The sequence below is a fragment of the Aotus nancymaae genome, unplaced genomic scaffold, assembly GCF_030222135.1.
Source record: "Aotus nancymaae isolate 86718 unplaced genomic scaffold, 86718_ANA_hifiasm-v0.15.2.pri h1tg000040l, whole genome shotgun sequence".
Lineage (NCBI taxonomy): Eukaryota > Metazoa > Chordata > Mammalia > Primates > Aotidae > Aotus > Aotus nancymaae.
The window spans coordinates 3783184-3927362 of record NW_026988454.1 but is presented as its reverse complement, the minus strand read 5'-3'; the positions used below and the strand labels follow the sequence as shown (position 1 = coordinate 3927362).

Genomic DNA, 144179 nt, shown 5'->3' with positions numbered 1-144179 from the left:
CATATGGAGGTATCTTGTGCAACATAGGCATTTAACATAGAGGCTTACAGCTCAAAAACTGCACTGTGCAAACATTAATACAGCCTGCCATTTGCCAAGGGAAATACTTTTGTGAGCCTCATTAATTTAATTGGTCCCTGTCATCTAGTTAAAAAGGAGAAACGAAGAGCATTTTCTGACAAAACCAAAGATGGTTAAAAGTCCTATTAGATTGTGTAGCACTTCAGAAATTTTAGAGTTAGGAAGGAAATTGAATTGAGAAAATTTAATTCAGCATTTTGTAACACCTGCCTCCTCCTTTTCATTCCCTCCAATCTCTCATATAGTGAATCATAAAATTTCTAACTCAAAAGGAGTTAGAACTCTTAAATACTAAGAACTTGCACTAATTATTCTCTTCTTTTTAATTGTGTATCAGTGTATTTTATCTCTTTAGGTATAACTGTAAGATTATATCAATTCCATGTGAATGTTCTTCTAACATCTCTCCAAGCTCCTAGCCTGAAAATCAGTGTAGACATACCTCTGCCTCCCAGAGCTGGATGTTTTGCAAATTCAAAATTGCTTCCTTCTTCACTCAGTCTCTATTCCCATCAATGTAGTTATAAATTTCACCTTGCACCTCCTCTCCACCTTGATATGGAAAAGGCAATAAAACCTAATCAACCAGTTATTTCCCTGCTCCTCGCTCCCAGTTGGTAATAGCACAAGTCATTTGGAGATGAGACGGGATTGTTCCCTTGACCTTAACCCCTTTCGTGGGCAGGAACTGGAGTGGCTCATTTCACTCAGCCCATTGGTGGCCTCTCCTTGCGAGAGGGAGCATGTGCGTAAGCAAATGTGTGAACCGGAGCAAATGAATACTGGAACCAGATGGTCACTTCTCTCTGGTGGGAGCAGGCTCTGTGTGGGCCCCACAACAGTGTCCAAGCCCCTGCCCTCTCGGCACCTGGGTTCATGTCTAGCATCCAGGAAGAATCAGGTCACACTAACAGATTGAAGAGTAGTGTGTGCAGAGGATTTTATTGGGCAGTGGAAGTGGCTCTCAGTGGGATGGGAGTTGGAAAGGGGATGGTATGGGAAGAAGGCAATCTTTCCCTGAAGCTGCACCATCTAAAGTTGGCCATGTCTGTTCATTGTCTCTGATGCTCAGCCGCTTCTATCCCCACCACTCAGCTGCTTGTATACCTGACACTCAGATGCTTGTATTCCCCAGTGCTCAGCTGTTTGTGTTGGTCTTTTTATGGGCACAGGATAGGGGCATGACACACCAAAAAGGTCACATTTGGGTTGAAAAATGTGGTCAGTTCTTTTCACTTAGGGCTGTGGTTCCAGGCTTAAGGGTGGGGTTTAGCTGAGAGCTCAGCTGTTCTGTATCAGAAAAAGTTGTTTGGATGCTTCCAGGAAGGGCCTTCTGGGGTCTGTTTCTGGGAAAGAGCCACAGTGAATGTTCTGGGCAGTATTTGCCACTTTACTTGTAGAACGTGGAAATCCTTCCAAGGGAATATGGGACTACTTTTGCTTCATCTCTCCTCCAGACCTAGCTTCTTGGAAGACACTCAAGGCCATGTCCAGTGCCTGAGAATGTTCTTTTTAGGCTCTTTTTAATTCTGATTTTGAATCATAATCCTTCTTGTTTTTTTTTCAACATGCCCGTCACTAACTTCTGGAGTAGGGGGTCAACAAACTATAGCCTTTGGCCCAAATTCTGACTTCTATCTATCTTTGTACAGCCCACAAACTGAGGATGATTTTTGCATTTTTTAATGGTTCAAGAAAAATGAAATGGTGAATAATGTATCATACATGAAAATAATATAAAATTCAAATTTCAGAGTCCATCCACAAAATTCTGTGGAAGCACGCCCATACTCATCTGTTTAGGTTTTGTTTGTGGCTCCTTTCCTGTTGCAATGGCAGTTGAGTAATTATCAATGAGATAATGAGGCCCATAGTACCTAATATTCTTCCTATCAGGCCCCTTCAGAGAAAGTTTGCCAGACTCTGTCCTAGAATATTCCCAGAACACAGATGTGGGGACTTTATAATACTTCAGGCAAGTCCCTTAGGACGTTAAAGGTTTGGCATGTAGAACTAAGAACTAGAGATTGTTCTTGCACACAGATCTAGGCTTCCAAATTCTGCTAATAGAAGTACCTCTATGTAATGCACTCACACACCACTGTACCTCTCCCTCTAACCTCATCAGGTAGGTGGCTGTGGCTCAGCAGCCAGCACCAGCCGAAAAGTGTATTTCAGCACCTCACAGTTGTGTCTTCTTGTGATAGATAGCTTATTAAACCTTCAGTGGTTTGGTTTCTCCATCCATAAAACGAAGTCTTGAAATAAATGGTGTCTGTGTTTTTTCTTGTTCCAATATTCCACTTTTATGGTTGTACTCACAATGGAAAACAACTTTTAAAATTTAAAATTTCAAACCAGTTGTTGAGTTCAAGTTGGAAACATTTGAGAGAAATGGATAGCTTTGTCTCAGTTAAGCATCTCATACTGTGATGATTTTGTTTTATTTCTAAAATACCCTTTTCGTTCCAAACTGCCTGGAGCACTTCGGCATGAAACACTAGTCTCTGGGAAAGTCCACCAGCCCGAAACCCAACCTAGCTTATACCAGAGACTCATAAGCTTGCTCCTCAATTATTCTGTACCTCCCTCACTGATAATGCTTTTTGAAGAGGGTAAGTGATACAATTGAACTTGTTCATATACACACAGTCAGCTCCCTAACTCCATTAAGCCAGTGTTTGTATTCTACTTTCTAAATTAGTTAAAACCTGTAGCAATTTTAGCAATGCTATTTTGGTTAATTTCCCTAATCTGGGGAACACCGGCAGCCGCTCTGGATCACCAGATAAGTTTCTTTTGCATTGTAAATGTTTTTTTCCCTAAGTGAAAATGCAGTTTCATTGGTCATTCAAATTGTACCAGGCTACCTGTGGATTTTAAATGTAGTAAGCTGCTGCTGCTACGTTTAAAAGGACAGTGTTGAGTCATCCTTTAATACGTTGTCACCTGCAAGTTGTTTCTTTGCTTTGCTTAAGGGCCCCTGTTGAAAATATACTTGTATGAGCAATTATCATGTCTTTTTGGTTCAGCAAGTGGTCTTTCTACTGTAGATTATACTTTCCCATAGATTGGCTGTGCCTTATTTTCTCTCTTGTTTGTAACCAAAAGTTGGCTTAGTCATTCAGCTCTTCCTTTGTTGATGAGCTGTAGACTTATTCTCTTGAATTATTCAAATGGCTTTTCTTTTTTATATAAAGCACACCAATGGTAGGAAAGTTCAATTCAGTATCAAAGACCTACTGCTGCCCCTTTAAGGACACTCTCTTCAGGATCTTTGTATTCACTCTTCTCTGCAGGTGTGGCTGCACCTGTACCTTAATTGTTCACAGTACTTGGGTGACTAGTCTATTTTGAAAGTGCGTCTAGGAAAAGCAATTGCACCACCAACCTCGATAATGTCTCCCACGATTTCATAATCCTTGCAACTAGGGAAAGTTTAGCTTTTTTTTACACATTTAGTTAAAGGCAACATTTTTTTCTTACACTATCCAAATTGTACCTAGAAAACTGGACAACATCATGGTTTTTATAATACAGATATGACTTGAACTGCTCCCAATGAAAGTTATTTACTCAGTTAAGTAACTAATGCAGAATAAATATTGATTGTTTCTATGCATTTCTCTTAGGCATTATTTGAAGAACAGTTATACTTGATAGTCATTATAGAAAATCTAAAAACACAGACAAACTTTCTCTCTCTTTCTGTTGACAATTAAGGCAGAATGGCTTTGAATGGCCAGACATCTGCTCTGTGCTGTTTTTACTTTACTTTCATTTCCTGGAAATTCACTTAGAACATCTCTGTTAAATCCCTAAGAAATGCTCCCTTAGTCATAAGTACGGCTCCTCTGTAAACAAGATGCAGGTGGAATTGATGAAGAATTCCTGTTTTCCCATCTGCTGTATAAATTTAGGATTTTAAAGGTTTGATATGGAGAATGCAGAGTTCTCTATGAGCCACTTGGCATTAAAATGGCATGATAAAGAATTCAGGCAAAGAACTAGGGCTCAAATCTTTCCTGTTCAAAGTATCTCAACTGAAATCTACTTGTTCACTCTCTGCTGTCTCCTCACATTTATTACGTGAGCTGTTATGAACTTGGAATGGGATTACTGCGGAAAGAGTGGAGGAAATTTACTTGAAATTTTTTCTGAAATTCTCTCTTCCATCGTGGACCAGGTAGCCTGTGGAGCTAATGACATTATTTAACGTTCACTAGAGAAAGCTCTAGGCTTGCCCCAGATTACAGAAAGTTTCTATGGCATGATGCAGGGAGGGGAGCCCAGATAGAGCCCAGTAAAATTCCTACATTAAGGAGAGAGAATCAAGATCCAGATAGACCAAGAAAGCTAGAGTTTTCAGAACAAGAGTATAGGAAAGAAAAGTGTTATACAGAGAAGGAATCAGCACATGTGTGGGAGAAAACTGCTCAAGGGACTCAATAAAAATATGTGAAAGGATTAGAGGGAATAGTAACTGATGCTCACACAAGGCTAGGAATACTGCCTCTTCCCACCTTCAATGAAAATTCATCATTTACAGGGCTTGAGTGAAGTACTAGGGTCTTGTGTTAGAAGAGGATGTGACTAGCCCTAGAATAAACTTTACTCCGCTCTTACTAAAAAAATCTTAAAAGCAAGATCAAAATGAAGAAAACAATTCTTAGAATTATATTTCATATGTACAAAAAGTTAAGAGACATAGTAGATACAAAAAAGATCAAAATTGAAGCTCCAGAAATAAAAACTGATGTGTAAGGTGATAAGACATTTGATGAGATTAACTAACTGCAGGTTGGATAAAAAATAATTTTCAAAATATATACAAAAGATAAGTGAGCTGTGGGGCAATTTTGAAGAAAATATGTAGGTGAAATTTGACCCTTCAAAGGAAAAGAAGACAGAAAAATTATTTAAAGAATAGTGGTAAGAATTTCAAAATTTGAGCCACAAATAAGTTACATGTAAAAGATCAAAAAAATACATATCATGGTAACCCTATCACTAAGCAAAATAAAGCTTGAGGGATGACATTGACACCAGAAAGAGATTTGGTAACAAAAAATTACTAATGATAAAGAAGTATGTCAAAATGATCCAAGGATCAATTCATTAAGAATACATAACAATCAAAAACATGTTAGCCTCGATTGAATCTAGTAGTTTCTCATCTTCAAAATACACAAAGAAAAATATGGTAAAACTGGTAGAGAAATGATCAAATTAATGATTCTATTTAGGGACTTCAACACCTCTGTCCATAATCGATAGAACATGCAGACAGAACGTCAGAAAGAATACACAAAAACTGAACAATACTATCAATGTAAGAGTTGATAATTAATATTTATAGAACTCAACTCCAAAACAGTAGAATAAATATTTTTTTCCAAGTGTTTGTTCACCAAGATGGATAAATATTCTTGGCCATAAATCAGTTCAGAATAAATTTAGAAGAATTCAGGTGATACAGATTATTTTCTCTGACCACAATGAAGTTAAATTAGAAATAAATCACAGAGGGATGTCTAGATAATAATCAAATATTTGGAAACTAAAAAATACACTGTTAAATGACTTATGATCTAAGAAGAAATAAAAAAGGAAATTGAAAGTAGTTTTTGTTGAATTAAAATAAAAACATGGTACATAAAAATTTTTGGCATTCCAGTAAAGCTGGGGCTATGGTAAAAGTGATACCATGAGATGTCTATATTAGAGAAAAAGCAGTGATAAGTCAATAACTTCAGCTTCCACCTTCACAAACTAGAAAAAAGGGCAGACTAAATACAACATAAGCAGAGGAAAGGAAATAATAAAGATAAGAGCAATGATAAATACCAAACAGGAAAACAATAGAGAAAATCAATGAAACCTAAAGGTGATTCTTTGAGAAAATCAATACAATTGATAAGCCTCTAGCCAGAGTGGTCAGGAGAAAAAAAAAAGAGAAGACACAAATTGCCAGTATCAGGAATAAGAGAGATTATAAAAATACCAAATGGATAATAAAATATCATGAACACATTTATACCAGTATATTTTAAAATTTGGATGTAATAAATTCTTTAAAGTATATACATTACCAAATTTCATCCCTTAATAAATAAAGTGTTCCAATAGCTAAATATATAGAAGAAATTAAATTTGTAGTTAAAACCATTTTCACAAGGAGACTTACAGGCACAGATGGCTTCATGAGTAAATTCAATCAAATAATTAAAGAATAAATAATAGTAAATCTGCAGAAATTTTTCCAGAAAATTGACGAGGAAGGAATATTTCCAACTTATTCTGTGCAACCTGTGTTGTCCTCATATGAAAACTAGGATAAAAATATTACAATAGAAGAAAAGTACAGACCTATCTTTCTCATGAATATAGGATGTAAACATTTAAACAATATTTTAGCAAATTGAATCATACAATATTTAGAAAGAATAACATATTATTACCAATGGGATTCATTCCAGAATGCAAGATTGATTCACTATTCCAAAATCAACCAATTTAATTTCACCATATGTATCGATTTTCTAATGTTAAATAATAAGTTACCACACATTTAGCCATTTAAACAACACTCATTTATTGGTATATATTCTGTAGGTCAGAAGTTCAGTGTGATGTAGCTGAGTCCTTTGCTCAGCATATTACAAGGATGAAATAAAGGTGTTGGGTGGTTTGAGTGACTTTCTGGAGGGCCTGGGGAAAAATCTGCTTTCATATTCATTTTTGTCAGCAGAATTCAGTGACTGTGGTTGTAGGTCAGAGGTCCCCATTTTACTCTGGCTGTCAGCTGGTGGCTGCAATCAGCTTCAAGAGATGATTCATATTCCTTAATATGTGCCTCCTTCCATCTTCAAGCCAGTGACAGTGCATCAAATCCTTCTTATGCTTCAAATCTCTGATTTGCTCTTCTGCAATTAGTTGGAAGAAACTCTGCTTCAAATGAGCTCATGTGATAATGTTTCTTTCTTAAAGTCAAATGTGCCATGTAAAATGCCCTAATCAGGGCAGTCATCACATTCACCATATTCCAGTTCTGCAGATTATGCAGGGCCTATATCCTGGGGAAGGAGGGGGAATCTTGGGGAACATATTCAAATCCTGCCTATATCACCATAGTAACACACTATAACAGATAAATCATGATTACTATAATAGATGCAGAAAATGCATTTTTCCAAATCAAATGTCCATTGCTGATAAAAATTCTCATTAGATAAAAAATAAAACAGAATTTACTCTAACAGATAGAAGGCATCTATAGCATTCTATCCAATAGCGAAAAAGTGAAAGCTTTTCTTCTGTTGTGGACTGAATTGTGTCCTCCATCTCTAACCCCCAGTAGCTCAAAATGTGGTTGTATTTTGATGTAGGGCCTTTAAAGAGGTAATCAAGTTAAAAAGAGGCTGTTAAGGTGTGCTCTAATCCAGCTAGACTGGTGTCCTTATAAGACGAGGAGATTAGGACACAGAAGAGACACAAGGGATGCATGGTCACAAAGAAAAGGCCATCTGAGAACACGATGAGAAGGTGGCTGTGTGCACGTTAAGGCAAGAGGCTTCAGGGGAAACCAAACCTCTATCTTGGACTTTTGGCCACCACAACTGTGAGAAATAAGTTTCTGTTGCTTATGGCACCCGGTTTGTGGTATTTTGTTATGGCAGTCCTAGCAAACTAATATACTCCTTAAGACAGGAACAAAATAAGAATGTCTGTTCTTGGCATTTCTAGTGTCAACATACACTGGCAGTTCTATCCAACATGACAATGCAAGAAAAATTTAAAAAAGGAAACATGAGAAAACTGTGATCAATTCTATACAATGTTCCCAGAAATGAGAGAATGAAGTAAAATCCTATTTATGTACAGTTTTATTTATGTGACATCTAAAAAAACTGATACAATCTGTAAAAATCTAGAACTAGCAAGTGATTTTAGCAAAGTTGCAAGAAACAAGACTAATATACTGAAACTAATCATATTTCTTTATACTAGCAAAAAAAAAATTGGCAAAATATTAAAAATCCCATTTATAATACCATGAAAACATATGAACTACCTTAGGAATAAATATGACAAAAGTTTTAAAAGAATGTATACATTGGAAACTATAAAATATTACAGGGAGAAATTACAAACACACCCAGAAAATGGTGAGTGTATGTGTGTGTGTGTGTGTGTTTGTGGGTTTTTTCTCCTTATGTCAGGAGACAATATTGTTAGGATACAACTTTTCTTCCAATTTGAGCTATAGATGCTATGCAATTTTAATCAAATATCCACAAAAATTTTGCAGAAATGCACAAGCAGATTCTAAAGATTTTATAGAAATACCAAGAAACTAGAAGAGCAAAAACAAATTTGAAAAAGCAAATAAACAACTATAAAGTTGGAAGATACAAACTATCTGACCTGCCTTGTGCCCTGTCCCAAGGCCAATGTCACATGTTTAAAATTTTGTTATGGAAATATCCCATTTCTGGTAGCAATTTTTGTTTCAGGTATCTATTAGCATAAAATAAACTGTCTCAAAGCTTAGTGGCTTAAAACAATAATGTTTTATTATTTCTTATGATTTTGTGGGCGAATCTTCCAGTATAGTGGTTATTTGAGGCTGCTCTAGTGGCCGGAAGCTTGAGTTGGGCTGGAGCATTAAAGAGAACCTCCCTAGGTGTCTGGGTTGTGGCATGGACTGTTGATTGGGGAACCCAGGTTCTCTTCCATGTTTTTTACACTTTCCAAGTGGACTCACCTTTCAGTTGTCTGGCCTCAGCTTCATAACATGGTGGTTGGTTTCCAAAAAAATAAACGTTTCCAGGACTCTTATGGACTACTCCTGAAACTGGTACAAGATTACTTTTGCCACTTCACATTGATTAAGACTAGCCAACAGGTTAGTCTAAGATAGGAAGTGGACTTCATTGATGGAAGTCGCAGGCATGTACAAGAATGGAAGGAACCAGCCTTCTCTGGAGAGTATCTATTCCTAAACCTTCATTGACATGATCCAAATAGAACACCTATTTTCTACTTTGCCTTACCATTCCATGACCATGGTGGTATTTTTTATTTATACTCAGCCCAAATGGTACCTCATTTTCTGTAATTGCTATTTGCTATTTTATCATGTTGCTATAATCAATCACTTTCCTGTTTGAAGAATTTCTCATCTTCTTTATTGTGACTCTGTTCCTTCAGCTTTCCTGGCAACTAAGGTATGATTACATAGCTTAGGGTCTGTCAACTGGATTAACTTACCTCAAACTTTAAAGACAGAATTGGCATAACTTTAAACAGCTTTCCCTAGACAGAGTGGATGGTGAATCAATATTATTTGTCTTGGAAGGTAATGTTGGTAGTACCAGGTGCAGCATCCATGAACATTTAAATATATGAGTTGTTGGGATGACAAAATTCCTCTTCAGAGACTCAACTTTCTGGTCATAAGTTGTAAATCAATCCATCCTACCCTTTTCTGTGTTTTGTAAATCACATATTTACCATATATGGAAAAGTCTAAGTGTTAGCCAATCAGGATCAGCTATGATTGTGCAGTCCAACTCCAGCCAATAGGGAAAGGACACAGAAACAGGAACTGTGTTAGCATTAAAAAGTCTTTCCCTCCTTTTCGGTGTGCTCTTGCGATTGAAACAAGTGCAAGCAGCACCCTTCTGCAGAAGTAAAGGTGCCTTGCTGAGAAATTTTCTAAGTTCATGTTTCTTTTGGCTATGCAGAGCACTTGTTTTCAACAATTTGGGAGCTCATTCTGGATCCCATTCTCCTTCGAAAGGGGCTAGGGATTACCTTTCACGGGGAGACGTGTCCCACTACCTTGTGGTGGTGGCCCCAGGAATGGAGGACTGAGTCCCATCCCAAATGGTGAATAAATCCTGACCCTCAGCAACGTGGGGAGAGGGAGTATCCTTAAGAATTCCATGGCAACCAGGTAACTCTGTGCACAGACCAAGGTAAGAAATGTCACTATTGGGGCAACAAAGTATTCCTTGGTGGTTGGGGTGTCTGGAGGATGAGTTTTTGAGTGAGATGCACTGTTGAGTGTGAAGTGAATGCAGAGTCCAGACTTGGTTCTGTGGCCACCTCATACAGCTTAGGATGGTTTTCCAGACAAGGGATTATATCAACCTGCCAATGCTAAGAGGGGTCTAAAATTCCCATGAGGGAAGCGGCCAATAAGGATGAAGTGAATGCTCACAAGAGTGCAAGAAACCTCCAGTGGGAAAAGGGGAGGTTGAGCCTCTAGGATACAGTAGTGCAAGAAATCTTTAATACAAGAGATTGAGCCTCACCAACTTCCAGGATGGGAAATACCCCAAGTAAGTCAGGAACTATAAAAGGCCAAGCAGACAATAAAATTCCCCCTGACAGTCCCCTAGGCTTTATGTTAAAATACTGGAAATGGGGGACCAAACACAAGAAAAGACAGCATATGATAAAGAATTGCTGTTTGATTTGGAGTAAGGAACCTATCCTCAGACCTTCAGTCTTTTGGCCAAAGTTTGGGTTGTACGAGGACTGGATATGCCAACTCTTGATCCAGTATGTCAATGACAAAAGTCCCATTTCTGAAGAGGAAATAGTATGCTCTATGTTGGAGACAAGGTCCTGTCCTTCTTTATCCCCTAAAAGATGAAACGGAAAACCCAAACTCAAAACGCCACAAAGATGACCTAGCTAAGACATATTCTACATTTAAACATGCATGGCATCCTCTAGACCACGTTCTTCCACATACCTCTCTGCCCCAAGCTGAACGCTCAGTCCCTCCCCCGTATAACCCTGCCTTATAGGCCTTGAAACCCTACAGCCCCACTGGACAGCCACCCAAACATGCACCTTCCTCAGGAAAGCTCCAATGGGAAATAGAACAATGCTGAAGGGATACGCAAAACTTACCTTTTCCCTCTTCCTCGAAGAAGTCTGCCTCAACCTTTTCTCCCTGAAGGGAAATACCACTAGGAGGAGGGGGTATTGGCTCCATAAATGCCCCCTTAACTAGTTCAGAGGTTAGAAATTTAAAGAAGGAACTCAAGCCAGTGTTATATGACCCTTTTGGAGTTATGGATCAAATTGACCAATTTCTGGGGCCACAACTGTACGCTTGGGCTGAATTAATGTCTATTCCAGGTATTCTCTTCTCAGGAGAAGAAAGAACCATGATCTGCAGGGCTGCTATGTTAGTCTGGGAATGCAAACATCCCCTGTGCAAAATGTCCTTGCAGTGGAGCATAAATTTCCAGCCAGGACCCTCAGTGGGATAACAACAGTGTGGTCCACGAAAAGAACATGAGATCTCAGCGATAGGATAATTAAAGGGATTCGCAAAGCAGTTCCTCAAACCCAAAATATTTCCCAAGCATTTAATATACAACAAGGAAAAGATGAAGAGCCCATGGAATTCTTAAACAGACTTAAGGAACAGATAAGAAAATATGCAGGTGTAGATATAGAGGATCCACTGGGACAAGGGATGTTGAAGCTCCCCTTTGTCACCAATAGTTGGCCAGGCATTACAAAGAAATCACAAAAGATAGAAAATTGGAAAGACTGTCCCATAGAGGAAATTTTAAGAGAGGCCCAAAAGGTATACGTAACAGAAGCAAAAGGCAAAATTATGCTTTCCACCCTGCAATAGGGAACTCTTCAACAGGGAGCCCAGGGAAATAAGAGTTGCAAACCTAATTACCTGGCTGCCAGATCCTATACAGGAAGCAGAGGGATGAAACCTGAGAGTCAGGGAACAGGGAGGAAGAGAAGGAAAAACAGATGTTTCAAGTGTGGAAAGCCAGCACATTTTAAGAGGGAATGCCCCAAGTGGGATTAAAAAAAAGGAAGTCCTTCCACTCATAACATTTGAAGAAGAATAGGGGGGTCCGGGGTTCTACATCTTCCATCTCGAGTCCCACCAAGAGCCCTTGATAAATCTAATGATGGGACCCAAATCAGAGACAGTTACTTTCTTAGTTGATTTGGGAGCAGCTCGTTCCTCCCTGTGTTCTCTTCCATCAGGTTTAGCCTGTTCAGCAGAAGACCTTAATGTCTCAGGGTAAAAGGGGAAGGATTTAAAGCAAAAATTCTAGAGGAAACTGAAGTCAAATATAAGAATAAGTCAATCACTATTAAGTTCTTGTTAATTCCCAAAGCAGGAACTAATTTATTAGGAAGGAACTTAATGTTAAAATGAGGCATAGGCCTCTATGTTAATCAGGGAAAACTCCCTACTTCCTTAAACCTGCTCACCACTTTGGAAGAAAGCCACATCCATCCCAACATATGGGTAAAGGAAAAAATCAAGGAAAGCTATGGGTTCCTTCAGACCATGTCAAATTAAAAACTCCTGAGGAAGTAGTGAAAATAAAGCAATACCCTATTCCCTTGGAAGCTAGGATAGGGTTAAAACCTATAATTGAAAGCCTTGTTCATGACAGGCTCCTAGAGCCCTGTAAGTCCCCTAATAACACCCCAATATTATCTGTAAGTAAGCCAGATGGGGCATACTGGCTAGTGCAAGACCTCCAGGCTATTAACCAGCTAGTTCAGACCACCCATCCTGTTGTTCCCAATCCTTATACCATTATCAGTAGAATCCTGCACAACCACCAGTGGTTCACAGTGACAGATTTAAAAGATGCCTTTTGGGCTTGCCCTTTAGTGGAGGACAGTGGATCATGTTTACCTTTAAGTGGGAGGACCCTCACTCTGGTCGAAAACAGCAGTACCAATGGACAGTCTTGCCCCAAAGGTTTGCAGAGTCCCCAAATCTATTTGGTCAAATTTTAGAACAAGTCCTAGAAAACTTCTCCTTGCCTCCATCCATATGCCTACTCCAATATGTGAATGATCTGCTCATTTCAGGGAAGAACAAAGATCAAGTAACAGCAATTTCAGTTAACTTCCTAAATTTCCCGAGGGAACAAGGGTTATGGGTCTTAAAGAACAAACTCCAATTCATAGAACCTGAGGTAAAATATCTAGGACACCTAATCAGTAAAGGTAAATTAAAGGTAGGAACCGAATGAATTGAAGGTTTTGTATCTTTGCCTTTACCTGAAACATAGCAGGAACTTAGGAAATTCTTAGGATTGGTTGAATATCGTCGCCTGTGGATTGACTCTTATGCCTTATAAACCAAGCCCTTACATCAAAAGCTCACTCAAGAAGGACCAGACCTTCTCCTTTGGACCCCATCAGAGATCCAACAGGTAAAAGAATTAAACACTTACTTGCAGCTGCCCCCATTCTAGCCTTGCCCTTCTTAGAATAGCCATTCCACTTTTTTGTTAATGTAAGCAAAGGAGTGGCCTTAGAGGTATTTGCCCAAAAACATGGAGGCCACCAGCAGGCCAGAGCTCTCCTGTCAAAAATCCTTGACCCAGCAACCTGTGGATGGCCCGAATGTGTCCAATCCATAGCAGCAACTGCCTTGTTAACCTAAGAAAGCAAAAAAATAACTTTTGGGGGAAACCTCATTGTAAGTGCCCCTCATCAAGTTAAACCATTCTTAATCAGAAGGCAGGGAGCTGGCTCACTGACTCAAGAATTTTAAAATATAAAGCTATCTTATTAGAGAGGGACAACCTAATCCTAACCACTGACAATTCACTCAGCCCTGCTGCTTTCCTACAGGAAATCCAAACCAGGAAGAAGCAGCATAAATGCTTAGATCTAGTCAGTTATCAAACTAGAGTCAGACTGGATCTAAGCGAAACCCCCTTCCAAACAGGGCATCACCTCTTTAGAGATGGCTCTTCCCAGGTCATTGAAAGAAAAAGGCACAACAGGTACTCTGTAGTTGATGGGGAAACCCTCACAGAGGTAGAGTTAGGAAGACTGTCAAATAACTGGTCTGCTCAAACATGAGAACTCTTTGCATTGAACCAAGCCCTAAAATCCCTGCAGAATCAGGAAGAAACTAGGTACCCTGACTCCAAGTATGCCTGTGGAGTAGTCCATACCTTTGGAAAGATCTGGACTGAATGAGACCTCATCAATAGTAAGGGCCGAGATTTGGTCCACAAGGAGTTAATTATGTACGTACTAGAAAATCTTCACCTTCCAGAAGACATTGTAATTGTCCATGTCCAGGACACCAAACAAAACAAAACAAAACAAAACAAAACAAAACAAAACAAAACAAAACATCTTTCTAAAGCCAGGGAAATAACCTCTCAGATCAAGTAGCTGAGCAAGCTGCCTCTTTCCAAGAGGCCCCCATTCTCCATTTACCTTCTTGTCTCCCCTCTGCAGTTGCAGTCCCATCTTCTCCCACACAGATCAAGAGAAACTTTAAAAAAAAAAAAAAAGGAGCTAAGGGGAGCACAGAGGGGAAGTAGGTCCTAGCAGATGGAAGGGAAATGCTATCTAAACCCTTCATGAGGGAAGTATTGTCACAACTTCTTCAAGGAACTCACTGGGGTCCTCAAGCTGTGTATGATGCCGCCCTCAGAGTCTATGGGTGAGTAGGGGTATATCCCCTCGCTAGGCAATTGGTGAATGGTTGCACAGTATGCAGAAAAACTAATAAGTAAGTCAAAAAGGAACAACATCATGGGGGAAGAAACCCAGGGTTGAGGCCATTCCAAAGCGTCCAAGTTGACTACAGAGAACTGCCCCCTATAGGCCATCTCAAGTATTTACTAGTAATAGTAGATCATCTCACCCCTTGGGTAGAAGCTTTCCCCTTCCCAAGCGCAACAGCCAGTAATGTAGTCAAAGCCCTGTTGGAATATATCATACCAGGTTTGGATTAACAGTGAACTTTGATTTGGACAATGGAGCCCACTTCACTGCACACATCATTAAGGGGCTAACCTAAGTATTAGGAATAAAATGGATATATCATATTCCCTGGCACCTGCCCTCATCAGGGAGAGTAGAAAGAATGAATCAAACTCTAAAAAAATCATCTAACCAAACGAATATTGGAAACCCAGTTACCATGGACAAAATGCCTTCCCATTGCCTTACTAAGATCACCTCTCAGAAAGATCTTGGCCTGTCCCACATGAAATTCTCTATGGGCTGCCTTATCTAAATTTTGCTAATCACCTTCCTACATTTGAAACAAAAGATCAGTTTCTCAAAAACCGTATATTTGATCTGTCTTCCACCCTTTCCTCTCGCAGGACCCAAGGCCTCCTAGTGCAAACTCCAACCCTCGAATTCCCAGTTCAGCAGCACCAGCCCGGAGATCACTTCTTTATCAAAAGTTGGAAAGAGGGAAAGCTCGGACCGACCTGGGAGGAACCTTAGCGAGTACTCCCAACCACTGAAACAGCAATCTGAAAGGCTGAAAAATGATGGACCCACCACACCCGAGTAAAAAAGGCCCCACCCCCTGCAAAGTCATGGATCATCATTCCAGAACCAGCAGCCTCCAAACTGACATTCAAAAAGGTTTAATCCATCTTTTTCTTCTTCCCTTAGCTACCCAAGGACATCTTATCATCAATGTAACCCGGTCACCCTCCCCCCAAACAATTACATTTGATGCTTATCTTGTCATGCCCTTTGGGGATCTCCAAAATCAGAGACAGTTAGCCTCTTGAGAAAACTATCTTTGTGCCTCCAGGATAAATTACACTGCCTACAAAACTGACTCTTGCTCTGAGCAGGCACGAACCTGGCATTGGTGGTTTTGCTATACTTGGGGAGATGTTATATGGACCACCAAGTATCAGGGCTGGACCTCCTCAGAGGGTTGCACCACCCTAAAACCCTACCTCCACTTCACCAAAGGAACCACCCCTCTAATTGCCACTTCCACCATTGCAACCCAGTACTTATCTCTATTAATGCCCCTACCTTCACCAACCCTACACCCACTTTAGAGTGCTTTTACAGCCTAGGAGCAAATGTTTCTGGAAAAGACCCTGTAGGCTTCTTTGAAATGTACTTTGTTGGTCAGGTGCAGTGGTTCACGCCTGTAATCCCAGCACTTTGGGAGGCAGAGGCAGGCGGATCATGAGGTCAAGAGATTGAGACCATTCTGGCCAACATGGCAAAAGCCTGTCTCTACTAAAAATACAGAAAAAATTAGCGGGGCGTGGTGGCACGCACCTGCGGTCCCAGCTACTGAGGAGGCTGAGGTGGAAGAATCGCTTGAACTCAGAAGGCGGAGGTTGCAGTGAGCCGAGATTGTGCCACTGCACTCCAGCCTGGTCAACAGAGCGACTCCATTTCAAAAAAAAAAAAAGAAGTGTACTTTGTTCCTCCTCTTCCATCCTCCATCGTTACCCTGTCCCCAAACCCACAAAATCAAACCATTTCCCACCTCATGCCCAATGACAAAACCAAAGTGTCTATAGCAGAAGTAAAGTGCTTGAAGCAAACCCTAGCCATAGAAACTGGATATCAAGATGTACATGCCTGGCTGGAACAGATTAAATATTCCATTCACAGCCTAAATAAAAGTGATTGTTATGCTTGTGCAATCGGCATAATTGTTCCTTTCCCACTTGGATGGGCCAACCATCCAGGCATGGACTATATGGTAGCTCTCTTCCAGTACCCCACAGCCTGGGGAAACAAGTCATGCACCACTCTTTCACTGCTTTTCCCAAAGTCGGAGCCCTATGGGACAGCCCCAAGGGCCATTTGACTTCTAGCTCTTAATGTGAATTTTGCCTCATGTCTCTCATAGCAAGGGGAAAATTTGGCATTTCCTTGGAAATTCGATGGGGTGTAGTAGGCCTAAACTTTTTCAAGAGCTAACCAATCAGTCAGCCCTAGTCCATCCCCAAGTGGATGTGTGGTGGCATTTTGGGGGACCAATATTGGGTACACTGCCAAGTGACTAGAGTGACACTTGTGCTTTAATCTAATTGGTCATCCGTTTCACCTTGGCATTTCATCAACCAGGCAGAGAAGAGATCACCCAAAGAAAAAGAGAAGCCTCTCATGGGTCCTTTGACCTCCACATTTACACAGACATTATTGGAGTCCTGCAGGGGATACCAAATGAATTCAAAGCTTGAAACCAAACAGTCACCAGGTTCAAGTCTATCTTATTCTGGTGGTCACCATAAACAAAAATGTAGACTAGATAAATTATATATAGTACAATCAGCAACGATTCATCAATTATACCAGAGACGCCATAAAAGGCATAGCTGCACAATTAGGCCCTACCAGCCAAATGGCCTGGGAAAATAAAATAGCCCTTGACAAGATGTTGGCTGAAAAGGGAGGAGTCTGTGTTATAATTGAGTCCAGGTGTTATACTTTAATTCCTAATAATACAGCCCCCGTGGGACAATCACAAAAGCTTTATAAGGCCTCACCACTGTAGCAAATGAATTAGCCAAAAACTTGGGAATAGACGACCCATTTATGGGCCTAATGGAAAGGTGGTTTGCAAAATGGAAGGGATTCATGACCTCAATCTTTAACTCCCTTGCAGTTGTTACAGATGTCCTCATCCTTGTAGGCTGCTGTATCATAGCTTGTATTCATGGGTTAACTCAAAGGCTCTTAGAAGCAGCTCTCACAAAAACCTCCCCCATCTAACCCCCTCCATACTCAGATAAGCTCTTACTCTTAGATAATCAAGAACAACAACAAAGCCAAACCCTGTTAAAGAAATTTGAAAAGGAAGATTTATAAAACAGAAAAGAGGAAATTATTGGGGAAACAAAATTCCTCTTCAAAGAGTCAATTTTCTGGTCCTAAGTTGTAAATCAAGCCTACCCACTTCTTCCGTTTTTCGTAACTCCCTCGTTTACCCTATATGGAAAAATCTAAGTCTTAGCCAATCAGAATCAGCTTAGATTGTGTGGTCCAACCCCAGCCAATAGGGAAAGGACACAGCAACAGGAACTGCATTAGGATTGGAAACCCCTTCCCTCCTTTGTCCGGTGTGCTCTTGCAAATATAACAAGCTCAAGCAGCACCCTTCTGCAGAAGTAAAGGTATCTTACTGATAAATTTTCTGTCCAAGTGCTTGTTTCTTTTGGCTACTCTGAATGCGTGTTTCCAATATGAGTGGTGCAAGCTTTTTGCCAGTATTGGCAATATGTCCTCATCAGACCAACGCTTTGGTGTGTCTGGGCATTATGTCGGGCTGGATGGCCATAAACGTGATTTTCCAGTCCTCACAGTGACTTGGTGGACTGCCCGATAGGATTCTCATAGTTTTATTCTTAAACAAGTCAAAGATACCTCCAAACATGGCTCCCCTCCATCCTATTTAAAGGTATACCCATAACCCATTTTGCCGGGACGGAAAAACAAGTTACTCAGTATGTTTTGTTTCTCTTCTCCCTCCATATCTAATTAGTCAATGTCTTTGGTTCAGTTGCCTAGAAACAGAACCAGAGACAGGGATTCAAGTGCACATGCTTTACTGAGGGAATTTTTTTGGCAAAATAAATCTTTAAGGATGGCAGTGAAGTAGGATAGGAAAGAGGGAAAGGGCCGAGTAAGGGCCAAGTAAGGACGTACTCTCAGGTCAAGTTTAGCATTGGTCTGATTTGGGAGTGAGCTACAAATATAAATCTCAGTGCAGAGTTGTACTCCGTGTAGTCAAAGATAGGATGGCCAACCATCCCGGTTTCCCCAGGCTTTTCTGGGTGTTAACCCTGAAATTTTCATGTTGTGGAAAACTTCCTAGTCCTGGGAAAACTGGGATAGTTGGTCATCCTTATCAACTAGCTATTGACTATGGGCAGCCACGCCTCCAAGGATGGGGCATATCACTTCCTGGGAGAAGCAGATCCCGTCAGTTAAGGGCAATTCTCAGGATAGGGGTTACAGCTGTGAGTCATTAGCAGCCAACCCTGACAGCAGCTGGAAGTTGGGTCTTGGCCCTATGAGTAGCGCACCGAGTAGCATCTACAGCAATCAATGGATGTTAACCCTTTTCCTGCTTGCTGTGAGAATACTTGCTGGCAGTGCTTTGCGGATGCCACGTTTACCCCAAGATAACTTTACCACGCAATATCTCACTTTTATTATAATTTTTGCATTGCTCTAGTATATTGACTTTGGAAACAAAAGACATCATTCTATTTGCATCATTCTGGTTTTAGTAGTAGTACTTCCATTTACAAAATATAGTCATTCTTAATTGCTGAAAATGTCAAATCCTAGAAAATGTAGCATTTCTATGTGAGATGTTAACATGGTTCTCAAACAATTGATGGCCAAAGATTCATTTGATGAATTTGAATTTGATTTTCACAAAATAGACAATTCTAATGATTCAGATGATTCTGATGTTAGTTCTGTTTAGAAATAACTCCAAGAACAGTTTTTATATTTTATTTTCGTATTGAAAATCAGTCAGGGTCGGGTGCAGTGGTTCATGCCTGCAATACTAGCACTTTGGGAGGCCGAGGTGGGTGGATCACTTGTAGTCAGGAGTTTAAGACCAGCCTGGAAAGCATGGCAAAACCCTGTCTCTACTAAAAATAAAAAATTACCTTGGCAAGATGGCGGGCACCTGTATTCCCAGCTACTCAGGAGGCTGAGGCTGGAGAATCACTTGAACCCAGGAGGCAGAGGTTGCAGTGAGTGAGATTATGACATCACATTCCAGCCTGGGCAACAGGATGAGACTCCATCTCAAAAAAAAAAAAAAAAAAAATCAATCAGACTTGCTTCAGCCTCAGCGAGTGTGTTTATGTAAAATTAAATGAGCACTGGCAATGAACTGCACTTTTTTTTCCTAAACGGTTAATTTTCCCAACAAAATTAACAAAAATGGTGTATTTTCCCAGTCTTTTAACCGTTCACTTCTCTCCATCTCTACAGTCTCTCCCATTGTCTCCATCTCCATCATTTCCCACTGGAAATACTGACATTGCTTTTCGACAGGCTCCTCAAGGAAGATTGGGCTGATGTTGACAACCATGGAAAACCAAAGGTGTGCTTTCTGACAAATGACAGTCTTTTTGTTTACATCTCAGCTTTCTCATATAAGAAACAAAGAAAACAATGATGCTGAAATTACTTTCTCTCGCAGGAATTTGCCCTGCCCAAATTCCACTGAAGGGGCCAAGGCACCATCTTCCAGCTGCTGTGGGGGTTGGCTGCTAATGACTCCTAGCTGTAACCCCTGTCCTAAGAATTACCCTTAATTGATGGGATCTGCTTCTCACAGAAAGTTATATGCCCCATCCTTGGAGGGGTGGCTGCCTGTAGCCAGTAGCTGACTGATACAGGGGTGCAAATGCTTGCTGGGATGACCAACTGTTCCAGTTTTCCCTTGTATGTCTGCACATGTTAGACATACATACTCCATGCATATCTGCACATTTAGACATCTTCCATGCATATATGCACATGTTCAGTCATATTCCATGCCCACTATTTCAGGTTCATGGTGAACACTGATGGATTTTATAATCTAGCCACCATTTGTTAAGATTCCATAGTTTAACATGAGAGAAAAGTGGTGTTTACAAGAAATGATGCGGGTAGAATGTGAGTTCATGAGTGGCCATTCTTGTGTCATTCAGCACTTTTTCCCTAGATTCTGTAAACACTCCAGGAAAAGTAGGTAATTAATGAATACTTTTTGAGAGCTGATGACTGACTGAATCAAGGATGTATTTGGCATCTTCGAGGACATAAAGGATCATAGCACACACATTTACTGTGCACTGAGGTGCTGGCTTATTTCAGAATGGCTAAATATTAATTGATTCTGGAGTCTTCCATCATATTCACAGGAGTCATGGCAGCTCTAGAGGAGAAATACTGGTCTTGAGAGCAGCCCAGTGCTATGTGCCAGCCCACGGAGGTGAAACTTGGTCTGTGTCTCTGAATCTAAGTGTAAGTTCCCAGAGGTAAGGCCATCTTGATCTAAAGATGCTGACATCTGGAACAAGATAGTTCATTATAAAACAAGAAAGTCCAAAACAACTGGAAAGATACCTCATAAGATATGCAGAATAACAAAGTGGTTACATCTTGGCTTCTATCATCAATGATCTTGGTTCAAATGCTGATTTGTTGTTTTTTCAGCCATATGATGTGACCTACATTGTTGCTCCATCTGCGTTGCCTTCTATTATTATCTTGCTTTAGTTCTTCATCTACATTGTGGAAATGGTGTAAGTACCTACCTCATATAGATTCTGTGGTGTTTAAACAAGTTTCCCTATTTGGAAAGTTAAGGGTGCTGGGTGCAGTGGCTCATGCCTGTAATCCTAGCACTTTGGGAGGCAGAGGCAGACGGATCACAAGGTCAGGAGTTCGAGAGCAGCTTGGCCAATATGGTGAAACCCCATCTCTACTAAAAACACAAAAATTAGCTGGACAGAGGGTGGGCGCCTGTAGTCCTACCTACTCAGGAGGCTGAGGCAGGAGAATCGCTTGAACCCGGGAGGCACAGGTTGCAGTGAGCCGAGATCGCATCACTGCACTCCAGCCTAAGTGACAGAGCAAGACTCTGTCTCAAAAAAAAAAAAGGAAGAAAAAAGTTAAGGGCAACATCTGTCATAGAATAAGTCAAATAAGTCATATCCAGCAAAATATACTGTCATACCATATCATACTGACAAATGTTAGTTGTTATCGAAGCCATGATTAAAACTTTAAGCAATCCACAATGGCAAAAATGCCCACAAAGAATCTTCCAGATGATGCTGACTACTTAGGCCCCTTCTTCACTGAGGTTATAAGGGGGAATGATATTTTGAAGCTTCACTACAATTAAATAAACTAATGTGCTGTGAGTGGGGTGATGAGGAGAGTGGGGTGATGAGGTGTGGGAAATGCCACCATACAGCATCTTGGCATACTGAGTGTTTTAAGCTGATGGAAATAGACAACGTTATGGAAACACAGAGGTTTCCTTTTGGCCTTCTCTGGCCTTGCTGCTCTGAAGCAGGCCATAAAAAAATGACCTGATCTACCCTCTACTAAAGTAAGTCCTAAGACCCTCATGTTTTCTATACCTGGAGGAAAGGAATGAAGAGGCAGAGAAGATATGCCAAGAAGAATCTAAACAAACGGGCCCTCTAAGCCCACCCCCCAAGTTTATTGGTATCAGATCATACTCTTTGGCAGTCAATCAAACTGCTGCATGACTGTACACAGATATAAGGTGTTTGTCTGGTCTTCATTTCTGAAAGATCCCTTATGACATAAAACTTTTATTAAATAGATTTGTTATGCTTTTCTCTTGTTAATCTGTATTTTGTTATGGGGTCTAGGTCTTGAGCCTAGAAATGGGTAAAGCCATGTATTTTTTCTTTTCTATAGAGGCATGCTAAATAATAAGGAAGTTTATAAGAGCTTTCTTCCCAGGAGATAAATTTCTTTTTGAAAATAGTATTAATTTTTTAATAAAATAATTATGAAAATAACTCAGCCAACATAGAAGAGTTAAGTAAAAAGTAGAAAAAGAAAGGAAAAGGAAATATCTTTCTAAATCATTTCACTCAGAAAATGAACATTGCCAATATCTGGTGAGCTTTATTTCAGATAGAGCTCTAAGCTTACACGTAGTTAAAGGCTTGATAGATGAAATACTTCTACAAAAATTACTTTATAATATACATGATTCTTAAAATAACATTTTAAATGTAATTCTAGTTGATTTTAAAGTGGATAATAAGCTGAATAGACACTGATTAAAATAACTTAAGTATTACTGAAATAAAAGAGATTATTAACCTCTCAAAGAGCTCTCAGAAGCTAAAGTGATAAATTAAAAGCTTGAAGTTATCGTGTCATTGTAGTCATATGAATCCAATTTGTTCAATATGTATTGCTCTAAAACGGGGCCAGAAGAGGAAACGTGCACACGGCGTTTTCCTCACTTTCCTCTCATCGCCAGTACTGAATCCTGTTTGGCTTTTGTCTAGTCTTTGTTTTTAATGCATTCAATTTTCAGTGTCAGTCACTTTTACAATCTTAAAAAAAATTAACTTGTATTTCATGTTTTCTTTGGCTGAATATCATATTCAGGATCATTTTTTTCCAAAATTGCTCTTGTGTATACTCTGAACTTCTAAATGTTGTCTTCTATTTTTAAGTATAATTTGGTTGGTATAAATTTCTCAAATTGCTTTTTTTATGAGACATTTTTGTATAGTGATTCATATAATTCTTGATTAATGGAGTTCAGAACTTTTCTAGATTATAGTGGTGCTATTTTTCTTGCATATTCCCTCCCCTAGTACTGACTATACAAATTTGTGTAGATTTTTCTCTTTTTATACCAGAAAAGTTCCCTGCTTTTACATCTTATGATATTTCTATGTATTACTTGTACACTTCTCTTCTTAATGTTCAATCACCTTATTAAAAATTATATTTACATTCATTTCCATTTCAAATCAACTATTTCTCACTTTACCTTATTCTTGACACATTCATTATATATTTTTTTCTTCTACAGCAGCTCTTACTCCTGTAATAATTTAATGTATTTTCCCTCTATTATTTTCTCATTTCTGCTGGTTTACTTTTCATTGTCACACCATTATCTTCCTTTCTTGAAGTCATTATTTAATGATGAATATCACATTTTTAAATAATTTATTTAAAATGAATCCTCAATTGCTCAATTCTCTAATTGTTTTCATGATATATAGTCTTTGAATTTTTGTTAAATCAGCTTCTCACATCAGTGTTTTTTATCATACTCCATTACATTAAAATCCATTGGTCTCACATTTTCAAAGGTACTTTACCCAAGTATAATTTTGCAACATCATGCAATGGTAATTTGAAAATTATTGGTTTACCGAGTTATGCAGATCTTCTAAAAGTTGCCAAATTTCATACTCCAGTATTAAAGAGATCACTTTCAGTAATATCACCACAACCTTATCAAGAAAGTCCTTAAATGATAGGAAGTTGTTGATCTCAGAATGGTGAATATGATTTTTCCAAAATTGGAATTTTTCACATGAACGCTTGAATTTTATCATGAGCAACAAATGTCAGTTGTTTTCCTGTATGTGACAGGTTCATTTTCCTCATTTTTTGACAAAACATCTGCCAAACTCTCAAGTCAGAATAATTAGCTTGTCAGTTTCTTGAGTAAAAATGATGTTAAATGAAGGAAGCAGTCCATTTGCAAATGTAACAATGACACGTGATTTTCCTGGAGACAACCATCCCACTTTGGTAGGTACCAGAAGTCCTTTCTGTACTTCACATTTCGGCAAACAGAATATTAATAAAGACATGTATCCAAGGGTTAATTTTAATAAAATTAATACTTTTTATTGCTTCAACAAGGATATTCTTAAGCAAAACTGACATCTTTCCCCATTGCGACTATTATGCAGAATCCAATGACTGCTAGTTCAGACTGGTGACATTTCTGTGATTTGTGCTGAGCCCCCAGCTGTTTTACTCCTTGCTTTTGAATCATCATTTGCAAATGTCAGCTCAACTAATATCTCAATATTGTTGTACAAACAGTTTTGACTTTACGTACTTTGTAGATGGTCTCAGGGAACCTCATGAGTCTACGAATCCTTTTACTTACCAGCTTTAGCAAAAGCTATGGAAGAAACTGCTATCTCCTCATGGTGGTGGAATTTGTAGTAAGAAGGAGTCAATCTATTCACCAACTCTTTGTATTTTTAATTGTTCCCACTCACGTGTTACTTTTATAAATTATTTTGTAAAACTCAATAAAGAGGAATAATAAAAAATTACCATCATATCCAGCAACAGCAATTTAGCTCAGGTCAAACATGATTTTATCTCAACTGTTCTGATGTCTGCCTTAATGTGACCTCTATTTTTATGCTGAGAAAAATGCTAAGGAATTTATAATTGTGCTTTCAAAGTATATATTTTGTACTTTGGATAAATGCTTCATTGATTTACATAATCTAAAGTTCAACAATAACCACATTCAACTTATTTGCAAAATAAATAATATAGTTTGACTCTGTGATCATCAGTATGTAAATAAATAGGCAGGTGAAATCTTAATTTAATCTTTTAGAAAGAAATACATTTAAAATTGCTTGCTGCATAGATAAGTTAATAAGCTTCACCAAAGCATGCAAAAATGTGAAAAAAATTTAAGTCCCCTAAGAGCCAAATATATGCCATTATTCGACAGCCAGCTCCATTTTTAATGGCTTCCTTCAGGTACACAGGCAAGTTGAATTGAATTATTTAATCAGCACACTATTTCTTATTTTCACTTTTATGTATATAAAACTTAGAATATAATAACTCACATTATATAGAAACTCTTTCATGTCCTGAATAGGTCAAGTGTATTATTATGAGCTTATTTGGCATGAAGAAACCTGGACTGTATCTGTTCTAAATAAACTGATTAAATTTTAATTGCATTTGCCATATTCCTTATAGATTTTGTTTGGTATAATTAAACCAATTAAACTTATAACACACTCACAGAAGGTGCTACGAAAAAAAGAGTAAAGAAAAACTATTTTTCACTACTTGATAGCAGTTTGAGCTTTTTTAGTACTAGATTAGACATCATTGCAATTAATTGAGTATAATTAAAAAGTAAAGAGATGTTTTTACCGTGGTCACTCATCAAGTAGTGTGATAGAAAGTGCTGAGGCACTGTTGACTGAAAAGCTATTAAAGAGATGTTCTGATGTCATTTATCTCAATAGATACTCATCTGACTTAGGGTTCCAAGGACAAAGCTATAGACACAATGAGTATTCAAATGTTAATTGAAAATTCTAGTAATATTATAAGGATGTGAAATTTTAAAAAATTATCTCGGCTGTGCAGCAGTTGGCAAACGTTTTATTAAAGAGCGATGTAGTTTCTGTTGCGACTATTCAACTTCACCAAGGGTGTGAAAAGAGCCAAGCAAGATTCCAATAAAACTTTATTCGCTGCAACTGGTAGACAACCAGCAGTTATAGTTCACACAACAGTGTGTCCTCAAGAAGAAACCTCTAACTTCTTCTAGGTAAACTCTAACAGTGATTGTTATCAACTGCATTCATTCTTAGAAGACAGCATCAGAAGTGAAAAGCAGGTGTAAGGGTGGAAAAATCCCTTTCTCTACCCATCTTAGGTTGTCCAGCTGGGGACCTATAAATTAAACTGGCAAAAGACAAATTGACAAGAGAACAGATATTATTAACATGGGATGAGTTACTTGAATATTTAGTTATATCTTGGACTTATTTAATATCTTAGTAAAGGAACAGCACAGAGAAGGGACAAGACAAAGGAAAAAGGCCTTGAGTCTCCAGTAAATTGTCAGAAGGCAAATATATGAGAAACGAATGAAAGGTAAGGGCTGGCTAGTAAAGCTTGTTATGTAGCTTTCTGGTGCAGATTCCAGGCTAAGAAGGGGCTGGAATGATCTCTGCTGATTGACTCTTGTCCTTCCTACTAGAGACGGATAATTTTGTAAATTTAAGTTCTGCTTTTGGCAAATAGGGGGAGGGCAAAGAGCTTTTCCTGAGGTTGCTGCTTCTTAATTGCCTTCAGCTCAAAATAATTCTTATGCCGAAGAGGCATATCTGGGGGCAACACATTCTGGTTTCCTTCATTGGTTTGCATTTATTTTGGCAGGGACATGTGAAGCATCAGCAACAGTCCCTGATACACAGCACCATTCTAAAAGCCAGCAAACGTTGGATTTACCTTGGGAACAAAATACAAAGCACTATTCTATTTGGTCTTTCTTTGATTTGTCAATACAAAATGGTCATACAAAATTTGAAGGAAACAAGGCAGGAGTTAATGAATAGTGTCTTGTTTTTCCTCCTTTTAGAAACCAATTTAAAGCAAGGGTTAATGAAGACATTTCAAGGAGGCCCTGATTAAAAGTCAGCAGCTTCTCTGCTCATTATTTCCTGATATATATATAATATATATATAAATATTTATATATATATTATATTATATATATATTTATATATAATATATAAAATATACTATATTTTAAGGGATAAGTGTGGGAAGCTCCTGAGATGCCAACAGATACTTCAAAGTGACATTATTTTATGACTATGGTTTAGGGGAAGGATGTAGACACTAAGGCATCTGTGAAAGCATTTGCTACACTGATAACGGAAACCCCTTCCACATCTGCTTTGAAATTTGGGAGATAACTGTCCAAGCAGAAGCTCTGTTTCAAGTAACCATCCAGCCTCCAAACTGAAGAAAACTGTTCTAATTTAGATTCTAAGCCATTAACTTTCTTCTGGAAGGTCATGTGCCCATCATTGATGTGAAAATATTTCCTGTCCTAGTGGCCTCCCAGCCCTGGGCTAATCCAAAGTGCTCTTTCATTCCTTGCATAAACCCTTAAAATCACTTTCTTCTTATCCATAAAATGCAGTTTCTAGGGCAATGGATTTTCTCCACTTCGAGAGGGGTAACATCAGCTACAGATACAGATATCTTTTGAGTTTTTTTTCTCCATACAGAAAAAGTTTGCTTTCCATGCTGGCAACCACGGTGATGCCCTCTGTGTTTGGAGAAGCCTCCTGTTTTAATCAAATCTTTAGAAACATATTATTTGCACATCAAATGAAGTGAAACACTCTCTGGCTTCTCTCCTTTGCCCTTGCACCTGTGAACACAACACTATGCTCACAAAGCAACTATGTCTCACTCTACAAGTCATTAAAAATGTAATAACTAAGCCTCTAAAGCTATTATTCCCGGAAAAAAAGCCACATCAACACGAGTAGAGAGTATTCAGCTTTGAGGCCGTAAGCGCTCCTTGCAAATGTTTAAACATCTCCGTTCCTTAGAATAGATATGCAAAGCGATTGTAGATGCCTTGATTCTCTCATGCTTGTTCACACAATTTACTAATTCACAGAACAGGTCATCCAAAATGGGTCATTCAGTTATTGGCATAATTATCCAGGTTCAGTTGTTAATATAATTAGGGGTAATGTAAATGTGAGCAATTTTCCAAACCATAATTAATAGGGCACAACAATACACAGAGAAATAAAAGCCACAATTTTCCTCAATTGCTAGTCTAGCGCTCATTAGAATAAGCTGTGTGGGAGCATTTGCCATGCACCAGGCCCTAGGCAGGGGCTTCAAACAGATCATATCACTCAGTCCTGGACAGTCCCCATTGTACAGATCAGAAACTGAAGCTGACAGAGGTTGAGCCCTTTGTTCACATAACCGGTAAGTGGTAAATTAAACATTTGTAGTTGGGTCTGTCTGATTTCAATCACTGTGCCATAGTACCTACTCTTAGATTAAACTTTTGAAAATAAATAAGTGGAGTCCCAGGGCCATCCTTTCTGAGACTGTTTATATGGGTATGTCCTTGGGGAAAAATGAAAAGAGGAAAGGCAGTTGAGGGAAAGACTCCTGCCTCCTGGATGCTCTTTCTCCCACCTCCATGGGCTTCGCCGCCTCCTCTCATTCATCCCCTCCACGGGTAATGGTCAACCCGATCTGCTACACTGCAGAACAGATTACTCCAAATCTGTTAGTGAGTCGTGCCGCCGTGTTCTAAGGGTTTGTTGACAGAGCACAGTCAGCCTTCCCTCTCACTTAACCCGGGGCCACTTTGTAAAATGTGGCTGCACTCTCATCACTCTCTCGTCACTAGCAGGCCTTCTGCCAAGAGGGGGCAGCACATTAAGACTGAGCCGAATTGCACCCAACATTCAGACATCTGTAATCACACCCAAAAGACTTTTTATGTGATTCGGGTTGTCATTAGCATACTTAGGGCTACGAATGGCCATGAAGACTGGGGAACAGTGAGAGAAAAAGGAGCAGGTGCAAAGAGAAGTAGAATTGAGAGATGGAGGAAGAATATCTGAGTCCATCCATTTTCTACTGTTCCTGAACTCGCAGGCATTCCTGCCTTGGTTTCTGACAGACACAGGGTAATCTCACAATAAAATCCCCACGTGGGTGTAAATGAACTTTAATTGGTTTTTATTTGTTTCAATGGAAGAGTTCTAAGGGATATGCTAATCAATGTTCAAAATGTCACTAATAAACTCTTGGAGTGGACTTGAATTTCTGCAAGGTCCTAGCACAGATTTGCAATCTGTTCACTTGTTCTCCGGTCCATTCTTTTGAAGGCAACTTCCATGGCTTCACTATGCTTCTAAAACATTTTTGAGACAGTCAAACAATCTGAGAAATATTTTAAAAATGTTTTAAAACTTATGGGAATTCTGATTAATACACATTCCTGGCAAGAGTTATGCTTCTTAGATGCAGCAGTGCCAGGATATTTTTTCCTATAATGAGATTCCCAACAATAATTTTTTATGCAAGTAACTGCTTCTTTAGAGTAAATAATGATACAGAATTTACATGTAAACCTTTACTCAATAAATCATCTTTGTGGATGGATATTTTCAACACTAGTGTTATATTTTACAATGCAAAATGTAAACACTTTAGTTTTTATGGTTTATTTTAGTGTTATGAATTATCTGAAAGAATATTCTGTTGATTGTTCCACCATGGCTTATGCCCTTTTATTCCTGGACAGATAAATCAAATTTTATCTGCATTAGTAGTCTCTTTCTGAAAATATTTAATAATGAGCAATGATACAGTATGACTCAATGAACCAAGCGCTAAATGATGGTTCTTCGATATGGAGAAAATCTGCAAGCATATAGTAAAATGTGAGGGACTCTGGAAGGAACATTTCATATGGTAAGATGAGGAGAAAAGCTTGAAGATGTTAAATTTTGGAGTTTCAGAGCTCATTAATTTATCAGGTATGTTCTATGAGCCAGACACTATACTAGGTGCTGAGATACAAATATTAACAGAGGAAGAGCTGATAGTCTATACAAGAAGATTCAAAAATAGAATGCAGACTTATAAGCCTCTCTTGTAGCTCATTGGAGCCTCAAATTTCTGGGATAAAGTAATCCTCTCACTTCGGCCTCCTAAGTAGCTAGGATGACAGGCATGCACCACCATGCTTGGCTAATTTTATTTATTAATTTTTTTCTGACAAGAGTCTTGCTCTGTTGCCCAGGCTGGTGTGTAGTGGTGCAATCTTAGCTCACTGCCACCTCTGCCTACTGGGTTCAAGCGATTCTGCCTTGAATCGGGTGGCAAATGCTGCACCATGTCTCCTAGCTTGCATCATTTCTGATGAAAAGTCTCCTCTGATTCTTATCTTTTCTCTGTTGTAATGCTTTTTGTTTTGGCAAATGTAGCAATTTGAATATCAAGTATCCCAGAGTCGTTCTTTCCTTTTTTTTTTTTTTTTTTTTTGCATTTACCTAGCTTGATGTTTGCTAAACTTCTTGAATTTGTGCTTCGATATTTTCATTTTATTTGAAAAATTCTCAGCTATTATCTCCTGAAATATTTGTTTTGGTCCATGTTCTCTCTCTTTGCCTTCTAGAATTGTAAGTACATAAAAGTTATACCTTTGGGTGATGTTTCACAGTGATGTTGTAGGTGCTCTGTTCCCCCAGCCCCGACCACTCTTTTCATTTTTTCCACTGTGTTTCTATTTGGGTAATTTCTTGTTTTTATTTCAATAGCTTTGGGGGTACAAGTGGTTCTTTGGTTACATGCAGTGAATCCTATAGTGATGAATTCTGTGTACTCATCACCTGGGTATTATACCTTGTACCCAATATGTAGGTTTCTACTTCTTACCTCTCTTCTACCCCTTGCCTCTGAGTCTCTAAAGTCTATTGTATCACTCAGTTTGGGTAATTTCTATTAAACAGTCTTCAAGTTCACTTATTCATTCCTCAGTTGTGTCATGTTGACTGATGAAGTTGTTAAATACATTCTTCATCTCTCTTAACATATTTTTTATTTCCTTTGGAATAGGCAAAATAATGACCCCTAAAGATATCCACATTCTAATCACTGGAGCCTTCAAATATGTTATACGGTTAATAGAAATTAAGTTTGCAGATGGAATTGAGGCAGCTAAACCACTGAATTCAAAATAAGATTATCCTGGATTATCTTGGTGGTCCCAATGTAAGGGTTCTTCAGTGTGAAAGAGGGACGTAGAAGAGTCAGAACACTGTAAGCCATGTCATTTCTGGCTTCCAAGATAGAAAGGAGGCATGGAGCAAAAGAATAAAGTCAATCTCTAGGAATGGGAAAAGGCAGGAACAGTTATTCTTCCCCAGGAGCCTCTAGAGAACACTATTATCCTGCCAATACCTTGATTTTTGACCCAGAAAGACACATTTTGGATCTTGACATGCAGAACTATAAGATAATGCATTTGTGTTATTACCAATTTTGTGGTAATATATTATAGTTACATATTGTTCATAGTTATTTTGAATTCTCTTACAGATAGCTTCAATATCTATATTATCTCTTTGTTTAATTCTGATGATTGTTTTTCTCTATTGGAAGTATTTTTTTTTCATTTTACAATTTTTGATTGATTGATGTTCATAGGGTATATGACAATATATTAGACACTGTAGAAAGTAGCATTTATGCCTGGAAATGGACATGCTTATTTTCTGCTATGCTATTAGTTGTGATGTAGGGAGGATTAAATCAGTCTAGTTAGAAGTCAGTCTGGATTTGCAATTAGCTGTTTCCATGTCTACCTTCAGTGTTCTGCCGTCTTCAAATTCCTCCAGCATTACCTTGTGCTTGGATTCTGGATAATTTTCTTGAGCATTTTTCTCGATGTTCCTCTCCAGCCACAGCTCCAAGTTTGCCTTTGTATCTGGACCCAAGAGAGAATCTAGTTTCAGGTTCCTTTTCTTCCCCCAAAGTAGAAATTTTTTGTTACTTGGTGCTTGGTAGCCTGGGCGACAGAGGCAGGGGGACTCTGTTTTCCTTGTTTAGTTACTGTCTTAGGCTCCGTGTCACGGTTTCAGAGGTAGAGTTTCCAAGTGACCCTGCTCATCCCAGCAGTAAAGGAGCTCTAATTTCCTGGGTCCAGGATGGTTTTCTGCAGCTCTCCTAGGAGTAGAGAACATTTATTTTAACCCTCCCACCAATCACTGTGAGTCTTTACCAACTCTCTGGTTGACGGTGCTCGGTGCCTTTCCCCAGGGGCAGAAGTTTTTGTAACTTATGGGAGAAACAACTGGGTGCTGTTTCACTCACTCCTGCAGCAGCTGCACCATCCTCCAGCAGCACAACAGCAAGTGTTCTCTCTTTCATGCTTCTCTGTCTCATGGGCACACAGTAGGTGGTTGGAGAAAAACCTACGATTGACTATCAACTTTTCTTGGGTCTATAGCTCAGTGGTGTTCCATATAATCACTTTTTCTGACTCTCACTCCTTAAGCAATTGGTTACAATTTTTAGCTGAATTATTCCTACCCACATATATTGAGGCCTGGTATTCCACCTTCTTCCATAGGTGAGTATTGAAGTTCTCTTTCTCCCTGGAGGTACATATCGTTCCTTAGATGTGGGTGGCTACCCTATTATCTCAGCTTTCCGATATGTTGAAGAAAAATTATCATTCTGTAGATTATACAGCTTTTTATTTTGGTTTGTCTGAGAGTATATGCTAGTATACTGTTATATAATATTATATACTATATAAAATACATATACATGTAGCATATAATACATAGTAATATATGTAATATACGTTAATAATGTACAATATACTATGCTACAGTCTATTTTTGGCGGTGCATTTGTCGTATTTTTTGTGGTATGTTGATGAGCTCTTTTAACGTGTATTTCCTTATTGTCTCACTGCTTTGGGTTTTCTTCTCTGTTTGCATGTGTTCCACAGCTTTGCTCACTGACCCCTTTTATCTCCTGTTATTTCTATTTAGTTTTTACTCTCCGGGCCTTTACAGAGAAATTTGCTGACCCCTCACCTATAGGAAAGTTTAATTATTCTTTTTCTCACATGTTTTCTTATGGATAGATGCCACACAATCCTTTTTATTTATTTTAGAATAAATGATCTATAGCAGTTAATAGCCAGTTCCAATATGGGAAGAGGCAGGTTAACTTTGTTGATTTTTTGTAGTTCAAGTGCTCCTTCTCAGTTGCTATAAACTACTGTTTTTAAAATTGTGAAACCTCTGTGCATAATTGTGTACTTCGTATTTCAGAACTTTACAAATTTCAGAGCCTTCTCAATTGAGCCTGGTGTGCCATTCTTTTACTGGCCGCCGTTTCCAAGTAGAGTGGCTCCTGTCTTCCAAAGTGATCCATTTGCTTCGAAACAGTTTTTGTTCGTCTTTTGATATCTGTCACCTGTGAGATGCTCAACACTGTATTGCATTTTCCTCTTGTGTCTCTAAGTATTTTCCCTTTGTTCAATCTCAGGCCACCTCATAGCATTCTAAATAAAGTGGAGCACTCTTATTTTAGAGCCGACATTTTCTGGAAGCTTATGACATCTTCCTCTACTAGATCCTTTCTCTTCTTCAAATCCTTCTGACTCAATGTCATGGCTTTGGTTTATTGCTTTATGAGTTCTTACCCAGCCCCAATGGTCTTCATAGCTTTTTATTCCACTTTTATATAGTTCATATTTTTGTTATTTTTTTTCTGTTCCCTAATTTGGCCAAAAAAGCATTTTGTGGTTTACTGCTGACTGTAATGTTTTTCCTCATTATCATACATAGGTTCCCTGTGACGAGGCAGAACACTTCTTAAATAACTTGTAAGTTCATCTTGCTGGAAGCTGGCAATGTTTTTTAAATTGTTTTGATCGTTACAAAATTAAGAATGGGGTTGCATATGATGATTGATGGTTTAGTGATTCTCGAAACTGATATTACCAAGCAACATTTTATTTAATATTCTTTTCTGGACCTTTTGATATAAAATATGCTGATTACTAAACAGGCTGCATTTATGAAATAATCATTCATTGTCAAAGAGACATTTATAAATTTTCAATGAAAGTTCCTAATTAGCATGAATATCATGAGTTACTCTCATTGAATTGATATAGTAATAGACAAAACAAAGAAATAAAGAATTTCAACTAGTCTATGCAACCTTAATGTTGATAAATTTGCATTCTTATCTTGGCTTTTTAAAATAACGAAAAAAATTTTAAGACACCAATTATAATCAACATCGATAGATTCTGAGGGGCCCAGGAACTCATGTTGGGAACCATGAAGAAATAACATTTATATTTTCCTTTTTTTTAACTTTAATTGCTTTGCAGTCTTTTTAAAAAATCCAATTTTTCATAGTAAAATATAACTGCATGAATTTCTACATGGTGATATTACAATTAGGAAATTAAAATGCAAATATAAATGTTTAAATTCTCACTGATTAAATAAGAAACTTCTGACAATTAAAGCAGTTACCAAATTGACCAAGCTTGTCGTTCAGATTTCTGTATCGCCAGAAATGACCAGCCTTCTGGAAGCTGGTAGTTTGTTTTTCCTTTGACAAAATTTCTCCAAAATAAGTAGTAGCTATGAGTAAATAATTGAGTTTTGTGTTTATAATTTATTGTAACATAATTAAAATCTTAATATATAAAAATACTAATGTACAAACAATGTAGTAAGTATGGTACAGTTCCTATCCATACTAAGTAATGAAACATTACCAATACAATTGAAAACAATTACTTTACCAGAAAAAAATCTGTTTGTTCTGGATTAAACAGTGCCTTAAATTTAGACTTCATTATTTCTACATATTTCTGTCTGTAATTACTATGTATGTAGGTTTCCTTGAAGAATATATAGTATTACTTTGAATATTTCAATTACAGGCAAATAAATTGTGTGTATTCTTTTGAATCTAAATTTTTTTATTATATTAGAATTATTAGATCCATCTTTGTTGAAAAAATGTAGTATAGCACTATTTCATTCATCTTCAATGCAACATACTATTTTAATGTATGAATAGAACACAATGTAGTCTTACACTCACTTCATGATCAATATTTGTGTAGTTTACAGTCATTGTTATTAAGTCAATATTATTATGAATGTTCTTTTTTAAAAAAATTATTTACCTATTTCAGATAATAGCTATTGTCTGTTTCATGTGTTGCAAACATTTTCTGGTTTATGTCTTAGTTTTGCATTTTCTTGAGGAGTGCATTTCTTGGTGAATGCATCAAAACTGTTAGCTTTGATGTGGTCAAATAACCACTCTTATCTGTTATGGTTAGTGATTTTTTAATCTTGTTGAGAAATTAAAGCAAAATTAGTTAATTTTAAGCCAAAAGTTAATTTTGTGCTTATGTTGGTTATGTACACAGAATTGATTTTTATATATTGAATCTGTCAATATATTTATATTTCTTTTCATATTGATAAAAATCATCCCAATATAATTTGTCGAGTAGTCCACCCTCTCTCCACTGATCTGCAATACTATTTTGTCATGTAGAGAGTTTCCATCCAGGCCTGAGCCTGTTCCTGGGCTTTTAAATCATAAATCTAAAATAATAAATTCAAAAGTGCTTGGATTTTGTATGTGAGTGATAGACAATCATACTGTCTACTCCTAATGGCATTTTTTTTCTCCTCCACAATATCAATACTTTTCATTTCACTCTTTTGTTTCTCTGTAGTTGCTAATACCACCACCATTTTGTAAAACATGGGCAGGAAGCTTGATCTTGTTTCTGGTTTTCAAAGGCAGTATTTTAATCACTTTACCATGAAATAATTAGCTTGCAACAAAATTTTTGTATATATATTTTTTCTTAAAAAGATTTTCCTTTAATCATTAATTAGCTGAGAGATTTTATAATAAATGATTCTTTTTATTGAGTACATTTTCAGAATACATTCAGATTAACATGTAACTTTTTCTTCCTTTTAATATTGCAAGTGGGAATTAAGTTAGAAGCTTTTAAATATCAAAATATCCTGCATTCCTAGAGTCAATTCAATTTGGTAGTAATATATTTTTTAATACTTTACTGGATTTTCCCCAGAAATTATTGTTTGAAATATTTATTTCTATGTGAAAATAAAATTTTTCTGTAATATTGTTTTTAATTGCCTTTGTCCAATTATGGTACTAAAACTGTTCTCAATTTTTCAACTTGTTTATAGAGTATTCTGTTTCCTCTGCTCTCCTGAGGAATTTTTATAGTATTGATATTATATTTCCCATGGGAGTTGAGTAGAACTAACCTGTAAAACCATTTAAATTTAGTGTTGGTTTGCATTTTCAATCAGCAAGCTTTTGGATAATAATTTAATTTATTTAATGATTATGGGAACAGCTTTATTTTTCTTATATATCAGTTTCATTGTTATCTTTTTCAAAACTATGTCTGTATTAACCAAATTTCAAATTTATTATCACAAATATTTTGATGTCATTCACTTGCTCTTCAAAAACAACTCATATTATTGGTTACTTCTGTCATCTTAAATTTTTTAAATATTACTTTTTTGTCTTTTTAAAAAAATTAATCATGCTAGATATTGTGTATTTTCTAAATTTTGTTGTGCTCTTTAAAACTATTTTTGGTTGGATGTTTAGTTCATATATTATTTTTTCATTTTCTAATATAAATATTTAGGAATACATCTATCTATATTACATATATATGTGTAGTTTTAAGGATCTTTAAGTACTGCTAAAACTTTATTCTACCAACCTTGGATTTAGTATCATTTTTATCATTATTGCTTTCACTTTCTATTTTTAAAATTTTGACTAATGTTACATCCCAATCTATGAGCTATTTAGCTTTCTTAAAAGTATTTCACATAGATGGAATGAAGGTTTTTCTTAATTCAATATTAAATTTGCTATGTTGAAAAAATGTGGGTTGTTCCTTTTTCATTCGTAGTCATTAATAATATATTTTTAAAAACTTCAATTATTTTATTTTACCTCTTGTTTTTCTTACTTTTCCTGTGTTTCTTTCAGTTTTCTTCTGCCTTAATATTATTTTATTTATTTTATTTTGTTTTCTCTTCTAGTCTTTGAGAATTACATTGCTAATTCAATTTTGTCAGTGTTTGTTCTTAAGTTTTTGTTGAGTAAACATAAAATCAAACATTAATCATTGTATCTTTTTCTTTGCCAGCAATCTAAATACCTTAGACCACCGTAACTCGATGTCCATCTATGTCACACGTTTTCTGACATTTCAGGCCAATATGTCTTTTAATTCCAGAATTTAGATATTATTATGATTGCTATAAAGAGTCAACTATTCTTATTCTAAAACCTATTTGCTAATTTGTTTACTCTATTATTTCTCCCGTTTCAGATCATCATTCTAATACCATTTTCCTTCTTTTTGAAGCATATTTCTTAAATGTTTTCTTAATGTCCATCTAAGAGGGGCAAACCTGCTGTTTTTATTCAAAAATGTATTTATTTTAACTTAGTTTTAAATGATTATTTAGAATTGTACATAATTTTATGTTTATAGTTATTTTCTTTCAGTAATTGGGATGTTTATATCTTATCTTCTGACTTCTTCTCTTCTGTTGGTAAATCTGTTCTTAGGCCAAGTATCTTTTTTGTGGCTTATCACTTTCCTTCTCTGTTTCTCCATTTTTTTTCTACTCTTAAGATTTTTGACTTTGATGTCTTGTAGTCTCATTACACCATGGTTTAGTATAGATTTTTCTTTTTCTTCATTTATATTGCTTGACTTTTTTTATGTCTCTTTTTTAGGTCTTGTTTCTATTTCTCTAATATTCTTTCGATTCTAATTTTATGTTCAACTAAAAGATAGTTTTTATTTCAATAGGATCCCATATTGTAAGGTTTTCTAAGCAGTCATTTTTCAAATCAGTCTATTAATTTTTATTGAACTTTACTACTTGCTCATCTTGTTAATGTTATCGTGTATTTCTTTATATTTTCAAACCTAGTTTAGTTCATAATCCAGGTATGTGCTATTCATTGTTTCATCTGACCCTTATTCATGGGGAATTGTTTGTTATGTATTTATAATTTGAAAAATTTCCTCATGCCTTTAATCCCAGCACTTTGGGAGGCCGAGGCGGGTGGATCATGAGGTCAAGAGATAGAGACCATCCTGGCCAACATGGTGAAACTCCGTCTCTACTAAAAATACAAAAATTAGCTGGGCGTGGTGACGTGCGCCTGTAGTCCCAGCTACTCGGGAGGCTGAGGCAGGAGAATTGCTTGAAACTGGGAGGCGGAGGTTGCAGTGAGCCGAGATGGCACCACTGCACTCGCGCCTGGTGACGGAGTGAGACTCTGTCTCAATTAAAAAAAAAAAAAAAAATTGAATATATCTTCCAGATTACCCAAGTTTGTAGTACACTTGAAGAATGTGTACATTGATGTTCTTGAGGAAACCTTTCTCTAGAAAAGATTTGCTTTTGCTTCTATCATGTGCTTAAGATGCCATGAATATGTGATCACTTTAAATGATTTTATTGAATATTTGTGTAAATTTGAACTCTCACACCCTCCCCACTCCCCGCTGTCGTTACACTGTGGACAGTTTGAGGGGTGCTAAGCCCAGAACTTCTAACAACAACTGGTTCTATCAGGCAATGTCACTTATTGAAAAGGGCTGGAATCAGAGACTGGCCTTAAATTCTACCACTGTTCATTTCTAGCTAAATCACTATACTAAGAATACTCATTGCACAATATTGCTACTTAGGGTTATTTCATATTTGTCACTTTTGTTAAGTAAGCTTTTTACAATAGTCTTCAGATTTAAAACAATTTCTTAGTGTTCAGGCTAATATCCATATTCATTTCTGCATAAATGTAAAAAATGACAGACATGACTATAATACTTGATTAGACATCACTCTAATACTGGATAATCAGTGTTCTTATATTAGTTTTTAAGTGTGCATGGCAGACTATTATTCTAACAATACTTTAATTTTTCTCCAATGTCTGATATCATACAGTTTTTTTCTAGTCTCAATTTCAATAATTATTGTCAAAAGTGCCTAAGAAGATTTTTAGAAATTGTTAATAACTTTAAATGGAAAATCGTTTGTTTCTCATTCCATTACTTATTTGCTTAGATATATTAATAAGGACTAATGATAAACTTTAAAATTAAGACTAACAATATGTTTAGGACATTAACTATTTCCAAATGTACTCAAGTATTATACATTTTTGTAACCCCATCATTTTAAAAGTCATGTTTATTGGGGTATACTTTAAACTCAATAAAGGTCATCAATTTTAAGTGTGTCGTGGAATGACTTTGACAAATATATGCGGTCATGGGACCATCGCCAAAATGAAGAAATAGAAGATTTCCATCAGTATAAATAATTATATTGTGCTTTTATGAAGTCAATCCTTTCTTACCACTAGTACACACTGGCCAGCACTGATGTTTCCTGCTCTTATAATTTTGCCTTTTCCAATGTCTAGAGATCATATTTATATTTATAGTGTTGTCTTCTGTGTCCAGCATCTTTTATGTGATCTTGAAACTTATTTATATTGTTGCATGTATCAGTGGTTCAGCAATTTAAGTGTCTGGATAGTATTTCATTGTATGGATTTACTCAATTTATTTACTATTCACCTACTGAACATTTGTGTTATTTCTAGTTTTGGGACACTATTAACAAAGCTACTATAAATATTTGTGTACAGATCATTTTGTAGGAAAATATGTTATTATTTCCCTTGGGAAACTGTTTATCGAGTGGTGGGTCATATGGTAAGTGTATACTGAATTTCACAAAAATAAGCCAATCCATTTTTTAAAAAAACAGCTGTACCATTTTGCATCCCCAATTCTTACACACCCTTGCCAGCATGTGCTACTCTCAGAATTTTAATTTTAGCCTTTCTGATGTCTGTGTGGTGGTATCTTCCTTTGATCCTAATGGCGTTTCACTTGTGACTAAGGATGTTGAGCATATTTTCGTGTGGAAAATCACTTCATATATCTTCTTCGGTGAAGTAGCAATTCAAATATTTTGCAACCTCTTCATCAGATTGTCTTATTGTTGGCTTATAAGAGTTTTTAACTATAGAATAGATAAAACCTCTGTGTCAGGTACGTATTTTGAAAATATTTTTTCCCAGTCTCTGGTTTGTTTTATTTTCTTAACTGTTTTTAGATGAGTAGTACTGTTTAATTCTGGAGCTAGCCAAATTATGAATGACACATCTAACAAACCTTTGCTTACCATATTTCACTAATAGTTTCTCCCATGTTTACTTTTAGGCCATTTACAGTTTTATCTTGTAACTTCAAATATGTAACCCATTTTAAGATAATTTTAGTATGACATGAGATAAAGGTCAAGCTGTTTTTTCTGTTTGTTTTTTTTTTTTTTTTTTTTGCATATAGCCATCTTATTTTCCAACTAAATGGAAATGTTTGTATATTGCAACATTTGTGGAAAAGGTTATCATTTTCCCTTTAAATTCAGTTGGCATGTTTATAAAAAATCAATTGACCCTATATAGATGTGCCTGTTCCTGGTACTTCTATTATTCCATAAGTGTATTCTTAGCCAACACTCTTTTTTAATGCTGTAGCTTTCTAATAATTCTTGAAATCATATAAGTCCTCAAACTTCATTCCTTTTTTTTTTTTTTGAGACAGAGTCTTGCTCTGTTGCCCAGGCTAAAGTGCAATCGCATAATCTCGGCTCACTGCCACTTTAGCCTCCTGGGTTCAAGTGATTCCTGTGCCTCAGTCTCCCTAGTACTTGGGATTACAGGCATGTGCTATCACGCCTGGCTAATTTTTGTATTTTCAGGAGAGACAGGGTTTCACCATGTTGGCCAGACTGGTTTCGAACTCCTGACCTTAAGTGATCCACCCTACTTGGCTTCCAAAATGTTAGGATTACAGTTGTGAGCCACTGTGCCCAGGCTTCATTTTTCTTTTTCAAAACACTTTTGGCTGTATTACTTTCCTTAATATTTCATATTTCATATAAAATTTTGAAGCCATCTCATTTACTTTTTATATTAAAGAAGCATTCTGTGATTTTAATCAGTATTACATTAAATTTATTGACATATTTGAGGCAAGTTGACATCTTAACAATTTTGATTCTTCTGATCTTTGGAACAGAGGATAGCTCATAATTTATCTAGTACTTTAATTTCTCTCAGCAATATTTTATAATGTTTAGAAGTCTTGTGCATATTTTGTTAAATATGTTCCTAAATATTTTCTGGGTTTGATGCTATTATAATTGGTATGTATTATATTTCTATTTTTAGAATTGCTTTAGGATTTTGAATCCTATAGGAACATAATTAAGCTTTGTTTATTAAATTTGTTTTTTTTGACCTTGTTAAACATACTTAAAAGTTTTAGCAGGTTATTCCTAGAAATTCCTTTGGGAGTTCTTCATAAATTATCATGTTTTCTGAGAATATATAGATTTTCATTTTGTTTCTAAACTACATACCCATTATTTCTTATAATTTAATATTTCTTACCTTACAGCACTGGCTAAGTCTAGTACAATGTTGAATAGAGGTAATGAGGACAGCCATTCTTGCCTTGTTCACACTCTTAGGTGAAAAGATTCAGTCTTCTTTCCTGAAGTATAATGTTAGATATTGGTTCTTTGTAGAAGACTTTCATCAGTATGGGGAGGTTATCCCATTCCTAGTTTGCAAAAACTGAATATCATAAATTGGTGTTGGATTTTGCAAAATAGTGTTTTTTTTGCTCCCATTAAGAAGATTTTAAAAAATTCTTGATTAACTTGTTTTATCTTATGGTTTATTATATTAATTGACATTTGGATGTTGAAATTAACTTTCATTCATGGCATATGTCCAATATGGTCATGGTATGTTATTGTTTTACATATGGCTTTTTATTTCCTAATATGGTAATTTTTATGTGCATGATACTTATTAATACTTTTTTTGCAAACACTTTGTTTTCCTTTGGTATCTGGGTAATTGAAGAACTCCTAAAATGTATAAGAAAGATTTTTCCTCTTTTTAAATTTTTTTGGAGGCGTTTGTGTAGGGTTGATATTATTCCTTCCTTAAGCATTTGGTAGAACTAATCAGTGAAGTAATCTTGGTCAAGATACTTGTCAGAGGATTTTAACTAAGAAATTAATTTCTGTAAAGGATATAAAGTTTTATACTCTTTTTTGAGTAAGGTTTGATGATTTGTGTTTTTCAAGTATCTGTTCATCAAAATCATCAAGTTTACTAGCAAAGAGTTGATCATAATATTCTCTTGTCCTTGTAATGTCCGTAGCACGGGTAGTCAGCCGCCTCCTTCATTCCTCTCGCAGTTACTGAGAGAGGAGATTGACGTTCTCATCTATAATTGTAGATTTTTCTGTTTTTCTTTTTAGTTCTCTCAGCTTTTATTTGTGTATTTTGAATTTTGAATTTTTGCTGTACTCTTATTTAGAATGTTATGTCTTGTTGGTAAATTGATGTCTATCCATGTGGAATTGCCCTCTTCATCCCTGGTAATATTTCTCATTCTGATATGTAGCTTGTCTGATACTAACAGAGTCTCTGCAAATGTATTTTGCTTAGCATTTGCACAATATAACGTTTCCTCCCTTTTACTTTGAACTCATGTATACCTTTCTATTTAAAGTATATTTCTTATAGAAAAATATAGTTGGACATTGCTTCTATATCAATATTATGTCTTGTCCTTTAGATAGGGCATTTAGACCTTTTATATTAATGTAATTCTTCATGATGGTTGAGAATTGATCCTCCATCTTGCTATTCATTTTCTACTTTCTCTAAATGTAATTTATTCCTTTTGCCCTTTATTCTGCCTCAATTTGAATTCATTAAATATATTTTATGATTCAGTTTTATTTATTTATTGGCTTGATAGAATTTTATTATTTTTCAATTGTTTATATCTATGGCTTACATACATTTTTAAATGATCACAGTCACATATAAAAAAAAACCTCTTCACATAATTTGTAAGAAACTTCCCAATATATGGTTTCCTTTCATCCCCTACTTCCTTGTTTGTGTCATACATTTGAATTTTACATATTGTAAATCCTGTAAAGCATTATTATTAATCTTTAGACATTCATTTTCTGTTAAAGATAAAATTATAAATAAGAAAAAAGGTCATTCATATTTGCTTACATTTTTCTTATTTCTGCTGCTCTTTATTTCTATCTTTCCATCTTACATTGTACCCTTTCTTATGGACTTCATTAAAATATTTTTAGTTTAGATATGCTGGCCACAATCTCAGTCATGTTTTGATTTTCTGAAAGAAAACTCTTTGCTTTCACTTTTAGAGGATATTTTCACATGTATAAAATTGTAGATTTTCAGGTTTTTCATTTGGTACTTTAAACACGTGACTATTCTCATCTGATTTGCATATGTTCTGATGACAGCCTGTTGTCCTCTCATCTTTGTCTCTGTGCATACTTTTTTATCCTCTGATCCCTGGATGCCTTCAAAATGTTTCTCCTCTTTGATTTCTAACATTCCGAGTATGATAAATTTAGAGTTTTCTTTAGTCCTGCTAGGGGTTACTCCAGTTTCGGATCTGTGGTTGGTTTTCTTTCATTACATTTGTCTATTTCTTGGTAACTACATCTTCAATATTTCTTTTGTCCCATTTTCTCTTCTCCTTTTGAAATTCCAATTACATACATATAAGACCTTTTGACAGGGTTCTTGGATTTTTGTTCCATTTTATTCCTTCTTCTTTCTCTTTGGGTTTCAATTTGAAAAATTTCTGTTGACCTGTCTTCGCGTTCCTCCACTTTCTCCTTCTAGGCACTTGAATTTTGTGTCTCGCTTCCCGGCATCCCTGTCAAAGGAATTATCTCTGGCATTGTCTTTTTTTCTCAGCATAGTCAATGGACACATTTTAGTAGCCTTTCTCTCAATGCTCAGAGTGCCCGTTTGTGCAGATTGCTGTTGTTTGTTACTCAATGCGAGGCTTCTGGGGAAGTCTTTTCGGGGGAGGAGGAAGGTGGCATTTTGCGGTCCATCCTTAGTCCTTGTCAGGCCTTGTGCATCTGCACTTCAGAGGTGGGGCCTTCTCATCATCCTCCCTCCCCGACGAGGTGCCAGTCTCTGCTGCATGTCAGCGGGGCTGCTGGAGCACAAGAGTCTTCTTTGTCCCTGTCCAGTGTCAGCTGAGCGCTCCTCTGTTTCAGAGCAGGGTTGTGCCCATGAGTGTGTTTTCCCTACACCTCTCTTATTAGCAGATCGGTGTTACATTATGAATGACAGATGGAGAAGTGCAGGTTTCCCACCCTCCCCCGAAGCTCCTGGCCTTGGCCTGAGACTAGATGGCAGCAGCATTTCCTGGCTTTCCCCAAGCAGCACATGGCATTTGCTTCCTAGGAGAGAAGAGTTCACAGTGTTGACAGTTCTGTGCCTGCATCTCCTGCAGTAGCTGGTCACCATCTGGATGTCTGGGATGGCTCTGGGCTTCAGTCTTCCCCGTAAGTATCCAGTGGTAGCTGGAGCTGGCAAATGCTTGCAAATGGTTTATGGTAGGCGTAAAGGAGCTGGCAAATGGTTGCTGACTCATTCAGGAGCACACTCTCCCTTCAACTATTTGTTAGACATTTTTCTTGCCTGGTATCATGTTTGCTGCTACCATTCCTCTCCTGCTCCAAAAGAGGAAACAATTTATGTGCCCCTCTGCCCTCTGAGGGGCCTGTCACATATTGGAATTCAGTTCACTTGATTGCTTTGGCCCTCTGATGCGCTGAACCAGTTATAATTTTATAGTTTATCTGGCTGCTCCTCAATGTTAGAGTGGGAGCAATGTTTTACTGCAGTTTTCTACATTTAAAGTGAAAGTGAAACCATGCGATCCCACTTTTAGAGTGTATAAGCACAAGAATGCCTAAATAGCACTGTTCTAAGGAAATTGACTTACATTAAAAGTGATGACTTTGTCACAGTTCCACATTTTTTGTCTCTTCAGAATAAATCAGGCAGCAGAATTGTTCTCTTCAACACACCTCAAGTTAAATTTCTTTAGAGTTGAATATGACTTTTAAAAATTTCCTTAGGTTTGATTTATTACATATCTGGAGTTTTTGATTTTTAAATCTGTTCTCTTAACTTCTCTGCTGGTTTCTTTCTGTGTAAATTTCAGTTTTCCACCACACGTTCGCATCAGTATATTACTGTATATCTTCTAATGGTATTAAATTGAATCCTGGTACGTTGTAGCATGTGCAAATTATTGTAGATGAATTCTAGCTTCTCATGGAAACAGACTCAGAGTAAATATAAAGAGACATAATGTATTATGTTCTACTTAAGCCTCCTGATTGATTTTGAAAAGTTTGTAGGCATGAGATCCAATGATGATTTTCATTGCTAGTGCCATATGTTAAAAATGGTATAGAAATGTCCATTTTGGAAAAAGCACACAAAAATTAATTGACTGGGCTCAGTGGTACACACATTTTGTCCCAGCTACTTGGGAGGTTGAGAAATTGGGAAGCTGAGATGGGAGGATTGTTGGAGCCCAGGAGTTTAAGGACAGTCTGGGCAACATAGTGAGATCCTGTTTCTAAGAAAACAAAACAAAACAAAACACTAATATTTCTATACTATAAGTTAATACTTGGCAACTAAAATAAGAGAAAAAGTAAAAGTTACTGTGTAACATCAAAGGGAGAAATGGAGTGAACCAATGTTGTTAGATTCAAAGGCAATGTATACATTATGTCACATGCAATGCAAAGATGCATGGAGTTTTGTGATGAAATGCATAATAATTAATATAACAACATAGTTTCAAAATTTACTACTGGATTTGCGATTTCTTGGTAACAAGAAGCATTGGAATCTGCAACTTGCAGGGGCAATTTTTTGTGTTTTTCTTAATTTTGTAAAGGAGGTGAGAATTTTAAAAAATAAAGTGGCATCTTGTCATTCTGACTCTAACTTTGTGTGTCTTTAGTATTTAGTCACGCCTAAATTGATGTTAGCTAAAGGTTATTTGTAAGCGCACAATTCTTGACTATTTTTTTCATTTTCTTCCATTAGCACACCATTAGAAACATAATTTATAAATGCATTCACTGGTACCTTTAAATAATACATGAAGATCCAACAATAGTACTTAAATGTTTAGGAGTTGAGCTATTTTTTTTTTTTTTTTTTTTTTTTTTTTTTTTGAGACGGAGTTTCGCTCTTGATACTCAGGCTGGAGCGCAATGGCGCGATCTCGGCTCACCGCAATCTCCGCCTCCTGGGTTCAGGCAATTCTCCTGCCTCAGCCTCCTGAGTAGCTGGGATTACAGGCACGCGCCACCGTGCCCAGCTAATCTTTTGTATTAGTAGAGACGGGGTTTTACCATGTTGACCAAGATGGTCTCGATCTCTTGACCTCGTGATCCACCCGCCTCGGCCTCCCAAAGTGCAGGAGTTGAGCTATTTTTTAAACTTTTTTTTTTTTTTATTGCATTTTAGGTTTTGGGGTACGTGTGAAGAACATGCAAGATTGTTGCATAGGTACACATGTGGCAGTGTGATTTGCTGCCTTCCTCCCCATCACCTATATCTGGCATTTCTCCCCATGCTCTCTCTCCCCAACTCCCCACCCCCTGTTGTCCCTCCCCTATTTTTCCCCGACAGACTCCAGTGTGTGATGCTTCCCTCCCTGTGTCCACATGTTCTCATTGTTCAACACCCACCTATGAGTGAGAACATGTGGTGTTTGATTTTCTGTTCTTGTGTCAGTTTGCTGAGAATGATGGTTTCCAGGTTCATCCATGTCACTACAAAGGATACGAACTCATCGTTTTTGATGGCTGCATAATATTCCATGGTGTATATGTGCCACATTTAAACTTCTTTTTTTTTAAAAAAAATCTTCTGGTATAGTACATTCTTTCTTGTTTCTTAGACAAGTGTTTATAACTTATTTACAAAAATATAGCACAGAATATTATGATATATCTTGGAACTTTTATAAAAGCAATCATTTATTTTATTTTTAAAATTTTTACTTTTTTTTTTCAGGGAGTGTGGATGTGAAAAACAACAAGAATGATTTAATTAATACTATTTTTAAAATAAGGGTCACTCACAGAGAAAATAATTGTGAATATTAATTTAATTTTCTTATATATTTGCATGGAAGTGTTCTAATTTGTAATATGGAAATTATTGTTTAGATGATAAAGTAAATTTTTGTGATATACATGAATTAAAACAGTTTAGGCAATTCAACATTATGTGAGATTTAATTAAACACAAAGGTCTCTGAACAATATCTCGTTTGGGTCATGATGATTTATAAAAACAATATCATATTTGATAAATCATGTAAACTTGAATTGTTAGTGACACAGCTCTTTGAGTAAACATTTGAATCATAAAACTAACAAAAGCTTGTAAACTGACACTAGTGAAAGAGATATGCTTTTTATGGCTCTCATAATCCCAACTCTATTTTACTTCCATGTACAAAAAGTGACTATCACTCTTTCCTCTACAATCAAAGTGTTCTCTACCCTGATTGAAAATTTGCATGCAAGCAAGAACATACTTGAAAACATCCTACTTTTGAGCACTTGAAGACATTGTTCTGAACTCTCTTCCTATGCTAAAGAGGATATCATTTTGAAAAAGTTTGGGTTTCTGTTTGGGTTTATCATTAGCTTTGACATTACTCTTCAAAGTTTATAATATGACAATCGTTTTCATATCAGCTATTAATTAGGCAAATTTTCTTGTTTTAAAAGTTTATATTGAAATGCATTTAAGTTAACAAAAATTTGCAAAAATAGTACAGTGGTTTCTCATATACTATTAGCAATAGATTCCATTTTCAGTTGCTCTGTGTCCTCTCCAGCAAATTGGTTCGGCAATTTCTTCTTTTTTAATTTGTTTTGCTTTTTGCTTTTAGATCAAACATTCTAATCAATGCTTATTAATATTTTATTTTGATTGTGATTTGCATATCCTTAGTGACTAATGATATGGGACAACATTTTATATTATTGGTTACAATTAATACATCTTATTTGGTTAAATATAAGTTTTTTTAATTGGCTTGTTTGGTTTTCAACTGTTGAGTTTTGAGAGTTTTGTATAGATTTTAGATATAAATTCTAGATTGGAGATGTGATTTGCAAATGTTTTCTTAGTCTGTGGCTAGTTCACTCATGCTATTATGTCTCTTTTGCAAAACCAGCACTTTCAATTTTGTTAAAAAACAGCTAGTAAGTTTTTTTTTAAATGTTATGCTAAGCACTTATGTAGTCATATTTAAAACCCCTTTCCCTTGCCTAAGGTCATCAATATTTCTCCTGTGTTTTCTTCTAAACATTTTCTAGCTTTATATTCTACATTTAGGCTTATAATTCATTTAAAAATTGTATTAATATGAGGCCCAAATTAAGGGGCTTTGTTTGTTTGCTTGTTTTCTGTTTTTTGGGCTTCTTGACTTCTAATTTTCTAGCATTACTTTTTGAAAGAGTTATTACTTCAACATGGAACTGTCTTTGGGCATTTGTAAAAATCAGTTGACTATTTCTGTAGCTTTCTTTGTGGACTCTCTGTTCTGTCTAATTAATCTAAAATCTATTCTCTCCTCAATATCATACTGTCTTCATCATTGCAACATTCAACTATCTTTGAAATCTGATGATAGAATTCTCTAATTTTGTTCTTAAAATCGTTTGGGGTCTTCTTTTTTTTTTTTTTTATACAGAGATCTTGGAATTTGCTTGTTGATATGTTCAAGTCAGGCTGCTGAGATTTTTCTTGCATTGCATTGAAGGTCATATATCTTAATTGATGTTGAAGACAATTTAGTCTTTCAATACATGGACATTTAGTATCTAGCTCCACTTATTTAGGTTTAAAATTTTTTTTCTGCAGTTTTAGTTTTTACAATATAAATGCTGCTCATATTTTTTATTTCAAGTATTTAATTTTTAAAGTTATTTTAAGTAGTTGTTTTAAAATTCAAATTTCTATTATTTATCACTAGTTTCTAGCAATTTCTTTTTGAATACTGACCGTGCATCCTACATCTTTGAAAAACTTAGTCTTCTTTAGTAGCTATTCCACTGAATTTGAAATAGGCAATCATAATCTGGAAACAGAAACAGTTTTAATTTCCCCTTTCTAATTTATGTGTGCCTTTTATTTATTTATTTTGTACTTGTCTTAGGGAACTGGCTATGATTTGCAGTCTGTTGAACAGGAATGGTAAGATTAGTAGCCTTGTGTTGTTCCCAGTCTTAGGAAACAGTCTTTCACCATGAGTGTGATGTTAACGATAGTTTTTGGAGATGCCTATCAGATTAAGGAAGTTTCCTTCTAACCTTTGCTGAAATTTTGTTTTTTAGTATTAAAGGAGAAAAAATTTTGTCCAATGCATTCTCTTACTATGGTGAATTTCATCGATTGTTTTTTAAACTGTTAGTTAAGCCTTGCATACCTGGGATAAATGCGGTTGGTTATGATTAATGTCCTTATACGTTGTTGAATTCAATTGCTAATATTTTGTTGAATTTTTGTATGTCTATATTTACGAGTGTTACTGATTTGTAGTAATCTTTCCTTATAATGTATTTCCTTTTAGTTTTGCTAAAAAAATGGCTTGGGAAGTTTTCTCTCCCTTCTTACACAGTGATAGAAATTGTGTAAATGTGGTTTTAAAATATTTGAAAGAATTCAACAGTGAAACAGTCTGGGTCTAGGGCTTTCCTTATTGGAATGTTCTGAGGTATTCTTTGTAATTCCTTAGAATATACAGGACTATTAATGTAATCTGTTTCTTTTTGAGTGAGACTTGGTCATTTGCCTTTGACCTATTCAAATTATTTTGTTACTCTTTTGCTATCTATGGTGTCTGTAGTTATGTTTCCACTTTTATTTTTGATAATGATAATTTGTATCTAGCTTTATTTCATGGTCATCTGGTTAGTTTTCCCAATTTATACAGAATTTCAGGCTCAGCTTTTGCTTTCATTCTTTTTTATTGTTTTTCTGTTTTCCTTTTATTAATTTCTGGTTACTTTTGTTATTTCCTTTTTTTCTACTTGCTTTGGATTTGATTTACCTTTTTGTTTCTAGTGTCATATAGGAGAAGTACGGATTACTTATTGTTGGCCTCTGTGTCTAATCCATTTCTCTTTAAGGACTGCTATAATCACAAATTCCAATGTGCTGTGTTCAGTTGTTAAGTTGAAAATACTTCAAAATTTTGCTCCATACTTCCTTTTTAATTTAAGTTTCATGTAGAAGTACGCAATTATGTTTTACTTTAATCGCCAGCTATTTGGGGATTTTTTTGCCATCTCTTATTAATTTTTAGTTTAATTCTCTAATGATCCAAGAAGACACTTCATATTGTTTCTAGACTTTTAAATTTTCTGGGGGTTGTTTTATGACTCTACATAGAGTGGGTCTTTGTGAATGCTCCATATATTCTTAGAAAGTATGTGCATTCTATTGTTTTGGGGTAGTGAGTTCTGTAAGGGTCATTAGTCAATTTCAATGACAGTATTTTTTTCTTTTCTATAATATTGAGTTTTTTATTTGTTCTATTGATTATTGAGAGGCGTATTCAAATCTCCAACTATAATTGAAGGTTTGCCTATTTTTTTAAATTTTCTTTTCCTTTTCTTGAGACAGAGTCTCACTCTGTCATCTAGGCTGGAGTGCAGGAGTGAAATCCCGCTCACTGCAGCCTTGACTACTGGGCTCAGTGATCCTCCCGCCTCTGCCTCCCAGGTAGCTGGGACTACAGGTGCATGACACCATCACTCGTTAATTTTTTTTTATTTTTTGTGGAGATGAGGTTTTATCATGTTACCCAGGATAGTTGCCAAATCCTGGGCTCAAGCAATCTACTCACTCAAGCCTCCCAAAATGCTAGGATTACAAGAGTGAGCCACTGCACCAGGCCTTGCTTATTTCTTTAATCAATTTTTTTCATGAATCATGAAACTTCCTTTTTAGGTGCATACACATTCAGGATTATGATGAATTCTAGATTGTTAAAATTATGTAATGACAATTTTTTCCTGACAATATTTCTTGTTCTGATGTCTACTTAAAGCTGCATTTATTAGGTTAGTATTTGAATGATATGCCTTTTCCCAGCCTTTTAATTGTAGCCTATGTCTTTATAGTTAAAGTAAGTTTTTCTTAGACACATGGGTATTGCTTTTTAATCCAATTGAACAATCTTTATGTATTAACTGTGTTTAAATTATTAACAAATGAATATTGATATATTTCTATTAAGATATATTGCCTTGCTTACTGTTTTCTATTTTCTATATTGTTTAGTTTTATATTTCTGTCTTCTTTTATTTCAATTGATTATTTTTTATGTTACTTTTTTCTTCTGTATGAACTTAATTTTTAATCCTTTTAAAAAGTATATTTCATGGTTTCCTTGAGGTTGTTAACATACATTTTTAACTAATAAAATTCTATCTTCAAATTATATTTTGCTACATCATATATAGTGTGTGGACTATCTGTCTGTCTGTCTGTCATCTATCTATCTGTTCTCTCTCTACTTTAAGCTTCCAGTTAACCATTATTAAGTCATTCAATATTGTCCCACAATTTTTATATGCCATATACTTTTTTCTATCCTTTCTAACCTTTAAAATTTAGTTTGGATAATTTTATTGATCTATTTCAAGTTCATTTTTTTTCTCATTTTTACTAATGTCATAAATTTATTTAACATAATTGCTGCCTTAGCATCCATTTTGAGGCCTGACGTAAGTTACTGAAATGCAGTCATAGGCCATCACCTTTGGCCTCGCTTAAACTTCCCCTTCCTTTGCTTTCAATGTAGTCTACTTGCTCCTTATCTCACTGACCCCAAACCCAACACACCCCAAAGCTGCTGCCCATGATCGAACACAATGCTCAACACCAAGGTTAGGTAAATTAATTTCCTCCTTCATTAGTGTTTTCTTTAGACTACTCAATTCCCAATTCTTGCTGGAAAGCCTGAGGGAAAGCACCCATGGACCTTAGTAGAGCCACAGTCCCACAGGCCCTCTCTCTCTCTCTCGCTCTCACTCTTTCATTTTCTCTCTTCTCACTAACTGGCTGAGCTCTCTGCTGTAAGGCCGGCTGCCTCGCTGAAGAGCCAGACGGACACACTTATCTCTCTCCATGCTAACTCCCCACACACACTCCTATCTGGCTTCTCCATGCAGGCTCCACACGCCCACTCCTGCATTCCTCGCTCGTCCCTTTCAACAAGAAAAAAAATTAAAAAGCCTGCCGGAAATTGTCCAGCGGCAGTTTAACATTGAACTTCCCTTAACCAATAAAACTGTCTGCTCTTTGTTTCCCTAACAATCAATCAAACTTCCCCACCAATGAACCTGTCTGTTCTTTGTCTCCTTAGCCCCGCCTAATTGCCAGTGGCTACTAACCCCATCAGTATCTCAACTCCCCTTAACCAATAAAACTGTCTGCTCTTTGTTTCCCTAATAATCAATCAACTCTCCTTACCAATGAAATTGTCTGCTCTTTGTTTCCCCAATAACCAATCAACTACCTACACTTCTTATAAAAACCCCATGCCCTGAGAAGCCTATTGTGACTTCTCTGGCCCCTTTCTTGGACCACAGAACCTCGCCTGAGAGCTGAATAAATTGAATTCTCATTTTTCTTCACTGGCCTCAGTTTCCTCATTTCGACTCAGCAATATACCTTACATCTGCCACCTTCAGTCTTTCTACTGGTCTCCTGTTAGTACTCCCACCTCTGTGAGACCCATGAGTAATAAATGTTGTCTGCTTCGTGCATTTTTGATTTTACTTCCTTATTGTGTCTCATGTGACACACACTCTGAACCTAAACCTCTCATCAGTGCTCTTAGAGAGTGCCTATCTTGGCTTATGGTTGTCTTCGAGAGAGATCTTAAGACAAAATGTTGCTATAGTTCCTAAGACACCATAAAAATTACAACATTGGAGTCTACTTATGATCTTTTCGAAGACTTCTTCCTTTATTTTACTATTTTTCTCTCCAACATTTCTATTTAGTTTCTTCTAATAATATTCATATCTCTGCTGAAATTTTTCATCTGATCTTGCATTTATTTACCTTTTCTGAAACTTTAAGACATTAATTTTGGTTATTTTAAAGTACCTCTCAAATAGTGCTAACATTTATATTATTTGAGTCTGGCTTTGTTGATTGCTTTGTCTTTTGCACTTTTTTGTTTGTTCATTTGCCTTTTAACATTTTAATGACTCACTTTCTTGTAACTGCTTTTAGAAGATGAACATTCCCATGTAGAAACAGATAAATATACTTTATTTTAAAAATGTGGGCTCTTTTTCTTCTACTACTATTTCAGTGTGTGGAATTTGGATTAATATAATTGGAAATTTGCTGGAGTTTGAGAATTTTTATTGTTTTGTTTATTCTCAGTGCCTCGCAGGTATCTAAACTAGATAGCTATCATTTAGCTTAGATACTAAATGCAGGAGCCTGGGAGTACTCTTGCTTCTCTTGGCATGGATAAATTACAAGATGAACTTGGGCAAGAGTGATCAGGATCCCTGTTGTTTTAGCATTTGATGGTCTAGGTAGGACTTCCATTCCATCAGTAGAAACTGGGCAAAAGAAGGGACTAAACTTTCCCAGGACTTAGACTTGACAATAGGATGTGGGGACAGGATAAGAGATGCTACTGCCCTGCTCTTCTTAGGAAGAAACCCCTTCACGTGAGTACTGGGACAGGCAACCCTGTATTTTTGGATATAGCATTCTGGAGTGGAGTCTCTGCCTTGTGGGGCTGGGAGTGAGGAGCAATGAAGCTATCTTTGTTCACATACTGTAGTCTCTTATTTTTCTTACCAAAATCTGATAGACATTCTCGAGTAGATATTGCTCTTAGGACCACTTCCAGAGACATTAAATGGTTGTGTGTGTGTGTGTGTACACGTGTGTTTTTTTACCATCTTCACTCGGGAGTTAAGTTGTAGCTCCTTAACACTGTTATACCAGGGGTTGATACCCCTAGACTTCCTTCTTGGGCTGTCCATAATTCCTGATAGGAGTATTTTTACTACTGTCAGAAAATTAGCGTTCTGGGTGTTAACATTCTGGGATGTAAGAGGAAGAAGACACAAAGGATTGTGGTCATCATTGAAAATTGTCGGCATTCCAAATGTAAACATTCATTAACTAGCCTCCTTTCCAAGGGACACTTTTGTCTCAACCGTCCCAAAGACTCTCTATTTTGCTGTCACCCATATGCAGCGGTTTCTTAGTTGTGTGGGATTTGGGAAAGGTTTTGAACAAGTTCTTAAAAGCATTTTCAAAAAATTCAAATTTTACCTCTCAAATTCACTTTTAATCCCCAAGGCACCTGAGTCCACTAATTTGTGTGTTTTTATGGAGGTAAGGCGTATTCATTTACACTGTAAATTAGGTGACGTTTTAGCTTTTCCCAAGGCCAGTTTTTATTTTACTTCGTGGTTCTGCTATTTCATTTGCAACTCATAGACTTGTGTTCCAGGTTTCAAAACTGGGTTCTTTCTGGTTTTATAAGTTGATGGTTTAAAAAATATATTTACTGTTATTTTAAAGGTTTTGAGAAATATATAAATAAATATATGTTTTAAGCCCATAATCTTTAATATAAAATCTACTATTTATTTAACTGCTATCACTGTGCTTATTTTTAAATTTAATCAAATATAATAAATATAAAACAGATATAAGGTTGTTAAAAACATTATTAAAACTGTATAAAAATACGATTATTTTTCTCTTTAAACTGCATTATTTTCTTAATGGGCATCCATATTTTGTTTATATAAATTAAACACTTTCTCTTTAATTAAACATATAAAACAAATTAAAGGGCCAGTTTTTTAAAACATTGAAAATTTGAAAATACTTAAAATTTATTTCAATTTATTTGCTCCTTTTTGAAATTTAACTCTAATTATTGGAAATTAGGACTGTTATACTATGCTGCAGATTCTGTTATTTTAATTATCACATCACATAAATAACTAATTTTGCTGTGTAAATTTTGGGCTACTCACTATGTGAGCTGTACCTTATTTATGTAGTCATGAGAAATAGATCAAAGCCCTGATTTCTATAACTGTATATACATGACTCTATCCTGGGAAATCAAATAAAAATAAAGCATTCCCCAAATTTCTGACATTAATTGAATCAAATACACCAAACCTTAAATCCAATCTTTAAAATAGATGAACCTCTTTCTCACTGCAAAAGAGAGAGAAACAATGAAACACCCACCCTTCTTCTCAAAAGGACTCCAAGCACTAATGAGAAAATTCAATGGCACGCACTTTATCAATAGTTTCAACATCTAATTTTTTCCTGTATTTTTTTTTGGCAAAGGACAATTATCAGAAAATAATAGTTTTCAGACATTTTCAAAGGCTTTAGTTAATTAACTTAGACTTTTCCATTTGGAATTCAATTGTAGTCATTACAAGTGGTACCCACAACTCATGAAAAACAGATAGATTAAAAGATGAGCTATCTGCTGTAATATAAAAATGGCCTGCACATTACATATCTAGTAATTTTTTCATTGCTTTTGAACTATGAATATCACTGGAAAATCTTCTTATAGGACACTGAAAATTCTCTTTCCATGTCTTCTAATATCATCATGGGAGTTATCATTTTCTTCTTTGAAATTGTATGGTTACTTCATGGAAGACTCATCATCTTCAGCTGAAATGTCCTACTCAAAGAAGACTTTCCATAAGATCATGAACAAACATCTAAAAAACAATAGCAGCAGTTAGACCACGCACTTCAAGGTCCACACCAGCACAGATTTATGAACACTAGGATGATATAATAAAACAGACAGAGATGCCCAGAGACATACAGACTTTTGTCTTTTGTTTAATAAGAAAGGAATTGAAAGCCCAGGTAGTTAAGGTAACTTTCTGACACCACTCTGCCTGTCTGTGAAAAGGTGTCCCAAATTATTACCTGGTTTTGTGTTCTTTCAACATACAGCTTTTCAAAAGTCATATTCTGTGATTCTCAACAGATTATGAATCATTGGTATGACTTGCCAAAAGTAGGATCAGGTGAAAATATACTAAAAATGCTCTAATTAATAAAGTTAATTAGCTATAATGCTCTAGACCTTCAGAATTATAAAGCTAGAAAACTGCTTTTAAAAAATCTCATGAGCAGTTTCTACCTTCTGATTCATAGATTGGCGTTTTAGAGTCTTTTTGTTCTGGAAAGACTGAACTGAGTGCTCCCTTTTGGCTGTGACGATTTAAGGATGTAAAATTTGTCAGGAGCCTGAGGCTTATAAACTATCAGGACATTAGGTAAGTGGACCTCCAGCCCAACATTCTTATTTCCTTTCACATATACACCTGGGAGCAATGAGCTCTTGTAGGATCAGAGTGACGGTGAGAGTGATGTCATCTGCTGGTGGCTAAAAGTAAGGACACATCTAAAGGCTGGATAGCTCTAACTGAGGCCGTGTTATAAAGAAAACTGAGAGTCCTAGAGTAGACACCCTAAGGTAAAGGGGAGTGTGAATGTGGACTTTCATCTCAGACAAATAGAAACTGGATCTTGGCACTTCTGTCTTGTTGATGCTGGACCCCAGGTTTTTTCAGCCACCTCTTTGTGGTGTTTGGGTGTGTCCCCGAGAAAATACTGTATGCAACTGTATTGAGGTAGCCTGTGAGCACCAAGCACTGTGAAACTGTTCCTGTGGCTTTGCTGTGGGGTGCTCTTGATTGAACATGAACTTGAAAGGAATATAATCTACTAAGTGAATGATCAGCACCTGCAGCAGTGGTCAAAGAATAGAGAGGTATTGTCAGCAAGACCCATTAGCTGGCCAGACCCTGTCTAAGGAAAACAGAGGACTCACAGCTCTTCTGGCACCAGAGCCCACAGTCAGTGTCCTGAGAGTGCTGGAAGCGGTTGAGGAGGCTGGCGCTGGGCTTGTGAGTCAGCCATGTAGGAGTTCACCACCAGCCCACTTCACTGACAGCTTCAACTGGTGCTTAAAAATGAATTCTTGAACATATAGAGGCAATCCTTGGAATTTCAGGGATGAGAAGCCCAGAAAAAAAAATGGCTTCAAGTTCATTTGTAAGATGGAAACTATTATCATAATATTTTGTGTTTTCAGAAAGAAGTGACTGTTTCTTTTTTTCACTCCAGCTGGATGAAGCCTGGGATGTATGTGACGCAACACAATGCAACTTCTTTCATCATTGTTTTTCCATGGCAGCATTACCACAGCAAGCTCACATGCTGCTCCAGAGTACATGAAACATGGTGTGCTTTAGCACTGATTGCTGCGAAAACTGGAAATTTAGAAGAAATTGGAAAACAGAACAAGTACTGAGCACCTGCCTCATGCTAGTTGTTGTTCTGTGTGCTTGGGATACTTGAGTGCAGGAGAGACAGCAGCACCGCTGTGGAGCAGATTGCTCATGAGGTTCTTTTTCATCCACATTGGCCATTCTTCCCAAGGGATGAATCGTCTGTCTCACTTCACTCTCTTCAGGGAGTGGCTCATGTCATCTTTGCTCCATGGCACCTGAAGTCACAGTAGCATATGTCAAGATTGAGTCTCCACAGCTTGGATCTCAGAGTAATTTTGATAAGCAAAGTCTCCTTGTTCAATTCCTGAAGGAAAAAGAACCCTGAGTAGGAAGCTGCTGAGATGTTTCCATGCTGTTAGTCTGCACAGCCTCTCTGGGCTGATACACTCCCAAAGCAGAGGTGACATTTTAGTGAGAAAAGTCACACAGTAAGAAATTTATAAGGCAGATGTGCATTTAAAAAGATGCAGATTAAGGTAGGGGGCTTAGAAATGAGACAGGAGAGGGGAGGGGAGTACAATTTCAAGTGAGGTGGTGATTATGGTAGATCTCCACGAGGAAGTCACATTCAAGAAAAACACTGTTTCCTTTAGGTTTTCAACTGAACCTTTGGTTTTCCCTCTAAAATTGTTAACAACATCACATTTCAGCACACTAGGTAGTCCATGTTTTTCCTTATATTTGGCTATTCTTTTTTTCCAAGTCAAATACACATTGAACATTTTTAACTACTCTGAATGTGCAAGACATTGGTGATATCATGATGGATGAGACAGACAGGCATTCTGGGCTCATAGCTTAGGGTCAGATGCTGGCACAGCTTCCTTCATGGGGGCTTCCCCCAACGGGCTGGCTGGGCCTTGTTTCTAACTCTACCCACTCAGGGAGGCACTTCTGGCAGGCTGTGTCCCCATCAGTATCTGGTTCTCAGGAATTAATTTTTAATTGCATAAAACAACCCTATAGTAGCTACATAGCCTTTGTCCAATCTTGCTCAAGCTCTAGTGAGCCTGGGTACAGGACCCACCTTGTCTTTTGGTTCCATCTCAATCAACCAGATATTTAAAACTGGGTCTTTGACATCTGCTCTGCAGTTAGTGATTGCTCACTTTCATATCTGATATTTTTTCACTTGGCCTGCCCCAAAATATATGGAAATAGCATTCCATTCTTCCAGAACTAATCTTCATTCTTACTTCAGGTATGCATTCAGCTTGGCGTCTGGAGCAAAATTTTAATTTGATCCCTTTTCTTGGGGTTTTATCTAAGCTCTGGTGATAGAAGGAGTCTATTTCCTGTTTCCCAGGCACACTGGGACCCCAGGAATTACCCAGGGATTATTCAGGCCTGATTACCTAGTCATGGCTACAAACACAGCTATCTTCTGGACAGGGAGAGAGAGAGGCTGAGAAAACATGTGAGAAAGTAGAAGCAGGTAATAATGGGTTGTGGCGGGGTCAGAGTCAACCGGGAAGTGTAGACTAAGGGATTTAAATCCAGCATTTCTAAAAACTCTACTGGTTACATAAAACATCCCCTCAGACTAGACTTGGACCAAGGACTGAAGCCAGGTATGCTGGGAACTTGTGACATCAGAGCCATTTCTACTTTGGGGTCTTGCCACAAGTTCAGACTCTACCTGAGGAAGGGCCCCCCAGTTTCCTCTGTTCTAGAATTTTTTACCTGTTCCAGGGCTTCCCTGACTGGCCTCCCTTCCCCCAGCATGGGCAGGATCACCAGGTGCTGAGCCTGTTTCTCAGGGGATGCAGCATCCACACATTTCTCACTTCCCCTTCAGGCATTCCACTTCCCAGTCCCAAGGACCCTGTACCATTCCCCTTGTGTGTGTGAGTCTGGTCACTGGGAGTAGGGCAGCCTTGCTCTGAGTGCACAACTGCTCCTAAGTAGTGAGTCCAACTGGCATACTCTGTCTGAGCATTGATTGACAGAAGTATGAAGACACAGATGTTTTGCCTGTACTCATAGATCCCAAAGAGGCTATAAAGCCCCCATAGGCCAGAGAGGCTCTGCATTTATTTAGTATAGATTTAATGACAAAGGTCTCAAGTAAACACCATCAGTGGGTAATTAACACTGCTGACCCCCAAGTAGAGAGCAGTCCTGCCTGTAGATGATCAAAGGCCAGTCTTAGGACATGAGTAAACAAGCTATTTAGATAAACTCCTTTACAGTCCTTTTTACCTACTCCTGCCTAATTACCTCTAGCTATTAGAACAACCGCCTTTGGCTCGTTTCTTCCTGACGCTTTGCAAAACCTCTTGGCCTTCCAAGAAGATTTGCATCTTTCTTATAATATTTCCCACCACCCTGACTGATCTCCTACACCTAAGGCCTTCCTCTGCAGACCCAAACCTGAGCCCAGGAGTGGGGCAACCTTGCTCCTAAGCCCTGCATTTGCAGACCCAAAGCTGAGCTCCAGTAGCATCTCCATTATGCACTCTGCATTTATTCTACATTTTCCCTTTCCCAAGGAAATGAATGTAGAATCCCCTACCCTAGTTTTTACAAATTGTAAGACAAACATCATGGTGACACTGAGTGGCTTTAGGAGGAATTCAGACTCAATGCCTTAAATGGTGTTGAATCACATTGTGATAAAGTCATTCTCTTTTGAATTATCATTCTTGATTAGGCCAAAGAGAAATATTCCACTAGGATAACTATGTTCATAAAATCACTCTAGTACATGCACTGTCTCTCTTTTAACATAGAGTAGGGGCACAGACTCAGATTTTCACTGAGAAAAGTATTTAGATAGAAATTAATAGCCTGATTTTAAACATTTTGTGTAGTTTATATTTACCTTCCACTTAAAATAGAGTGAGATGCATCTTCCCTTTTAGTTTTGTGTTAACTTTCCTTCTGAAATGATTTTTCATGAAATAAATGAATTAAGAGAATAAAAAGCAATGAAAGCATACAGGTTCTTCACTGAGAAGGTGAAAAATCATATATCATCTTTCCTTCACTGTTCCCTTTCACCATGCCCTCCATGACCAAGGTGATGTTAATTAGGTCTTTATGGTAATTACTTAGTTTCAGATCATACATCCAAATGCTGGCAGAGCACACTCACTTAGATGTACCTACTCTTAAGCATGACAAACACAACATATTCAAATACGTCTCCATCATTCCCTTTATGCCACATTCTTATAACCTATTTCTTACTTTGGTCACACTGAAACACTCAATATCTGCAGCAAAAAACTGAAAGATTATTGACATAATTTCCTTCACATGTTAACACAGCATCATTTATGTTGAACCGCATATTACATTCTGTGACTGTAATATTTCCCCAATGTGTTCTCCTTGTCCCATCCTTATTGTCAGCCTTCCTAGTTCAGTCACAGATAATCTTTCTCCTAACTGCATTAACAGTGTCTGAGTCAGTTTTCTCTTCCATCCTGGTTTGTACATACCCCTCACATACAAACAGAAAAATAGGACCCTCCATTATGCTGCTCTCTGATGCTAGAAACATCAGTTACTCACAGGATGAACTCTAAGCCCCAGGTACAACATAGAAATGCCATGACTCATCCCTTCCTTCCATGCCAGTCTCATCTTTTGAGACCCTCTGGTTTTCCAATATGCTCCCCAATACCTAACTGATTTTAGATCCCTGCATCCCTATCTCCACCACTGTCATCATCAGCGTTTCCCTCCACTGCCTCAATAACTTTTCCTGATTTTTGAAGAATGAACTTGGCTCTAACCTCCTCCAAGAACACTCCTCCAAACCCACCACAACAGCTCCCGGCAGGCAAGGCTCCCAATCTTTGAGGTCATATTGGATCTTGTGCCTAGTTTCATGAGAGCACTTTGCATGCTACAGAAAATCATCTGTTTACATTCCTGTTTCTTCATCAGACTATGCCTTCCTTAAGGAGAAGGACTCATTTATCCTGAGTCCCTAGCAAGGTGCATTATACATGCTAGGCACTCAGTAACTTCATAAATATTCCTTCATACAATTGTTTCATTTGATACCAATGAGGCATTGTTACATAATTAGGGATGTTGCGATAATATTTCTCAGTATTCTTAATAATATTAACATAATAAAAAGGCCATAATTATTCCACTCTGTCATTGTGCAAACTCAGCCAGGGTGTGAACAAAGGGGCATGGCTGTGTTGTAGACACACTTTATCCAGGCTGGGAGCTGGAGTTGGCCCACAAGCCACAGTTTGCAAACTCCTCATTTAGTAGATTAGAAGGTGCAAATAGAAATCCCTGCCTCGCTTTATTGAGGTATAATTGACAAATAAAATTTGTACGTTTAAGGTGTGCAAGGTGATGTTTTGGTGAGTTAGACTTTTTGAAAGAGAAATTCGTACATTTCTTTATTGTTGGTTTAACATAAGCTAGCAACTTATTTTTAATTTTTGCAAATTGGTCAACTTCTGTATTTTGGAAATAAGTTACATGCTCTTTTAGTACAGGTCTAGACAGAACCAGAAGTTTAAGAGATTACTATAAATATCATTGTCTTTTGTTTTAAGGGAAGTCACTATCTGAAACTCAATCAAAATGAATAAAAATTAAAGTTATGTATGCTAGGAAAATACAATTCCAGTTTTGACTGATAATCACGCTTTTTCTCTGGCTGAAAAGAAAGTTAACGGCTGAAAAGAAAATGAGAGATAAGCAAATTCCAATATTTTCATAACTTGGAAAAGCAAATACTTTACATGGGTCAGCTGCAACTAAATTTAATAAGAAACATTCAGTAACCCTCCCTGTTAATTTAGTAGTACATCACCTTCCACAGAAAAACACTGTCTGTTTTGTGTGTTTTTTTTTCCTGCTTAATTTGCCATCAAAAGGAAAAGAAAACATCAACAATAGTTCAAAAAACTTTAATCTCTAGACATGCTACCTTATTCTGCTACTTATATGTGATCATTTTTCATTTAATGTCTTTTCTGTTTTCCTTTCTGTCTGAGAAAAGATTGTTTACCTGGCAGACTCGGGATTGGAGACCTGTGCTCCTTCAACTATTTCACAAAATATATGTGATAGGACACGGCACTTTTCCAGATCAAAAACAGCCCATGGGGATTTTCCTATACAGTATTAGAAGCCACTTAGTAACCCCTCTTAAAACAGTCCTCACACACTCTCTTCATTCAATTTCCTTTCGTTTTTACGAGAAGATACAATCTATGACCATTTCTTTTTCCATCTAAAATGTTAAGAGGCATTGTGCATATTGTTCACCATCAATGACCTTCAAATTAGAATGTGTCACTCTCTTTCCTCTGGAATTTGCCAGTTTAAGAATGTCTTCTTTCTCAAGAGTGAAAGTCTCATGCTGACACAATAGAGCCGTCCAACATGCATTTTTGTTCCTCTCTGAGCCTGGACATTTAGGTCATCTATTTTTTCCTGTCTCTAAGGCTTTTTTTTCTTCCTAATCTCCTAACAATAACTATATTCATATTTCTTTACTGTGTGCTGCAATATCTTTCCCCTCAAAGTTTCAAGACCTTGAACAAAGATCAATTTATTAAATTAATCCACATGAGGAAAAATGGACAGAGAATTACCATGTCACTCATATGACTAAATATAAAAATGTTTGATGTTTATCAGAGGGGACAGGAAGCAAGGGGGATGGGACAATCCCCAGTTGCTTCCTCTGGTAAAAAAACCAAACTCCTTCCTCTAATAGTTGTTTTTAAATAACAAAAAGGTGCTTGCTCTTTTTCTTGTTATGTTTTAGACCAGGGAATGGGAGAAAAACCTCTTTAATTCCCAGAAATACACTATTTAATAATATTTCCCGGGGACTCTAATATTTTCCTTTTGGATTCCTTTTCAAAGACAAGTTTTTGTTCAAAGGATCTTTCATAAATTAAGGAAAGAAATAAACTAGGAATATGAGCTATAAAAGTATAAGTCACATTTTTGTTTTTTTCAATATGGTTTCTTCCACGTTACTTGCCTCTTTAATTTCCCTTTCACTGACTTCGCTAATCTAACTTAAAAGGTTAAGTTAAAATATTTGCCTGCCCCTAATATTTCTTAATTTTTTGCTGTTATTTTTCTTAGTGAACCCAGTTACAAAAGTTGGTTGTGACACAGAATAGCTCACAGTATGACAATTATCATTTCTTTTAACTTTTTGACAATGTCTTTATGAAGATTGAAATGTCAAATCAGTTGCAAATTTTAGTGCTATAGTTAACTGACTTAGTTAACTTACTATATACTGCTAAAGGACAAAATATAAAATAAGTTTATAAGATTCTTGGACATAAGCTCTTGAAAGGTCTAGGGGCACAGTAGGAAGAGGCAGGATGCAGTGACTATTTCAACATCTCTGAGGCAGTGGGTCAAATTACGTATGCTAATGAAGACATAAACAGGTAAGACTCTTTATATTTGTAAAATGCTTACTTTCTGGGGAGAAGATGGATTTCTGAAAGCGTTCCCTACTTTCTTTTTATGTTACTGTGTGTTCAATATATGGAGAATACTACTTTAGATGTGAGAAATGTTGCACATTTTTAGACAGGAGTAACAAGTGTGACTCATTTTTATTCCAGAATTATTAGATCAAAATACAGGGAAACTGCATTGTGTTATGGGAAATACATAAGTCAATTTTAAGTTGCAGTCAAACTAAAATCAAGAAATGTGCAAAACAGCCTAATCCAGTGTCAATGTTTTAAAATACAAAGGTATTAACATCAAATTGAAAAAATACACTATGAGAAAAAAAGCTATTATAAATTTTCCATTTTACCTGGAAAGCTGACATTGTCATACAATTTAAAAAATAGCCCTACATTCACCTGGAAAATACATTATTCAGTTTGCACAACGAGTGTCTGACACATTGTCCAGCAAATAGTAAGCTCTTCATAAGTGTTGGTGGATTGAATGGACTGAACACTTCGTGGATTTAAATCATCATCTCTCTCTTCACCAAATAAAATCTTAGCTAAGAGCAGCATGCCCCAGGCTCAGCAGCTGGAAGTCATCCTTTGGGGAGAGGGGAATCAAGAAGCGAAGTGAAGGAACCCTCAGAAGTGCACTCCAAGTGCCAAAGCAGCACTGCAAGGTGAAGTCTGCAAATCCTTGGTGTGTGCTTTCCAGAAGGTGCCATTCCGTAGCTGAAGTGGCATGCCTCTCCTAGTGCTAATTTTCTGGATCTCTAGTCTTTGACATTGTGGTTGATTCAGTATAAACACATTTCTATAACTAGATTGCTTGAAACCTGCTCAAGTTTGACCTGTGACCTTCATTTATGAAAAATGGATAAGCTTGATTGCTCTGCACTGACACTGAGCATGTTCAATTAATGCTTACATTATAAAGAATGTGCAAACAACACAAATGGAAATTAAATCATTTTCACTAACTGTCTGCGTCTGAGCATTCATAAATTGAAGTAAGTGTGAAAGAGCTGTCCTCAATCAATTTCAGCTCCAGTCCCTGACCTGATTATGCTATGCTATCAATATACGTTCCCTTAATTAAATGTGGTTCAGAGAGCATTAGTGGTATTTTAAAAAGAGAGAGAATTGGAGCCTCGTATTACTACCCATCATGTTGTTGGGAAAAACAATAGAGAGACTGATGAAAAGGATCGTTGGCAGAAGGAAAAGATGTTGTATACATTATCATAATTATCTCCTATGCTGAGTGATTTCAAAGCAAGACACTCAGGGAGTCACTAGTTTTCCTCAGCAATCTCTCGCAAGGTCTAAGGATTACAGGAAGAGGAAGAGTAGCTACATCAGTTTGAGAAATTAGGTCCTGTTCTCGGTATTCTTACCATTTATTCACTGCTTACTTTGACACTGCTACAAACATTTTCAAACCTTTCTGATACTCTAAGCAATACAAGCTAGTTACTTCATAAGTTTCCACTTTATTCCTGAAAAAGATTTTTAAAAATGTTCGTGCTTTTTAAAACATAATTTTACTTTAAATTCTGGGATACATGTGCAGAATGTGCAAGCTTGCTTCATAGGTATACGTGTGCCATGGTAGTTAGCTGCACCACCCATGCACATGAGTCGATAGCTGCATCAAGCCATCATCTAGGTTTTAAGCCCTACATGCGTTAGGTATTCGTCCTGATGCTCTCCCTCCCCTTGCCCTCCGACCCACGACAGGCCCCAGTGTGCGTTGTTCCCCTCCCTTCATGTGTTCTCATTGTTTGACTCTGACTTATGAGTGAAAACATGAGGTGCTTGCTGGAAGCCATCGTCCTCAGTGTGATTTCAAGCAGAGCTAATGTCTCTCTTCTTTCTCCTATCTTGTTTTTTTCTTTCTTTTCTACTTTGTTGTCTGCAGAGCCAGCAGAATAACTTCTGGAGAAGAAAACAGTTGTTGATGATGCTAGAGCCCACGGAGAATCCACGGCTTCCATGGTTTCCTTTCCATCCGTACTCCTGAGAAAGGCAGGCCGTACACTGAGTGTTGCTTTCATCAGCGATATGTTGCTAGTGGTGTTAGAAACTGCTCATCGAATGTTCTCACATGGATAGCTTTTTAGTCACTTTACTTTGGACCCCGGATGATCAAGATCCGACAGACTGGAAGAGTCACAGATTGACTCAGAGGGAAGTAGGAGAAAAGTAGAATAGAAGTTCCTTGGCTGGGTTATAGTCCTTTTGCAAACAGATACAGCTGCAGCACCCACTGGTGTAGCTGCCGGTGTATTGCATTGCCTTTGGTGGCCAGATGCAGTCAACAGCTACCATGTATGACAAGGAGAATCTTGAAGGGAAGGTAAGACTTACAGAAAAGTAAGACTTGATTGCATCTGAAAGGATTGGCATCAGAAAATGAGCCAGACTGCCTTGGAATACAAGAAAAAATGACAGACACCTGCCTTTCCTCACCCCTGGGGCTAATTCAGTCCTGAGGTAGAGAATTGGATCCTAGGAAAGCTCGAAATTGATGTCAGGGATCTGCTGGCCTTGGCTGGTTCTAAATGTGTTCTGAGCAAAAAGATCTGTGGGAGGTGGGGCAGAAAGAGCAAGGCGCTTGGTTGCTCAAAACAGATGTCATTTAGAGGAATAACTTGGTGCTTCTGGGAGTTCCAGAATTGTGTGCTTTCTTTTCTTTTCAGATTTTTTGGTGACTTGAGGAACCAGATTTGATTAAATTAGTCTTAACTGTCATGAGGAAGTCTGTGGACAGTTTATATCCTATTTTTTCTTAGTTTTGACAACCGAATATGTACCAGCTTAGATGAAGGACATGGTGGATGCATGGCTGGTGTCTTCCCCGCATCAACTTACTTCTTTTCAGTATTTTTTATTTTCAATTCTTCTTCTCTATTAGCTCTTTCTTGTCAACACTTAAATATGTTTATAACTCTTCAGCTTAATAAAAACTAAAACATAAATAATATATGTCAGAAAGTAAAAGAGAGGGAGGAAGAAAGAAAATGCCTCATGGGTTGGTCTAAATGCCAATCTTTCCTCTTTAGCTTTCCACAGTCTACTCCTTCTCCTCTTCACAGCCAAGCCTCTTAAGACACATGTTTCGTTGTTCCCTCTACATCTTTACAAGCCATTCACCCTGAAATTTGCTTTCTGTGCCTACAACTCCACCAAAAGCATGCTCCACAAAACTGCCAATGATCATGTTGTTGAATGCAAAGGACAGTGTTTAATCTGTTTCCTCCTTATTCTTAGCAGCAGCCAATACTCAGTTCTTCCTGCAAAAGCTTTGCTTCCACATGCCTCGCTCTCCTGGCTGGCTTCACTCATCTCTGGCCACACCTTCAGTTTCCTTTGCAGGATTCTAGCCCTGGATCTTCTGCTGAACATCAGCATTAAGCTCTGAGGTTCCTCTTCTCTTTTTCCTCTCTGCTCCGTTGTATCCACAACATGGTTTCAGTGATCAATATTATGCTGATGATTCTAAAATCTTTATATTGCCAGCTAAGATTTCTTTTCTGAGATCTAAGCTCATATGTTAAAGCCTCACTGGGCAACTGAAAAGCGTATCTCACCTGTACTGTGGTGCAGGTAAAGGTAAAGGTAAAGATAAACAGAGAGTAAATACAATCTTCTACAAAATCACTCTCCCTCCCAATGACTGAACTGAACTTCAAGTCAGTTTTACAAATCAGAATTCCGGGTCTCAGTGTTGACTTCTCTCTCCCTCCACAACTCTCCACTAATCAACAGTGTCTACCGTTGAATGTCTCTGACTTGCATGTAATCTTTTTGTTCCCATTTCAACTTTATTTCTTTGGACAAAGCCAACGTTATTCTCCATCCCTGTTTCGGCAATGATCTCCTCTTTCACTTTTCCATAAGCAGGCTTGCCCACATTTTACCCTCTGCATCCATTACTCCTCTAAAATGGTCACCTATCTGTGTCCCTGCATGGTTCCTCTGGTCTCTTCTGCCATTCCAGCAAAGCTTAGCATCTCTTTATCCTCACCCTAATATAGTGTACCCTGCTATGCATTGCTATGATTCCTTTAAAATTCTGAATTTTTGCTTAATTGCTTATTAACTTATAAAGCTTATAAGAGAAACCGATCTTGTAGTTATTAATGGACAGGGCTATGATAACAGTTGAATATGGTATCCACTCAAAGGAAGCAGCATGTAAAATTATAATTTTTATTTATATTTATTGATATGAAAAATATTTTTAATAATTATCTATAATATACTGTTAAGTGAAAAAAATAAGGTTCAATATAGCATGTGTACTATGTTCCAATGATTAATAAATAAATTTGCTTTAAAACAGGAAGGAAAGCAGCACTTCTGACATAGTGAAGTGAAGACCTTGACAAATATACTCCCCAGCAAAGGCAACAAACACATTGACAATACTATTCTAAATGAGCTCTTCTGGAACTCTGGAAATTAACAAAAGACTTAAAACAGTATAAGGAGTGCTTATTTAAGAAAACCTGCTGAACCTTGATAAGAACAGCACAGTCCGTGGTACTTTATCTCCATCGACTCTCAGCCCTGTTTCTCCCAACTGCGCTCACTAGTGCTGAAGGCCAGCAACCTCACAGCCACCACAGGGGGCAAATGGAGATTGAAGCTCACCAGAAAATCCCATACCAAGTGCAATTTTACTATTTGACCTGTCTCACAGTTCTCTGGAAAATTTCTGTTGTTTTACACAACACGTCTCAGTATTTTTTTTTCTTTGTTCAGGGAAACCTTTATTCTCAAAGCTTTGGGGGAAACAATTAGTAGCGATCCTTCACCATCCTGCTAACTGGGGCTACAATGTCAGTCAGGGCAAACAAAAGCCAAAAACCTGGCCAAAACTTATAAAAGGGAGACCTATGGAATCACAAATTTAACCAAAAAAAGTCATCCTTGTGTACTACTGACTTCAAAATATGGTTGAAAGAAATAAAAATAACTAAATAAAATGAATAAGACATCACTTGTTCATGAATCAGAGGACTTAGCTTTGTTAAAAAGCAATACTCCTGAAATTGACCCATAATTCAGTGCTGTTCCTATTGAAATCATAGTCTTTTGTTTTGCTTTGTTTTGTTTTGTTTTACAGAAATTGACAAAGTGATCCTTTATGGAAATGCAGTGACCCAGAATAGCCAAAACAACCTTGAAAAAGACAAAATTGGAAGACTCATACCTCCCAATTTCAAAACATACTACAGTTAATCTCTGATTATTTCTCCAGTTTCTGAATTTAACTGCAGTAAATACACTAGTAGAAGCAACTTGTAGAAACCCCATATTGGATCCTTGACCTAAATAGTAAGGATAATTTAAAATCAAATGTCACGTGGGCATCTTTATAGCTCCTCAATCAGTCAAAATAATAAACTGAAAGCAATATTTCTTGACTCACCAAACTATGTCTTATTTTTAGAAAGGTCTGCTTAAACTACCTATAGTGAATTATGCTATCAGCAACTGAGACTCCTATTTACAAATGTCCATCACTGCATTGTGGAACCAAAATAAGATTTTTATATATATGTACTTTTATTTTCTATTTTAGTATATAATAAATATATGTTTATTATTTTAGAAAGATAGTAAGATTTTAACAGGTTTTTCAACATGGGCTTTGATTTCCTGGACTCTTAAATAATTCCCTTTACCCTGGATCTCACCTCCCATTGTTGAGAGGACACTAACTTTAGAGACTACCCTATCCCTCTGTTTTCTTGCAGGGAAGGCAATAAAGACCAAATTCTATGACTGCAGCTTTGGTCAGTGGATTGAGTTTTGGCACAAAGTTATCTCATACAGTTCATAGAGTTGGTTAGGGTATATTACTGCTCTCTGGGTTTAGTTCTCTGGGCCTTTGGTTTCTCCTTATGGGTCTTCCTTCTTTTCCATGAAAGTAACTGAGTGGTTTTCTCACCTTGCTTCTAATAGTGATCTGGGCTCTTTCCTGTGGTTACCATGTGACAGGAGAGCTGGAACAGCTGGGAGCTGGCCAGGCATCTTACTCTTCAGGAGCCTTAGGACTTTTTCTTATGGTCTCTCTGCATAAGCATGTTTGAGTTACCTTGTAGCTTGGTAACTTCACAGCAATGGGACTACTTACCATTTGGTTCAGGCCACCATAATGAACATTCCAAACATCTAGGTATATGTTGCAGCCCTTCTTCTGACATAGCCTCAGATTCACACAGCAACATTTTTGCTACTTCCTATTAGTTCAAGTAAGTCAGAAGCCCAGATTCAAGGAGAAAGGACATTAAACACCACCTCTCAATGGGAGGAGATCATGTTTGCATTGTTGAGTAGCTTATGGGATGGGATTTATTGTTGGCTGCCTTTGGAAAAAACAGCCTTCCACATGAAGTAATATAATATTGATTAACTTGTTGCATAGGCCTCACAAGCACCATTGCTGGTGGCTAAAGAGTTGCTCCTTTGGGGCTTTGAACTGATTCTCACAAATAAATTGAATTCAGCAGAGGTGCAACTGTTGCTTTTAGTAGAATGTCTTTTAGTGTATAATATAATTCCAGTTTCATATTGGAGAGTATAAACCCTCTGAATTGAGACATTCATAAAAAGACAAAGATATTTACAAATATCCTAGGCAAATGACTCAAAAAGATGTGTTCGAATGCTTAAAGCAAGATTAAGGCTCATGAACTCAAGGGCACTTGAGATACGGAGGCATACGCAAACATGTTGTCAGTCCATTTCCTTAAACTATAATCTAACCTCTGCTCCTATATCAGAAAAATGATATCTTATTAGTTATTGCTACCTATGATTTAAAATATTATAACCTATTTTGGAGAATCTATGGAGAAAAAGAAAACACTAAGTCTAGAAATACTGAGGAAGTATAAGAAGCTATAGAAAATCTTTAAGCACACAGAAAATTCTTAAAGGAAATTTACCAAGTGAGACTAGGGATATAGCAGTTCTCTTGTAACATCTAAGATCAAGGGGTGGGGTGAAAGTAAGGAGCATAAGTGGTGTGTGAGTTGTTTAAAAAAGCACAATAATAATGAATAATAATTTTTACAAAATTTTCAAAATAGTATAAATATTATTATTATTTCACTGCCACGTCAATTTTTTTTGTTTTACTTTACTAATGAAAGAATTGCTAGACCATGAATTAGTGCATATTCTAACCTATTGTTGTATTTGTTGTTGGGTCTCGGGTAAACTTTGTGACTGCAATGGGAAGTATTCAATAATTCGATTTTAAAATATTTCTATTTGCAGAATGATCACTCTCTGAAGATACAGAGTAAGGTCGTTATTGATTAAACAATTCAGGTTTGACCTTTCTGGCTGGGATTGTAGGAATGGTACTCATAGGATCTTGCAGCAGCAAGGAAGTACACAGTTTGTTCCTTCTAGAACCCCTTTATGCAGTGCTGAGGGAATTACCAGCCTATAATGAAATGTAAATTAATTCCACACTCTTTGAGGTTCAAATAAAGTTCAGTGTGAGAACTCTTCTTGGTACTTGTTATACTGGAATAAGCCCTACTCTAATATAACAGATTCAAGCATTTTCACATTTCTTTTTCATTATTTAAAATAAATAACACTCCCTGCTCTCTCTCATGTGATCTTGGGCTTAAGACACATTCCCAAAATAAACTAAGACGACAAACAAAATCAATAATCCAATAAGGCTGAAGGAGGTCCATTACGTTCAAGACTTTTTATGCACCCACTTTCCATTTGGTTTCTATCATAATTCAAGGTGGTTGCTGTAAGTTATGAACCTCCACCAGTAGAGAGGCTGGTTGATTCAACCTGAGTTTTCCTCTCTGCATGCCTTTCACTCATTGAGAGCAGATCAGAGGATGGCAGGGAATTTCAGGGATATACGTAGCCCTGCCCTTACACAGTCATATGATGCCACTGGTTGTGATGGGGAATGTGGCAGAGGAAACATTTAAACACAAAAATGAGGTTGCAAATAAATACAGGTAAAGGAAAAAACATATCTAGGTGTTAAAATAATCTTTTCTTCCAAAAAATGCTTTAAAAATTCTTATTTTTCCTATTTCACCCTTCTAGCTCCTTGTCTATCTCTAGCCTAAGAACCACCAGACGAATGTCTTAGGAAATCCACTTAAAGTCCACTGTAGATATATTCTTCCCATTTAATTTTAATAACATCAACATCTTCTCCTGTGGTTTTTAGTTATTTTATAGTTACAGCTTTATTTCTCTGAAGAACAGCTAATGTGAGGATTTGATCATTTGTGAAGGCTATTAAAACAATATATACCTAAGAATCTAGTGTTTTCATTTACATATCCTGTGTAAACAAGGAGTGTGATTTTGAGTCTATATAACTGCTTTGCACATCCCTGCATTCATAAACATCGTGCTCACATTTTAAGTTTCAAAGCCAAAGGGAATTCAGAAAACTATAATGGATCCCCAATAAAAGAAGAGAAGCACATTTTAAACAGAGTCCGAAATCAGCATATTTTTATAAAGAATCCGAATTTCATAAATGGCAGTTCTAGATATACAAAAATAGACAATCTGTTATTACTTGAGTACATTTTCCTAATGCCTTTCCTAACAGAAAGATGCATACAAAAAGTATCTCTTTTAACTTTCATTTGAATTATCACGAGATGCATATTTGAGCCTTCTTGTTTTTGTTTGGTTTGTATTTAAAGTTTTACTTTTGAAATGTAAGCAAACCGCCATTGAATAAAATGAGTGGTATGGTGTCCAGCTACCTACTATGCACCCGTAGTTATATTTAGATGTCTTTTTTGATGCTTCGAACGTTTTACTAATCCTTCATCTATTTATTCTACTGTGCTTGACAATGGCAACAGGCAAATTTTAGACAATGAAATGTACCTGGATGAGACCCATGCATTTAACCATTCATTTATTCTACTCTGCTTAGAACAGGAAAAGCACATTCCAGACCATAAAAGTTACCAGGGTATGTTCAGTTGCTGATATGAATATGTTTAGAAAAATATTTTCCATGAAGCAATTGCTTTTTCTTTTGTACTTTCAAGAATTAAAGTTTCTTTGCTTACGTATCTGTTAAGGTAGCTTTCTGTTTTCCAAATCTCTCCCTTACAGCCCATCAATCAGAAACTATAATTGGTATAATAATGATTATTTTTCTGCACAAAGAATTCAATGTCTCACTATTGATTACAGTAATATTGTAATAACACCCAGCATGACTTTTAGGCATTCTGCCATGTGACTCTCTGAACTTTTATTTAACTATCATCTATTTTTATATAATAATTCACTGATGTTGCATTTGCATTTATTAACACCAATATATCTCTGTCAAAAAATTACAAAACCAATTAGTGAACATAAGAGCTCACAATCAATAAGAAATGGTGGCATGCAAATAAATATTCCAATAAAATGAAATGGGTACCATAATGGAGGAAGAACTTAACAATGGTGTATTAAGAAAGAGAATGCCTAGATGAGTTGAAGATAACTTCCAAGGGAACACCTATCAGTTGAACTGTTAGCAATGGGTAGGAGTTTATCAAGTCAACAGTGGGCAAAAGGGCATGTAAGAAGAAAAGAAAAAGGTGAACACAGTATGGAAGCATTAATTTATATACCAAGTTCCAAAAATGGTCCCAAATACGGCTATTTTGTCAAGTGTGTCAAAAGAGGAGGGGTCAGAAATACAACTGTAGGAGAACATTAAAACTAGACAGTGAAAAATCCCATACTGAGAGTAGTCAAAAGTGTTTTAGTTGAGACACATCATGGTCAGATAACATTCATGCTTTATAAAATAAAATAGTGAGTAAAGTAGAAACTGACCAGAAAAAAACATTAACTAAAAAGACAACAATTAATTATAGGTGATTAAAATTACTCAGGCAAGAGATGAAACAGTTAATAATTGGAATTGATAATTCATTAGAGGAGAGGAAAATACTCTGAAATAATTCTGAAGTATTTTATGGGATGATTGCTGAAATATGAAAGCTGAGGAAGAAGATGGGTTGATCAATAATGACTGTCAATCATTTTTCCTGACTGAGGAACAGGGTGAAAGATAACACCATTGTAGAAGATAAGAACAGCAGGAAATAAAGTCAGTTTTGAATTCAAAAAGGACATAAAGTAATTTGGTGCTGTTTTCAACATTTCCCCCAAAATCGATGTGTTGGAACCTTAATTCCCAATGCAACAGTGTTGATTCGTGGGGCCTTTGAGAGGTGATGAAATCACGAGGGCTCTGCCATCATGCATAGATTAATGCCTTTACTGTAGAGGTGGTTTGTTATAAAAAGTAAGTTCGTCCCCCTCCTCTTGTGCATGTTCACTCTCTTGCCCTTCTCTCATGGGATGATGCAGAAAGAAGGTCCTCACCAAATGTCCGTCTCTGATCTTTGACTTCCCAGCCTCCAGAACCATAAGAAATCAACCTTCATTCTTTATAAAATTACCCTTTCTCAGGGATCTTGTTATAGCAGCACAGAGTAAGACATTTTGTTTGGGACATTTGGGGTTTGTGATATCTTTGTAACTACTGGATAGCTTATCTAGCAAGACATTGAAATTATTGGGTTAAATACTCAATAGACTCTCACAGCTAGAGGTGGAGATTTTTCAAGGCATTGCATGATGATGGTTGAAACTGAGGGAGGTAATAATATTTCAGAGAAACTGTGAAAAATTAGAAAAAGGAAAAGGCAAAGATCAACACTTAGGATACATGCAGTCGAAGTCCCAGAAGAGGATAAAACCTTTGAGACTATAATGCTTAAGACAAACATAGAAGACAGAATAGAAAAATAATGAATCTTCAATAGGACTGAATAATTCAAATTTATTAACTATGAGAGTGAATGAAACATATCTAATGAACTTCAAGGAGAAGTTTACTGGTGATATTTACCAGAATTTTTCATATGATTTTTATAGAATGTTATAAACTAGATTGTAGTAGATTAGAAGAAAATGGAAAGCAAGAAATTTGATACTAGAAAGATAGAACATTTTTCCAAAAAAAAAAATAGCAGTAAATTTAGAGACAGAGGTACAACTTCAAGGGTGCCAAGCAAGTGGGACCAGGTGAGTGGCCAAAGCCCAGAAGGCACTGTTTACCATTCACAAGAGGAGAATGGAAGTGAATGGCACCCCTGGAGAGGTATAACACAGTGGCTTGTGCAACTGAGTATATTGTGATAAAATGTACTGAGATAAAAATTGGGGAAGAAAAAGATTTGAATGGATGCAAATGAACATATTAAGTCCATAGTACCTCTGGGTTGCAAATGAAGGAATGTCAATAATTTAGTTGGTTTTCCTGATTTATGGACTTCAATTCAGGTATTATTATCATGTAGATTTTATTTAAAATGATTGAAGTAGGTAAGATCACTCAGGAAATAGAGCATACAGGAGAAATGGTCCCATGATTGAATTCAGAAGATTTCCAACATTTAGAAGTCAGATAGAGAAGAATCCAGAAAAGAAAGATGAGAAGGAATAGCAAGTGATATAAAAAGACAAAAAGGAGAATATATCATCATAAAAGCCCAAAGATGAAAATATTTTAAAGAGGCAATATTTAACTGAGTGTAAAGATTTTGAATTGGATGAGGAGAGCAAGAGACAAGGGGTCTCTTTCAGGCCTCCTTTGTAAGGGCCCCAATTCCATTTGTGAATGCAGTGCTTTCATGACCTAATTACCGCCTGAAGGCCCTACCTCCTAATACCATCACCTTGGGGGTTAGGATTTTTATTTTTATTTTGTTACTATTTTGAGACAGGCTTTCGGTCTGTCACTCAGGCTGGAATTCAGTGGCGTCATCTTGGCTCACTGCAACATCTGCTTTCTGGGTTCAAGCAATTCTCGTACCTCAGCCTTCCAAGTAGCTGGGACTACAGGCATGTGCCACCACGCCTGGCTAATTTTTGAGTTTTTAGTACAGACGGGGTTTTGACATGTTGGTCAGGTTGGTCTCAAACTCTTGGGCTCAAATCATCCACTGGCCTAGGCATTCAAAATGCTGAGATTACAGTCATGAGCCACTGCATCAGGACAGGTTAGGAGTTTATTTTCTGAATTTTGAGGGGACACAACATTCAGACCAATGCAGAATTATGTTTTCTATTTTTTCAAATAAGTATAAGTCAAAATGTAGTAACGGGAGGGGGGAGAAATTTGAAAAGCCAAGAAATATGAAAAACAAAGTCACTCTGAAAGTATAAAATCAAACCAGGCACCATGGAGAACATATGTGTGGTCTGTGATCAATATTATGAGATAAATGAAGCCTGGTAAGTCTGATATACAGTTTTTAAATATAAAAGGAGAGCATTATTATGGTTGATAGGAATAGAAAGCCTTCTGACGGTAGTGGAATCTCTTAGCTGCAGTGTCAGGGAGAAGCTAGCCAGAGGGACATCCACAGATTCCTTGGAAAGCAGTGGCCCCTGATCAACTTGGAAGCAACTAAAACAAACCACGTTTTGTTCGTCTTGAAAGCTTTACAAATGACAAGTAACGACATTTCTTCAAGTGTTTTGTTGTTGTTGTTGTTGTATTGTTTGCTTGTTTGATTTTTTGAGGACTTGGCACTCAGAAAGTCTTCAAGCATGTATTTATGTAATGACACCAGCATTTCTCTTTCCTATCATAAACTGACCTGTATCTTCTATTGATGGCAGGGAGCTAATCCCTGAAATCCTCCGCGGAAATATTAGATAGAAAATATTTCAAGATCTTTAAAATACTTTCCATAGATTGCTTACGTTAGAAGCTGCAGCTGTTAGGTGGAATAGAGTCAAAACTTGTCCAAGGCTGAATGTTGATGAGGAATGCCTTGGTTCTTTTGTGATATACTTCAATTTCTAGCTCTGAATACAATATTTATTTTCAGAGGAAGTAATAAAACAAGAACCTGATTGATTTAAGGTCTTGTACCATATACTCTGCAATGTAAGTGAAAGAGCTCAATATCACGAAGCCATGTTGGTTTCATTCTCACGTTTGTTAAATGTGGAGCATAAGCACTGACTTGAAGCCGTGATTTGAAGAACACGATAAATTTAGATTTTTCAGTCATCCTTTCTGACGTCCTTTTCCTATAATTTACTATCAATTAGATGATTCACTTCCATCTGCATCATACCACCTCCCTTTAGAACCTTCTATAAAGAGCTTGATGTTTCCTAAATATGTTATACAAGCTGCCTTGTATTTGTGAGGCCTCTTCTGGAAGTGTCTAAGCTGTGAGGCTATGGTCACTTGAATTCTATACTTCAAATATTTAATTCAGTTTGAACTAATTATGAATGACTCAAATATTTTCATTTCCTCTTCTCCTAGTTATTTAAAATACTATACTCCATAAAAATAATTTTGAATATTTCATGTTTATAGTTATTTTAAAACTTCTATTTTAACTCTCTCTGCCATATCTGCTATATGAAAAAAGGTTTGGTTATTGCACATGATGTGTGCATGACATCAGCCAACCAAACTGATACAGTCTAGAAATGCATGTAAGATGCAGAATTGAAGAGAGTTAACTCATGGAATGTCTCCTAGCAGAGACAGATTTATTAGAATTATATTTTTAGGACAGAATGTATATGAAAAATAAAAGAAAACACAATTTTTAGTTATTTAGGATCATAAATATTAATTATAGCAAACTCTGTACTGAGCTGTGGAAAGAATATTGCTAACATTTATTAATATACTGCCTGAGGTTTTTGAGTTTGTTTTAAACTCTCATGAACAAGATTTAGTTCAGTAAGATTTTAACATCCCGTGAATTAAGCCTATGTGCATAACATTTCAAGTATAATATTATGCAAGATATTTATTCAGTTCTAGTGCACTACAATTAAGACGCATAGATATAGTAATTTTCATCACAATCACCATGAGACACTCCGTTAACTTATGAAAGCTGAGTTCTGCTAAACGTTCTGATTGTTAACATGAAACAGAAGGTCCAAAATGATTGGATTCATCCTCTTGATTTTCTAAATTCTAATCTTGCCCTATATTTTTTTTTGTGTGTGGCAGCTATTGAACTTTTTGCAAAAGTTTGCAAAGTTTCCCTTTATAGTATATGCCATTTTTAGCTCACAGCTCTGGTTTGGAAAGTTTAGGTGAACTTACCCTTGCAACTTTTTGAGAATTCATAAAGTCCCAGTCATATTTTATGTAAAGTGTTTGCCCCCAGATCTTCCAGGAAAAAACAAAATGACCTTACCCTTTCTTATAATGCACTGAAAATGTAAGTCTGGCCAGGCGCGGTGGCTCACGCCTGTAATCCCAGCACTTTGGGAGGCCGAGGCAGGTGGATCACGAGGTCAAGAGATCGAGACCATCCTGGTCAACATGGTGAAACCCCATATCTACTAAAAATATTTTTAAAAAATTAGCTGGACATGGTGGCGCGTGCCTGTAATCCCAGCTACTCAGGAGGCTGAGGCAGGAGAATTGCTTGAACCCAGGAGGCGGAGGTTGCAGTGAGCCGAGATCGTGCCATTGCACTCCAGCCTGGGTAACAAGAGCGAAACTCCGTCTCAAAAAAAAAAAAAAAAAAGAATGTAAGTCTGAAAAGCAAAAGCTTGCAGAAATGTCAATGTCAAGAAATGATTTAACATGTTGTCTCACTCAAGGTCTTAAGATAATTTCCTCTAAAATCTCTCTCTCTCTCTCTCTCTTTTTTACAAGCAACTGTAGCTTTTGCTATTATTTCTCCTGTTGAGAATTAAACTCCACTCTCAATTATGTATTACAAAGGGTGACTGCTGTGGGTTCTTAAAATATGAGCATGCACTTAAAACTTCTCTGTGCATTAAATTCTGTGAAAGTCACAAAATTGCAATTGCTAGTTAGTTCAAAACTTAGTTTAAAAAAGCTGTACTTAAATGAAAATAAAAGTAAAAGATGAGACAATGTTATATAAAAGAAACACTATGTCTACTACAAAGAAAATAAGAGGCAGAAGAGACCCTATTGAATGTAGTGTTGAGAAAAGATCTCACGTAGAAGTTTGTACTTGAGTACAGCCTCAAGTGTTGGGTAAGATTTGAGTCAGCAGAGAAGACTAGGAGAGGCAATTCTGCCTTAGAAAGGCATTACCATGACAGTAAAAAAGCACACAGCATGTTCTGTGGATAGGAAAACAGGTCTGGCTTGATCAGAAGGTTCTTTTGGAGATAGTAGAATGCCAATCTGGAAATAGAAGTAGAGGACACCTTACATTTTAGCTTAAAAAAATTCAATTCTACCCTTTGTAACTTGGGATAACCTAAGGGTTTTAGAGACACGAGTAGCACGATGGAGAATAATAGCAATATTGCCATCTCTGTAGGATAGAATGGAGAAAACTGGATGATGAAGCAGACATGAATTAAAAATTTTTTCTATAGGAATAAAAAAGAAACGATGAATGTCAAGCAAAAAAGACATGGTCAGAAGTAATGTGACGTTGGGCAAATCCACTGGGGAAGCGGTGTTTGATACAGTGGCTAACATTTGAATGTGGCACATTTGGGAGACCTGGAGAAGACTGATACTGATGGCACTAAGTGTGAAATTAGGAAGGAGCCCCTGGAAGTGGAGAGCGGCGTGTGGAGGGGAAGGTATCACGTGTGTCTGTAGAGTCATTCCTGAGTGGGAACACGGCATTTAAGTGGGAAGGTCCATTAGGCATATGGAAGGCTTGAGTTGAGTAGATTCAACTCTGCACAGCCAGAAGAGTTTCTTCTCAGTTCACAGCACAGTGCAAATAATTATTCAACTCCCTGTTCCTGCTGATTAGTCAGTGGGTCAAATCAGTCACTGTAGCCATTCCTAATCAGTTAACTTGAGGCCTCATATCTAAAAGCCGCAGACTTACTCTGCCTTCTCCTGAAGTAGAATTTAGAAGCATAAATATCTGGGTAGACTTCAGCTCCAGACATCACTTAGAATAAACATAGTGCATAAAATCTCTCTGAATCTCTTCTGTTCATCCAGTGGAAAAAAACTATCAAATGTTGCACCCCACTGCTATTCCAGCTATTGCTATTTCAGCTCAATTTATAAGGGGAAAGATGAATTTACATGAGACCTGACAGGGAAAAAAAAAAAAAAATCAAACTTTCAGCTAAGTGCTAGTCCAGGGCTCCTTTCTTAACTTACTTCAGTAATCTTAAAAATCAGCTTCTTTTCACCCGTTCATTCGGTTTTATGAGAAAATGCCCCAAGTTTTCAATTTATTTTGCTCTTTGTGTCTCCATCCAATTTTTACTTTTTCCACCAACAAGTAAGTATGACTGATATTGTTTCCCTGTTTCTCTCCCATTCCTTTATAGAGAAGACCCTCTCCTGTCCCCACAATGAACAGTGAACCCAAGGCAAGACTGAAGCAGGGCTCCAGCTGCACTTCTGCCATTCACTGGATGCACAAACTTCTGCAAAATGCCGATTTCATTCTTTGTCTGCAAAAGGTATTTTGATTTTTCAGTTAATTGCAAGATTCCTGTCAGTCCTTTTTTAATTTTTTTTTACCTCTTTTGTCTTTTAAAAGAAAATATCTCTATTTTATTCTTTGTGTGTCAAATGTAGATTTTGACTTTTCAGTTAACTGCAAGATTCCTGTCAGTCCTTTTTTTATTTTTTACTTTTTGTCTTTTAAAGATTTTCTCCTACCAATAAGACCAAACATTCACTTTTTTGGCATCTATATCATTGTGAAGAAAATGCAGCACTTATGCAAATTAATATGGTATAATTTATGATCACTAACCTTCAGTGGGAATTCACGTCTGGTCACCCAACATCCAATAAGCTTCGACTTTTCTGTGCCCCCACAGACTGCAATGACTGTCTCTCACTACATCTTCAAGCCTCGAAACTTACATCTAACAGAACCCAACAAGCTCAGTAGACAAATAGCTGCCACCAGATGAAAATTCTCTCATATTTCTACCTACAAATTGGCACACCCCCAGCCTCCGTGCCGAGCTTATCCTTTCAGCCATTCCTTACGTGGGTCCTCACTTCTCCTACATGAGATCCAACCCTGCCATTGTGCCACATCCTCATCTCCACGAACTCCCAAACAGCTTCCCGGCTTCCGTGGGCCCCTCTATTTCTGGCATCATCAGTTTCTTCATCTCTGTAGAATCATTACTATTATACAGATATGTTCTGGCATGTCCCATCTTAAATAATTTTTTTTCCTTTTGATCAAGTCCATATGCAGTCATGATGCATTATTTTTGTACCTTTTCCAAATTAAACATCCAGAAATGGGTTTCTCTGCTTACTTTCTTTACTCCATCTCCTCACCCCATCAACTCCCAAACCAAACACACACACACACACACACACACACACACACACACACACACACACACAGACACAGACACCATTGTTGTTAAGATCACCACAACATCATGTGACCAAATCAAATAATACCATCTGACCGGCTTTAATTTATTCTCTTGGAAGAATTGATCTGAGTAGTCCTTCCACTCAGAAACCCAATCTTAGCTTGGCTTTCACGAAATCACAGTCCCCTATTTTTACTCTTACTTTTCTGGGTGTTCTTTTCTCATTCTTTCCTGCCAATTCTAATTTCTCTACCTATCTTATACTGATAAAATTTCATAGAGCTTAATCACGGCTCTATTCTCTGCTGCTTTTATTTTTTAATCTCTTAGTGGTCCTGTTGGTTCATATGACTCATGTTAGGATTTATATGTTGAGGATTCCAAAGTTGTGTGTTCAGTTCAGTTCTCTACTTGACATCTCCCTTTGTCTCATAGACAACTCATGCTTTAGAGTCACTTTCCAGAGAAGCCTGCCAAAACCCCTAAATTCCTCCATTGTGTTCTTTGTTAACACTTACCAGAACATGCACTAATGTATTAATTGGGCTATATTTTTATTTTTGTCTGCCTGCTTGTTTTGATCTGTCTCCACTACAAAACAAAAAGTGATGCAAGTGGCCAGGGATCATCTTTTTGGCTAAAATTGATATATACCCAGTGCTTAGCAGAGTGTACAACACACACTACATATCACACATTCAGCAAATATTTGTATGTCCTATAAATTTCAGTGATGAGAGACTTTCCATTTAGTGACCCCTTCATGTGTCCCAGATTGCTAGCAAAAGTGTGAAGTTTAGACTATGACTGTTTCCCATTGCAGAGAGCTTTCTCATGTGGTCACTATAGATGAATGTGGGGAAAATAATTAGAAAAGAATCAGTATGAAAGCAAATAAATTACAAGCAATAATAGCTTCTAACCTCCCATCAGCAGCACCTGTGAGGAAGCCTTTGGTTCCTATTACATGTGGAATGATAAACAATGCCAGTGGGAGAGGTCTCAGGGTGGGATGGAGGGTGGCTCTGGGCAATTCCTGGTTGGTTACCTTGGTGCTGACTTCACCTGTTTTCTCCCATTTCAGGAAGTTTCTCAGCATGTGAGATAATTTTAAACTTTGAATGTGCTCTAATGTATAGGAAAATACATCATTTATTCCCAAATATTTGTCTTTATAAGTTAATTACTTGTAAAGTAATGAACTGGATACGCATCACAGTCGATCCAGACATACTGATATTCTGCGTCAGAGAAGAACTTTTGTAAATATCCGGGAATATTATCAATATCTTTACTTTTCAATAATAAATTTCTAAAACATATAGAAATACTTAAATGCAGCAATTGGCAGTGAGCTGATTAGAGCTGTAAAGACTCCCTGTCTGGAACTAACCCCTGAGCTGATACTGTCACACTGTTTAGAAAAAATAACGTTTTATTCTTCTATTTTTAGTCTTTTTTTTGTCTCTCTGTGAACCTAAATTTCATTGAAACAGTCCCACTTTTCATCTCAGAAACTCTATTTTTAGGTAATTAACTAGTGTATGCAACATTTGATTGAATTTTCTCAGAAACTTTTTACCTGACTTAACCAGCCCCTGAGTAATAAGAGCTAGCAGTTCTCTCTCTCTCTGTCTCTGATTATATTAATTAACTCACTCTTACTCAGCAAACTTAATATAGAACAAGTATTTTATCCAAACTTAAAAACATTACTAGAGGTTAAAATGTCACATAGCTTTAATAAAATAAGAATAACAAAATTAGTTTCCCTATTCCCTATCGAGAAAGTGAATCTTATAACCATTCTCAGATACCATTTCTATTATCATGGAAAGGATTGTTTCATCGATGCCATTTTCTCTTCTTACCATCTAGGAACGAAGGAAGCAGAGTAATAGATGATGTGCGCGTAAACCAGTTGAGAGCACCCTTTGCTGCTCGGCACTTCTGCACACTGTACTATTTTTTAATGAAAAGAGACTTTCCACTTGAAGGAGGCCTCCTTATCCTTACAATCAGCCTCCTTCCATCTGAAACCTGCCATGGGGTTGACAGCTGCAATCAAATGGGCTAAGTGTTACTGCTGCCCTGAATGCTCAGTGTCCTCCCCTTCTCTCAGAGGCCCCGATGATGCATCCTCGAGCTGGGTGCCCAGGAGGGCCTGAGGGTGGCTCCTCAGCTCCAGCCTCCCTGCAGTGAGCTCTGACCATGAGCTCCGCAGAACCTTGGTAGAGAGGAGGAAGTAATTTGCACCTGTAGCTTACAGGGAATGTGTAAAAGAGCCCCCAACTCCAGCTTGCATAATAGAAAATTAAAGAATAGACTGATATTTCCAGCAGAAATTCAACATGTGAGCAAATGACCAGACGTGGCAAAAAGAAATCTAAACTAAGAGAAAGGTGTAGGTAACCTTAAAAAAAAAGTAGAAGCTGCAAGAAATTACATTTTAAGACTTTCAAGAAATACATTCTTAAGTAAGCTCTTATAACTGGTATTCTGCTGCATTTAAAACACTTTTGTCTCTGTTTCCAGGTGGGTAGTACTGCGGCTTTGCCTCTGCAACTAAAAAGCCATTCTTTATATGTGGAAGCAGAGCACTTAAATGTGTTCTAATCATTTTAAGAAAGTAATATTTATTGTCTTTGCTAGTCTGTAAGCAACTTGTTCAGAGAAAATGTTTTACACTTCCCTTTCGTGACTGCGGTCCTTGGCACAAGACCTAATTCATAGTTGGTGCTGAGGATATATTTATAAGAGCTATTTATGACATTTCAATTTCTTGATGGTCTCCAAATCCATTTTGCAGGGTCAGTGCATAGTTTAAAAGGCAGGTAAGCCCCATGCCTATTCTTTACAAGTAGCCTAAAGTTATCCCCTGATGAAGGGAGGAAAATCTTTCTCATATTTGCTTGATTGCAGGCAGGGGCTGGCAGTGGATGGGGGAGTGGAAGAACTTGAATTTCTCCTAGCCATCTGTGTTTCTGATTTTCTGCATCTATGGAATTTTCCTCTTTGCATTTAATCTCCTATATATGCTGACCATTTTTCTTGAGCCACCATTGCAGTGGCTGAAGTGCCACGGATGCCACTGTGAGAGGTGAGCTGGTTCGGGATGGGCTTGTATGCACTGCAGCCCAGCACAACCACGGCAAGGAATAATGGTTCCTGCAACCCAGATGTCTTTCTTGCTTCATGCCTGTAATAAGTTGCTCATTCTTCCTCACTACAGACCCAGCCTCTCACCATGTGGCTAATTCCCATTTCTTTTTGGGTCTCCGCCTGTTATTTCCCAAGACCTGCCAACTCCCAAACCCATCATGTCTTGGGCACTTATTATGCACAGCAGTTTCAATTTCTCTTCCTCGCATTTTCAGTGCATCCAGCTCATGGCCAATTCTGATATTTAACTCAACAAAAAATAGTCTACTCCCTTAACTGGCTCCCTGGGGGTAGCTCTTAAGCATATTATTTGTATCCTTTGAGTTTTACTAACTACAAGATGTAGAGAAAGACTGTAAGAATTACATTACTAATTGTAAGAAATGCAAGTTTATTCAAAGAAATATAGAGAATAAAGAGCAGAATGAGTGGAAAGATAAATGTCCCAGTATTCCATCACCGACACCTAATCCATTGTAATATTTGGCAGGTTCTATAGCTGAATGTTTTTGTCCCCCTAAGACTCATATGTTGGAACTTGATACTCAATGTGATAGTATTAAGAGATGGGACATTTGGTAATTATGTCATGAGGGCTCTGCCCTCACAAATGGAATTAGTGTTCCTTATAAAAAGCTTGAGGGAACCTGCTTGCTCCTTCCGCTTCCTTCCATGAGACAACGTAGCATTCACCCTGCCCTTCTCACCTATTCATGTGAGAATGCAGAAGCAACACCAGACATCAAATCAGCTAGTGCCTTAATCTTGAACTTAGTAGCCTCCAGAACTGTGAGCAATACATTTCTATTGTTTGTAAATTAAACAGTCTAAGGTATTTTGTTACAGCAGCAGGAACAGACTATGATAGAAACTGGTACCAAGAGTGGGGTGCTGCTGTAATATGTACCTAAAAATTTGCAAGTGCCTTTAGAGTTGGGTAATAGGCAGATACTGGAAGAGTTTTGAAGTGTATGCTGAGACAAGCCCATATTGTTGTCAAGAAACTGTAAAGGGTGATTCTAGTGGGGGCTCAGTAGAAGATGAGGGTGTAGAGCAAGCATGTCCAACCCTTGTCCAACCCACATGTGGCCCAGGATGGCTTTGAATGTGGCCCAACACAGATTTACAAACTTTCTTAAAACATTATGAGATTGTTTTTGCAATTTGTTTTTAACTAATCAGCTATCGTTAGTGTTAGAGTATTTTGCGTGTGGCCCAAGACAATTCTTTTTCTTCTAATGTGTCCCAGGGAAGCCAAAAGATTGAACACCCTTGTGTAGAGAAGGTTCAATCTTCTTAGAAATCACCTAAGTGATCTTGATCAGGATGTTGGTAAAGATATGGATGGGAAGACCATTCTGATGAGATAAATAAGGAAAGTTATTGGAAACTGGAGGAAAAGGTCCTCTTTATAAAAAGGTGGGAAAATACTTGGCTTTATTGTGTTTGCATCCTGGTGTTTTGTGAAAGGAGCAATGAAATCAGTTATTTGGCAGACTAAACATTTAAGGAAAATTTTGAGGGTGCAGTATGGCTTCTCTTGCTGCTTATAATAAAATGGGAGAAGAAAGAAATAAAGATGAAGTTTATAATCATAAGATTAATCTTTAAATCTTAATCTAAAGAGTAAAAAAGTTCTTAGCCTGGCCATGTTGTAAAGGATGAAAAAGTGTGTAAAGTGTGGCCAAGCAATCACTTGAAAAGGAGGTTAGCAAGGATCATTGGAAGCCAGGTGTTATTCATCAATAAATTGGGGAAGAATGACCCCAAAGGCATCTGGAGATTATCAACACTGCATTCCTATAATAGGTCTAGAAGGTCCGTGTCTACGGAACTAGGCAATGTCAAAAGAGGAAGCTTCTGCCCTGGGGACCTCGCCCAAGTCTCTGCTTATGGAATTCCAGGGCAGTGCTCCTCATTTGCCCCACATGTAGCCCCCGGGAGCCAGATGCAGCATAGCGTACAGTGGACGCCCTTTGAGAACACTTAGACGATAAACCTTGGCAGTATCTGCAAGATGGCTTCTCCACCGGTGTGTACAGTGCGCAGCTGTGGGGGTGTGGCTGCCTCCACCTAAATTTCAAAGGATGTCCCACAGAATCTTAAGGCCTAGGCAGAGAATGGCCACAGAACCTGGGCTATTCCAGAGATTCCCTGCTAGGGTATTTCCCATTGGAACCCTGGGGGCAAGACCACTGCAGAGAGTCCACACTCGGACAGTGGCCAGTGGAGCCTTAGGGTGCGACTTCCTACAGTCTTGGGGGCCTAACCCCCTCCCCAGTGAATTCTAAAGGCGGCACACATAGTCAAAGAAGGTTGTTCTCAAGATTTAAGATTTAATGTTGTTTGCTACATTAGATTTTGGAATTGCTTGGGGCTAGTTATCACTTTCTTTCTTCTGATTTTTCCCCTTTGGAATGAAAACGTACCATTTTGGAAGCACATAATGTACTTGTTTTCACAGACACACATCTGGAAAAGAGTTTGCCTCAGAATGAATTATATTATGAATTTCACCCATATCTGATTTATGTAAGATTTTGAACTTTAAACCTATGGTTGGTGCTAGAACAAGTTAAGACGTTTTGTGCCATTGGGATAAAATGAATGTATTTTGCATGTGAGAAGGTCATGAATTTTGGGGATCCAGGGACAGAATGCTATGGTCTGAAAATTTGTGTTCCCTGAAAATTCATATGTTGTAACCTAATACTCACTGCCATAGTATTAAAAGATGGGACATTTAGGAGGTGATTAGGTCATGCGGGCTCTGCATGCCTTTGTAAGCCCCTTATAAGCACCTTAGTGTGTTTATAAAAGGCTTGAGGGAGCCTACTTGCCCCGTCTTCATTTCCGTCATGCAAGGGACACAGTAAGAAGGCAGTACCTATGAGGAGTCAGCCTTCACCAGACACCACATCTGCTGGCAGCTTGATTTTGCAATTTCCAGCCTCCAGAACTCTGAGCAATATATTTCTGTTGTCTATAAATAATACAGTTTAAGGTATTTTGTTATAGCAGTAGACATAGGCTAAGACAGCAGATTATCTTCCAATCTTATAAATCATTTGTAGAGTGCATGCATAACTCTTGTATAAAGTATGGATGATAATGAGTACTGTAAGTCCTCATTTAATGTTGACCATATGTTCTTAGAAATGATGAGTTTAAGTGAAAGATGTACAGCAGGGCCTCAAATATTGTTTCCTTCATCATTGCTTTATTCTAACATCTATGAGAAAAAAAATGAATTTTGTTGTGCATCATTTTTTGTAAAGTCCCAGTTTCTAAGAACCTTCGAACAAGCCTAAATGAGAACTTATTGTGTATAGTTTTATTTGAAATGCCTTTATATTATGTTGAGCATTTATCTGAGTAATTATGTTTTCAGTGTTAAAAATCTCAACTTCTTAACATTTTATTCTATAGAAACAATGTAATTTTTAACCATTCTCTTATTTGACTCAACTTTCCCAGTTCCCCAAATTTTACTATTATACTAATGCTGTTGTTGATACTTTATTATTATTTTTCAATATTCTTCAACCTTCAAGGAAGTTGCATTAGTTAGGGTATTGATTAAATTTATATAAAAATGCACAAAATGCAAGTGGATTAAATGAATTAAGCATTCATTTCCCTCTCAGATAATAGTCTCCAGGAGACTAAGGTAGATGAGATAATCCAAGTTTTCCTTCTCTATGGCCATGTTGACTGTTTTATTTGTCATCAAGCTACAAAGAGAGAAAGAGGGAATGGACACAAATCTTTCTTTTCAGAGAGTTTGCTCCTTAAATTTCATATGCCATTTCCATTCCCAGCCAACTGGTCAGAATTTAGTTTCACAGTCTCATGCAGCCGTAGGAATGCAGTCTCTGGATGGGTGGCCACAGTTTAAACTGGGGTGCTGGTGGTGTTGGGGCAAGCGAAGGGGAGAATAGAACCAGGGGAGCAAGTAGCATACCCTAATGTTGCAGGGTTGTTGGATCAAAGTATTGGATAATTTTACTAATTCTTGAAACATATTTCCAAATTATACTCTAAGATTGTTAATTTTATGTGTCAACTTGACTGGGCTAAGGAATGCACAGATGTCTTGTAAAACATTATTTCTGTATGATTCTGTGGGGGTTTTTCTGGGAGAGATTAGCATTTGAATCAGGAGGCTGAGTAAAGAAGATTCTCCCTCACCAGTGTGGGTGGAAAGCATCCAATCCATTGAGGGCCCAAATAGAATAAAAAGGCAGAGGGAGGATGAGCGACTTCTTTCTCCTTGAGCTATACACTTCTTCTTCTAGGCTCAGACACTGTAGCTCCTACTAGCAATTTCAGAATTGCAGACTTAAACCACAGGTGCCCCTCAGTTCTCAGGCCTTTGGCCTCAGACTGAATTGCATCACCAGCTTTCCTGGGTCTCCAGCTTGCAAATGACCTATTATGGTACCTCTTGGCCTCCAAAATCATATAATTATAAGATCATGTGATCCAATTTTTATAATATAGCCCTCACACTCTCTCTGTTTCTCTAGAGACCCCAACTAATGCAAGTCTGCAAATGTTTGCATTTCTCTGGACGCTGATTGTTTTGTTTCAGATTTATTTTTATTAAGAAGATTAAACCTATTCTTACATTAGTTGACATTATTTCTTCTTTAGCTCATATCACTTGTTCAGCAACAAATCCATATTTTATCTATATATATTTTTTTGGCTGTCTTTAACATCTACTAGGTTTTTGTTGGTTTTGGCTTACTGCCTTGTCTTGAACCAGCTATCCCATTGCACTTTGTTTGGTTTCTCCTATGACACTTAGTCTTTTCCGTGATTTTAATAATTGACCTAGCTGTCACTCTTTTCCATTTATACACTATCAGAGGACAAGCTATAATAAAGTAAAAAAAAAAAAATCTTTTTTAACTTCATAGCACTATATTACATAGCAAGTTTGGTTTTTAAAATTATTTAATTTACAGATGCTTAAATCATCTCAGGTTGTTTACTATTTGGAAAATCTCAACATTTCCTTACACTATGCTAATTTCTTCTTGGTATGTGGGAAGAAGTGAGTGAATTGCTCAGTCACAATAGATCAAAATGTTTTTTCACAATAGATCAAAATCACGCATTTATTATTAAGAAATCCTTTCATTGGATTGACTGACTGAGGATCACCTAAATGATCATAATCCAAATCCACTAAATTTGAATTAGAGAAACATAAACAGTGGTTGATATGCTTCCAATTAAATCTCTCTGTTGCTTTATCATATGCTATTTTGTTTTCTTCACTACCATATCTCCAGCGAATATAACACATGGAAGAAAATACATACGTGTTAAACTTATTGCTAGTGAATGAATTATTGAGCATTTCTTTGAAATGTCTGAAAAATAATAGAGTTCATAAAAAAATTAGTTTGTCATTCTGATTAAGTGCTGCCCACGTATATTTCAAGGTAGATTACGATGGAGCACATGAGGCAAGGAGCCTTTAGATTGAAAAATGTTTGGAAAATATCATAAATATTCAATTTTTTAGAGTGCTATGAAGGATATTAGCATATTGCAGATCTTAAAATGTTATATAGTAAAATTATCTTTTTAATTACAATTCTAAATAATTATTTTACATATGTGTGTATATGTATATTAGCATATTTAGGCACATATATATGCACACATGTGCATAGAATAGAAAATATGCATTAGGTATTCTTTAATCCAATATCAAGTAACAAATTTCTATTTAATTAATGCAAACACATATGGATATCTTTCCTGTGTCATCACTAAATTCGGACAGTTTCTGAGTTACGATAGTTCAACTTAAGATTTTTGGGCTTCATGATCATGTAGAAGAGATACGCATTTAGTAGAAATTATATTCTGAGTACCCATACAACATATTGATTTTCACTTTCAGTGGACAATTCTGTACATTATTTATGTATTTATTGCACAGTTTATTATAAAACAGGCTTTGTGTTAGACGATTTTGCCCAACTGCTGGCTAACGTAAGTGTCATGAGCATATTAATAAGGTAGGCTCAACTAGGCTGTACATTCAATGGGTTAAGAGTACTAACTGCACTTTTGACTTACAATATTTCAATATTTTCAACTTGTGATTTTTTTTTTTTTTGAGAGAGAGGGTCTCACTGTATTGCCCAGGCTATGGTATAGTGGCTCCATCTCAGCTTATTGCAGCCTTCACCTCCTGGGCCCAAGTGATCCTCTCACCTCAGCCTCCTGAGTAGCTGAGCCTACAGGCACACACCACCACACCTGGCTAATTTTTATATTTTTTATAGTGAAAGGGTTTCGTCATGTTGTCCAGGCTAATCCTGAACTCCTGAGCTCAAGCAATCCGCCCATCTCGGCCTCCCACACTACTGGGATTACAGGCTTGAGCCACCGTGCCTAGCCTATAAGATAACTTTCTATGTTAATGTAAATATTATCTTCACTATAGTAGCTGCTATTCACATATGGCTAGTACAACTTAGAAACTGAATTTTTCAATTTATTTAATTTTAACTAGTTTAAATTTAAATATTTGCAAGTGTATAATGACTACTATATTGGACAGTGTGGTTCTAGATTCTCATGGAATGAAAAGTAGCTGATGAATACAAAAAGCAAAAATTGGTCTTAGAACTTGACGATATGTGAATCAAGTTATTTGACGCAAAGGACATTAAATTACTATTTAAAAACAAACTCAGACCCAAAGTGTAAATTTGTATATATCTAAAACTTTCTGGGAACACACATATTTGTTCATGTGGTGGTGAGAACCAGTATTTGAAAAGATGACATAATATTAATCTCACAAGTTGGTGTGACCTGCCACTTGGATCTACTTTATGTGCAGAGTACTAGTGAATGATTCAATTTGACACATGAAGTAAGAGCAAAAAGTCAAATAATAACTACAAATATCACATTCTATCGTGGGCTGTTTGTAGGAGGGCTATTTTTCAGCAATAGGTGAATCTAGGACACCTTCCAGTCGAGCCATTTGGAACTCACGCTGCAATACATGGACCCTGGGAAGAGGAGGGCACTGGCCCCCCGAGGACCTGTTTCAGCACTGTCGCCTTTGCGTGGCTTCCATTGTCAGCACGTGGGTACTTCTTCTTCTCAACTCTTTGGCTGGAATCCTCTGTGACTGAGACACTGATTTTCACAGAAAGCCAACTGACTGACACCTTCCAGTAAAACCCAGAAATGACTTCAGACCCAGACTCTATTGATATTAGCAGAACAAGAGTTTGGAAAAAGACGCAAAGCAAAGGATGAGTTAGTTACAAGGTTTACCACAGAGCAATTAACACATCCCTGGAAGGTATTAAAAGCAGCTATTTAAATTTTGTAACAAAATTAAAACCTAAGAAAAACGTTTCAGTATTTGTCTAATACGCATACAATTGAACACAGATGAATTTCATAATTTACATAATTAGAAAATTCTAGTATCTTTGGATAGTTCTGTAATAAGTCAGGGAAACTATCCAAAGTTTTCAAAAGCTAGACAAATGGAAATACTTTTAATATTTATAATATGAATTTCACTATGAAAATCCCACAATAACTATTAGAAAATGCAGTATTTTCAGCATGAATTATTTATGTGACTTACACTCCCATACTGCTGCTATGATTTATCTTAATTTTACTAAGTCATTCAGCACCAGGCCTCATGATGTCCTTGTGTACCAAATGAAAAATACATATATATGAGTTTCTAAAAGAGCAGATTGAATATATGAAAAACTATAGACTGAAGGGTCATTTTTTACTTAGAGGAAAATCTCTTGTGTGAGCAGGGGGTTCTGTCTTAATCCTTGAACTGCTTTCCATTTTTGTCAAAATTTGTAATATGATACATAAACTACATGAAGTTGGTAGGAAGTGCTATTATAGATGTTAGAATATAATGCAAAATAAATTGACCGAGTGGAGAAATAATCCCCTACAGTACAGACAAAATTTAATAGGCTCTGAGTTTCAAAAAGTTATAATAAAATCTCTTTCCATTAAAGATGTCCTGGCTTAAAAACAAGACCTAAAAGCTATTTTAAAATTAAAATGGAATGATCAGCAAAAAAGATTGGTTAAATCTGCTAATGCATACTTAACAGAGAAAATCAATCCAAGTTGTGGAGACTGTCCCTTTCTTATTTGTCCATACTGGAAGTATTGTGTTCAGCTCATGTCCAGGAGAAAGTGACCGAGATCATAGATATTCTGGAAAGAAAGGCTTCTGAGTGTAGCTTGTATTTTCCTCAACAAATTTCAAGTGTTGAACAGATATAGAGGGACAATGCGAAGGATAAAATAGTCAAGTAAAGCTGTATGGATGAGAAGAAATGTAATTAAGGGAGTTCATCAAAATTTAGTTTTATAACCCACATTGGTTTGCTACATAGCATTTAAATTTGGGAGCTTGACTTTGAGGTTGAATATTTAATTTCGACTGAAGAGGTACATTTTAGCGCTCTATCCAACTTCCTTTGGTGTATCAAGGATAGAATCTAGATTTTAATGTAAGGTGACTCTTGTTTTTAATTTTAGTTTCGTTTCCTTTTTTTTAATTCTCCTAACAATTCTACAATATATATTCTACTATCTTTTTATATTTAAGTCTCTGTGGGTTACCTACATTTACCAAATAGAGTTTGTATTTTTCCTGTATAGATTTCCAGCTGATACAACACTGTTTGTTGAGAAGACGATTCTTATTCCATTAAATTATCTTGGCACTTAGAAAAAAAATCTGCCGATCATGTATATGTGGGTCTATTTTAAGACTCAGTTCTTTTTATTGCCTCATATGAACTTACCACAAGGCATTAGTTACTAAAACTTTATAATTATTTTGGAATTCAAGAACTGTAAATTCTCCAACTTTGTTAGTTTTATTTTTCTCCCAAACTGCTTTATCTTGGGTTATTTTTTCACTATGCATAATTTTAAAAATAATAAATTTGATAATGTCTACAAATAAGTCTAATGGACTTTTGATTGGGAGTGCAATGAATAAAAAACTTAAAATGTTAAAAATATGGAAGGTTTCAAACCATGAACATGGTATTTATCTGCCTTTATTTAGGCTTTTAAAATGTTTCTTAGCAGTTTGACTTAGTTTTTAGTATGTAGGCTTTACATATTCTGATTTTTTAAAAATCCTTGAATGTTTCATGTTTTTTCAGCTATTTTAAATAGTTTTATAAAATAAATTTTTTGTTAATTTATGGAAACATCATTGATTTTTGAATGTTTACCTTGTATCTTGCAACCCTGCTAAATTTACTTATTTAACAGCATTTTTTTTTGGCAGAATAGTTAAAATTATATATATATATATACAAGGACATGTTATCTGTAAATATAGACCTTTTCCCTTTATGGTTACTAAATAAAACATCAGATATGATGAAATAGCAGAAAAATTTTCAAAATAAATAAAAGGCAATGAACCACAAATCCAAGAAGCGAAGAAATCTCCAATCTGAAGAAACAGTAGGAAAAAAATCACAAGAAGAAAAAACTAGACACATTAAAAATTTAGAAATCAAAGGTAAAGTAAAAATAATCATGCTGAGCATGTTTTTTATGTGTTCATTTCAGTTTTTCATAGAAGTATCTCTGTGAATAATATAAAGGAGATTTTCAGTAAGTAAAGAATTACTAGTGGCTAGTTTTATTTTCAATACTTTCAAGATATCAGCTCCATTGTCTTCTTGGAATAAGCATTAAGCTGTGATTATTTTATTTTTCATCTGTTTGTTGTGTTTCATTGTTGTTTTTTATTTTTTGGCTGCATTTCTGATTGTTTTTACTTTATCTTTGTCGTCTTTTATTTATTTTGGAAATTTTCTGCTATTACTTCTTTATTTATTACCCATCTTCATTCCATTTCTTTCCCTTAGTGGCGGGGAGCAGGTCCTAATTATACGTCTCTCACATTCTTTGTCATTTTCTCTGAGCCGTTTGATACTGTTTTCTTCTCTTTTTTTCCTTAAAAAAACTCGACTTAACTTTCCTTGTTTCCATCTGGATAGTATTTATTGACCTATCTTTGAATTGACTGATTCATATTAACTGTATCTTGTCTACTACTATTTTAACAGAAATATTTGTCGTATCTGATATTGTGTTTTATTTAACATTTTATTCCTAGCTTTTCTATTTTACTCTTTTCCTTAAAATTTATTTTTTCCTCTGATAATATTTTTTCCGTATCTTTAGGCACATTGTTCGTCTTTCCTGTGAGATGTTTAAATTACATTAATCATAGTGATTTAAATACGGGGGAACACCACAATCCGTAACACACCTCTTCCTTTTTATAGGAGTGAAAAGGGGCCACAGACCTCACTCCTACTCACAAAGTCACAAAGCCGTTTGGATACACGTTTTGGCCTCGCAGGACTGCCCCACCCCCAGCCATCACAGGATTGCTTTGCCTCTCGGTGTCTTCGAGTTCCAGTATTGTCTGGATCAGTCAGGGATGCTGCTCATACCACCTCTGCCACGCTGCCTCTGACATCATCGCCCGTGGCTTCGCTTGGTGGATGCTCATGCTGCAGCTCTTGCTGTAGCCTGTCTCTTGGTGTGCCGCTGGCTTGCTACCCGCCTTGAATCAATGCATCTGCCCTCATTCCTGGACCTTGCCTTTTTATTTCAAAGAAAATAGAGAAACTGATCTCCCTCCACTATGTTCTGCTCCCTTAGAGGGCAACACAGCCAGATTGCATGAGTCCTGAGCTAGTACATTATTTAGAAAGATGAGTTCTTTCTTTTGTTTCGTATCTACAGATACATACAGACGTTGGACCCAGAGCCACGACCTACCTCCATTCCTCAGATCCTTGGTTGAGTCTCATTCTTCATTCCAGGCTGCTAATTCATTCAGCTGCTATTTACTGAGTATGCAATGTGCTTATGAGAACCTAATAATAACTGGGTTTCTTAGTTTTCTATTGCTGCTATATAACAAATTACATTATTCTTAGTGAACCCAGAGTTACAGCATATTTGCCTTCCAAGTCACTGGAAACTGCTCCAGTCTCTGACAGCTTCTGAGCCTAATAGCACCTGATTTCAGAACTGGTGGTTTGAGGGGAAAATCTGCCCCAAAGGTCATGCTCACTCCTATTGGATTCTCCCTTTTTGAGTCATGCATCTACAAACTCTCACTGCCTTGAAAACTTTCAAATTCCTTCTATCATGGATATCTATATTTATAGCTATAGCTGCATATGATATCCCTAGATATTGGTATCCATATATTGATAGAGCTGCATATGGTATCTCTATGTATATGTATATACATATATACATACATGATCTATATTCATATCTCTGTCTAGAAAATATATAGACCTATTTCTAGAGATAGATTCTATTTTGATTTTAAAAAGAATCCATATTTGGACGATCAAGGGCATGTGCTAAAATGATGAAAATGTTAATTTCTAAGGGCTTAACTTACTTTATAGAATAAATAAAATTCTGAATATGAATAATAAATATGTTTAAATATTATTAATATTCTAACAAATATCCTTTATAGAACAAAATGAATTAAAAATTTCTTCTGAAAGAGAAGGATAATGGATATGTAAAGCCTTACTTCATCTACTCTTATGAAGAAACAACTAGATATGCACAGCTATCTCCAGTTAGCATCTTCTTTTCACAGTTTGAGGAGTAAGGTGGATTGATGGTTCTCAATGATAGTTTTCCAAGAAAAAGTGATTCTCCATTGTTTTCCTTTGGTTTTCTGATGTACAAATACATTATTATACTGTGCTATGCTGCAAAATAAATAAAAACAAATATACAAAAACTGAAATGCAGGAGATGCTTAAGTTTCTCTTTTGTTAGAGATTATCTGAAACACACACTTTCCTACATAATGAATTACATTACAGGCATCTGACACAGTGTGATATCCAGAGGCTTCACTTTGCTGTTACAAATTATTTCTTTAAGTACTTTCTATAGAGAATCACAAAATACTATCTCATCTTTCTTGGAATATCAGTTTTACTGAAGCTACTTGACTGTAATCTCTTTTGTAGCTGGATAATACCTTATTCAATATTCTCTCAGCCACACTACTTACTGAAGAGCCTTGAACATAGGACTAGCTTGATTTGCATTTGGTAGATTATATTAATTTTGTTCAAATCGTAGAACTATCATGATAAATCGGTTTTAACACTTTTTTTCCAAGCTGTTGTAGCAACCATTCTTTTTTTAAGGTACCATTGCTTTGCTAACATATCATGCATTCCATCCTTTGAACAGCTGGTATGATATCCAGAATAGATGCAGTGCACTGATTCTTCGCCAGTGGGAATTGCAAGCTGACACAGCACATAACCAGATAAGCAATAACAATAGCAGATGAAGATGCCTCTGCTTGATTCCAATGGAGACCCTCAAAGCAACCAAAAACCCATAATTTTATTTTAAAAATTTATCCAGATTCTAAAATATGAATGAATGAATGCCTGGAATATCTCTCTACAACTAATAGAAGAACTGATAATTTATTTTTTTGTGTCTTACTGTTTACCCCTCTCAAAAACTCTGTGGAGGATAGATAATGAGAGATTGGACAACATTGACTGCTTTCAAATCAACTTATATAATATCTTTCCAAATTCAGTAATATATCAGACTTGAGAGCCAGGTGGATTTTGATGCAAAAGGGAGCACCCTGAGTGCTGCTCACAGGATTAATGAATCTCAGCCATCACCTGTTTGTGTACAGACAGTGGAGGTGGCAGGGCAAGCTGTGACTTTGACAAGATTAAGTACTATTTTTGATAAGGCGCACTAACCTTATTTCCAGGAAGAGTTAGGTTTATATCGAGTATACTCTAGTAAGCCAACAGCCTATATTACTTTAGAAATATAAAAGCATTTTGAATTTAAAGATAATGAATCTAAATCTCTATTACATATGTAATTTTGAATACATTTGTATGTTTGAATAAGTAATATTATGTCCCATCTCAACCATAACAGTGCCTCTGTAAAGAAAATTATATGTAATCTAGCACTACAGAAAGCCATCTGCAAAGAATTACTTTAAAAGGAGAGATAAAATTAATGATTAGCTCTGTGAAACACATTCATAGAATGATATAATTTTAGAAATCATCTAATCCAATACCTTTAATTTACACATGAGATGGTCAAAGCCTAAGCTCATAAACAGAATTTAATTACAGGGCTGAGAACTTTAGTCCTCTATATTCCAGATCATACATCTCTTCTTCCAAATTATCTTGGAAGATCCACTGTAAACTGACATTCATGGAACCCTCCAGTGATGACTGCATTTCAAACTGGGAGTAAGGGCACATGTGGCTCTTTAATTGTATGAATTGACATAATTGCAGAATTAAAGCCATTCCATTTGAACTAAAAGATTTTCTATCCTGATACTATATAAAGAACAAAACATAATCAGTAACCAAATAACAATCGTAAAGGAAATAAGTCTGAAGAAAATATAAGTCAAAATGTATTGTAATGATCTCTAAATAAAATGTAATATTTTTATATATCTACTAATATATGTCCAAAAGTTGTTTGGAAGTGAAACAAAACTCAAAAGCTACAACATACCATCCACTCCCCAAAAAAACAACAAAACAAAATGGTTTGCAGTACAGTATCTGTCCCATTTATGCACAAAATATTGGATGAATAGAACTGCATGAAGTCAAGAAAAATATACACAAGGAATTTTCCTGAAATTGCCATTGTGGAGTGGAATTAATGGAAGCAGGGGACATTTTTCTTTCCTGTCTTAAAAAACTCTTCACATTTCAAATTGAATGTCCACACATTACTTTATAATAATATTTTATTCTAAAACTACTGTTTTTGAAATGTGTAATCTAAAGAAGTTAATTGAGTAAATCACCAAATAAGGATGCACTTTTGTATCCAACAATTGCAGGCACTGCCTGAATGACAGAAAAGACGCCAGAGAGATTAGGAAATGTGATAGGCTCCTATTCAGAAGCAGTATACTAACAGTTACTCCAAAAAAAGCACAGGTTCAAAGTAATGATTTTAGAATGAGAGAACATTGTTATTCTGAGTTATTGGCAAATACCTTTAAAATCTCTAATGTTAAACGAAAGGTTGTATGCTATCATTGATCTATAAGAATCTCACCAAGCAATTTGCTCTAGACAACTTTAAATTCCCCCAAATGTATGTGTCTAAATAGCTGAGAAGACACTCTTATTATATGTACCTTGTGAAAACATTCGTACATAAGCACAGTTCTCTGATCGTCTTTCTGACAAATTCATTGTCTCCCTCAGTTAAGTGAGCACTAAATTGTGAGATTGAGTTAACTTTTGTTATCACAGGAAATGTTATTGTCTTCTTATCTAAGTGTTCTCAAGATAAAGTTATAGAATGAACCTCAATTATCCCCTGGATAAAAATGTACCATACATTTCCTAAAGTCACAATAATTGTTACTAGTTCAATATTCTTTCTCTTCAATTAGATAAGACGTCCCCAGGAACTGCATTAAGAGTAGCTGAGACTCAACCAATCTATTTTTATACCTAGTCCTTATAAAATGTGAGCATGGGCCAGGTGTGGTGGCTCACGCCTGTAATCCCAGCATTTTGGGAAGCCAAGGTGGGAGGATCAGTTAAGGTCAGGAGCTCGACACCAGCCTGGCCCATATGGTGAAACCCCATCTGGACTAAAAATACAAAAATTAGACAGGTGTGGTGGTGGGTGCCTGTTTTAATCCCAGCTACTTGGGAGGCTAAGGCATGAGGATCACTTAAACCCTGGAGGTGGAGGTGGTAGTGAGCTGAGATTGCACTACTGCACTCCAGTCTGGTGACAGAGTGAGACCCTGTTTCCAAAACAAAACAAAACAAACCAAAACAAAAACCAAAAAAACCTGAGCATGGATTAGCCATTATTTATTTGCCTCACTAACTGCTTCAGAGGAAGACATAAGAAGCCTAGACTTAAATAAATGTAGCTCTCAACTTCTATTAATATTTCCCATATAACCATTATTGAATTCATGTATTTAAAGACGGATCTTGAGCAATTGGGCTGAATGGTTACAGAAATGATTAAATATGATTAAAATATTAGATTCTATGACTAGAATCTAATGAAGCCAATTATCTGGATCTAACATTTTCAGAAATATCTATTGTATAGTGAATCTACTTTTAGATTGTAGAAGTCTATGACAGGAGAATTTAAATGAGAAAAACAATAATGAATTTCTAGCCCATACAAAAGCCCAATTTCTTTGAATATTACCTAAATACTATGACACCTTTATAATTTTTAGCCATAAGATTTCTTTCTTTTTAAAAAATAAAATATAAAACATTTAAATGATTATTTCCCAGTAAATATTTGTGATCTTTCTTTTTCTTATTTCCTGAACAACAACAACAAAAATATCAAGTTGGAATAGCTACTTGGGAGTAAATTCTTTGATATATAATGCTTAAAATTGTTCAACATTTTTACTGTTCATTTCAATAAAGTCAGCATTTAAAGATTACATTTTTGTCCTTCATTTCCTTGAAGGTTTAGAAGTCAGAAAAAATCGAGGTCTAGAGTATTCCATTTTTCTATTATTATAATACTTTTTTTCAAAACTTATAAAAGAATAATTTTTGGATGCCAACTATTTATTTATTTGTTACAAATTCTTCCTCAAAAGAGTATAATCTGCATTGGCATACCACAGCCGACAACTGCATACACAGCAGTCAGAATTATTTGGTAAATCCTTGGTTTTACAGTATACTTATTAGGGATCTGCAGAGAAACAGAACAAGCTCTGTATATATACGTGTATATATATAGACACACACGTGTGTACACGTGCACACACACACACACATAAGAAATTGGCTTGTGCAATTATGAAGGCTTAGAAGACTCATAAGCTGCCATTATCTGTAACCAGAGCTGGAGACCTGAAAAGCTAGTAGGGCAATTCAGTCCAAGTCTGGAGACTTCAGGACCTGAAGAGTCAATGCTGTACATTCTTGTTCAAGGAATAAAGATGATGAAATTAAAGGTCCAGCTCAAGCAGTAAGGTGGGAATAAATGAGGGAAATTCTTCCTTCTACTTCCTCTTAGTTCCATTTGGACTCTTAACAGATTGAATGATGCCCACCACATTGGGGATGACAATCTACTTTACTTATTGCATGAATTCAAATGCTTATCTCATGCAGAAACCCCCTCAGAGACACACCCAGAAATAATGTTAATCTGAGCCCCTGTGACCAGTGAAGTTGACACATAAAAATTAATCATCACAAGCCAATCCCCCTGTCAACTAGGTACCTATATGAATCTTTGTAAGACATATTTAATCTTACATAAGGACAAAGCAAGGTCATGCAACTATCTTTTACACAATGAAAAATACTAACTTCTTTCCCAGAAGAAGAGGTAAAACACTTGAGTGATGTTTACGATTCTTCTTGATAACCTGTAAATTAAATATTATAATGTAAAATTTACAATACTTAAATGCAAAGAAATTGACTTAATATATCGATGTTACATGATTAGGAAATTAAAGAGGAAAAAATATTACATATATCAGTACATACACAAATAGACTTTTTTATAACAAAATAAGGTAGACATATTTATAACAATTCCAGTCCTCATTTCTGTGACTGTTCATAGCCATAGCTGGTATTTATAGCTACTCATTACGTATTCTCTTTGCTTTTTCTGCTAACCATTCTGTAGCACTTTTGCTTTCAGCAAGCACCTTGGCTGGTCTTGATTTTTTACCTGGATACATGACCCAAACCTTCAATTTTGAAGTATCTGGGTCATTATTAGTAATTTCCAGATTGTGGTGTTGTAGTTTCCATTGATCTTGATCACATGGCATGGTAATACTAAGAGACACCTTAAAGGTTTTCCAATATTCCAGACATACTCTTCTTTACTCCTGTGGATTATCAGTCCAGTTTCCTAATGGAATTTAGGAGCAATCGCCTCAGCCAAAACTATAACTCCTCCTGTGATCTGTTGAATCAGTGTCTCGTGGAGCCCAAAGTGACTGAGTGGCAGTCTTAATTTCCAGTTCAATGGAATTAAAATCACTGTTTCCTGAAGAAAGAATTCTTCTTTCTGGGATTATTACCTCTAGACCAACAGACCATAAAGTCATAGGAACAGGAAGCAAAAATTTTGCTGGTGGGTCATTAAGTGTAATAGTAAGTGATGTCACTGCAATTTCTATCCTTTGATTCCTAGACCCATGAGTCTTGACTATGAGAGAAATAGCACTATATATTGGCCACTGATTCAGAACACATATAGCCTTCTAGGGAGCGTGGCCCCAGCCCTACAGACTATTGCCACCTTGCTGAGTCTTCAAATGGACATTCCACCATTCTATAAAGCAAGCTGCTTCAGGATGGTTGGCAACATGGTAATACCAGCGAATTTCATAGTATGGGTCCATTGCCACACTTCTTTTGATGTGTAGTCTGTATAGTGAGTTCCTTGATCAGAAGCAACACTATGGGAATACTATGGCAATGGATAGGGATTATGTATTTTCATAGATGATAGTTTTGGCAGAAGTACCATGGCACGTAGGGAAGGGCTAATGGTAGCATACCAGATACCAGGAGATGTGTTAATCTGCTCAAGCAATGAAATCACATTTAATATAGCAGCTGAAATTGGAGCCATCACCTAGTTAAGCTTATAATACTCCACTGTCATTCTCCAAGATTCAGCTATCTTCTGTGCCAGCCAAATCGAAAAGTTTAATGCAGATGTGGTGGAAATCATCAACTCTGCATCTTTTGAGTCCCTGATGGTGGCACTAATTTCTGCAGTCCTTCTAGGGATGCAGTGTTCTCCTTATTTACTATTTTCCTACGCAGAGGCAGTTCTTATGATTTCTGCTTGGCCTTTCCTACCATATTAGCCCCATTTCAGAGTCATGGAATCAACATGAAGATTCTGCCAGTTACTAAATATTTTTATTCCAATTATGCATTTTAAAACTGGAGAAATAACCACAGAATGGATTCAGGGACACACTGGACCCACTGTGAGACAGACCACAGATAAAACTTCATTGATCACCTGACTTCTATAAGTTTCTACCCTGACTGGTGGGTCATAGTAACAATTTTCATGTCCTAGAATTAGTATCAGTTCTGAGCCAGGGTCAATTAGTCCCTGAGAGGTCTGATTATTTTCTGTTCCTCAGTGTACAATTACCCTGCTAAAAGGCCAGGTGAAGGCTGGGAAAAAGATTAACCTGGAATTTGGAGGGCCAATTCTGGGCATGGGGAGGACAACTTTCACTGGCAAAAAAAATCATCAGCATTTAGAGATCAATGACCACAGCTCCAGCAGGATCTTTCCACATGTCCCCATTTCGACTTATACAATCTATATCATTGACGGACTTTTTCCCCAATCAATGCCTTTACTTTAATAATAGACATGCTCTGAATTTGGAAGTTCATTTCTGTTGTAATTCAGCTGCTCATAAGATGAAGTTCTGACTTTTATTTTTTACGGATTTCAGCCCTGCTGCTAGAAAAGAAAAAAGTTTCCTTCAGGGTACACATAAAAGCTCTTAGGTTATTTATGCAGCACTTGAGATGGGAATGGAAATCTCTGATCTCATCCTTTTCTTTCACCATGCAGTCCAGCAACATTAGGAGCAATCACGGAGCATCATATTATCCCTTAGTTTTCCAAAAATATTTGAAATTATGATATACAGTCATCCCTTGCTATCTACAGTGAATCAGTTCCAGGATTTCTGTGGATATCAAAATCAAACTGCACTTATATAAAATGGCAGAGTATTTGCATTAATCTATGCACATCTTTCTGTGTATTTTATCTCCAGATTACTTAAATACCTAATACAATGCAAATGTTATATAAATACTTGTTACACTGTTTTTTATAAAATAAAATTTGTATTATTTGATTTTTTTTGAGATGGGGTCTTGCTCTGCTGCCCACGCTGGAGTGAAGTGACACAATCTCAGCTAACTGCAACCTCCACATCCCTGGTTCAAGTGATTCTCCTGCCTCAGTCTCCTAAGTACCTGGGACTACAGGCACCTGCCCTCACGCCCAGCTAATTTTTTTTTTGTATTTTAGTTGAGATGGGGTTTCACCATGTTGGCCAGGATGGTCTCTATCTCTTGACCTCATGATCTGCCCTCCTCAGCCTCCCAAAGTTCTGGGATTACAGGTGTGAGCCACCACACCTGGCCTTTGATATTGTTATATTGTTATTTTATTAGTTTCTCAAAAATATCTTTCATTCATGTTGCTTAACTCTGCAGATGTAAAACATGGAGTTACAGAGGGCCAACTGTATAGAGTCGCCTAGCTCCTTGCCTCTTCTTAGTGGTTGATTTATAGTATCCAATGCAAGTATTTTTAGTGTCTTTATAAGTAGTTGATGCCTAGGACTATCAGTGCATTCTTTACCACTGGAAATACAGTTATTAGCATCTTTAGTATTTTAGCATGAGAAGTTGGCTCAGGTAATTGTGGAGACAGAAGCCTCAGGATCTGCCATCTTCCTTTTCTTTTTTCTTTTTTGACAGGGTCTTGCTCTGTTACCCGGGCAGGAGTGCGGCGACATGATCTTGGCTCACTGCAACCTCTGCCTCCCAGGTTCAAGTGATTCTCCTGCCTCAGCCTCCTGAGTAGCTGTGATTATAGGTGCCTGCCACCATGCCCGGCTAATTTTTGTGTTTTTAGTAAAGATGGGGTTTCACCATGTTGGTCAGACTGGTCTTGAACTGCTGATCTCAAGTGATCCACCCGCCTTGACCTCCCAAAATGCTAGGATTGCAGGCATGAGCCACTGTACCCAGACAGGTCTGCCTTCTATAAGCTGGAGACCACTGAGGAAAGCCAGGGATATAGTTCACCTTGACTCTGAAGTTCTGAAACCCAGATGGGCTGATGGTGCAAATTCCACTCCGAGGGCCCAAGATGATGAGATGTCCCAGCTCAACCAGTGAGACAGGAAAAACAAATTTATTCTTCCTCTGCTTTGGTTCGATTCAGGTCTTCAACAAATTTGATGTTGCCCATCTATATTGGGAAAGGCAATTTACTTAAAAAAAATGTTAATCTCACCCAGAGACACCTTCACAGAAACCCCCAGAAAAAAATGTTAATTTGGTCATCCTATGGCTGGTCAAGTTAACAAATAAAATTAACCATCACACACAGGCAGTGACTATTTAGTTTTTGGGTATGGGATGCTAAGAAAGATTTTAACTTCATCATCATCATCCCATGGTTTCCACCTAAACACAAAGTTAGCCTATTTTTTGAATGTTTTATGTGCTGGCTCTTCCTCCTTCTCCTCCTCTTTATTCATCTTCTGAAATAAATGTACTAGACGGCACTTGTTTACAGAAAGTCTTGGATAAAATTTTATTCAGATTAAAATTTCCTTTGCAGAAAAATCATTTTTGTCAATAGGTTACTGCAATTCACTGAGAAAGACTGCTGCAAATTCATCATGCAATCTTCAACTGATGCATTTTTGCAGTTTTAAATTTTCCCATACACTCTAGTCATACTTAAATCACAATTCATTTAGCAAATCATCTCCTTTTTGTCATTCACTTCTCATCAGATTTTTGACAATAATCATTGCTTCCCATTGTTTCAATATGGTTTCAATGATACCTGCATTTACTGTAGCTACCATTTTATAATGAAAGGTATTTTTCAGTTATTATAATGTTACATATTGTCTTAAAGCTTTTTAGAAACCACAAAACTTATATACGTTATTTCAATTTTATGCTTAAAATTATCTGCATGAAATATGGTGCTATATGCGTGGCAAGGCTCTTAATTTCTCAGCCTTCATCTCTCTCAGTACACTCTCAATTTCATCCTGTCTTTTGATGTGTAGACTTTGCTAGGCCTCCTAACTTGCTGGCTTTTGTAACAAACTATTTTACTATTCTAAAAATTACCTTTATTTAATAATGGGAGGAAGACATTCCAAATGATGCACACACAACATGTTCAAATATCAGGAGAATAAGCTGTATTTTTTTCAAAATGGAAGCAGAGATTGAACTGTGATTCCTGTATCTCATATTCCCACAAAGGCTTGCACACACTGAAAGGCTGAGTGGAGAAATCTTACTCAAACAGACCCTAACCAACATTGGTTTGACTTATGATTCTTCAGCTTTACTATGGTGAATGTGCACAAGTAATACACACTGAATGGAAGTAATACTTCAAATTTTTGCCTGGGCATGGTGGCTTATGCCCGTAATCCCAGCAATGTAGGAGACTGAGGCTAGTGGATCGCATGAGCTCAAGAATTTGAGAGCAGCCTGGGCAACATGGTGAAACCCCATCTCTGCTACAAATACAAAAATAAAAATAGCCAGGCATGGTGGCTCATGCCTGTAATCCCAGCTACTCGGGAGGCTGAAGCAGGAGAATCGCTTGAACCCAGTAGGTGGAGGTTGCAGTGTGCCAAGATCATGACACTGCACTCCAGCCTGGGCAACAGAGCGAAACCCTGTCTCAACAAAATAAATTGGATTTTGTTCTTTTCCTGGTCTAATGATATGCAGTAGGTACTCAGCCTCCAGTCAGCCACAGAATCACATGGGTAAACAACCAATATTCGATAATGAGCTGTGTTGCCAGGTGATTTTTCCCCAACTATAAGCTAGTGTAAGTGTTCTGATCACGTTTAAGGTAGGCTAGGCTAAATTATGATATTTGTCAGGTTAGCTGTATTAGCTGCATTTTTGATTTACAGTGTTTTCAGCTTATGATAGGTCTGTTGGGACATCCCCCCACCATAAACTGAGCAGCATCTGTACAACAAGTTCTGTTTCCATGCCCACCATGGTCTTTATGCTAACTACAAGCTGGGCTCACTTGCTTCACATATCTCTTTTTAATAGTACTTGACTAGAAACCACAAAAATTATTAGAACAGAGTTTATCCTACATCTAAAAATTACCTACAGCATAATAAACAGGTATTCTAGAGATACATACATATGTATACACATATATTATTTGAATTACATATTCTAGATTATAGGAATCTCAGATAAGGAATAATTTTATAGAGTTGGCACCCTATTTTCAAAATACAAATAGAAAACATAATTCATATAGACATATAACTAGCATAATTCTGCAAGACAGATATTTTCTTAATTAAAAGTAACCAAGATAAATGAAGTTTTCCGTGTCCTCATTCATATCATCTCCTTTGATGGCTCAATACAATTATCTGCACCATCCTGAAATACATCTCACACTATTTCATGCCCTATCGACCCCCTTCCTAGGTTGAGGGTTGATAAGTAATTGAAATTCAGGGTGCAAATTATAGCATCTTTATTATCTGCTTATATAACTCAAGATGTTTGCCCCTATTTGAGAAGCAGTATACAATGATCAAAAGTAAATATTTGAATCTCAACCCCTTGACTTACTACTGGCATGACTTTGGGCAAGTAAACTAACATCACTTTATTTCAGGATTACCACATGTAAAATGGGCTTCACGCCTACTCACAAGGTCAAATGAGTTATGTATTGTTAATAAATGTTTTGTGCAAATACTGCCTCATGGAAAGCACCAAATAGTTACTAGAGTTGCTATATTCTACTATAAGATTTGCCTATGATTCCATTTGATTTGCATTCTACATCAATGCATAAATTTCAAAATTGTCCAATGTATCTGCCTGCTAAGATTCTTATGTGGCTCATTTTTTCTGCTCCCTGAGAAAGCCAATGTTTTATTTAAAACGCTGACTATTAAGGAAGAAAAAAACTTCAAAATATCTCCACAGTATACTATAGTTGCTTTCTGTATCATGCAGAGAAGCATAATTTTGGTTTTTTAAAAATGTTCATGTTGACTCTATGCATCTGAAATAAAATATGTAAGTTTGTTCATCAGTAGGAGGCTTTTTTTTTCGTTTTTTAAGATGGAGTCTTGCTCTATCACCAGGCTGGAGTGCAGTGGCTCAATCCCGGCTCACTGCAACATCCGCCTCCTGGGTTCAAGCAATTCTCCTGAGTAGCTGGGACCACAGGTGCGTGCCACCACGCCCGGCTATTTTTTTTGTATTATTAGTAGAGACGGGGTTTCACCGTGTTGGCCAGGATGGTCTCTATCTCTTGACCTCGTGATCTGCCCACCTCGGCCTCCCAAAGTGCTGGATTACAGGCGTGAGTCACTGCGCCCGGCCAGTAGGAGGCTAAGTGAACAATTGACATTAAGATCATACAATTAAAAAGATGGGTTTTCTATTACATAGACTATATAAGATTCATGAGGCCGGGCGTGGTGGCTCACGCCTTTAATCCTAGCACTTTGGAGGTCAAGGCGGGCGCAACACCTGAGGTCGGGAGTTCAAGACCAGCCTGACCAACATGGTGAAAACCCGTCTTAAACATAAGTAAATAAATAAAAATAAGATTTATAAAAAAATAACATGAGCTTTTCACTAGATATTAAGGTGAATTTGATATAAGGATTCCACAGTATAAGACAGGAACAAAAATATAAACATTACAAAGAGTTTTTACTCTGATGGAATTTTTAGATAATATGCTATGGCAATATTCAATAATAATTTTAAAATAATATTTGTCCATATTTGTGGGGATTTTTTAAATTTTAAACTGTGCTGGACATATGGATAAGATGGTTTTGAAGTCTAAGTGGAACAGCAACTTGCCCAGCTCTCACTCTCAGGAGAAATTTAAGGCTGCACTGGCACAATCAGCAGAGCCCCATACTTCCGCGTCTCTGAGAATGTTGGTGTGGTCATGCAGGAAAAGCAAGCACTAATGAAAAGCCAGCGGGGACAAAAGTGGAGCTTCCAAACTCTGTTACTTTTAGATTTTACCTTGAGAACATGACATTTCAGAAGCTTCAGACACTTTCCTCAATTAGGCTTCTAAAGAATGCATAATCCTAGGATGTTTATATACACTGATATCGAGGCCGGAAATTTCAAGTTGTTTTTGGAGTTAGTGATGATTCACCATAATCTGAAAAGAGCTCGCATCCTAGTGATCCCTGGGGAAAATAGGAATGGGCAGAGGAAAGCAGAGTTATAACCTCACCAAGGCAATGTCTAAGCGCACTGAGATTGGTTTGCTTTCTTTCTCATCTGTGCACCTAAAGACTTGATTCTCATGAGATTCAAACAGGCAACTTGGAGTGTTAAAAAATTTCTAAGAAACTGTGTAAAAACACTTAGTTCTACAATTTGAAAGAGAGTCAAGCTACCATTCTATTTCTTCATGTAATACATGTAGAAAACAATTTCCATTTAGAAAAAAAGTATTTCAAGTGATTAGTGGCAATTTTAGCTATTTACTGTTTCATTTACCTATCATATTGAGTTTATCAAATTAATTACAATTGAAACTTAATTACAAATTGATTAGTAAACATTTTCCTTGTGTATTCTTGTTCCTTTGTGTTGAAATATATTAACAATTCAGGTAAAATTCTTTCTAAAGCAATTCTCTGGTTTAAATTAGGTAATAAAATTGGATTATTTAATAACAATGCAATAAACCTTGACTGTTTTATAAACTTCCAAGTACTCTCACGTATTATATTGCATCTGATTCCTATGTTACTTTGTGGGATATGTATGTCAGTGCCATAGAGCTACAAAAGTAATGTTAAAAGAAAACTTTAGCCAAATTAAATTTAGCAGTGTATTTGAGCAAAGAACAATTCACGAATTGGACAGCACTCAGAACCCAGAGAGGTATAGAGAGCTCCACCAAGTAATGTGGATAGGCAGGGTATATAGAGAAAAAGAAGCTGAGATACAGAACTATCCTGATTTGGTTACAGCTGGGCATTTGCCATATTTGGCCATGGTATGATAAAGTGTTTGTTTTACATGGACATATTCCGATTAGTTGACAGCCTGTCAACTAATAGACTGAAGCTCACCTGCAATGATCCGCTGAGATGCAGCTATTTGTTACATCATGCTAAGTTGCAGTTTGCTTACTTACTAAATTAGGTGAAAGTTTGCTACTTATGGATGCAAGATACAGAGGCAGCATTAGGACAAATTTAATTTAACACCTTTCCTCTTTTGGTCAGCCTTCTAATTTTGAGAGATTCACCAAAACTTCAGCTGTTGATATCACTCTTTGTCACCATCATAATGGACTTGTTTGGTCTCAGCATGGAATTCAAAATTCTTGATGTCAGCTCAGCTAAATTCGTTCTTCCTTTCCTTCCTTTACTTCCTTCATTCCTTCCCTCCTTCCTTCCTTTCTTTCTCTTTCTTTTTTTCTTCTTTCTCTTTCTTTCTTTTTTCTTTTTTTTTGAGACAGAGTTTCACTCTTGTTACCCAGGCTGGAGTGCAATGGCGCGATCTCGGCTCACCGCAACCTCCGCCTCCTGGGTTCAGGCAATTCTCCTGCCTCAGCCTCCTGAATAGCTGGGATTACAGGCACGCGCTACTATGCCCAGCTAATTTTTTGAATTTTTAGTAGAGACGGAGTTTCACCATGTTGACCAGGATGGTCTCGATCTCTTGACCTTGTGATCCACCTGCCTTGGCTTCCCAAAGTGCTGGGATTACAGGCGTGAGCCACTGCGTCCGGCCTTTCTTTTCTTTTTCTTTATTTCTTTCCTTCCTTCCTTCCTTCCTTCCTTCCTTCCTTCCTTCCTTCCTTCCTTCCTTCCTTCCTTCCTTCCTTCCTTCCTTCCTTCCTTTCTTTCTTTCTTTCCTTCTTTCCTTTTCTCAAGACAGAGTTGGCTTTATCAGTCTGACTCCTGAAGTGCAGTGGTGTGATCATGGCCTACTGCAACCTCTAACTCCTGGGCTCAAGCGATCTTCCTGACTCAGCCTCCTAAATAGCTGGTACTAAAGGCACACATCATCATGCCCAACTATTCTTTTTAAAAAATTTTTTGCAGAGAATAGGTTTTGCTATGTTGCCCAGGCTGGTCTTGAATGCCTGGCCACAAGCAATCCTCCCACCTCCCAAAGTGCTGAGATTATAGTTGTGAACCATTGATGAATGTTTCTTTAGGTTCTCTTCATGTTTTTGTTATTCCAACTATAGTGAGAATATTTGACTTATAAGGAATGGCTGCAAGCAAGCATTTAAAACTCTTGAGAGGACAAAGCTCATCAGAAAAGCTATTATGATGACTATTGGGAGGTTGATACTAAAAGGCTGACCTATACTTCTTTTTTTTTTTTTTTTTGAGACGGAGTTTAGCTCTTGTTACCCAGGCTGGAGTGCAATGGCGCGATCTCTGCTCACTGCAACATCCGCCTCCTGGGTTCAGTCAATTCTCCTGCCTCAGCCTCCTGAGTAGCTGGGATTACAGGCACGCGCCACCAAGCCCAGCTAATTTTTTGTATTTTTAGTGGAGACGGGGTTTCACCATGTTGACCAGGATGGTCTTGATCTCTTGACCTCGTGATCCACCTGCCTTGGCCTCCCAAAGTGCTGGGATTACAGGCATGAGCCACCGTGCCCGGCCTGACCTATACTTCTTAACAGGAATCTCCACAAACTGAACTAGTTAAAATCAAATATATATAAAAATAAGCCAGAAGAGAATTCTACTTGCTTTAACCGAATAGCTTGTTTGTTGATTTATTACAACTTAGTTACCACTCTATCCAAAATATTTATCAAACGCAGTAGGAGATAGTTCCTAGACAACAGATAGTTCAAAGCAATACAATTATCTAAAGCAACTTTAGCAAGGGAATTTAAAGGAGTCTGCTGGGCAACTCTAACCTTTGCAGTAGAGTCAGCTATAGTAGCTAATATTTTAGAGATTTCTAAAATTATAAACTCATTTACATTTATGTCAAGTCAAGGAAGTAACAGGATATGGTTCATCTGTGTCCTCACCCAAATCTCATTTTGAATTATAGTGCCCACAATGCCCACGTGTCAGGGGAGAGACCTGGTGGAAAGTGATTGGATCATGGGGGCAGTTTCCCCCATGCCGTTCTCCTGACAGTGAGAGAGTTCTCATGAGATCTGGTGTTTTATAAGGGCCTTCCCCCTTCACTTGGTACTCATGCTGTATCCTGCTACTACGTGAAGAGATGCCTTCTACCATGTTTGTAAGTTTCCTGAAGCCTCCTCAGCCCTACAAAACTGTGAGTCAATTAAACCTTTTTTCTTAAAAAATTACCCAGTCTCAGGTATTCCTTCATAGCAATACAAGAATGGACTAACATAGAACATTTTATTTTAAAAAATGTCAATTTTTATACCTGTTGGCCAATTGCTCTTTATTCCATAGTGCAAATTAATAGATTTAGACTAATGTTCGGTTTCCAGTTGGTTATGGAGTAACAGTGGCACTGTTAAAATTCCTAATAAACATTGGCCCCTTACTTTCCATTTATGAGACTTGGGGTTGCCCACATGTATGGTTAAATGATCATTAAGTTCTTAAATCCTCTACAGATAAGAACATGTCCTGGAGGGGAAAAACAGACAGTTCCTTGTGGATTGCCTTGTGTATTAAGAGACACTGGTAGAAAAGCATTAGTCATATTTATCTAAGGCTCCGTTATTGAATCATTGCATGGTTGGAGGATACCGACAATTAAGGGATTAAGGTTATAAACGTGTCTACAAACTGTCCAGTTACCTTTCTTTCGGTTTCCTTATTCAATTTCTGGCAATATTTAACAGCAAAACCTTCAATAAAGGTTTTCGCTACTGATAGATATTAACAAGAAGTCTGAATACAAAAATCTTAAAGCCCAATCCTATGGAAAGGACCAGATATACTTGGAATATCTGTAAAATTTGCTACAGGGTGGACCACTGAATTTCTAAGATTATGTAAGAATTTAGGTTTAACATGACATATCCAATATTCATGTAAGCTCCCTGTGGAAGCTATCAGTTGTAATATTAGTCATTATATTATCTTGCCATGCATAAGACAAAATAAGCACAGAGAAAATAGGAAGGGGGACAAAGGTTTTATAGTGACAGACAGAAGTCCTAAATCACAATTTCAGGAAAGCCATCTATTAACAGGATGCCATTTACTTCTAGGGAAAAATCTTTGCTGACCAGCTTTACCTTGAGGTCTCCAATGAGTGTATATGCTTCAGAGTCTGGAGGGGTCCTTTAAGTTGAGTTGATTGACCCTGATGGCACAAGGTCAGTCAACTCAATTTAAGCCAATTCTTGAGGCCCTGAAGCTTTGCTGCAGAGAGGATCTTGGTATACTCTTTTCCAAAGGGATTTAAGGGAAGTCCTTTTTTAATGCTATGTCTGCAGGGCCCAATCTACAGGTTCCAGGTCATGAAAAGTTGTCATTAGTTGGTGGATCACAAAGGGCTTATTTTACATAGGAAAAAGTCTACCTTGGCATAATGCATTAACTACTTGGAATATTGAGTACTGTCAGACTCTATGAGAGCAGGAGATACGTAAGTTTTCATTACAAGGGGACCAAGTCTTCCAGTAATTATTTCATTAGAGGTCAATCTATGGTTCCTACTGGGAATATCCCACTGCCATCAAGGCCAAGGCAATTAAATCTATGGTTCCTACTGGGAATAGATCCCATTGCCATCAAGGTCAAGGCATTGCCTTTGGCCAAGGCAATTCAGTTGATACAGTTAGTATTGCCTGATGCCATTGTGTTTGTTGTAATACCATATGTAATTGTTTCATAAAATTGTCCACAACAATGGGTTATTTTATTTCTGGAGATTTATCCAGGGGCACTCCAAAAAGAAAACACATTTTACAATAACCTTTTTAGCTACTGATATAGCATTAGTCTATCTGCATGGAATAGCTTCTATGCAATCAGAAAACATGCAGGTCAGGATAGGGGCAATTGAATAAAATACAACTATATGTGTGCAAATGTTCTAGCAGACACTGAAAATGTAAAACCTGAGTTTTTTTTTATTGTCTTACAATATGTGTTTGATACATGAAAAATCAGTTATAAATCATCTCAGTAATTTTAGAACAGTCTCATTACACCCATTTTTAAAATAATTTATATTATTTTATCTACCCCAACATGAGTCATGAGTGCAGAGCTCTTAGTAATGAAATCTTTAAGGACTCAGCAAGGGCCAGGCAGCAATCCAGGCTTTCCTTGAGTCTGTGCTTAGAATTGATTTGCATCTTCTTAATTACCAGTTTTGTTTCTCCAATTTAGCTGCATAGCATTATCAAAAAATAGGTTATCATAAGTAATTTGAATGGGATCAATACTATGGAGTTTATTCAATTGACATTTAAACAATTTCAGTACTGGGTTACTTAGCTAAAGCATTTCCTTGGTATTCTTGTTCTGCTTGACGTTGGTTAACAGTTTTATGAAACCAATCAGAGTTCTGAAAATTCTTACCCAGTGTAAGAATTTCCATATTTCTAGGAATTTCATGTAATTTCTAGAACAGATATTAATAGAATGTCTATACAAATACAACTCAAAGAGCGTTTAGCATTATGTATTATTTCACAATGCTTCTCATATAATTTAACATATCAAATAAGTTTAATTAGTTTAATATCTGTATTTTTATAAGGAAAAATATCCTTTTGAGGAGTTTTGAGTGCCCATCAAGAAAATCTCAAAGTGAATTAAAGGTAAAAAAAAATAAAAAATCTTAATCCTGAATTTGATTTTGGGGAGTTTTAAAACTTATCAAGGGTTTAAGCACTTGATCAAAACAGAATCACAGACCACTGTGAATAACAGTCATTCATGTAACCATAGTGATTATTTAAAGGAATGAGAAGCAAACTGAGAAAGTTAGAGTTGTAGAAAACCCTTAGCTTTTTTGATAGAGAGGACTTAATCTTTTTAAGGAATCAAAAACCTAATGAAGGTGACATAGAGCACAGAAAGTTATCTTGGTAAAACACCAGAACTTTATTTTCTAGGCCAATTACAAAGCAGTTAAAGAAAAACCTTTCACAATTTTCTATTAAAAGACAACCCATATTTCAAAAAAATTCTGGTTTTGACACAGAGGATCATATTCCAGCTTTGTACCAATGTATCAAAATATTAAAGCTCAATTTTTAGAAAAACTTATAAATAATTCCTTTTTAATCTTAACCAGCTTGATCACACTAAAATTCCTTTCAAAAGAGTTATCTTCCTCAAATCTTCTGCAACTTTTTTATCCATTCAGTTTTTGTCCTATACCTTTTGTCTTCTCATTTTGGAACAAGTTATTCTACTTTAGAACAAAAATTACTCTTTTTTCCTTAATACAAAACATCCTAATACCTTATAGCTTTTTCTTACCAAAAGCACATCTTATAGTTCTTGTATACTTGCATATAAACTTGCTTCCTTTATTATTCATGGTAATTTTAGTTCGTGTGTTAATTAGAATCCTAATCCTTGCTGACATTAATCACCAGTGAACACCAGGAAGCACGCAATGGAGAACTGCATGTTACACCAGCATTCTGCAGACTGGCAAATCTATGAATGACAATTTCTAGAAGCAAATGCTTTCTGTTAGTACAGTTTATCAATATGGCAGGAACATCCCCCTAACATTCCCAAATAACTTTAGTCTTTCTGTAATCAGAATCTGGAGAAGCAGCAAATTTTTGTCTGTATCCTCTTAGGTTTTCTGGCTAGGTTTGAAAATTAAATTGTTGTTTGTACAGAATTCTCTCAGCCTCAAGTTTCCATTTTTGATGATAAAGTTAGAAGCTTCTGGTATAGGAAGGACATCTTTCTCATGCAAATTTTCTCTTACCTCTACCTATTTAAAACTCACTTGTTAGCAATTTTGCTTCCATTGTTCATGAAGACAGGCATGAAACAGATAGCCATCATCTGAATTTATGTTTCTTGCTGATGAAGTTTGTAATAAAGAGAAAACATAAACTTATTTTACCAGCAAACCTAGGCAAAAATTGTGCATCTATATTTATTTAATGCTGACAACTTTGAAGATATGCCTGTTTTAATCAAACCAACAATATCCTTATTTACAAAAGATTATCCAAGTTATGTAAATTTAAAAAGGCATTTGTGTTAGTTCTAATTTTTCTGAGAGAATAATTAATATAAGCACCTTTTTTTCTTTAAGCCAATTAAGTAGAGCCCTTTTAAAGTTTAATTTTGGCAATATTCAAAAGAGATTTAAAAATCACACATATATATTACACACACACACACACACACACACACACACAAATAAATAGCCAGAAACAGATCTATCTGTATATCAAATTTTGCAATGAGAACAATAGGCCCTGGGGGACAACTTCAACGGGTCATTCAGTGCACCTGGAGTCATAGGAGTTCCCTTTACATCTCACTTCTGACACCAAATTGTTAAGAAGAAAAATTTTAGACAAATTAAGTTCAGTGGAGTTCATTTGAGCAAAGAGGAAAGCATGACTTGAGTAGTACTCAGAACCAGGAGAAGTTCAGAGAGCTCTACCCAGCAACATGGGCGGGCAATGTGCGTAAGAGAAAAGGAGGTGACATACAGAAATAGCCTGATGGTGGACAATAGACAGCTGGACATTTGCCTTATTTGGGCATGATGCAGTGAAGCATTTGCCTTATATGAACTTGTCTGATCAGCTGTGGTCGGTCAGCCTGTGATTAAATGAAGCTTGGTTGTTGTGATAAACTGAAACTCAACTATTTGTAACAAAGATATACTCTTAAGTTAGGTTGTAGTTTGCTATATATGGACTCAAGATATAGGAGCATCTTTGGGCCACATTTAATTCAACAAGCGATACCAAAGAAGAAAAATTAACCAATTCCATTTTGAAGTTAGTGGCATACCAATAACTACAACCTAAGTTTTGAGATTCTTAGTAAAGAAGGGCTCCTTCTGGCGAGGCATGGTGACTCACGCCTATAATCCTAGCATTTTGGGAGGCTGGGATGTTGAGGCGGCAGGATCACTTGAGCTCAGGATTTCAAGGCCAGATTGAACAACATAGTGAGACCCTATCTCTAAGGAAAAAAGAAAGAAAGAAAAGAAACGCTCATTCTATACTGGTGCTGTGGCTTGCTTGTTTATATTACATTTGGTAAAAATGTTATATGAAGCTTGCTTTAGTTATATCACATTTGGTAACAAATGATCTGTTGGTGTTACTTAAATTTGGTTGTGTATTAAGGTTACCAGGGAAGCTTTTAAATAATACTTAGGCAACACACACACACACACACACACACACACACACACACAAACACAGTTTTCTCAATATTGGAACATCATCATAAATAAATATTTACACAAATTGAAAAATCAAAAGAACCAGTACAAAAATAGAATAGTCTGTGATTTTGCAAAGCTTTTCTCTCTCTCTCTCTATATATATATGTATATATACATAAAAAGAAAGAATAAATGTGTGTGTATATGTAGAATATATACACACACACTTAACTCATTCTTTTCACTTTCCATTGTTAAAAAATGTATATATGCTTTGTTGTAAAGGTGAAATTTTATAAGTTTCACAGTGAAATGTTACAATGCCCACTTTGCTAAGATAACCCATGTTATTGATTCGATATAGATTATAAAAGCCAAACGTACACAGTTCTGTTCCTTTCTCTGTGTTCTTAAAAACATATACAGAATTAAATTTTGCAATCATGAAATTCAAGTTTGTCCTCTATATTTTTGCCTTTCCATGTCTTTTCTGATAATTTCTGAGAGATCAGTTACATAAAATTACAAAGCAGCTGAGGGATTCATTTGACCTTGAACTCTATTGCTTTTTGTATCACATATATCAATGCTATATTTTAGGTGCATAAAACTTATGACATTTATTTTATCAAAGTCAATTTCTCTCACTTTTCAAAGCCCTGTGTGTGTGTGTGTGTGTGTGTGTGTGTGTGCATGCACCACAGAGAGAGAGGGAGAGAAAGAGAGACAGACAGAGTCTTGCTCTGTTGCCTGGGCTGGAGGGAAGTGGCACAATCTTGGCATTGCCTTCTGGGTTCAAGTGATTCTTGTGTCTTGGCCTCTGGAGTAGCTGGGACTATAGGCAGGCCTTCACACCTGGGTAATTTTTGTATTCTTTTAGTAAAGATGTGGTTTCACCATGTTAGACAGGCTGGTCCGGAACTCCTGCCCTTAAGTGATCTGCCCGCCTCAGCCTCCCAAAGCAGTGGGATTACAGATGTGAGCCACCCATCCAGCTGGCCTTTAAAACATTTTTCTTAATCTTCACCCTGAATTATAGTTTATTGCTTTAGTCTGATAGCATTTGTCCACTATATTTTTACATTACTTTATGTTTAGATATTTACATCATTAAAATTGGTGTGCTTTAAGAAGATTTTTCTGAGACTCTGTCTTTACTAAGCCAATTTAATTTATCCACATTTATTGTTGTTGTTTAAATATTTATACTTATTCCTTCCAATTTGTGTATCTTCTACTTATCAAGCTCTCCAGTTGCTTACTTTTCTTATCTGATTTTTGCTGGAGTAATGTTTTCTATGGTTCATTTTTCAGCTTAATATTTATCATTTTAAGTTAAAGAAACTTTAGCATATACTTAACATTTTTAATTTAGAGCTAATCATATCTAGAATTTGATAGTAACTTATCAGCAGATGTAGCTGGACATGCTTTCACTTTTCTAGGTTTTGTCCTCATGGGATCTTGACCAAAATTACAGATTATATTATATTAGAATATAAGGTAAGGCAAAAACCTAGAAAATGGAAACACTTTAAACTACAACTACTGATTAAACCTACGTATGATTAGGAATTTAATTTTTTGAGTAAATGCTAAAATTGTCAGAATAAATAGCCCCCCCCAAATAATACAATCACAAATATTTTTGCCATAGAAGTTGCGTAAGTAATACAAAAATACAGTTAGTTAGATAGCAGGAATGTTTTACTATTGAATAGTATAGAAGGGAAATTAAAGTAAGAATACTTTAGTGTATATTTCAAAATAGCTAGAAGAGATTTGTAAAATTCTCAGCACAAAGAAAAGGTAAGTGTTTGAGGTGATGGCTATCCCAATGACCTAATTTAATCATTAAATAATTATACACGTATCAAAACATCACATGTAACCTCCAAATACATTTAGCTATTATATATCAATACTAAAATTTAAAAATATTTAACTTAATAATTGTTTAGTCTAAATATTTTATTCTGTTCTTTCTCATCATTGATGCTTTATTCTTTCTGATTTATTTATTTTGCTTGCAAAGATTGATTATGCAGAGAACCTTTGGAAAAGAATCTACGGAAAGCAGAATTTCTTTATTTTTGCATCAGTGAAAATGTCATTATATCACTCTCATAACTGAATGATAATTGGATGTGGATAGGAGCCTAAATGCAGGTTTATTTTCTCTTACACTTTAAATCCACATTTATCGTTGTTACTTAAATATTTTGTATTTAATATTGAATGAATATTGTATTTTTATTCATTTTTAGAGACAAGAAATCCGATGTTAAACTGGCTGTCATTTATTCACAGGCAATTCCTAAATTTACCTTTCCAGCTTTTTATGGTATTTTTGACTTCTTAATGCTCAAAAGGTTTTACTAGGGTGAGGTTAGGCACATATGTGTGTAAGAGTATGTATGTGTGTATGTGTTTGTGTAAGAGTGTGTGTGTCTGTGTTAATCTAGGGAGTCCCTTTACTTTTATTTTTATTTTTATCCTGCTTATTCAGTAGGTCCTTTTGATCTTACCCTTTATGTCATCCTTAAATTCTAATCCATTTGATTAACTTTGTTGTCTGCTTTGTAAAAATGGAGCCTGGTTTTTAAGTATATATTTGCTGCCAGTCTGCTCATGCTAAACTTTGTCTTGGAGGGTGCTGGGGGCCACTGGGGAGGAAGGGCTGTTTGCTTCCTGTGTTTCTGCACACCTCTCAGCAGGCTTCGCAGCAGGTGTAGATTTTCGTTAACACTACAAAACCAGAAGCACTCAGCATCTTCCCACGGGTAGCTCCTCTGTGCATCCCCTCAGGCAGCCTGCTAGTGGCCTGCCCCACAAAAGGTGTGTCCTGTGACCAGCTTCCCCCAGCACAGGGCCCTCAAGCAGCTCTGCAGTGGGACTTAGTGGTGGGCGTCTCTTCCTGACCTGCTGGTCCTAGCCTATCCTCATGGATGCAGTGCCACTGTCTCTCCTTGACACTGTCTCAGAAAGTTTTTTTGACACTTTCTCGGACACCTCTTGGTCAGTTTTTCAGTGAATTTCTGGGCACAACACCTCCTGTGAATGGATCCTCCAGTACTCCAAAAGGCAGATCCTCAGAGAGTTCCACCAGAGCAGGCTCCGGAGAACTTCTCCAACACCCAATTATCTACAACTGTGGCCTCCCAGCGAGGAATGGACTCAGCTCTGGCAGTCCTTTGTGATTCTCTCTCTCACTCCTTGGCATGGTGGTTAATCCCTATGTTGCCTATGTCTATATTCCTTACTGGAAAATTCCCTGTTACTCTAATTTCTTGTTAATAATTCTATATGTTAATTTTCTGATGTTCAAATTAATATATGGCTTTAGTCTCCTTACTGGATCCTGACTACTGCAGAATAAGCAATGGGAACTGCCCCATGAGACTTCCCTGTAAAGATGAAACTTAATAATTTGTAGGGGCATAGGCTTGAGTGCAGAACTAACTTCTTTTCCAATGGGCAATAGGATGTAAGCAGTCCACGGCACGCATTGGCATCATAATTAATCAAATGATCACTTACATTTGGTGTGGTGAAGTAACAGTTGCAGCAAATGCCTTGGGACTCCGTTGGCTGCTGCACTTGACTGTTCCGCCAGTAATGATGCCTACAAGTCGTATGGGACAGAATCTTTTGCCTCCACTTGGGTAATTACCAATAGGAAATGACAAAGTCAGATTTCTGAATCTAAGCTTAAGTCAAGGCCTGAGAATCAGAGCACTTATATCCCAGACCTGAAAGATCTATTTATTTTCTGCATGTGGCTGACATTGCTAAAATCAAATTTAAAATTTAAATGTGTGAGCTGTTGAAATGTAATAACGGTTGAATTCCATCTTATCAGCATTCTCCTAGATGTGATAGAGCATCCTTTGAGGAAAAATGAAATCCTGAGATTTACAAAATAGATATGTGTTTGAGCCCAGTGAAATTGACAGTGGTGAATCCCCAAGTCATTCTGTGTCTTCCTCATAGGTGTAAGAGGCTGTGCTCTGTGCCTGAAAGTCCTGTGACAGCCTCTGCTGAGCAGATGACTTGAAAGAGATGCTTGCCAGCAGCAGCATGGCATCCAAGTGGGGCATTCCCGAAGAACTGGGAACAGATGCTACATGTGGCAGGCCAGGAAGGGTGATGTGGCCAAATTCACAGATGTGGCTAAATTCATTGGTACAGACACACTTACAAGAGGATTTGGACTTCATGCATTAGTTCATTTAGCTGGAACTAGATCCAATAGTTTACTGTTTTAAGTGACTAAAACTTATGCTTCACCATGACCTATACTGAATGAGGCTGAGTTTGTCAGAGCTTCCTGGTATTATATAGAAGAAGGAATCCAAAGTGAGACATAGTGTTGTACTGGATTTACAACATTTAGTACCATTTACTGCCTTAAATATATGTACCTCTTGAATTTAAAATAAAAGTTTAAAAAATGAGTTGATTGAAATAAATATTCATGATGTAATGTGTGTGGGTATAAAACATTAAGAAAAATATTAATAATACCTAGGGCCTAGGTATGACAAAACTTACAAAAAGATTATGCAAATAATTGAAATTTGCCATATTCTGCTTTTATATTGTGGATATGTTAGCTCTATTTATGTTTTGTACTTCAAATATTTGACTATGATGTCCCAATGAAAAGTCTGGATTTTTGCAGAAATGCCTACAGTTTGGTGTTCATACTGTCTTATGCTGCCTCTTACCAATGATGTGCAATAAAATCCTTTGACAAGCTAAAAACCCTTAAATATAAAGATGAAAAAAAGTTTGAAAGTTAAACAATAAAAAATGAGAGGTGTACTACACAACTATTATCACTCAAAGTTGACTTTAAAGCAAGAAGCACTGGTCTTGCAAAATGATCAGTCAGTTCACTGGGAAAATAGAACAATTTATAATTTCTATGCCTCTAATATCACTTTAAAGTATATAAAAACAGAAAATGACTACCTTAAAAGAAACAATCCACAATTCACAGTCAAAGATTTTTATTTATTTCTATTAATTGGTAGAATTGGTGGACAGAAATTAGTAAGTGTATTGATGATTTGAACAACATGATTGACAAATTTGTCCTAATTGACATATATAATATACTGCAACCCACAACTGCAGAATACAATTTTTTTTCAGGTAGATATAGAATGTTTTCCAACTCTGACTGCATGTTAAAGCATAAAGCTAATTGCAACATATTCCAATAATTTTCAAATGATCGAAGTTATTTTAAAAATGATTATAAAAAGGTAGTTCTCTCAAGAAAAACTAAACTTTAGATATTAATTAGTAACTAAAGGGAGAAATAAAGAAATGAAGATATTTATTGAAATAGGATGCACACTAAAATGTGAAACGAACTGAAGGCATTGACTTTCCAGGGAATTATTTTCTGGTGATTAGTTCAGGAGATCATGCTATTAGACCTTTAGAGAAGTAAATAGAATTCTGAAGTTAAGATAATTTTCCATATTTAATATTATGCAAATTCTATATTTTTATTTTTAATCTTTAAGAGTTAAGTTATAGGTAAACAAACTTAGCTATGGTTGCATGGTTAACTCTAAATGCTAATTTTCACAACATAAAGACAAATTTGTAGCTAATAAGTAATAGGATAATAAAGGGAGGAGAAAAGTTCAAAGAAAGATTAGGCTTATCAATATAGCTTTAATAACAATAATAGAAAAGGAAAAAAATTAAAATATTAAAAGGAAAATAGAACTGCAATAACGTAAGCAGCATTCGGAAGGTTGAAAAAATAAAGTCGTTAGCTAATTTATCTTTTATAGTGTAAAATAATCAATAGTAATTTAATCAAATATTTGTTTCATGTTCTTTATTGTAATTATGAAAGAAACCAGCAAAAGAACTCAAAAGGAACAGAAAAAGAAAATCTTGTGGGAGTATGAGTGAACAAAAATGGGGAAAACAGCTTCTTTCTTTCCTATGTATGATTTGCTTGTGTGTGTGACACTTTGACTATAATAGAAATTCTTAAATAAATTTAAAAGTATAACTTAGAGTAAAAATTGTAGAGCTATGTCAGTATTATGGTCAAAATGGCATGGCCAAAATTCTGGGGTCAACAAAGCAGTAAGGCTCATAATTAAATGCAAATATGCCTCCAACAGAGTGCTTGAAGTTAAAACAAAATGCTGGTAACACTAAGTCTAGGATGCAGAGTTACTGGGATTTTCATACCTTGCTGGTGGGAGTAAAGTGTTTCAGCCACTTTTGGAAATTTTTATAATATAAGTAAAATTGCATTTAGCTTCATGATCTATTTTTTAGAGACATATGGCCAAGAGAAATACATATGCATTTACAAGAATGTTCTTACCAGCTTTATTCACCATATCCCAAAATGGAAACAACTCAAATGCTTCTCAATAGAATAGATAAACAAAGTGTAGTATATTCATATAATGGAAAACTACTCAACAATAAAGCGTAATCAACTTTGGATACAGACAATATGGTATATTTCAAAAGTCTTATGGTGAGAAAAAGAAGCAATTCAAAAAATAATGCCTATTCCATTATTTCAATTATATCATAGATAGGTAAAACTGTGATAATGGAAGTCAGATTCTTGATTGCTTCTGCAGGCCAGGGGATTGCTGACTGAAAAGCAGCCTGAGGAAACTTTCCAGAGCATTGGAAAGGTTCTGTACATTGATGCAGTGGTGTGTGTAAGGATGTGGCCTTACATAAAATATCGTTGGCAGAACACAAAATTTGAACATTGTGCTTCATGTAAATCAGACCTGAATGAAAAAAACAAAACAAAATAACAGGAGAAATACCTTGTATTCATTAGACATCGATTTGGTGGCTTGTATGTAGGACATCCAGCAAATATTTAATATTATTAACAGAAGTGATCTGTTCTAGAGTCTATAATACATATCCGTGAGGGCTCATTCAGCTGCAAATAGCAGAAAATTTGTTAAACTCTGGCTTAACAAAAGATTTGGCTCACCTCACCTTCTTTCTAGTGTCACCAACAGGGCCAGGAGTCTTGGTTCCCATTCTTATTCTCTCTTTGTGCCCCCACTAAATCACAGTTATAAAATGGCTGTGCAGTGCTACCACTGTTTTTGCATCTAAATTAGGAAGAAGAGAAAGGATTCATTAAGGTCTGTCCCTTTTATTAGAAAATTGTTTCATGAATTCCTAGAACAGATTTTCCTTTACAGAGGTTATTGGTAGGGAAGAATAACTTTAAGCTTTGATGATGGATGGCAGCAAGGGTATTGGGATTAGGGAGAGCTATTCCATCAGCAAATAGACAGTACAAGCTATGGCATGTGATGCTTATTATATGATTCTGTCTCATCAATCAAATCAATTATGTCTAAGTTATCTACTGGGGAAATTTCAAATCCATGGCAGGTAGGAGCTATGCAATGCATTTCATTTGTTTTTCCCCACTTCATATAAAATAAACAGACAAACTTTCTACATATTTGATTAATTAACCTTCATTCAGATGTTTTTTCATATAACACTGAGAACATGATTAAAAATCTATCAGGCATCCTACTTTCATTTCCAAATGAGTCCACAAGTTCCTTATCACAGTATGACCACATTCAGCACACTGCTCCACAGAAACTGGTTCTCCAGCCTGGAGGCTCACACATATGCTCAGTGGCTTTTCTTAAAGAAGATATAAGCCACAAGTTTCACAATTAGATAACATTTGGGTTTTTTTTTCCAGTCTGAGATTTTATTTTAAAAAATGTAAATTTTCCATTAAAAAAATATAATGTACCTTCTGACATAGTGTCATTCTCATTTTTCAATTCTAGAGACCTGACTTAAGGTAATACAGTGTCTCATGTCAAATAAAAACATTCTGACCTATTTTCTACATTAGGAAATGATGTGACTGAAGAGAAGATTAACTGTGACATACATAGAAAGGGGAGCCTGAAAGTTCTACTGAAGTTGAATCATAGGATTCTGGGCCCTCAGTTTATCTCTAGCTACTGTGTGGCACCCAGTCAAGCATTTACTTGGTTCTGCCTTCTGTGTGGTGAATATTTTGGTACTGAATATGCTTCTTCATGAAGTATAACCAGAAATTTAATATTCTATCAATTTAAGACAGGCATCATCATATCAGTCCATTTTCAAGCTGCTGATAAAGACATACCCAAGACTGGGTAATTTAAAAGAAAAAGAGGTTTAATGGACTCACAGTTCCACATGGCTGAGGAGGCCTCACAATCATGATGGAAGGTGAAAGACATGTCGTACCATGGCAGCAGACAAGAAAGAATGAGAACCAAGTGCAAAGGGAAACCCCTTAATAAACCATCAGATGTCATGAGACTTATTCACTACTGTGAGAGTAGCATGGAAAAAGTCACCCCAATGATTCAATTGTCTCCCCACCTGTTCCCTCCCATGATATATGGGAATTATGGGAACTACAATTCAAGGTGACATGTGGTTGGGGACACTAAGCCAAACAGTACCATTCCACCCCGACCCCTCCCAAATCTCACGACCTCACATTTCAAAACCAATCACGTCTTCCCAACAGTCCACCAAAAGTCTTAACTAACTTCAGCATTAACTCAAAAGTACACATTCCAAAGTCTTATCTGAGACAAGGCAAGTCCCTTCTGCATTTGTGCCTGTAAAATCAAAAGCAAGTTAGTTACTTCCTAGATACAATGGGGGTACAGGCGTTGGGTGAACACAGCCATTCCAAATGGGAGAAATTGGCCAAAACAAAGGGGCTATCGGCCCCGTGACAGTCTGGAAACCAGCGGGGAATTTGAATCTTAAAGCTCCAAGATGATGTCCTTTGATTCCCTGTCTCACATCCAGGTCATGCTGTTGCAATAAGTGGGTTCCCATGGTCGTGTGCAGCTCCACCCTGTGGCTTTGCAGGGTCCAGCACCTCTCTTGGCTCCTTTCACAGGGTGGTGTTGAGTGTCTGCAGCTTTTCAGGTGCACAGTGCAAACTGTAAATGGATCTACCACTCTGGGCTCTGGAAAATGGTGGTCTGCTTCTCACATCTCCACTAGGCCACGCACCAATGGGGACCTTGTGAGGGAGCTCCAACTCCACATTTCTCTTATGCACTGCCCTAGTAGAAGTTCTCCATGAGGGCTCCACCCCTGCATCAAACTTCTGCCTGGACATCCAGGTGTTTCCATACATCTGCTGAAATCTAGAATTGACACATTCAAATCAGTTATTGACTTCTGTGTACCCAGAACACTATGTGGAAGCTGCCAAGGCTTGGGGCTTTTACTCTTTGGAGCCACGGTCTGAGCTGTACCTTGGCCCTTTTTACCCACAACTGGAGCAACTGGGATGCAGGGCACAAAGTCCCTAGATTGGACACAGCAAGGAAACTTGGACCCAGTCCACAAAATTATTTCCTCCTAGTCCTGCGGATCTGCCACAAAAATTTCTGACATGCCCTGGAGACACTTTCCCTATTTTCTTGGTGATTAACACTATGCTCCTCATCATGTATGCAAATTTTTGTAGCAGGCTTGAATTTCTCCCCAGAAAAGATGGGTTTTTCTTTTCTATTGCATGGTCAGGCTGCAAATTTTTCAAAATTTTTATGCTCTCTTTCCTCTTGAACACTTTGCTGCTCAGAAATTTCTTCCATTGAAATCTCCATCTGAGACCACCTCAGCCTAGAGCTTATTGTCCATAACACTATCAGCATTTTGGTCAAGGCCATTCAATAAGTCTTGAGGAAGTTCCAAACTTTCCCACATTTCCTATCATCTTTTGAGCCCTCCAAGTCTTTAGGAAGTTGCAAACTTTCCCACATTTTTCTATCTTCTTCTGAGCCTTCCAAAATGTTACCATCTCTGCCTTTTATCCAGTTCCAAAGTTGCTTCCACATTTTTGGGTATCTTTACAGCAGCACCTTACTCTACTGGTACCAACTTACTGTATTAGTCTGTTCTCACACTGCTAATGAAGACATTGCTGAGACTGGATAATTTACAAAGGAAAGAGGTTTAATAGACTCATAGTTCCACATGGCTGGGGAGGCCTCACAATTATAGCAGAAGGCAAAGGAGGGGCAAAGTCATGTCTTACACGGTGTCAGGCAAGAGAGAAAAAACAGCAAAGCAAAAAGGGAATTCCCTTATAAAACCATCAAATCTCATGAGATTTGTTCACTACCATGAGAACAGTATGGGGAAAACTGCCCCTGTGATTCAATTATCTTCCACCAGGTCCCTCTCACCACACATGAGAATTATAGGAGCTGCAATTCAAGATGATGTTTGGGTGGGGACACAGAAAAACCATATCCATCATCCTTTTTAGGGATGTTTTCTAAAAGTGTGAGCTGGACAAGTTCACATCATGTTAAACTATGCCATAGTTACCAATCCCTGCAGTCAATAACTGCTTCAAAAGAGATCGAATACATGTTTCTTATCATTTAAGACCATTTTAATGGGCTGAATGTAAAGGGATTATTCATGGTTGTCTTCTGCTCTCATCCAAATATGTTTAGAATGTGCTTGACAAAGTAGCTCATGATGTGGTCTGTACTAGGCTCTTATTGTGTTGCTATAGAGAAGTGCCTGAGATTGGATAATTTATAAAGAAAAGAGGCTTAATTGGCTCACAGTTCTGTAGGCTGTGCAGAAAATGTGGAGCTGCCATCTGCTCAGATTCTGGTGAAACCTCAGGGAGCTCTCAATTACGGCAGAAGGTGAAGGGAGAGCAAGTGTCTCACATGTAATTTATGAAGAAATGAGGTTTAATTGACTTACAGTTCCACAGACTGTACAGGAAGTATGGCTGGGAGGCCTCAGGAAAGTTATAATTATGGCAGAAGGGTGAAGGGGAAGCAAACACATCTTCACATAGTGGCAGGAGAGAGAAGGGGGAAAAAGAGAATGAGAGAGAGAAAAAGAGAGAGAGAGAGAAGGGAGAACTTTTACATACTTTGAAACAAACAGATCTCATGAGAATTGTATCTATCATGAGAACAGCAAGGGTGATGTCTGCCCCCATGATTTAATCATTTCTCACCAGGCCTCTACTCTAACACTGGGAATTATAATTCGATGTGAGGATTGGGTGAAGACACAAGAGTCAAATCATATCAGAGGGGGAGGTGCCACACACTGTAAGCAACCATATCTCATGAGAACTCACTCACTACTATGAGGGCGGCACCAAGGCATGAGGGATCCACCCCTACGACCCAAACACCTTCCACCAGGCCCCGCCTCCAACACTGGGGATTACACTTCAATATGAGATTTGGAAGGGATGTCCAAACTAAGTCACCATCAATCTATGCATTCAAGTCATATTAATTAACACTCTTAATGTGGTGAGTAGAGCTCTGGAGGTGACTCACATTGGTCCCAAAGATGACCATGAAGAGGCCACCTCTACATTTCACATGGACAGACATGGTCTCAAGCTATAGCAATTCTCAGGAGATGGACTGAAAGAGGCACATTTAGTCAAGCTGTCTCCTACCTTGAAATATGTTTTTCTAAGAGGGTGGGGAGTCTGAATGTAATACAAGGGAGTTTTTTTTTTTTCAATAATAGACATCTTACGACATTATTGTTATGCAATTACTGTTAATAAGGTCTGAGTTACTTTCTGTAAAGAATTTTAAAACTACTGAAGAACAAAAAGATCTTTAGCATAAGAAGTTCTATATATTAGAGGCTATAAAAACAGAGAAATATTTGTAAATACTCAATGTTCATGTATAATAAAATACTAAAGAAAGTGATCTTTTTGTCTTGGCTTCAGAAATACAATAGCACCTTTCACATGAATAATAATATTTCTGATTCAGGAATTTCTAGCATTTTCAAACTGTCCTTTGACATTATAGGTAGAACAGCAATCTACTTGTTGAATCACTAATGGTTCTTGCTTCCAAAATTCTAAATATAAATGTCATGCCTGTATTCAAATTTGCGAGGCTAATTAGAAGCTGTAGAGTTCAGATATTCATCATCTGAAAAATCCCAGGACTAAACCAGAGTCTACAAAAACTCTGGCAAATACTAAAATTGCCTAAGATTTTTTTAATAAATACTAAATATAATGCCATTTCAAGGCAATGTAGCATAGGCAATGTAAAAATGTAAAGCTTTTATTCAAGCAGAATATGTTGCATGTATCTGACAATTATTTTTTAAAAGACATTTCTATATCTTTTGTATATTTGACTTATGTTTTCCACTTGGATGTGGGCTATTAGGAAATTCCTTAACCTTAATACTTAACCTGAAAATAAAAGTATTAAACAATGGTCAGTACCTCTGGAACTAGGTTGCCTTTAAACTAAAATAACAGAAACCTCAGGAATACAAATTTCATATTTATACAGTGTAAAATTTCTTTATTTTTCTTGTTTTTTGTCATTATAGAGGTACATATAGCAAAAAGTAGATAAAATCACATTGCACAGTTTGGTTTAGTTTTTTCCATTTAATATTCTATTATAACGATTGCATTCACTGATGTATAATTGTGATATTTATACTGAGAATGGTTGCATAAATCATTAATTTGATGCAACAATTTAATTTTATTCATTTCTCCTTTGTAACATTTTTTGTTTTGTTTATCACAAAGAGGATACCACATAATAAATTTTGATTCAAATTTTCCAAAATAGGTAATTGGTTAAGTAAAGTATGTGACAATTAGGTAAAATATCAATAAGATACTATGTTATAAATCATGGAATACTATGCAGCCATAAAAAAGTATGATATCATGTCCTTTGCAGGGACAGGGGTGAGGCTGGAAGCCATCATTCTCAGCAAACTATCACAGGAACAGAAAACCAAACACCACATGTTCTCACTTATAAGTAGGAGTTGAATGATGAGAACGTATGGACAACGGGGAGGGGAACATCGTACACTGGGGCCTGTGAAGGGGGTGGGTGGTAGATAAGGCGAAGGACAAATATCTAATGCATGCAGGGTTTAAAACCTAGATTACGGGTTGAGAGATGCAGATAGGTGCAGCAAACCACCATGGCACATGTATACTTATATAAAAAGCTGCACATTCTGCACATGTATCCCAGAATTTAAAGTAATATTTTTAAAAAAGATATTATGTTGTATAAATAAAGGAGTGCTTAAAATTTGTAAAAGTATTTATAATATACCACAAGCTTATAAGAAATTCCACTAGAACTTGTGTGGAACAATCCTTGCTTTTAATGAAAAATTACACATATACTTACATAAAAGTTAATACACAAAAACATCTGGAACTATGTCAACTAAGCATTAGAGTGGTTAGCTCTAAACAGCAAGATCAATTTCTTTCTTTCTCATTTATTTAAAATTTTTTAGATTTTCTTTTTATTGTAAATATATCTTTCTTTTAGGTGAGTACATCTGTAAAACAACAAACTTGACAACAAATGCTGTTAATGTGTAAGTAAAAGCAGTGCCCTAAAACTTTTGGAAAACGATCTGGTGATGTATAGCAGGAATCATGGATATGCTTAAAATTCAACCCAGTAATTTTACTTTTGAATATTTATTATAAAGAAAGAATTTAATATAAGCAAAATGATATGCGAATAAAAGTTTTAGTTGAAAAGAAAATGAATGAGTTACATTTTCAAAATTCAATTATTGGCATAATAAATGATGATGTGAATAAGATGAAACGTAGCTATGACCTAATGCACAATTTGTAGGTATCTCAAATAGCAAGTGTATTTCTGAAAAACAATTTCTAAATTTTCATCAGAATTTTTAATATCTGTATAATCATTGTCCTACCAATCTGCACCGAAGAAATTTATTCATGGTAAGCATAGGTCATATGCACTAAAATTTTTGTATAAAGATGTTTACAATAAGAACAATTGTAAACAACTTAAGTGGTGCTTCTCTAGAATTTTGTGGAATAGACATGCCTTACTTAAAAAATAAATCCTTCTTCACCCATATGAATATTCTTTTTTTCACTGACTTTAAACAATATTATATTGCACAACATAAATTTTGTGAATGTTAGAAGGTGAAGTATATTTAATCAGCCTTTTCCAGATTACTAGATTTTTATTTTTAAAAAAACAAATTTAACACAGCCTTGTCTATCTTTTTTTCTCTTTTAAAATTTTAGGTACAGAGTGGTACAATAGACATTGGGGACTCAGAAGAAGGATGGCTGGGAGAGGGAAAAGGGATAAAATACTACCTACTGGGTACAATGTACGTTACCTGGGCAATGAGTACACTAAAATCCCCGACTTCACTACTACAGAATTAATCCATGTAACTGAAAATCACTTGTATCCTTAAAGCTATTGAAATAAAAAAAAAAATAAAATACATAGTAAAAAATAAATAAAAATTAATTTCAGGTACCTTTCATCATTGTAATGACCAATATTGTTCCAGTCATGTAAACTCCAACTTTTTTTCTAGTCATTCACTTATCTTCTATTTGTGATGGCTCTTCTGACTTAGAGGTTTGTAATTGAATGTACCCAAACCAATGAAAACATCTTGCTTCTGAGGTTGAGGTTCTCAAACCCAGCTACCTTAGCAACAATGCCACAAAAATAATCTCACGTTTTTTCTAGTACATGTATACATTTTAAGAACATTTATACTTTTTAGTCAACAAGAATTCAATTATGTGCATGATAAATGGAAGTGTCTAAATGTTTTTAAATTATAGGAGTCTGTCCTCCTACCACCGATTTGAAACGCCACCTTTACCATAAGCTCATATATACATGGATTGGTTTCTGAACTCTTTTTTCTGTATTATCGATCAATATTTTGAGTCAATACTGCCATTATAATAGTTTGTGTACTCTGAGATGTACATATATAAACTATTTGGAATAGTTAATGGTGTTATTTCAACTTTCTATTTTTTCTTGAACCATTTTGGTTTTCTACATTTTTGAAGTTTCTGTAGATGTGTATTATAGTTTTCAATTTTTTTCATCTCTCTTGTGCTCTCATTTTTCATGCAACGTGTATGGCGAAATTATCATACTTACCAAAGTTTTGCAATTTTTTAATTAATTTTTTTCAAAGAACCGGTTTTTAGTTTCATTAATAAGGTCTACAACTTCGTATTACATTAATTCATTTCTTCTTCAAGTTTTATTAATTCTTTCATTCAACCTTTATGTTTACTCTAATGGATATCTTTTATCTGCATGATTTTAATATATAATTCAGTTATTTTTAATATTTGTATTTTCTAATAAAGGCATGTAAGGGTATGTTTTTCCTTTCAATTTTAAGTATTTATTGTGTTATGCTATGATTAGAAAAGATATTCTCTGTTAAGTTTGTTTATTTAATGAGCCTTTGGTCTCATTATTATACAATGAATTTGTGATAGTTTCCAAGCGTTTTGGTAAAGTATTTCTGTTTTCTCTTTATTGCATATAAATTATTACAATTGTGTGTGTGTCTTTCTGGGTATGTATATCAGCTCAGTCCTGTTTATTGTGCTATACCAAACACCCATATTCTTACTCATTTTTACTCAATTTGTCATTAAAGAGGAATTATTGCCTGTCGGAACAGAAAAATAAGCATTAAAATACAGCTATTTGCTCTGTTCTTTTTCTTCTTCCTCTGCTCTCTGTCATGTAGTCTAGAAAACTTTAGGCTGCACTTTAACTTTCTTTCCCAAGCTATAATCCCTCCCCAACCCAACCACTCAGCATGGTTTAGCAAGCCCTGTGGGGAGTCCCGCCCTGGGAGAAAATCGCTCCATTATGTGAGCCTCCTTACAAGTTGAGGGCCACAGATTGGCTTCCTGCCAAACTAAATGCAGTTTTTAAAGCAAGTAATCTCCAGATAATTTCCCTAAATGCAGTCCTTTCTCTTTGACTCTCCTATTAATTCCTTGTTCACTTCAACCCTCCGGCCCTCACTGAAGTGTCTTCCTGGAAATGTTTTTAGCTATGGCTTCCCAACTTCTACTTCTCCTCCAGCCTGGTTCGTTTGCCTTCCATCTTTGAGGTCTTACTTAGAATTTCCAAATTGCTGATATTCTTTTCCTTCTGGTGTTGTAATTTTTTTTCCCATTATTTCAAGAAATATGCCATTGAAAGGCAGGGTTAGTTGGATGTTGAAATAAGGTATCTTAGTAAAGTACACCTTCCACTCGGATGTTAAATTGTCATTTTAAAAAATGTAATCACTTAAATCTATTTTCTTTGCTATATTTAGATACCAGTAGGGTTTTCTTTCCTGTATATTTGATAGCAGGCCAATATAAGGTAAACTGTCATTAAAATGACATAGGCAGATACAAAAATTTGAAATAGCAAGCAATCCTCTTCTGTGTCGAAAGGCAGTTTTATTTTCAGTTGTTAGAGCTGTGGATGTGATGTTGAGCCAAAATGACATCCACATGTATTGATTTCCTTTCTTTAGTAAGCAAAAATATTTTTTGTGTTATTTTTGTTGTTTTCTCTTCCTTTAGGAGTTTGAATTTAATAGGACTTTGGGAAGGTGGAAACACAATTCTTATGGAACCAAAACTGAAATTAAAATGCTACAGACATATTACTTATTAGAAATATTATTTAAAATGATAAATAAGAATACTTTGCCTTTACAAAAAAATCAAAGCACTGAAATTAAAATGCTAGTCATATTACTTATTAGAAAATATTATTTAAAATGATAAATAAGAATACTTTGCCCTTACAAAAAATCAAAGATTCTCTAGTAACAATACATTTGTTCTGAGCTCTTGAATGTAATATGAACATAAAATGATACATAAATATTAAATATACATATCTATTTATATTGAGCTACTTAGAGGTATACTGTATTCAACTGTCTCATGGTCATACAGGATGAAATTCTATAAACTCGGTATGTCTCATGCTCCTCCCAAATTAGTTCTTGTATATGTTTTCACTATCGTTTGTGAGATCATCCCTCTTCTCATAGCTCCAGCAAGTAGGCTGCGACATATGTGAGACATCTACAAATTCTCCATATCCAAAATGTTATCAAATCTTATTCCTTCCTCCTGTCCACCGTCATCTGTTCAGTCCAACCTATCATCACCTCTAGCCTGTCTAGTGCAGAATTTTCCTACTTGGTGAGATTGGTGCACTTATATCCCTTCTCAATACATTCTCCACATTGACCCCAGGATGGTCTTCAAAATACAAATCTATGTTATGTCATTTAGGGTTACCCAAAGCCCTCAGGAAAAATGTGACAGTTAGTAAGACAAGTGTAAGGTCCTGCATATCAAGTGCTGGGATGTGGAATCATTATGCTCTGGCTCACGTGGTACCACATCCAAGCAACACTAGATAAAAACACACTTCTATGTTTGCTCTTAAGGCAAACTTACTACTTGAACAAAATGATTCCCTTAAAAGTGGATAAATAAATCTTTTTGTTGTTATACTTAAAATTCTGGGATACATGTGCAGAATGTGCAGGTTTGTTACATAGATATACATGTGCCATGGTGGTTTGCTGCACCCATCAACCTCTCATCTAGGTTTTAAGCCTTGCATGCATTAGGTATTTGTCCTAATGCTGTCCCTCCCCTTGCCCCCCATCACCCAACAGGTCATGGTGTGTGATGTTCCCCTCCTGTGTCCATTTGTTCTCATTGTTCAACTCTTGTTAGTGAGAACATGTGGTGTTTGGTTTTCTGTTCCTCTGTTAGTTTGCTGAGAATGACAGTTTCCAACTTCATTCGTGTCCCTGCAAAGGACATGAACTCATTCTTTTTTATGGCTGCATAGTATTCCATGGTGTATATGTGCTACATTTTCTTTATTCAGTCTAACATTGATTGGCATTTGGGTTGGTTCCAAGTCTTTGCTATTGCAAACAGTGCTGCAATAAACATACATGTACATGTGTCTTTATAGTAGAATGATTTATAATCCTTTGGGTATATACCTACCTATGGGATTGCCAGGTCAAATGGTATTTCTGGTTCTAGATCCCTGAGGAATCACCACACTGTTTTCCACAATGATCGAACCAATTTACACTCCCACCAATAGTGTAAAAGTGTTCCTATTACTCCACATCCTCTCCAGCACCTGTTTCCTGACTTTTTAATGATTGCCATTCTAACTGAAATGAGATGAAATCTCATTGTGGGTTTGATTTACATTTCTCTAATGACCAGTGATGATGAGTTTTTTGTCATATATTTGTTGGCTGCATAAATATGTCTTCTTTTGAGTAGTTTCTGTATGTATCTTTTGTCCACTTTTTGATGGGGTTGTTTGTTTTTTTCTTGTAAATTTGTTTAAGTTCCCTGTAGATTTTGGATATTAGCCCTTTGTCAGATGAATAGATTGAAAAAATTTTCTCCTATTCCATAGGTTGCCTGGTCACTCTGATGATAGTTTTTTTTAGCTGTGCAGAAGCTCTTAAGTTTAATTAGATCCCATTTATCAATTTTGGTTTTTGTTGCAATTGCTTTTGGTGTTTTAATCATGAAGTCTTTGCCCATGCCTATGTTCTGAATGGTATTGCCTAGGTTTTCCTCTAGAGTTTTGTATGATTTTAGGTCTTACATTTAATTCTTTATTCCATCTTGAGTTAATTTTTGTATAAACCATAAGGAAGGGGGACAGTTTCACTTTTCTGCATATGGCTAGCCAGTTTTCCCAATACAATTTATTAAACAGGGAATCCTTTCCTCATTGCTTGTTTTTTCAGGTTTGTCAAAGATCAGATGATTGTAGATATGTGGCATTACTTTCGAGGCCTCTGTTCTGTTCCATTGGTCTATATCTCTGTTTTGGTACCGGTATCATGCTGTTTTGATTACTGTAGCCTTATAGTATAGTTTGAAGTCAGGTAGTGTGATGCCTCCAGTATTGTTCTTTTTGCTTAGGATTGTCTTGGCTATGTGGGCTCTTTTTGATTCTATATGAAATTTAAGGTGTTTTTTCCAGTTCTGTGAAGAAGGTCAATGGTAGCTTGATTGGGATAGCATTGAACCTATAAATTACTTTGGGCAGTGTGGCCATTTTCACAATATTGATTCTTCCTACCTATGAGCATGGAATGTTTTTCCACCTGTTTGTGTCCTCTCTTATTTCCTTGAGCAGTGGTTTGTAGATTTCCTTGAAAAGGTCCTTCACATCCATGTTAGTTGTATTCCTAGGTATTTTATTCTTTTGTAGCAATTGTGAATGGGAGTTCCTGCATAATTTGGCTATTTGTCTGCTATTGTGTATAGGAATGTTTGTGATTTTTGCACATTGATTTTGTATCCTTAGACTTTGCTGAAGTTGCTTATCAACTTAAGGAGATTTTTGGGCTGAGGCAATGGGGTCTTCTAAACATAGAATCATGTCATCTACACTGATGAAGACCATGCAGGCAGAAACTGGTGAATTTGCATCCCTTTGGCATTGGTTTTTCCTCATCTTTGTGGATTTATTTACCTTTGATCTTTGATGCTCATGACCTTTGCATGGTGTTTTTGTGTGGGCGTCTTTTTTGTGGATGTCATTGTTACTGCTTTCTGTTTGTTAGTTTTCCTTCTAACAGTCAGGCTCCTCTTCTGCAGGTGTGCTGGAGTTTGCTGGAGGTCCACTCCTGACCCTGTTTGCCTGGGTATCACCAGTGGAGGCTGCAGAACAACAAAGATTGCTGCCTCCTCCTTCCTCTGGAAACTTTGCCCCAGGGGGGCACCTGCCAGATGCCAGCTGGAACTCTCCTCTATGAGGTGTCTGTCAACCACTGATGGAAGGTGCCTTCCAGTCAGGAGGCATTGTGATAAGGAACCCACTTGAAGAGATAGTCTGTTCCTTAGCAGAGCTCAAGAGCTGTGCTGGGAGAACTGCTGCTCTCTTCAGAGCTGGCAGGTAGGAATGTTTAAGTCTGCTGAAGCTGCACCCACAATCACCAGGTGCCATTCCAGGGAGATGGGAGTTATATATATAAGCCCCTGACTGAAGCTGTTGCCTTTCTTTCAGAGATGCCCTGCCCAATGAGGAGGAATCTAGAGAGGCAGTCTGGCCACAGCAGTTTTGGTGTGTTTCGGTGGGTTCCACACCATCCAAACTTCCCAGAGGCTTCATTTACACTGTGAGGGAAATATTGCCTACTCAAGTCTCAGTAATGGTGGATCCCCATCCACCCACCAAGCTCAAACATCCCAGGTCGACTTCAGACTGCTATGCTGGCAGTGAGAATTTCAAGCCAGTGAATCTTAGCTTGCTGGGCTCTGCATGGTAGGGCTACACCCATTGTCTAACCAGTCCCAATGAGATGAACTGGGTACCTCAGTTGGAAATGCAGAAATCACCAGATTTCCCTAAACTTTTTGATAATGTTTTTAAATACCTTTCAAATAGAACAAAATCTAGCAAAAAATAAGGAGTCGTAATATCAAAATGCAAATGAAGATTTGGGCCCACAGAGCTAGGTCACACTGAAACTATCTTTTCCAGGAGGACATCTGCTGAGCCAGATACATCTGCAGATTGCCTTTTCAGGGGCTTAGAGATTTTACAGCCATGAAGATCCTGCTAGACCCCTAGAAATGGAAAGTCTATAGGACCAGATTCTACTGTTTCCCTTTCTGATGGTGTCTCTTACTTCTCCACAGAAGCACCAGTCACATATGCAATTCAGTAATTGCACAATTACTGATTGAAAGTTCCCTTATTTTTAAAAAATAGCTCCCTTGCCTGTCTTGTTGATCATCCTATTCCCTGTTGCTAGTATAATTTTTTACACAAGGTAGAATCTTGATACATATTTGTTGAATGAGTGCATGACCGTGTGAATTAATTTATCCACCTCTAATTTCAATCAGTAATGGGGTCCTTTGAAGCTATCCAAAGAAATTTAAATCTGAAACTTTACTTTCCCATTGCCCTTTGATAACTTGATATTTCAACCAAAAATAACCCTTACTACAAATCCCACTGGTGTGCATTGCTTAGATTAGAAAGCAGCATGCATAGGAGTGTGATTTTCAGGTGACTTCTGGACCTAACTCAGAACTCCGGGTACACATGAACCACAGCAATCACTGAAGTCAGAATTTTTAGCCAGAGCAATGGACAAGCTGTGGTTGACCTGAGAAGAAAGAGTGAGTTTGTATGGCATTTTACCAGAGCTGCTCCAAAGAAAACCTATGTCTTTTATAAATACAGTAATTATACATGGGGGATTAAGACACAGTTCTTTCCCCCAGACTCCAATCAAGAATGTTGCTATATTGTATCAATGAGGATCGCTTCTACCATAGTCACTCCTGCACAGGGATATTACTCCGTTGTAAAATTGCACTCTAAAAATAAAACAATACCCTGAAACTTGATAAAGGCATTTATTTATAACAAGTGCCTACATTTATATATACATATATATATATTGATTTATTTATGTATATGTTTATAGATCTATTAGAGTTAGAGATGAGATTATTTATCATGATCATGAAAAGAGAATGGCTATGGCTAAATAGGAAATCTGTATCTAAATGCATGAAGTTGGGGCTGGGTTAGAATGAATCTTATTTATTTTTCTCTGGTGATAAATCATCATTTGTTAGCTAGAAAATGAAACTTGGCATTTAAGATGTTTTAGAAATCCAATTACATCTTTCTTCAGTTTAGACATAGGCGGACATCGTGAACGGGTTCTGTGTACTGATGCTCTGCTACTGTTTCTTCAAACCTGAATGAGATCCACTCCTAATACTCCAGAGGTTCCTACAGTTGTCTCATCCACAGACGGCAAATTCCTTTTCTTATTCAGCCACTTGACAATGATCAGTCTTAGCCTGCTGAGCACACTCTAGCTTCCCACCATCTGGAAATGAAGTCCAATCGCCTCACATTTGTTCACCAGATCTTTTTCATACTGATATTGCTATCATATCTCTTCCATGGCATCGCTCATCTCCCCAGATATGCTGTGGAATTTGGGGTTCCTGAAAGGGACTTTGATCTTCACTGCTTCCCTCAGCTCACAGCTCATAGTTGTTTTCTAAGGACACAAAATGAGTAAGACAGTAAGGCCATGATAATCTCTGTTCACAGGAAGCATGCAACCTTGGAGGGATATCTGCTCTATGTGGACAGGGATTACGACAGACTTATTGTCCTATTCATTTTTTGTCCCTAGAAACCAGCATATGTCTGACATATTAGGTAGTGCTGACTATATTTTAGCTGCGACCCAGTGTACCTTTGCTCCAGGTAGTTGGGTTTGCATTGGTTACATTAGTAAGGATCGTAAAACCTACTATCAAGCATGCAACTTATCAAAGGTCCATTCAGAACATATCACACAACGTTTTTGCTTTCCAATATTTGGCAGAATCCTTGGAACTCTTGACTTTCCCACAGATTAATTTCATGCCTAATCTTTTCTATCTCATCAATGCTACTCCTGTGTTCAATCAAAATATAACGCAGCCGTTTTCAAACCGTTTGTTAGGACGACATCTTCATACTTTTACAAAGTTGAGGACTTCAAAGAGTGTGTTATAAATGGCATATTTAGCTACTTACCGTATTGGAAATTTAAACGAGAACGTTGAAAGCATCAGCACACACCAGCCTTCGCGGTGCGGACGCCGTTTCAAGGCACTGAGTTCGTGGAGAGCATGCAGCGACCTCATGAGGAAACGAGAGTGAAAACACGAATCGCCCCACAGGATTTATAACGCAAGTTATTTTGACTTTGTTGATCATAGAGCCTGAAACACAGTCTGAAAACCTCTGGTGTGAATTATCTTTCATTTCTTGTATTTCTTCACCCCTCCTTAGCCCATCAGCAACTCCTGTCATGTCTGAAAAAAGGAACCCAAATCTTTGTGATTCATTTGATTTCGGCTGTGATCACCGCAGACTACCCCGGTTCTGTCATGAAGAGTCTTACAAGAAGCCTTGCTCTCAGCATTCTGTAGTCTGCAGAATAAAGACCCTCAAGGGTCTCCACTTTCTAATCTCCCGAACCTGTGAATGTTACTTTATATGGAAAGGGGGACTTTGCAGGTATGACTAAATTAAGCCTCTTGAGATGGGGAGATTGTCCTGGGTAATCCACACGGGCCCAGCATCCTCACAAAGGCCCTTATGAAAGGTCAACAGGACATCGGAGTGAGAAGAAGGAACGAGGCAAGCAGAGGGAAAGGTGGAGGATGTGTGATGCAGGGTCGCTCCAGGTGAGGAACGCAGCCATCCTGAAACGCCTAGGCACGGAGTCTCCCCTGGAACCTCCAGAAGGAACGTGGTCCTGCTGACACCTTGAATGTAGCCCAGCAGTACCGATTTGGGAATTTGGACTTTCAGGACTATAAGATACTGTATGTGTGTTTTGTCAAATGTGTGGTAGCTTGCAGTAGCTGCAATGAGAATTGAATGCAGCTTTTAGCTGTTCTTTCTCTGTGCTTCTGTTTTTCCCATCTTAGAATCCATTTTCCATCACAGCCAGAGGGATTTTCAATATCTTTATCAGATCATTTTTCTCCTCTATTGGGAACCCTCCAGCATCCCTGTTGTCCTTTGAAAATAAAGCACACTCCTTGCCTAGTCCTGCTAGCCATGGGTTATGTGCTGCCTGTAGACCACGGCGGCTTATCCCAGACTCTTCCCTAACTCACTGCCCACAGTCACCTGGCCTTCCTATCTTTCAGGCAAGTCCACCTCACTATGCCTCAATGCCTTCGCCCTCCATCTCTTTCCCTGGAGTTCACCCCTCATCTGCACCTGGCTGCTCAGTCTTACCCCTGGGGTCTCAGGGCACCGTCAGCTCCTCAGAGAACCCTTCCCTCAATAACCTAGATCGTACTGACCATCCACTTCCTCCTGGAACTTACTTACATCATGGTTACTCAAAAAAGTCACAGTAGTACTTATCAGCACCTGTATTTATTTTTTGCTTATGAATATCTGTTACTTACTTTCTGACATTTGTCACCCAGAGGCAAGTTCAGAGAGCAGGCCTTTCATCTGCTTCGCTCGCCATTATATTCACAAAGTCCCGAGCAGTGGTAAACAACAATCTGGCCTATTTTTCTCTAAATATACAGACTAGGTGCTGGATAAATATGTGTTGAAATAATGAGTGAGTATTTTGGCACACGTTCCTTTCTTTTTGCAGTCTGCTAATGTTCGAAGTAGACAGGCTTCCCGAGAAGGTTTTAGAGAGAAGGAAGCTGCAGCCGTAGCCCTGCGCATTCATGACCTTAACGTCACAAACATAGCAGGTCCTGTGCCCAGGCTACCTACCTCAAGCCAGGGAGAGCTGGGCTTCGGGTTTCTCCAAGATTCTCTAGTCAGGATCTCCAAAAACACCGGATATTCCGTCATCTGAGACTTTATAAAAGAAGATAGGAGGAGAAATGCTTAGATTGATGAACTGCAGCATAATGAGGCATGTGCCCATATAAACATCTGTCATCTGAGACTATGAAAAAGGGAATACAGGTTAAAGAAAGGTTAACTCCCATTCAATGTATTCTGAGAGGCTCCTTATACTCCTAAATACACCATCTTGAAAGCATGAGGGAAGGTTTTCTGATAAAATCTCTCAATTGTGAGGTTCACAACCCTAGGAAGCACCTCTCATCTGATAGCATGCTCCTCTTATCCTGTAGCTGGCATAAAACGCTGCTAACTCAGCTTCTCCTGATAAGAAACATCAGATTATTCTTTGAGATCAGAAAACTTGAACGTTCCTGCCATAACCCATGAATATTTGCCCATTTCCAACCTATTTCACTCATTCCGAATCTCCTGCAGTTAGAAATGGTACAGATAAACTTTCACCGTTTCAGAAAATATAGCCCCAATAAAACATTTTTTGCTACTCACAGAACAGCAAAGGGCACTCTTCATTTCTAGGAAGAGCATTTTGTAAATTGGAAACATATCAGTGACAATTATCAAGAAATAGTTTTCAAAATGCACTCCTTTCTACGGAGCCTACCAATTCTTCTTTCACAAAGACATTAACCAAAAGCAATGCTCTGAAAATGTCATTTGGAGCATGCAATTGAATTAATTTATTTGTTTTATGATATTTTACAGTTAGTCGTGTAAGAGACTTTCACTTTGTTTTTTTCGTCTGCTCATTTAGATAATGCTTTAACTGCCATAAATCCCAGCTATGGAGGTGAGGAAACGGCATTAGCATACCATATCTTCTAAGTAATGCGTGGTGAAAGGCAAGCTGGCCTGACTATTCATTGTTATCTTTCACTGAAGTGCTTGGCTTCTGCTTCAAATGTAAAGTCTTCTCCTTTTCCAGGTAAAACTAGTATTGCGCAATTAATTTTGTAGGTGAGAAAATGGGGAACATTCTATTATAGGGTCAGTAGGAGAAAGCATATAAGGTCCTCGTCAATGGAGGAACATTAGAAAGATCAAGAATGAAACGCCCTCAGGTCTCCACCTGTTAAGTACCGGTGGGTGGAATGATGCCAAGTGTTGTTTGCAATGCCTTGATTATTGGGGCAAGGAGAACATAAGTCCATTCTAAAGTAAACTTAAAACTTGGGCTAAATGTACGGGTGCAAGGAGACCCTTCACAATGTGGTTGTACCGAGTCCAGCATGCTGAACTACTTATCATTTTTGTGTTTGGATCAACAGTTTTGAGAGAGTAATCTGAATTATGTCACCTAAATGTTCTATAGCAATATTTGAAACTATTTTAGTAATTATTTTGCATGACATGTGTAAGTAGCAAAATTTGATGAAAGCTACATATATAGAATTCCAACCACTGCTTTGATAGTAAGAAATCGCTGCTCATTCATTACCCCAGATCGTTATGTACTTACATACTGCATCTTGGATCCTAGAAATCTAAGGTGTCTCTGAGTATTCCTCAAACGTTAATTTTTGAAGACTATATGCCATGGAAATGGTCTGTTCTGTGCTTTAGCCAAGCATATCATTTTGTCACCTTTAATGATGCCCATCCAGAACATTGCCTGTGCTAAATTGTGGAGAAGGAACGAGACATTCACACTTTCCTATTCTCTGTTTAAAAGTCCAATCCTAGAATAACGAGCAGGCTAATTCCTTCTATGAGAATCCATTGCACCCTGTATCTCCCTTTTGATATGATGGATTATACTTATGATCATTTGCGTGTGTCAAGCTCATGTATCTTTTTGGTGTGTAATTTCCATGGAGTCAGGAAGCATTTGGTTTCATGGCCATGTTCCCAGGTCCTAGCTACATTTGTCTACTTTTGTGCCAGTAGCATGCAGTTTTCAGTTTTCATGCATGCAACGAATATTTACTGTGTCTTAAGTGTCAAGCATGACTCTAGAGAATGAAGATTTAGCAGCAAGTAAAACAGAAAAAAATCCCTGTCTTCATGAAATTGGGATTTTCATGGAAGTTGTTATTGTTAGTTTAAATCTTTTCCAACTTTCTTAGCTGTCTTTGGATCTTTATTTTCCTAGCTGAATTTCAAACAAAAGAAGGTTCTTGAGCTCCCAAGATGTAGCTAAAATTTTAATTAAGGTAGCACTTAATTTATAAGTTAATTTTTTGGGAAATTGATATTTTTTATTCATTAATTTATTTGGATCTTTTAGAATCCTGTACTCAGATCTTTTATGCCTTTGTGTATATTTCATAATTATCAAAAATTTTATTGTAGGTTGTATTATGAATATTACATTTTCTAATATTTTACTGCAGAAAAATTGCACTATTTTTAAGTTATTTATTCCATAAATTTGTTCAACTCTCTCATTAATTATTGCAGTGTTTCTGTTGGTTATATTTGTTATGGTTTGTAGATGAGGGTTGTTATCTGCAAATAACGATGTTTGCCTTTTCCCTTAAAATAATTGCACTGCTGTCTTTTCCTTTCTTTTTTACAACATTAGCTAGGAATTTGATTCTCTGTTGAATAGTAGCAGTGAAAATACACATGCTTGGCTTGTCCGCATTAAGTATATATTTGTGGTAGATTTTTAATATACAATTCTTACTTTGTTAAGAAAGTTCTTTTTTATTCCTAACTTGCTGTGAGTTTTTAAAAATCATAAACAAATAATGAACATTATCAAATGCTTTTTCCGAATCTACTGATATAATTATATGATTTTTTTCCCTTTAAATCCAGCAAATTGCATTGATGGATTATATATTACTGAATTATTTTTCCATTTCTGGATAAATATTACTTGCTCATGATTTATTTGTTTCATACACTGTTAGATTTGAACAGATAATTATTTATATCTGCATGTATCAGTTAAATAGATTTATAAATTTTCATTTTTATGCTGTCTTTACCTGCTTCAAAATTTAATTTATATATATTTCAGAAATAAACTTCAGAAATTGTGAGAATATACAATAAATTACTCAGTCAGTTTTCAAATTGGTAAATTGTTCAGTTAGCATACTTTTTGTTCTTACAATATAAGTGAAAGTTTTGCTTACATATATCTTGAAATTTATGTGTGTGACTCTTGAGGAAGAGTTTCTTGGCAATAAAATCACTTAGATAAAATTATATACATTTTAAAAAAATTTATGAATACAACCAAAATTTCCCCCAGAAACTTTCATACTTCCAAGAAGATATGTCCAGTCTTAAATATTATTGTTGTTTTGAGTAGCATTTGTTTTATTTTGAGTGAGATTAAGCATT

General features: G+C 36.8%; 1 long non-coding RNA gene across 1 annotated transcript; it reads left to right on the top strand.

The window, feature by feature from the left end:
• Nucleotides 1–44065: 44065 nt before the first annotated feature.
• On the top strand, nucleotides 44066–95503 carry LOC105717931 (uncharacterized). The gene is made up of 3 exons (XR_010336536.1): nucleotides 44066–44336; nucleotides 80033–80167; nucleotides 94576–95503. It is a non-coding gene; the product is annotated as an uncharacterized LOC105717931 (long non-coding RNA).
• The last annotated feature ends 48676 nt before the right edge of the window (nucleotides 95504–144179 follow it).